Raw genomic sequence first — 140,576 nt, forward strand, 5'->3', positions numbered from 1 at the left:
GGAGGGGCGTTGCGGGTACCAGAGATGCCTCCGGGGCCGTGGGCAGGGCCTGAGCCCCCAGATAAGCCCCTCGGGCGGGCCCTGACATGGAAGGTCGCATTTCCAGCTTCTGGGATCGCTGCCCAGGGGGACGTGTGTACAGGAAGCGGATGTTTGGGGACGCACATCCCGGTGCGGTGGCCGCGGGCAGCAGAGGTAAAGGGCCAGTGTCTCTTCCCCACAGCCCCTCGGGGCAAGCCCCACCTCCCAGAGCCACCCACCATCCAAGCCGCGGGGGTGCGTGGAGGGGGCAGGCAGGGGAGGCGGCTGGCCTCGGGGAGCCCCCCAAGCCTGACCCCAAGACCCCCAGGGACACTCCCCAGAGCAGCCAGTGGCTGTCCACAGGCAGCGTGTATGCCCATGGCAACAGGCGTCACGCATGTGCCCATGTAGTTTCCGGGCTGAGGTCAAGGGTTGTGCATGCATGGACAGTTAAAGAGTCATACATGCTGCGGCTTAGCTCGGGTCACACAGGTATGCATGCATGTATGCTCTTTCTGCCTAGACGTGCTGTGGTACACACGACACACATCCCTACAGTGTAGCTTTGGTGACAAGGTGTGTGGGATATGATGGATGTTATGTGCATATGCACACACATGTGCACCACACAAGGACACACAGATACACACATGGCAAACTCGAGGCCAAGAGCCAGCCTGGTCTACCCACTGCAGCCGTGCCCAAGCCCCACCCACCCCCTTATCCCGTCCAGCCTCACTGTCCATCCCCTATGCACCCTGCCCAGCCCCTGCCCACCCCCACCAGCCCCCACTCCACCTGTGCCCATCCCCCGCCCAGCCCTGCCCATCCCCCCTTCATCCCCATCCATCTCCCGCTGTCCTGCCCAGGCCTGGCCCGGTTGAGACTGGCCGAGATGTTCAGCCTGTGCCGCGTGGTCCTCCCAGGCCTGGGAGGCAGGACAGCGCCGGGACACTTCCTTTTCCAGACTGTTCCGGAGCCCTGCAGCCCGTCCCTTCCCAGGTCTCGCTGGGGGCCGGGCATGGCCTTGGCGGGTAAGAAAGTCCTGGCAGCCCAGGAGCTGGTCAGGCAGGAGAGCCACTGGGCAGAGTCCACGGACAGACCCGCGAGGCTGCTCCAGCCCTGCAGGAACCAACTCCTCCCTCAGCTGCAGTGCCCACTGGACAAAGCCCCTGCCGGGTGGTGGCATCAACCTGCTGCAGGCTGGAGCACTCTCAGCGGGTGGGAGCACGTACCGCAGGCAGGAGCACTCACCATGGGCTGGAGTACTCACCACAGGCAGGAGTACTCACTGCAGGTGGGAGCACTCTCCATGGGTAGGAGCACCCACTGCAGGCAGGAGCACTCCACAGGCTGGAGCATTCACTGTGGGCAGGAGTACTCACTGCGGGCAGGACCAAATGCTCAGAGCCTCTGCAGGGACAGGCAGGCTCAGAGCTGCTCCCCTGGGATCCATCCCTTTGTCTGATTCCCAAGTGCCCGGTTGGGCAGACTGCACACACAGCCACGCTCGGCCAGCGTCTCCGCTGTGCCTACCCACAGCGACCTCTCGGTGTCCGGGATGCTCCCAACAGTCTCAGCGTGGCCCAGCTGTGGCCGGGGGGACCCTGGCTAGTCCCGTGGGGCGGCGTGACGGGGCTGAGACCCGCTCGGGGCCAGTTGCAGATGCTCCATTTCTCTCCCGTCACCGTGTTTATCCTCCCTCTGTGCTGCAAGGGCCTGGGCCACCAGTGTCCTGCCCTGCCCGGTGACCCCAGCTACTGGGCTCCACGGCCTCTCCACCCACTGCGCTGCCCTTCACCCATCCCAGTCCCCAGTCAGACGTGGACGTGCAGCCACTGTTCTCCCGTCCCCTGGGAGCCCCTGTCCCCTCGGAGCCCCCCGTCCCCTCTTCAGCTCTGGTGCCTGTTGAACGCACACATTCTTCGCCTTTGTCTCAGGAGCCTGGGGGTTGGGCCACGTCACCTCAGGGACCCGGAGTCTTGGCTTCAAGACTGTGGCCAAGTCCCCCCGCTCGTGGCCCCTTGACCAGCCCTTGCACTGGCCCCCCCTCCACCAGACTCTCCGCACGCACCTTGCTTCTGGGAGTTGATTTTCCCCTGTAGGGTCAAGGCCTGCTCACCTGTGATGGTTTCCCAACAAGGGTCACAAAAACACAGCGGGAACGCTGTCTACACTCCTGCAGCACTGTACACAAGAGCCAGAATCTGGAAACAGCCCAGGTGCCCAGAAACAGATGAATGGACAATGAAACTATGGTACATCTACACAGCGGAATACTATACAGCAGGAAAAATGAAGTCATGGCATTTGCTTATCTGTGGATGGACATGGAGAGTATCATGCCGAGTGAAATGAGTCAGAAAGAGAGGGACAGACATAGAATGATCGCACTCATTTGTGGGATATTAAAAAAAAAAACTAACAGCCACAGATCGTAAAAACCAGGGCTAGGAGGACTGGTCCGCAGATGGAAGCTTGCCACTAGTGCGAGGGCCAGGGCACAGTGAGGACAGAGAAGGCGCCACTGTGATAATGATAGTTGGAATCATCACTCTGGACTAGAACGGAGTGCTGAAAGGAGGTAAAGAGACACGCATGATGACCTTTCCGTGCCTGTATTACAAGCCATAAGGGGAGGAGAGAGGGAGAGGGAGGGAGGAGGGAGAAAGGGGTAGAACAGTCGTACCATAGAGGCAGGCTGGGGCGGGCAGGTGGCATGAGGGGGCATTGCTGGTGAGACATGTACACTGAAGGAACAGTGTTGGCACATTCTGTGACCGAAACCCAGTGAACAGCCTTGGAACTGTGTATCTCGTGATTGTAACTGTATCTCACAGTGATTCAGTGTTTAAAAATTCAGCTCTGAGATGAGGGGCTGGAGTGATGGGGCAGAAGGGAGGGTGCTGGCCTACGTACAGCCAGGCCGGGTTCAATCCCTGGCGTCCCATCGGGTCCCCCAAGCCCACAGGCGTCGCCCCTGAGCACCGCCCAGTGTGGCCCCCAAACAAACAATGAAGCTACAAAATGAGTTGGAAGGAACTGTGAACATTGAGCTCAGAGCCGGGGGAGAATGTGTCCTGCGCGGCCCCAGCGGTCTCCCAGAAGCTGGTGCAGACCCCTGTCCGTCTCCTGGCTCCTGCGTGGGGCGGGGCCTGGGCCGTCCCCGCCTCAGGGAAGGACCCTGCCCCTCAGGACATGCGCAAATGTGGGCCTCCCTTTAGAGGATTCTTGTCCGGGCGGGTGGGCAGTGCCCGCGCCGGTGGAGTGACTTGGCGCCTTGAGTGAGACCCTCCGCGCTCTTCTGCAGCGAGGCTGGGGGCCCGGCTGGTGGCACCGCAGCCCGGCAGGACCCGAGGCCAGACCCAGGCAGCCCCGTTTCTCACCACGCGTGGGCGTCGCCTCGGCTGCCCGCTCCCAGGCCCGGGTCATGCGTCCCCTGCAGGGGCGGGGTCAGCCCCACCTGCCCCCTGCGGTCTGGCCAGAGCCCCGTCCATCCCTGCTCCCCAGTCTAGACGCGCACCCTGTGGGGATGTCACAGTGACTCCACGTGGCCGTGTGGGCGCAGCAGCCCAGGTTCCTGCCCACCTGCCTCCCCTGGGCACCTGGAGCCCTGCTGGCCCTGTCCAGGGTCCTGCTTCCCCTGCAGTGTCAGGCCTCTCTCCAGCAGGGGGCAGTGCTGCGGAGCACCCCCACTTCTCAGCCTCCCCGCTCCTCTTGCCTCCCCGCTCCTTCAAGGTTGCATGTGCGCACACGCATACACTCACACACATGCACACTCACACGTGGTCACAGATGGTGCACACATACATAGTCACAGTCACACCGTCTCAATCATACACAGTCACGCACACAAAGTCACAGTCACAGTCACAACCACAATCACACACATAGTCACAGTCACAATCACACACATAGTCACAGTCACAACCACACACACATAGTCACAATCAGAATCACACACATAGTCACAGTCACACAGTCACAACCACACACACATAATCACAATCACACAGTCACAATCACATAGACATAGTCACATACGCAGTCACAATCACACACATAGACACAGTCACATACACATGGTCTCAACCACACAGTCACAATCACACACACATAGACACAGCCACACACATTCACACACAGTTACAAACACACATAGACACATTCACACACAGTTACGTGCAGATGACTCACACCTGCACACAACACATTTTACACACAGTCACAATCAGACAGTCACAATCACATGTTTCACTCACACACAGAGGCTTACAACCTCACAGACAGACACAACCACGCACTCATACACAACCATAGACACCTCACACACTCACATTGTCCCAGTGAAGATGGCTCATAGCCACACACCCACATTGACCATCAGACGCTCACAGTCACGCACCTGCACTGTCTATCAGACGGCTCAGTCACACACACACTCACCCGCCACCCATGTCTCGGCCTTTCCTTTCCTGAGTGCAGTCGGGGTAAGGCAGGGCCTGGTGGCCACAGCAGTGACCCCCAAGACGCTCTTGTCCCTCCCCTCCCCGGCCCAGGCGTCTACTCTGCGGGTTGCCTCTCCCGCCCCGACCCTGGCGCCTACACTGCAGGTTGCTGGCTTGGGCCTGTGGGGTTTTCTTGGCTCTCAGCATCCAGAACCTTCCCCTGGCGGCCTCAGCCCCCTGCCCTTAGCAGGGACGTGCTGTTCTCACCCGGCCTCCTGGGCACCCAGTGCCCCTCCCCGTCCCTGCCCCGAGGTGCCCCCCCCACCAGTAGCTCTTCAGCCGTCCATTTGGAGACTGGCCGCTTCCCCCTTCACCCAGAGCCTCTGTCCCTGCAGCTGAAGCTCTTGGAAGCGACTTAGGGGGGCCCCACCTGGCCTGGCCCCCGCGAACCCCAGATCACTCCCTGCTTGGAACAGCCTGACCCGGGGGTCCGTCCAGGTGTTTGCATGTGTGGGTGTATTCCGTGTGGGTGGACGGCCTGAGGGAGGGAGGGGCAGATGAGTGATGGATGGCGCATTGACGAATCATAGGTGGTAGATGAACGAGCGATGGATCGAGGAGGCACAGGGGACCGGGTGTGGGCAGTGAGTCGACGTGTGGGGCCGGCTGGACAGTGGACGGAGAGACGAATGGAAGGGGATGGGAATGGGGGTGGCTGGAGGGTGGACGGTGCTATAGGAGAGGATGGGGGAGTGGAGAGGAAATGGACAGGCGTGAGCTGGTGATAGCCCAGGGCGGGGGCCGCTTACCTGCACGAGGGCGACCCGGACTCAATCCCCAGCACCCCGTGGGGTCCTCTGGGCCACGCCAGGAGGCCCCTGAGTTCAGAGCGCAGAGTGATCCCTATGTGCTGCTGGGTGTGGGAAGAAAGAGAGAAAGAGAAGAAGGAGGGAGGAGGAAGGCGAGGGGGTGGATGGAGAAAGGGAGGAAGGACGGCAGGTGTCGGGGAGGGATGGGTGTGGGTGAAATGGTGGAGCGCGATTGGCTGGCGGGCGACTGGCCGGCTGGCTGAGGGGGGACAGCAGGGAGGGTGTGTACCTGAGTAGTGTTCTTCCGCACCAGTCCCTCTCCGTGCGTTGCAGAACCCCACGCGTGTCGCCTGCCTGTCGGGCTGCAGGGCAGAGCCAGGCCTGTCACTGGTTGAGCTGATGACCTGGGGTGGAGGGGACTCAGAGGCTCCCTCCACGCTGGCCAGTGCCCAGGCGCAGAGAGTGACCAAGTGCAGGCACACGGGCTTCTAGACAGGGGAGAGTGACTGGGGCGCGGCCGCGTGGGTCTGGGGGCGGGGAGAGTCAGGGGTGCGGGCGCTCGAGGCTGGGATGCGGGCGGGCGGCAGGAGGGTCCCCGCGTCTCACGTGGCCCGGCCGCCCAGCCCCAGGTGTTTCCCATTTGCGGCCAGGAATGCCGCCGTGTTCACAGACGTGGCCGGGTCAGGGTGACGTCCAGGGGGCACTGGTCACCAATGATCCTGCCCCTCCCTCCTGCCCGCGCCGGGGGCACGCGCGGCAGCCCCGGAGCCTGCCACGGGCCGGGGGCTGTCCCTGTCGTTGTCGGCTTTCCTTGCATGATCCCGCGTTTCCCCTCCAGCGCTGCCTCGGCTCCTATATCAAAACCTGCCGTAATTACTTCCTCCACGGGGAAGCTTCCATTTAGCTTTCTCTGCTGCCCCCTGATTAATTATCTAATTACAACCACATTCTCCGGGACTCCCTTGACTCTCTGCCCAGCACCACTTAGAAACGCTCAGCGATCTGGAGTGCTCTGAGCTTGGAAAAAAACACTGAGAGTGTGTGTGTGTGTGTGTGTGTGTGTGTGTGTGTGTACGCATATGTGCACGTGTGTATGCACGTGTGCACGCATGAATGTGCATGCGTGTGTTTCTGTACGTGCATGTTTGGGAAAATGCCTCTGGGGAGGGTCGTGTTGACTCCGCGACGTTTCTACAGTTTCCTGAAGACCCAGGGTCAGTGTGGAGCTCACGGCAGGGACAGCACCTCCCACTGTCTGCTGCTGCCTCACAGACACTCAGACTCACACAACTGCACAGCCACAGCCAGACACAGGCGGACCCATGCACACACAGCCACAGCCAGACACAGGCAGACCCATGCACACACACTCACACAGTCACAGGTGAACCCATGCACACATACTCATAGTCACAGCCACACACAGGTGGACTCATGCACACACACAGTCAGACTCATGCACACACCCACACAGTCACAGCCAGACTCACGCATATCCGCACACACGCAGACTCCTGGCCCGAGGACCCAAAGCCACACCCCTGTGCACTGAAGGCCACACTTAGCAGCAAGATGCGGCTTCATCCCCAAGTCCTGGAGGGACGGGGGCAGGGAACAGCCCCAGTGTCTCCTGAGACACCCCAAAGCAGATGGCACACCAGGTGCATCTTAGCGCCTCTACAAGCCAGGTACATGGGCCCAGGCTGTGGGGGCTGAAGCCATTAGTGTCAAGTGGGGGGCCGGGTGATGCCTGCGCCGTGTACACATGCACCCCACATGCACACAGACTACACACACACTTCATGCACACACCCCACACATACACACACCCTATATGCAAACAGCCCACATGTGCACACACACCTCACATGCAGGCACCTACACACACATGTACATACTACATGTAAACACACACACACACCCCACATGCACACCCCCCCACACATACCCACACGCCCTGCACATACACAGAGGGGTTCCACATGCCAGGGAGGGTGTTTGCGGGTGAGGGTGCCAACCTGGGTTGGGGTCAAGCCCTCGACAAGGTGCCGCTGGTCTCAAGCACATGGGTCAGGTCATCAGAGTCGCCGGGCACCTCGGGCCAGCACCGTCCTGTTCTGGGTCCTCACTCGGCCCCGCCGGGACAGCGGGGACCTGGGTGGGTACAGGGACTGGGTGGGTGGGCGGGGACTCCCGCCGCCTCTCACCGCTCTCCTTCTCTTCCAGACTGTTCCCAGGGCCGAGGCCCGAAGCTATCCAAGCAGCCGCGGCTGGACCTCGACGACACCCAGGCCGTCCCCAGCGCTGGCCGGCACAGCCCTCAGACCTGGCTGCGGGGCCCCTTGAGGCCGGCCCCCGGGTCCCTCTCCGTCCTGACCCCCGTGGATTTCTCTTCCGGGTTCGTCGGGGGGAGGGCGGGCGTCGATGCCTCCTGGAAGCTTCCGGATCCAGGAGCGCGTGTGCGATGCCCACGGGGGCGTCCCCTCTCAGTGCCTTCGTTGATGTCTATTTTTTTAATAAAATAGGAGCGCGTCTCTGTAACTTCTACTCAAACTGGGCCCAGGCTCTCCCGCCCCGCATGACCCCCGCCCGCCGCCTCTGCTGCTGCTCAGCCTCCAGGATTTCTCCACCCACCAGCTAAAAAAAGATCTTCTGTTCCGTGTATCTGTCGCTGACTTGTTTTATTTATTGTGACTCTTACCGAGCTGGGCTCGCGGCTGCGCTCGCCCTGCCTGCTGCCGGGGTAATAAAGGCTTCGAGGCTGCTCGTCCGTCTGGTCTCATCTGCACTTGGCCACGCAGGGACGGCCAGCGCATGTCGGGACAGGTCACGGGACGGGAGGGATGGACATGCAGGATGCTGTGAGCATAGAACGTTCCAGAGTCTCAGGTGGAGCGAGCTTGCAGAGCTGGGGGGGTGGGGGGCTCAGCTTCTCTGTGTTGTGGGACCTCAGAGCTGCCCCGGCCTGCCCCTGCCGACGCCCCCTTCACCTCTGAATGACCCAGCCTGCTCGGGATGTCTCCAGGGACCCCTGTAGCCTGCCCCCGGCCGGTACATGCTCTCATGGCATGGCAGGACCCCGTGTGGAAGCGCACGGCCGAGCCCCACAAGGACCCCAGCGGGGAGGGAGAGGGTCAGACTCGGCCCTGAGGGGTCCCCGCACCCCACTCTCAGCTCTGGGCCATCAGGGTCATGGGCGGCCCCAGGCTCAGGTTTCCACCTGGGAGGCTGAGATTGGCCAGGTCACCTGGGGACACCTGGAGCGTGTGCTGGGGAGAGCCGGTTCCACACGCAGGGGGACACGGTGGGCAGGCTGGTCTGTGCAGGATGGGGCTGACCGGAGCCGGAGCCCACCTGCCTCTTCTGCGCCCTCCAGACCCGCCAAGAAACGCCGGGCCCGCCTCTGGCTCCTGGGGCAGGATGGGGCGAGATGGAGGATCGGGAAGGGGTGAGGGTGGGCAAGGACAGGGCAGGATGGGACCGGGAAAGCGTGGGGGGTGGGGGTGGGGCAGAGAGGGACAAGGAAGGGGAAGGCAGGGGAGGGGCGGGGGTGCAGGGAGGCACCGGGACAGGGTCACATGCATGTATGCTGATGTGACCCACACGTGACACACAGGGACATATGGTTACACATGTATGTGCAGCACACAGGTACATGGGCATGCACCAGAACGTGCTCACACATGCATGTGTGCGTACGTGGACAGTCATGTGGGTATAACTGTATGCATGGTGTGAGTGGACGTATATGCACACGGGTGTGTGCATGTGTGTGGGTGTGTATGGACGTACATTCGCATGCGGTCGTCTGACAAGCACTGAGGTATGTGTGGGGAGATGTGCATGCTTATGCGTGTGGGAACACATACACAGACACCCACAGGAGTGTGTGTGGTCACACACCAGCCACTGTGGGGAGGCCTCGGGAGGCAGAGCTGGGCGGTGGTGGCGACCACGGCCCTGAGGGTGGAGACGGATGGATGTGCTTCAGTTCCTCGTTCCCACATGGCCAAGCTGGGGGTGGCCAAGGCCAAGGGGCTCACGAGGACCCCACCAGAGAGGGCACCCCCGGCCACGGGAAGAAGGGACGCAGGACCAGAAAGCCCCTTCCTCAACCAAACGTGCTTGTGTGGACCTGCAAACATGTGGGAAGTGTGCATCGGCCTGTGTGTATGTGTGTGTGCGTGCACGCGAGGGAGGTGTGTGCATGGGCCTGAACGTGTGCATACGTGTGTGCATGGACCTGAACACGTGTGTGTGGACATGAATATACGTGTGCAGACATGAGTACACATGTGCATGGACATGAATGCATGTGTGTGCATGGACATAAACATGTGTGCATGGACACAAATACACGTGTGGGCACAGACACGAGTACACGTGTGTGCATGCATACCTGTGTGACCCTCACGGCATAGGGGAGAAAGGGCGTGGGGGAGTGAGGCGGGCCGGCACCTCTCGCGAGGGGAAATATGCCCCTTCTCGGAGCTCTGGCAAACACGGCCGGGTCAGTGGTGCCAGCACGTACAGAGTCGCGCTCTATGGCCAAGGAGGGTCGTGTGGGGAGCCTGGACCTGCTCGGTATTTGAGGATTGATCATGGGACCTGTCAGACATAAAAAAAAAGCCAACAAATCTACTAATTGTTGCCCCCAAAGCGTTTTGAAAATCCTCAACGTAGGATGATGACGGTCAATTCTCAGGACAAACTGGCCCAGGCGGCCGTCTCCTGCCCGGGGAAGGTCTCCGGAGCCTGGGCCTGGGCAGAGGGAAGGAGCCGAGGCTGGAGAGGAGCCTCCTCCACGGACAGGGACAGAAAGTGACCCAGCTGCTTCCCCGGGCACCGAGCAAGGCGGGCCAATGGGCCCGAGGACTCGGCGTTTAATGGCCCCCAGAGCTCACCTCTCGGCAGAGCTGTCGGGCACAAGACAGACGTGGCGGTGAACACGTAAGGGCTGAGACGAAGATAGAGCGATGCCTGCTGCTGCTTCCACTAACGTGCATGTATCCTCAGGTGTGAACTTCACAAAACCTGTGCGGGAATCGCAAGCTGAACAATGCTGTGAAGCGCAGACGTAAAATTAGCAAAGAGCCGAGAAGATGGCTCAGTGGTTAGAGCGCACACGCAGAAACCGGGGTTGGAACTCGCCCTTATGCGCCGAGCAGTCAGGTGTAGACCGAGCAGCCCCTCACTCAGGGCCTGCGTGTCCTGTCGACTGAGGAGAGCTCTGTGACACCCCTGAAGAGAAACCAGAGGGGCTGGAGTGATAGCACCGTGGGGAGGGCGTTTGCCTTGCATGTGGCTGTTCCAGATTCAATCCCCGGCATCCCATAGGGCCCCCAAGCACCGCCAGGAGTGATTCCTGAGTGCAGAGCCAGGAGTATCCCCTGAGCATCGCCGGGTGTGACCCAAAAAGAAAAAATATATAGTGCCTAGAGTTCATCCCTTCCCACGAAATAAAATTAGATTTTTTTTGGGGGGAGGGGTCTTGGGTCACATCTGATGATGCTCAGGGCTGACTCCTGGCTCTGCACTCAACGGTCACTCCTAGAGGTGTGGGATGCCGGAGATGGAACCCAGGTTGGCCGTGTGCAAGGCAAATGCCCTCCCCACTGCACCATCACGCCAGCCCCACGAGCTTGGCTGTCAATCGAGAGAAGGGCTGGAAGCTCACGGGACTGAAAGTCCTAACTCTCCCACTGACTTGCAGGCTCTGCACAAGCAGGTGCGTAATCCAGGCCAAACTACTTCAGCAGTTACGTGGGAAGTCGAAGTAACCGGCAGCTACAAACGATTTGAAACAAGAATAACGCCAGAGAAGTGAGCCCCCGGAGTCCCGGGATTCTTGTGAGCTCCCAGGGTCCGGGCTGTGAGGCGCGGGTGAGGGGGCAGGCTCACGGCCCGGAAACCACCAGATGGAGAGACGGAGATTTTGGGGTTGACTTTTTTTTTTCTTTTTGGGTCACACCCAGCAATGCTCAGGAGTTACGCCTGTCTCCGCACTCAGGAATTACTCCTGGCAGTGCTCAGGGAACCATATGGGATGCTGGGAATCGAACCCTGGCTGGCCATGTGCAAGGCAAACGCCCTCCCCGCTGTGCTGTCCTCCAAGGGGCTCTGTTAGCAAAGGCGGGAGAGGAACCCAGCCTGAGGGCGCTGCTTTCTAGAGTGAAAGAACCCAGGATGAGTCACGGCCTTAACAGGAAGCTTCACCCTGCATTTAGGGCAGCGAAGAAGAGAAAGTCTCAGGGCTGAGATTCTGCAGATAAGCCAAAGCCCAGCCTGGGGGCTGGAGGAGCTCCAAGGCCGAGCACCACCAGGAACCACCCGCGTGTCAACCCAGGAGTGACCCCGAGCCCGGCTGGGCATGGCCCCAAAGCAGAGTATCCACAGTCGGGAGAAGGAAAAATTAATAAGCTGGGGTTCAGCAATTATTCTGATTGCTGTGAAATACCGTTGAAGAGGAGGGAGAGAGAAACCCACTTGGGTGGGGCGGGTGTTTGCTAACCACACGTTTGACAAAGGACAGGCGAGGACCTGGAGTCTACGAAGAACTTTCCAGACTTCGAAAAAAAACATCCAGCAATTCCATCAGAAAAATGAGCAAAAGCGTGGACAGACGTTCTCTGGGAGGGAAGGCGGAGGGCACAGGCCAGCCCCAGCTCAGCACCACGGCCGCCCAGAGGGCCACGAGACCCAGGAGAGGGGCGTGTGTGCCGGGACGCGGGGACACAGGGACACCAACGCACGCTCCTGTCGCCCCTGGGAAAGTTCAGAGCGTCTTAAAACACGGAACCTGCAACTCTCGCATGGCGTTTCACACGCAGGCGTGGTTCCCGGAGTGCCCACGGACTGGCACAGAGACCCGCACTCAGCTCCCCTTCAGAGGGGCCGCGAGCCGTGCTCGGCCATGTACCAGCTGGGCCGGGGGCAGAAGGAAGCCGCCCGCAGGGGCCCAGGCTGAGCAGGCGTCACACACACACGCGTGACTTCCTGATTCTAGAATGTGCCGCCCTTGCGGAAATCCAATAAAGAAGAGAGTGGCTCTCCCGACGTCTCCCAGCTGCTGAGGGCCAATGAGTATCCCAACATTTGACTTATTTATTTATTTATTTATTTAGGGCTGGAGCGATAGCACAGCGGTAGGGTGTTTGCCTTGCACGCAGCCAACATGGCTGACCCGAGTTCGGTTCCTCCGCCCTTCTCGGAGAGCCCGGGAAGCTACTGAGAGTATCTCGCCCGCATGACAGAGCCTGGCAAGCTCCCCGTGACGTATTCGATATGCCAAACACAGTAACAGTATTTATTTATTTATTTTTTTGGGTCACACCCAGCGATGAGCAGGGGTTCCTCCTGGCTCTGCACTCAGGAATTACTCCTGGCAGTGCTCGGGGGACCATACGGGATGCCAGGAATTGAACCCGGGTCGGCCGCATGCAAGGCAAACGCCCTCCCCACTGTGCTATCGCTCCAGCCCCGTAAATATGATTTTTATTTATTTTGCTTTTTAACGGCCACCCCCCTCAGTGACCAGGGCCTACTCCTGGCTCTGTGCTCAGGACCCCTCCTGGCAGGGCTCAAGGGCCCATTGGTGGTGCCGTGTGCAAGGCGAGTGCCCTCCCCACTGTGCTCTCTCTCCATCCCAGTGAGTTTGGTGTGAAGGAATGCACCAGAGACGTGGGGAGGCCACGGGCAGAGGTGCCAGGCAGGCGGGCAGGTCAGGGTGGGGTGGGTGTAGCTTTAGGGGGACACGACTGGTCACCACCTCCCAGCAGAGAGGACAGCTGGCCAGTCGCCCAGACTCTGCCCAGGTCTGTGCCTTAGAGGTGCACTGGCCAGGCTGGGCTCTGGCCTCAGGCCACTGCCGTCTGCTCCGGTGTATGCCTGGCCTTGTGCGTGGCCACTGTGCCACTGTCACCATCTGTCCACACCACCCCTGTGGCCCCTGAGGTCTGACCGCCCCGTGTCGCGCTGGCTCTCAGGTCGGCCGGGCTCAGTGTGTGGAAGGGGAGAGATATCTGCCCAGCAGCCCCAGGCCCCTGCGATGTCCCCCCAGGCTGGGATCCTGAGCTCCCGGACCCCACTCCCAAACCAGCGGCCACCACTGGCCATTGAGGCCCCGTAGCTCCTGTCCACTCTCTCTTGCACTGAGTGCCCAGTGTCCAGCCCGAGGGGCTCAGGAGAGTCCTGGCCATCCGCCCCGGCTCTGCTGGGGCCCCTGGGGGCTCTGATCTGTCCTGGGCCAGAAACCCTGTGGCTTCACGGCTGCCCCATGAGCTTCTGCTTCAACCGTGTTCTGCTCATGCTCACGCATGTGCACGTGTGAGCACACGCATACACACATGTGAGCATACACATGTGAGCACACACATACACACATGTGAGCATACACATGTAGGCACAAGCACAAGCATACACCACAGGCTCACATGTGTGTACACATGTGTACACACATGTAAGCAAACACGTACATGCTGCTCCCACAGAGACGTGGACCCGTGAGCACATGCCCTGGGCTTCGACAGGCCGCATGTCCCTCACAGGGCGCCTCTGGGCACCGGCCGGTGGCCTCCTGCGGGTGTCCCGCCCCCCACAGCCAGCAGCCAATCGCAGACCGGAGCCTGCCGGAGTGACAGCTCAGGGCGGGGTTGGGGTGAGTGCCAGGCCAGGCCGGGTGGGTTGCGGGCCAGGGGGGCTGCCAGGCGGCCCATTGCCCCCAACATGCGCTCCTGCCTGGGTCCGCCTGGGCCTGGGGCCAGTGGACAGCGTCCTGCGCACCACTGCGCACGGCGTCCACAAACGTGTGTGCCGCAGCCTGCGCCCAGAGCTGTCCAGCGCGCAGAACTCGCACACGCAGCCCCGTGCATGTGGGCACACGTATCCCCGGAGACCACCTCCTCCCCCCGTCCCCCCCTCCCCGAGGCTGGCGCTGGCCAGGTCCAGCCTCACCCACCTCGCCCCTCGCCTGATGGGAGCCGGGGAAGGCCTGGGCCATCCCCTAAGTCTTTGGGGGCTCCAGCCCTGCCCCTGGTCAGCCCTTGCTGGCCACTGTCCACCCTGAGCTCCTGGACCAGCCCTTCTCTCCGGCCGCTCCCCGCTGGCCCGGCGGCTCAGAGCAGCTTCTCCCGACCCTCCACTCGCCAGCGTGATGGTGCCCGTGGACAGCTAGCGAGACCACGGCCCTGCAGACCCCGCATCGGAGTCAGTCCCAGAGGGGGCCCCGGGGCTCTGGCAGCATGGTGACTCCGCAAGGGACAGAGGCCAGCAGCCCTCGCGACCCTGGGAAGGGCTGGGCCTGGCCCCAGCACCCAAGCACAGCCGCAGCCCGGCGGGGACCCCAAGGAGGACAGCAGGGGGGTGGGGGTCCCTGGGCACCCGCCTGATATCCAAGGGTCAGACCCGCGGGTATGGGCAGGACAGAGCTGTCCCTCTCTGCCCGCATGCAAGGGGCCAGGTACAGGTCAGGGGCGCTGCCCAGGCAGGGGGCTGCAGCCCCTCCTCCGGGCCCCATAGGGACACACAGACACACGCTTCACTCCACGCCTGGACTTGGAAGCTGAGGTCACACACGAGACCGCTGGTCTCTTGGGGGTCACAGCTGGACGCCTGCCCAGCAGCCGTGGGAGCAGATGATCTGGGAGCTCTTGGTTTGGGCGGATCCTCACAACCTCGACCCCCGCAAGGACGCCTGATCCCACACTGACCGGCCGGGTGTGCTGACCTCAGGGGTGGCCTGCTGGGAAAGGGGTCCCCACCCTGCGCCTCATGGACAGCCTGTGACCCCCACTGCCACTGCCACCCCAGCTCAGCCCTCAGCAGCCCCCTCCAGCAGGGTCTCTGGCCATGGTCACCAGCCACTGACCAGACCCCAGAGTCAGCCCATTGTGGGGGGAGGGTCACCTCGCACTCCCACTGGTGACCAACAGGGGGCGCAAGCACCATTCTCCCCACTGGGAAAAATAGATTTAGGCCCCAGGTCCAGGGGCTTAGTGCCCCTCAGCTCCTGTTCCTATCCCCAGTCCCCCATCACCTCTCCCCTGTCCCCTGTCCCCCACCTCCTGTCCTCCGTCCCTGCCCCGCCCGCCCCTGCAGGACTCTCCTGCGCCACCTGCTGGCTGCTGGCTACAACCTCAGGACCCAGCACTGCTCCTGGGGGCTGCCCTGGGCTCTTTCAGAGCTCCAGGTGGACAGTAGAGGGCTGGTCAGCGGGTTTAGTGGCCCCGCTGGACTGGGCAGGGCTGGAGCCCTGGGAAGGGGGGGGCTGGTGTCCCCCTCAGGGACCAGGCAGGTCACAGCTGTCCACACTGCCCTCCCTCCTGGCCCTCCCCTGGCCTTGGGGCAGAGAACCAGCAGGATCACACCGGGCAGTGGGCACGGGGCGGGGCGTCACCGCATCAGGGCAGGGGCCCCGGGAGGGCTCTGCAGGCGCCTCTGTCCTGTGCAGGCGCCAGAGGGGTCCCGGATCCCCCAAAGACCCAACAATCCCGGAGGCCTGGCGCTGAGGCTACCCCAGGACGCGTCTGCCGGGAACAGGGCCACGTGATGGGGTCACGTGATGGGGCCAAGTGCTGGGGTCACGTGATGGGGTCCGGGGACCAGGGACCAGGGTTCAAGGAATGGGTCCATGGGGTGGGATTCAGCCCCCTGACTCCTTCCTGCCCCTGTCCCACTTCAGGCCCCCTGGAGAGGGGTGTCCTGTGCTGGGAGCTGGGTGGCCGCTGTCCCCAGGCCACACCTGGAGTGCAGAGCCCGGGGTCCAGCCCAGACCATGCCCAGGCCATGCCCAGTGCTCCCAAGCTCGGCAGGGGCGGGGGTCCTGACTCCTGCAGCATCCCTTGTCCCTATTCTGCCCGTGGGGGGCTCTCTGGCTCCCAGTGGACGCAGCCCAGGCCCATGAGGGTTGAAGAAGTGTATGTGGACACTCTCTGCCCGTCCCAGCCAGCCCACGCACTGTGTCCGCAGGTGGACACCTCTGGTCATTCAACCCAGGGACAGTCAGGAGGGGGAGCCGGAGCAGTGCCCATGGACGCCGTCCATCTGGCCTCTGGGGACAGGCCCCCGGGGGCCCTGGGTGCTGGCGGGGTGGGCATGTCCAGCTGGGACGGCCAGCACAGCCCACCCTGACGCCAAGTGCTTCATGTGCTCTGCTCTGACTGAGACACCAGCCAGGAGCCGAGCTGGTGGTGCCCGCGAGCATCCGTGCCCTGGCAGTGGCCCTGTCCTCTAGCAGGCACGCGGCCAGGGGGCACAGCCTCTGCCCATGCCCAGGAGAAATGCCCGGGTAAAGCCAAGCCCAGGGCTGAGAGGGAACCCAAGGGCGTGAGGGCCTTTCCCCCACGGCCAGCAGCTCAGTGGGCAGTGCCCACGGCCACTCGGGCCTCTGGACTATCCGGCCCTGCTCCTCTGCCATGTCTCCATTCAGGAGTTCTCGGGGGGGGGGTTCCTCACAGCGGGTGATCCCCCAACACCCTGCCCGCTCCCTGGCACTCCTGGGGACGAACCCCCGCTCCTGCCTCCCCGCCCTCAGGCCGCTTCCCCGAGCACTGTCAGCCCCGGGCTCCGGGGCCATGAAAGGAACTGCCGCTCCCACCCTTACAGGGCCAGCACGGAGTAAGGGACGGGGAGGAAGGAAGGAAGGAAGGAAGGAAGGAAGGAAGGAAGGAAGGAAGGAAGGAAGGAAGGGAGGGAAGAAGGGAGGAAGGGGTGGAGAAAAGAAAAGAAGGAAGGAAGAAAGAAAGGAAGGGAGGGAGGAGGGAAGGAAAGAAGGAAGGAAGGAAGGAAGGAAGGAAGAAAGAGAGGGAGGGAGGAGGAAAGGAGGAGCCCCTCACTGGGCCAAGTGTCTTCAGGGCTGTTTCTCTGCGGGTCACTGCAGGGCAGCCCCCCTCACCCGAGAACCCAGCGGTGGGGAGGTGCAGGGAGGCCCCTGGCCCTGGCTGGCTGTGGTGACCCTGAGAGCCACTCAGTTCTCTCCCTCCTGCGGCCCCTGCCCGCTGCCAGGTGCTTCTGTCCCCCAGTTTCTGTCCCTCACTCTGCGGCCACTTCCCGGCCCTGTGCTATGGTAGCTGGGCTTCACGGCCAGCCCGGAGCTTCTCCGAGACCCTCTGTTCCACCTGCAGAGACAAGCCGCAGGGCGCTTCCTCCCTATGCACCCAAGAGCCCTCAGTGTTCCCTCAGCACCATACAGAGCTACACCCCGAGCACTGCACCCTGAGCACCACACCTGAGCACTGTACACCTGAGCACTGCACACCTGAGCACTGCACAACTGAGCACTGCACAACTGAGCACTGAAACCTGAGCACCCACAGCAGAGCACTGCACACGAGCACCCACAGCTGAGCACTCACAGCTGAGCACTGCACACGACCCAGCACGTGTCTGACCTGGGTGTGATTCCTAGCACCAAGCCCCGCCGGGAGGGGTCCCTGAGTGCAGGGCAGGGGGGGCCCTGGGCCGGGGCAGGGGTCACCGCCGCCCTCCGGGCTCTGTGGCTGGTCTCGGGGCTTCTCTCCACATTGTGGGTATTAGGAGCTCTTGTTGGTGATAAATTCTTGGTGAGTCGAAGGCGCCAGCCTAGGTGCTGGGTTGGGGCCCGCCCAGCGGTGCTCGGGTTCCCTCCTCAGTGCTCGGGGCTGGCACCCAGGGCAGCTGCAGACCCCGGCCCTGTCCCGGGCCCTTCCCAGCTGGGGGCTCTGCCCCGCCCTGCCATCCTGTTCACCCCGCCCTTTCCCACCCTGAGACGGTGACGACCAGGAGGGGATTCCGGGCAGTGCTCAGGACTCGCTCCCGGCCTCTCGGGCAGCCTGTGTGGTGTGTGTGTGTGGGGGGTCGGCCCGGGGGCTTCATGCAGGGCAAGCACTGAGGGTCAGGCTGCCCCGTGAGTACGGGGCGGCAGCTCCTGCAGCCCCTCCAAAATGCGCTTCTCTCTCCCCTCCCCCTCCCCCCTTCTCTTTTATTTTGTGTCAGCCTGTCACCTTCGCCAGGACTTAGCTGATGTTTGTCTTCTTTTTTCTTTATTTTTAAAAATTTTATTGAATCACTGTGAAGTTACAAAGCTATTCATGACGGGGTTCAAGCACACAATGTCCAACACCCTCCCCTCACCCCTACCCCGGCCCGTCTCCCTCCCACCCACCACTCAGCCTCTGTGAGAGGGTCTCTCACACTCTCTCTCTCCCTCTCACTCTCCACCTCTCACTCTCAGTCTCCCTCATTCTCTCTCCCTCTCTCTATATATGTTTTTTGCACTGTGGTCTGCTGGACCGTTGCCGACAGGGTGATACTCCCCCCCCGCCCCCCACACACACACCATGTTTCCTGCTGAGTCCCAGTTCTCGTGGCCTTTGTTTCACTGTCTTTGGGCATTGTTGCCCCCATTGGGTTTCCTTACTCCCTCATATGAGAGAGGCCCTCTGTCTCTCTCCCTCGGACTCACTTCACTCAGTGGGAGACGCTCTGGGTCCCTCTGTGTGGCAGCAAACGGCATGGCTTTATCTTTTCTATGACCAAGTAATGTTTCACTGCGTAGACATACCAGTTTCTTTATCCAAGCATCTATTCTTGGACACGTGGGTTGTTTCCAGATTTGGGCTATTGTGGATAATGCTGCAAGGAACATAGGGTGCAAATTGTCTTTTCTCTGTTTTGTTTCTGGGCTTTGGGGAATAGTCCAAGAAATGGAGTTGATGGGTCATATGGAAGCTCAATCTCTAGCTTTTTTTCTTTTTCTTTTTGGGTCACACCCGGCAATGCACAGGGGTTACTCCTGGGATGCTGGGTATTGAACCCAGGTCAGCCGTGTGCAAGGTAAACCAAACACCCTACCCACGGTGCTATTACTCCAGTCCCTCAATCTCTAGCTTTTTTTTTGGGGGGGTCACACTCAGCAATGCTCAGGGGTTACTCCTGGCTTTGCACTTAGGAATTACTCCTGGCGGTGCTTGGGGACCCTATGGGATGCTGGGGATTGAACCCGGGTCGGCCGCGTGCAAGGCAAACGCCCTACCCGCTGTGCTATCGCTCCGGCCCCAATCTCTAACTTTTTGAGGAATGCCCATATTGTTCTCCAGAAAGGCTGGACCAGTCGGCATTCCCACCAACAACGAAGAAGAGTCTCTTTCTCCCCGCATCCGCACCAGCACTGGTTGTTGTTGTTGTTGTTGTTTTTTTTTTTAACGTGTGCCAGTCTCTGTGGTGCAAACCCTCACTGTTGTTTTCATTTGCATCTCCCTGATGATTAGTGATGTCGAGCATTTTCTCATGTGTCTTTTGGAAGTTTGTATTTCGCCTTTGAGGAAGTTTCTCTTCATTTCTTCTCCCCATTTTTCGATGGGGTTGAATACTTTTTTTCTTGCTTCTTCCTGTGCCCTATATATCTTGGCTATTAACCCCTGACCAGCTAAGTGCTCGGTGAGTAATTTCTGCCGCTCTGCGGGCTGTCTTTGGATCCTGGCCACCGTGTCCCTTGAGATGCGGGAGCGTCTTGATTTAATGCAGCCCCGTCTGTTGATCTCTGCTTCCCCTTGCTTGGCCAGTGGCGTTTCCTCCTTTAGCTCGAGTGTTGTGGAGGCCTTTGCCTACGTTTTTCACTGTCTGCCTTATGGATTCAGGTCTGAGACCAAGGTCCTTACTCCACTTTGTTAGGACTTTTGTGCCTGGCACTGGGAAGAGGCCTGAGTTCGCTCGTTAGCACAGAGCTGACCAGTTTCCCCGACATCTGCAGGTTTATTTTCTATGTGGAAGCAATTGCGTCTTCCTGGTAGGAGGCCCCAAGCCCACCTTCCTTGCTTCCAGGGGCTACTCCCTGGGGCCTGTCCAGAGCTGGTCTCTGCCCGAGTGTCCCCACTCCTCATCCAACCCGCCAGGGCTTGCTTCCAGAAAGCTCTCGACGCTGGCCTCAGGGCTCCTGGAAGACCAGCACAGAGCGCGGGTATCTATCAGAGGATGAGATTTACCATATTAAGGGGCTCACATGAGGAAGGGCAGAGGCTTCTGCATCTCAGAGACCCCGGACAGACTCGCCTGGAGGGGCTTGTGTGACGGTGTGAGTGAAAGGCAAGAGGGGATACCTGGTCCTCCCCAAGGGCTGTCACACAGGTGCGGTTGGTCCGTCTATGTACACCTTCAACTGATTGGACCAGACCCACCCTCTGGGGACGGGCCCTTCTCAGTGCATTGATTTCAGTGTTCTTGTCCTCCAGTGGAAGTGAAGAGGCACAGCAGATGATCAGGGTCTTGACGGTACTTGTTTATTAACCTTGTTTGCCTTAGCAGAGCCTACTTGGGTGGGAGCTGAGTCTGTCACGCACTGGAGCAAGTCACTAGGGACAGACGCGGCAGATGTGTGTGTGGGGAGGGGCGGGAGGAGGAGGTGGCCGGGCTGTCCTGGGCGGGGAAGCACACTGTCCGGCAGTGTGGGGCTCGTCACACGGGCACGGGACTGTGGGCCGTGCCGCTTGGTCCCTGCAGGAGCTGCAGGCCATGGGGTCGCCAGGTCAGTGCGTCCCCCCGAAGCCCAGCAGGGTCTGGGGGCCAATGAAAGTCGGCTGCGGAGGGCGGTGGCTCCCGGCACCCGGGGCTGGCGGGCTGCTGGGCTGCTGGCCTCGGCCCTCACTCGGCAGCCCACCTGGCTGCCCGGGGCCCCCTCTGCCGGCTGTGGAGGGAGTCGGGCTCACGGTGGGGAGGGGGAGGGGGGCTGGGGTGTAATTGCGGGAAGCTCCAGCCGGGCTTAAATGTCTTTCACGTGGTCTCTGGGAGGAGTGAGGTGAAGCCTGGGACTGTTTGGGGGAAAATCGCCCAGAATGACGGGATCAAAGGGTGGCGGGCGCCGCTGCAGACCCCGCCGTGATTAAAGCGAGCCGGGGGCGCCCGGGGGGCAGAGCTGCCGTGGGCCCCACAGTGCCCAGAAACGTCCAGGGCCGCCGTCCCTCCCGGGTGCTGGCCTGGGGGCCTGCTGTGGCGGCCGCGTCACCGGCCACGCGTCCAGAATAGCCAGTGGGGAATGTCCACGCTCTGGGCGGCCCAAGCGGGTCCCCAGCCCCCCATGCTCCCCTCTGGCCGCCGGGCTGGGAAGGGGGGCTCTGAGCTCCCCAAAGCCGTGTGCGAGCATGCATGCATTTGCATGCCTGTCCGTATGCACGTGTGTACACACACGCACACGGGTGTGCACAACCAGGTCCCTGTGTGTCCCTGTATGTGCGTGTACATGCCTGTGCATGCCTTCGTGCACGTGTGCACGTCTGCGTGTGCAAGCATGTGCGTGCGTGACGTGCGTGCGGTGTGCACACAGGGGTCGGGGGGGGGGGGGGCTGGTTGGCTCTGGGAGGCACCGCAGCTGATTAGAGGGTCCCAGGCCTCAGAGGCCGTGATTATAATCACAGCCCGCAGCCGCCGCTCGTTAAGGCCGGGCCTCTCATCAGGAGCCGGGACAGCCCGGCCTCACTTGCAGGGACCCCCAGGGACACTGCAGCCCTCCCCTCTGCCCTCCTTCCCTCCCTCCCTTCTTCCTCCCTTTCTTCCTTTCTTCCTTCCTCCCTCCCTCTCTCCCTCCCTCCTTCTTTCCTCTGTCCCGTTTTGTCTTGGGGCCCCACCGGCAGTGCTCCAAAGTTACTCCCAGCTCTGTGCTCAGGGCTCACCCTGGAGGTGCTGGTCCGCCCCACAAGGCCGTCACAACCGGCCTGGCCTGTTTTCCTCCCTGGGGTGTTGTGATGGGGGGACCCCAGCCTGATTCTCCCCCTGGGCTCCCGGAGGCGCCTCCATCCGCCACACAAGACAGTCGGTCTGGAAGCTTCCCTGGTCAGGCTGGGAGAGTCCTGGGGCTGGGGGTCCTGAGCCTCTCGGGGAGTCCTGGGGGTCCTGAGCCTCTCGGACTGGCAAGTCTGGAGAACCCCTGCCCCCCATTCATTCTGTGCTTCACCATGGCAGAGAGCGCGGGGAGGGGGGGCCTGGACAGAGGGCCCCGCTCAGGGCACCTGCGACCCTGCACAGCCCCCACTGACCACAGGGACAGGTGTGGTCCGGGGGAGGAGCCACCTAGACAGGGGTCACAGCCCAGCTCCACTCCGCGCCCGCCCCCTGCTCCTCTCGCCCTTTCTGACCCCCCTCCCCCTCCCCTCCTCCCTCCTCCCTCCCTCTCTCTCCCTGCCTCTCCTCCCTCCCCACCCCCACATCGATCCCGGAAGCAGCACTTTTGAGGGGTGTCGGGGAGACCACCAGCCCGAGCGGCCCCCCAGGCCTTCCCCAGCCTCCAGCGGAGTCCCAGGGACCCAGGTCGAGCCGCGCCTGGAGAGCGTCCGGCAGCGGGAACCCTGGTCCAGCAGTCACGGGCCCTCCCAAGGCGTGAGTCTGGGGTCTGCAGGGGGCGCCGCGCCCCACCCCCCGGCCTGGAGCTCCTCCGCATGCCCCACCGCTGCGCCCCCCGGGCAGAGCCGGACCCCCGGGACCCCCAGCACAGCCCGTGCGGGAATGCCCCTTCGGGTGGGCGCGCTGGGGTGGGCGGGGCTGGACGGGGCAGCGCTGGGGGCCCTGAGGTGGGCGCGCGGGAGTGGGAGGGGCTAAGTCTGCGGGCGATGGGGTGAGCGGGTGGGCCTGGGGGTCACTAAACTGGGCTGGAGCGCCTGGACTTGGGGGGCTCCAGACTGGGTGGATGAGTGGGCGGGGCTTGCAGGATTGACGGGACCTGGGGGAGTGGGCGGGGCTGGGCGAGGGACCGCGAAGGTGAGGGGGCGGGGCGATGAGCGGTGAGGGGCGGGGCTTGGTGATTGATGGGGAGTGGGCGGGGCTGGTGATGGGGTGGGTGGGCGGGGCTTGCAGGATTGACGGGACCTGGGGGAGTGGGCGGGGCTGGGCGAGGGACCGCGAAGGTGAGGGGGCGGGGCGATGAGCGGTGAGGGGCGGGGCTTGGTGATTGATGGGGAGTGGGCGGGGCTGTGATGGGGTGGGTGGGCGGGGCTTGCAGGATTGACGGGACCTGGGGGGAGTGGGCGGGGCTGGGCGAGGGACCGCGAAGGTGAGGGGGCGGGGCGATGAGCGGTGAGGGGCGGGGCTTGGTGATTGATGGGGAGTGGGCGGGGCTGGTGATGGGGTGGGTGGGCGGGGCTTGCAGGATTGACGGGACCTGGGGGAGTGGGCGGGGGCTGGGCGAGGGACCGCGAAGGTGAGGGGGCGGGGCGATGAGCGGTGAGGGGCGGGGCTTGGTGATTGATGGGGGAGTGGGCGGGGCTGGTGATGGGGTGGGTGGGCGGGGCTTGCAGGATTGACGGGACCTGGGGGAGTGGGCGGGGCTGGGCGAGGGACCGCGAAGGTGAGGGGGCGGGGCGATGAGCGGTGAGGGGCGGGGCTTGGTGATTGATGGGGAGTGGGCGGGGCTGGTGATGGGGTGGGTGGGCGGGGCTTGCAGGATTGACGGGACCTGGGGGAGTGGGCGGGGCTGGGCGAGGGACCGCGAAGGTGAGGGGGCGGGGCGATGAGCGGTGAGGGGCGGGGCTTGGTGATTGATGGGGAGTGGGCGGGGCTGGTGATGGGGTGGGTGGGCGGGGCTTGCAGGATTGACGGGACCTGGGGGAGTGGGCGGGGCTGGGCGAGGGACTGCGAAGGTGATGGGGCGGGGCGATGAGCGGTGAGGGGCGGGGCTTGGTGATTGATGGGGAGTGGGCGGGGCTGTGATGGGGTGGGTGGGCGGGGCTTGCAGGATTGACGGGACCTGGGGGGAGTGGGCGGGGCTGGGCGAGGGACCGCGAAGGTGAGGGGGCGGGGCGATGAGCGGTGAGGGGCGGGGCTTGGTGATTGATGGGGAGTGGGCGGGGCTGTGATGGGGTGGGTGGGCGGGGCTTGCAGGATTGACGGGACCTGGGGGGAGTGGGCGGGGCTGGGCGAGGGACCGCGAAGGTGATGGGGCGGGGCCATGAGCGGTGAGGGGCGGGGCTTGGTGATTGATGGGGAGTGGGCGGTGCTGGAGTGACTGGGGTGGGCGGGAGGGGTTGGCGTGATTGACCCCGAGGGTGAGGGGCGGGGTTGGGCGGTGGGCGGGGTGAGGGGCGGGGCTTGGTGATTGATGGGGTGGGCAGGGCTGGGGTGATTGGCGGGATGGGTCGGTGGGCGGGGCTGGAGTGATTGATGGGTCCTGGGGTGAGGGGAAGGAGCTGGGGTGACTGACCCCGGGGGTGAGGGGCGGGGCTTGGAGGCTGACAGGTTCTTTGGGTGATTTCCAGGTGCTCTGTCCAGTCCTGCACCCAGCGGGCAAAGGACAGCACTGTGGGGGGTGTCCAGGGTGGGGCCCCCAAGTCGTGAGCCTTCCTGGCTTCAGCACCCCGGTGGTCAAGTTCGGCATTGAACTAGGCCCCCCCAGCCCCAAGTGACCAGGCCCCAGAGCCCCCGGCAGCACCTGGGGAGGAGGCCGGGACGGGGTGACCCCCGGGCAGGACGGGTGGGCTCCGGGGCCCCCTCCCCAGCAGGGTCCCTGTGTCAGTGCCCAGCCTTGGCGGCGAGAGGCCACAGTGCCCTGGCCAGTTGCCTGAGCCATCCCCTTTGGGCCTCAACCATCCTTTTTTTTTTTCCTCTTTGGGTCACACCCGACGATACTCAGGGGTTACTCCTGGCAGTGTTCGGGGGACCATATGGGATGCCGGGATCGAACCCAGGTCAGGTAAATGCCTTACATGCTGTACCATTGCTCTGGCCCCATTCTGCAGGTTTGACCTCCGGCAGGTTCCTGGGCTTTTCCTGATAAACAGGAGTTAATGGTGCAGCAGGATGCGGTGATGTGTAGAGCGCTGGGTCCCTTTCAATCTGCCCGTAGCACAGGGAGCCAATCGGAACGCAGAACAGGATGGCTGGGATTTGGCAACAGATCAAGGGAAGCCCCCAGCCCAGCTCAGCAGCTCTCTGGCATGCTCTCTCTGAGCACATGCCCCTGGACTCTCTCCCGGGACCAGGCGGGGGGACACACAGACATGGCCAGTACAGCAGGGCCACTCTGGGCCAGAAGGGACAGGTATGGGCAGGGCTATGCCCAGGGCAGCTCAGGGACAGGAGGGCTCAGGGGCCCAGGGTAGCTCATCCAGCAGGGCCGGATGCCCAGGAGGTGAAGGTGACTGAGCCCAGGACTGTCACCCCCGCGCACATGGCCATGGACGAAGGCAGGAAAAGCAGGACCAGACGACTGGCATTGCTGGGGGCAGCTGGGAGTCCAGCGTCAGGCACAGGATGTTGGATGCTGGTGGCCGGAACAGCGGAAAGCACCCGGGAGAGGGCTGCACAGGCCCCGGCATCGTGCACGGGAGGCGAGTGGACAGCGTGGGACAGGACAGGGAAGTCGCTCATGGGACTGGGCAGCGTCAGGGACAGGACCTGGAACCATCTTCCCTTTCCGTATAATAAGCTAACTTTGCATCTTCAAGGTTTTTTTTTTTTTCTTTTTGGGTCACACCCGGCGATGTTCCTGGCTCTGCACTCAGGAATCATTCCTGGCAGTGCTCAGGGCACCCTATGGGATGCTGGGAATGGAACCCAGGTCAGCCATGTGCAAGGCAAACGCCCTACCCGCTAAGCTCTCGCTCCGGCCCCTCAATCTTCGAGTTTTGTATGCAAATCTTTCATACAATCCCCAAGAACCCACCAGCACAGGAAAGTCCGCTTTCATGCTAGCATTGACAACTGTCCATCTGCCCAGAGAGGAGCCTGAGATAGCGGGAAATGCCTCAGGCAGCCGGCCAGACAGGGCCTGCTAGGGCCTCGCATCCTCAGGAACACTTGCCCAGAACCCAATTTTCATTTGAAAGGGTCTACAGGAAAACCCCAGTCTTTAACCTCCCTGCTTTCCCACAAAAGGCCCGAAAGAGCCAGAGTTAACTTGGTCCTGTACTCAGTTCCTCCCACGTGAGGACCCCCTTTTCCTTTCTCTGCTACTTTCTGACAAACGTTCCAACTCTGAATCTGAGCACTGTATGACTCAGTATTCTCATTCTTTTTTTTTTTCTCTTTTTTCTTTTTGGGTCACACCTGGCGATCCTCGGGAGTTACTCTTGGCTCTGCACTCAGGAATCACTCCTGGCGGGGCTTGGGGGAACCATATGGGATGCTGGGTATCGAAACCAGGTCGGCCGCGTGCAGGGCAAACGCCCTACACACTGTACTATCACTCCAGCCCAGTATTCTCATTCTTGAGGCTATTGAAGACTCTGGGAATCGCCAACAGAGACCTGTCATCACCGCTCCAGCATCAACCCTGCCCCCAGCTTCCTCCAGTGGAAGGTTCCAGAACCTGAGGGTGGGGCTTCTGCCCCCCTGACGCGTTGCTGCCCCGTCCCACCCTCTGCTCTGTGTCCTGGGCTGGGCGCCACTGTCTAGTCTGGGGTCCTACCTACCGCCCCACCCCAGCAGGTGGTCCAGCTCCTGTCCCTTTTAGGCATCTGAGGCCCAGGGGAGTGCGACGGGAGTGAGTGGGAGCGCCTTGCGCCTGGCCTGTGGCTTCAGGGGCAGCACCGTGGTCCAGCGCATCTGGGTCTGACCAGAGTGGGGGTGGGGTGCTGCAGTGGCAGTTCCACACGTCACCACCAGGTGGCGCTGGCATCGCACGGGCCTCTCAGGAACTTGGTGCCCGATGTCCCGCCAGGCACAGGCTCCTGGAGGCCGACCCCTGTGACGTGCGTGACCTGGATGTCGCACTCCCAGGGCCACCCCCAGCCACGTGTGAGCCCCCCAGAGCCGTGGGCCCCGTGGGAGCTGCTCCCGCCGGTCTGCACACCTGAAAGGTGGTGTGTGGGTAGCTGCTTCCTGCCCCGTCCTCTCGGCTGTGCCTCACCACCACCCTCGAGGCTGGACAGTCCACTCCAGTGCCCCTCGCCTGCAACCCCCGCTTGCCCCATCCCCGAGGGGCTGCGCCGGGGGCCTCATCTGTGCTGACTCTCGGGCAGGGGGCGGCTGTCAGCAAGGGGGACCCAGCGGGGGGCTGCCCGTCCACCTGAGCCCAGGCTGGCTACGGCCACGCCCGTCCTCCCCAGTCCCCACGCCCCGGGTCACCCCTGCTGGGTGGCCCAGCAGCCCCTGCCATCTGATGTCTTGTGGCATGAGGAGCAATCCCCACCCCTAATCAACACCTAATCAACACCCCTAACCCAATACCCCTAATCCACATCCTTACACAACACACCCTAATTCAACACCCCTAACCAGTACCCTCGAATCCAATATCCCTAATCAACACCCCTAATGCAAACCCCTAATCCAAGACCCCTCATGCAACACCTCTAATCAATACCCCCTAATCCAACACCCCTAATCCAATACCCCAATCAACACCCCTAATGCAATACCCCTAAACAACACCCACCAGCCCAACACCCTCCAATCAACACCCCTAATACAACCCCCCCAAGAAACACCCCTAAGCCAACACCCCTAATTCAACATACCTCCCTAATCAGACAGACAAAAGCACCCCATTCCAATACATCCCTCTAATACATATCTGCTCTTTCTGACAGGTACCCCTGGTCAAACACAAACACCCCTAAACCAACACTCCCTCTTCTCCAACACACCTCTAATCTGACAAGTCCACCCCGAATCTGAAAGGCCTCATCCAACACGGCCACTAACCCACATACACACCCTAACCTGACACATGCGCTGAGACCTGGGCCAGACCCAAGAGGTCTGTGCCCTCCTATTTCTGAGTCCTGGGTCTTCACCAGGACCCCGTTCACACGGGGGGCCTGGAAGAGTCAGAGAAGGGTTGGGGGGGTGCAGCTGGGATGGGGCCGAGTGTCCCCACATGCAGGAGATTCTGCAGCGACGTTGCTCCAGCCCCTTTTCTGGAACCTTCCCAGGAGTGATGGTGTGGACTGACTAGTCTGGCCACACTGAAGGACCAAGTGGGATTGCTGCTGCCCCTGACAGGCCTGGTCAGTCCCTGTGGGGGTGGGTCACCTCACTGCTACCATCTCACAAGATCTGTGTTTGGTGACACCTGTGAATCAGTCAGCATCACCCGCTAAGGCCTGGTTCCAGGGCACCACAGCACGGCAGCTCCTGGCCCTGCCACTGCCCCGTCTCAGGCCGACAAACAGCTCCCATCACTCACGGGGCCGCTGCAAAGGGAACGTCCAGGGTCCTGAAGGTGTGGGCGTCTCCAGCCCCCCAGGGTGCTGCTGCCCTCCCTGTGCTTCTCTGTTTGTCTGTCTCTGTCTCTGGGGGTCCCACCCAGCGATGCTCAGGGGTTCCTCCTGGCTCTGCACTCAGGCATCACCCCTGGTGGTGCTCAGGGGCTGTAAGGGGTGCCTGGGATTGAGCCTGGGCTGGCGGCATGAGGGTGAGTGCCCTCCCCATGGTGCTCTCACTCTGGCCGCTTTTCCTTGCCTGAACCCTGGGTGCTGCCGCCCTTCCCTTTCCAGGCCTCGAGCCTGAGGATCTTGGGTGCGGTCACGGTCAGGCTGAGGCTGGGGAGGATGCTGAGGCCGGCGGGGAGGGGTCACTGCGGGAAGCCCGGGCCCCCCTGCTCCAGCTTAGGGGACCCCCCGCATGTGAGAGCAGAGAGGGACACAGGCAGAGACGGACTGACTCAGGGCACCCGATGGGGTGGAGCCCGGCTGAGGAGGGGCCGGCCTGGTCTTTGGGGCAAGGGACGCAGCAGCGGGCTGGCCACCAGGAACAGGGGCCTGGCTCCCTATGCCTGCACTGGGCGGGGCCGGCCGGGCGACACCTGGCAGCAGGCGTGCACGTCCAGGAGGTTGGGGTGCCTCTGGTGTGGGGGAAGCTCCCTTCTCCTCTCTGGCATTCCCCAGGGGCGTGAGTTGGAGGGATGTTCTGGAAGAGGAAGCTCCGGGGCCTCACCGTGCCCCAGGCACTGCACAAGCAGGGGTGCTTGGAGGCAGCCAGCACCAGGCTCTGCCCTGGGGTCTGGGTGGCACCGGGCAGAGTGAGCCAGCGAGGCCAGAGCAGTTGTGCGGGCGGGGGTGGGGTGAGGTGGTTTCCAGCCACACCAACATCTGCCCCGGCGTCTGTGTCCACGGAAACACCCGCACCCGCGTCCATGGAAACACACCTGGCTGCATCCACGGCAGGACCTGCAGCCGCGTCTACACAGACACCCACACCCGCGCCCACGCAAACGCACCGCATCCACACAAACACTGCATCCACGGCAGCACCGCACCCGTGTCCACGGAAACGCCTGCGGCTGCACCTGGTGAGGACCTGCATGGCAGCAGCCTCTCATCCACAGCACACGTGGACATCACATCCACCATGGACACAACACACATCCATCATCACGTCTACTTGGCGCAGAGTCCAGGGCGCGCTGGGCACACACAAGCGCAGCTGTGGCCGGGCCTGAGCCACCTGGACGGCGGCTCTTCCTGACCCCGAATCCCTGCCCCAGGGCCATCCCCGCCCCAGCCCCCTCAGCCGGAATGGAAGCTGATCTCTGCGCCCCCCTCCCCTCCACTCTGGGCTGTCAGCTGCCCCTGCATGTCTGCCCACCTGACCCTTGGCCTATGGAGCCCCAAGCCGGATCCTCGCCGGAATCCCCAGGAAACCGCAGGAGGTGGCGGCCTGGAGCCCTGGCGAGTGTCTGTACTCGGGGGTGACACAGGGGCAGAAGGTGTGTGTGCAGCCCAGTAGGGAGTCTGGCTGGGTGTTCGGGGCCGGGGGCGGGGGGGGGAGGTGGGCCCCTGCCATGCTGGGTCTGGCTGCACCCCGAGGGACTCCTCCTTCGCGTGGACAGGCCTGGCGCCCATTAGGGAGACATGGGGCCGGAGCAGGTGCTGGGCAGGGCCGCCGGACACCGCTGGCCCCGCAGGTGCTGGGAAGCGCTTTCCCCACATGGAGGCGAGAGTCTGTGTCTGATGCCCAGTGCGTGCAGTCTTGGGCCATGCCCACGCCCCAGGGGAGTCGGTCCAGCAGGTAGTTGGGCAGGCGCGGGTCCTCGGGCCAGGTTGGATGCAGCAGGGCTCTGAGGGGCAGCAGGGACAGGACACGTGGGGTGCAGGGGGAGGCCAAGGGGCACCCCACCCGGGTCCTGAGTGGCCACGCAGTGCGGGGGGGCAGGTGGCTGGCTTCCAACGGCCAGGCTGCATGCAGCTCTCCGGGTGTCCCGGGGGACAGGACAGGGGGTGGGTGTGGGGCGGGCAGCCGGGGGCTGCCCACAGAGTGATGCCCGCGCCCCGGGCAGCGTAAGGAAGCACAGACACTGACGTCGCGACTTTTTCTTTCAATAGGAGACTTTTAATCAGGTCAGAGACGACAGGAGCTGGGCTGGGAACCCCCAGCTCCGTTACAAGTAAGAAACGGTTTCCCCTCAATGCAAAGCATAGTTTGAAACCGCGGCGCCCGCAGCCTGCCCACTGCACGGCGGAAAGTGAGTCCGAGCCGCCCGACGCTGGGAAAGGAAGCGCAGGAGGCGGCCGAGTCCGGCGGGCGGTGGGGCGCGGGGCGCGGGGCGCGGGGCCCGGAAGGAGAGGGCCCCCGGCCGAGCCCCGCGGAGCCCTGCAAACACTGTTTCCACATAGATACAACAGACTCTAGGATCGGTAAGTCACAAAGGCTAGATAAACTTTTTCTTAATATGACAAATGTTTAAGTAGACCTTTTTTTTTTTTAAATTTTCCTTACAATAAAAAGTACAATTTCTCAAGAGTTAAGTCCAGTAAAGACGCAAACGCTCCCCCTCCCGACGCTGCGGCTTCAGCGTTCTCTGCTTTACAGAAAAAATTCCCATCTTTTGCGCCCGCAAAGGTCAGGAGAGGGGACAAAAGGCATTTCTCCCCGAGCTGCCGAGACGCGTGCAAACTGTCCAGGGCAGACATGCGTGCTTGCCCATGCGACTTCAGGAGTAGGAAACTTAAAAAAATAGATTCATGTGTATTTCTATAGAGATTCAGGTGTGTATCAGCGCCCGGACACACGCAGGCCCGGGGGCTACAAAAAAGACAGAGTGAGCGCGGGAGGGGGCGGGCACACACCGCCCCCCACGCACCCCTCCGAGGAAAGAAAATCTGAAACACTTTCGCAGGCGCCCCGCTGGCCTCCTGCTGGGGTCCCGCGCGGGTCTCAAAGGGTATAAAGTGCTGGCCTGCTGCTCCGGAAAGGCTCGGCCCGCACGGCCTGGCCCGGGGGCTGTGTGTGCTCAGTGCAAAGGCCGGCCAGCCCCCTCTGGACTGCGGGAAGCCCCCCGGAGGCTCAAAAGGACCCCTAGAGTGGAGTCTGCCGTCCGGGCTCGGGGCGGTCACTGGGCCTCAGTGGGCTGTGCTCGACCCATCCGGCCCCTGCCCTGCCCCTGACCGGGCACGCACCGGGCCAAAAGTGCCTGTCGCCAGAAGGACGGCCCGTAGGCCCAAGGCCGGCACGCGGGGGCAGGCGGGAGGCGGTCGGTGGCTTCACGTGATAGAAAACAAGGAACCAGAAAAAAAGTGGGAGAACAGCCAAGGCGGGTGGCCGGCGGGTGCTGTCACCGCCAGCCGCACCCAGGGCCGGGACCACGGGGGCACTGCGGAAACGGGCCGGCCCTGCGCCTGCCAGCTGCGAAAAGGTCTTTGGGAAACTCAAGTTAAAACTCTGCCCCGACAGTGCTGCCAGTGGAGTGAGCACCAGCGGTGGGGTGGGGTCCCGCCACCGGGGACAGCCCCGTGCCTGCGGCCACACTCACTGCACCGCCGCGGGGCCCGCCACTGTACAAAACAGAACACAACGAAAAGGTTAAGAAAACACCTCTGAGAGTTAAAAAAGAGAAAGCAAAGCAAACGAGTGAGAATTCAGAAGGAAAGAGGGAGTGACGTCGTCCCCGTCAGAAAACCCACTTGGTGGAGAGAACGGACAGAAAACTCACAGAATAATGCGTATCCAGGGCCCTTTTGTGGAAAAGTCATACAAAAAACCAACAGCAAATGTGTCCTCGTGGCTATAAAGACTCAGTAAGTACATACTGTGCGTGAGGCGCGGGCGGGGGGCCGGGCGCGGGCCCTCCCCCCAGGAGCTCCGCGCGAGGTCCCTCTGGAAGCACCTTGGTATCGAGTCCACAGTCGGTCACCGCCAGGGACCTTTGCCATCTGCATTTATTTTATATATATATTTATATATATATATACTTTTTCTATAAATGCATTATAAATATTTTATCAAGATTTCATAAGAATCAAGTTTCTTAGCTTGGAATACATTGGAATCTATATTGTACATATATATATTTATTTATACCTAAAATTTAAGCAATACTTCATGCTACTTGCTTTTCATAAAAAGCATTCCGGTCTGGGCATGCTTCACAGCGACGGCGTCAGGTGACGGAAGGAAAGAACACTTTGGATTCGTCGAAAACGGGGTGGACCTGAACGCCCCCCACGGTATCTGCCACTTGGCTGGGACCACCTCCATCCCCCAAACAGCAGAAACGCAGAACCGGGGTCCGGACCCCGCCTCCTGCTGCTGATTTTGCTTAAGGCATCGTTCCTCAGACTTCAGAAAACCCAGCCCACGTCCATCCGAGCAATAAAGAAAGGCACAAACTCGCGTCTCCCATGGCTTCCGGGGTGCCTGGGGCCCCCGTTCCTGCCCAGTCTCCGTCCTCGAGGGCGGTCTTGCCGGTGCCCACCCGGTGTCCACGCTCAGGTCCGCGGCGGGAGCCGGAGCCAACGTCGTCTTCGCAAGAAAAGAAGCTACAAGATGAGTCGAGGGGGTCACGGACACGTGGGTGGGAGCAAGCGTCCAGCACCAGTTGGGTCAAGTGGGTTCGTGGCGTCCGAGCTCGGACCACGCTCCGGCGTCGGCCGAAGCAGGCGACTCGCCCCGAGCCGCCCGCCGCGTGTCCGCTCGTCCCAGGGCGGCGTCCGTCCCGGCCCGGGTCCGGGCGGCAGAAGGGGCTCCCCGAGCCACTGGGCCCCTGGCACCTGGTGTCCAGGGCAGCGGGACACAGGGACGCGTCTTCTCGGCTGCGCGTCAAGACAGACAGACAGAGCGACGGCGGCGGCTACAGGGGCGGCTCCTGCTCCATGGGCTCCTCGTCGGCCCTGCGGGGAGACGCCGTCAGACCCGGCCCGGGCGGGGGGCGGGGGGCCGGGCCGGGCCGGGCGCGGGACACTCACCTCTTCTCGGCGGGCGTCACGCCCACGGACAGGGAGGCCATGGCCGTGACCGTCTCGGCCTCCTCGTTCTCACACTTCTGCGCCTCGAGCAGCGCGTAGCCCGCCGTGGAGGACAGGCGCTGCAGGGACCGCCAGTACTGGCCTGGGGGACAGCGGGGTCAGGGGCGCCCTGGGGCTGGGAGGGACCGCGGGGGCCGCCCTGGGGGTGGGGTGCGCCCCCGCCTCTCCGGGCTCTTGGGGGTCCCCTGACCGGGCGCATGGGCACCGGTCACCTGCTCTGGGGCTGTCCCTCCTGTCTCACGGAGCCTGCTTGGTGAGCGAAGTACCAGCCCCGTGCGCAGGCGGGGCAGGGGCGGGGGTCGGGGGTCAGGGGGTCGTGTCCGCCCCACTCACTGTGGATGCTGATGACCTTCTCCATGGACCGCACCGCGTTGGCGTTGGGCCGCTGCTCCAAGACCTTCTCCGGGAGCGGGTCCAGCTGCAAGAGACACGCTGCGGACTGAGCGCGGGCTGGGGCTGGGGGTGAGGGGGTGAGGGGGGAGCGAGCGAGGGGGGAGGGGTGCGTGGTGGGTGCAGAGCTGGGCGGGTTCCACACTGGCGCCAGGGCCCGGCGCAAGTCCAGGACAGAGTCTGCCTGCTCGAGAAGCTTCTCGCAAATACAAGTTTCTTTCAAGGGACTTTCCTGGGGATAATCAGGCAGGTGGTAGGGTTTGGCCACCAGAGGACGGACGGACAGATGGACGGGTAGACGGGGCAGAAGGGGCCCGACATGTAACTGCAGGGGGATGCGGCGCAGACGCTGGGGATGGGGTGACGGGGAGGGGGACCCCCCCGTGGGGCAGGAGCCCTGGCCTGCAGCTGCACGTGCTTGAAGTGCAGACTCTGCGCAGCCCCAGTGCCCCAGACAGCAGGGGTGGGAGGACGCAGGACGGGATACCCGGGAGACTGGGCGGCAGAAGTGGCGGGCCTGGCGGGAGAGCCCCACAGGCCCCGGGTACAGGCTGCAGGAGAGCCCCCAGTAGCCCCCAGGGACCTCTCGAGACATGCCCCAGGACCCTGAGACGCCAAAACGCCCCCAGCGACCCTGAGAAAAATGCCCTCCCCCAAAGACACCGAGAAGACGCCCCAGAAACCCCCCAAGACATGCCCTGCCAGTGATGCCGAGAAGATGCCCCCAGACTCAGGTCTCTGGAGGACCAAGCTCTGCGCAGCTGTGGCGACCTTTACCCCTGCTGCCTGCCGGGGCGCTGACACTGCCCTCCTGGGCAGAGTGGCTGCCGCCCCTCCGGGCCCCGTGTGCTGGTCTGCTGTGAGCTGGGGGTCACACTCAGGGGTGCAGGTGGCAATGGGAGCTGTGGCTGTCTCCATGCGGGAGGTCTTGGGGGCGGGGGGGGGGGTCACGGCCCAGCCCTCAGTGAGGCCGGCACAAGGTGGGGGGGACCTTCTGCCACTGCAGGGCCCCTGTTCTGGGAAGCGTGGGGAGGGGCAGGCCCCGCACCCCCTCCTGCAAGGGTGAAGGGGGTCCTCACTGGGCCCTGTGGCCCCGTGGGACAAGTTGTCCCGTGGGGAGAGCAGAGGGGTCACTGGGAGCCAGAGGCAGCCCCAGGGCCAGGCCGGGCCCCGGGAAAGGGCACAGGCAGGCAGCTGTGGCCCGCGGGTCTGCCGGGAGAGTGCATGCACGGGGCGGCCGCCTACCTCATTGCCCAGCAGCGCCGAGACGCAGGCTTCTGATGCGTCGCAGATGGCCGTGAGGTCGTGGCCGCCCTCCAGGGCCAGCACGATGCGGCCGCCGGCCAAGCCCATCAGCTGCCGCGTCAGGTACCCGAAACCTGCGGAGCCAGAGACGTGAGTGGAGGCGCGGCACGATCAAAGCCTGACAGGGCCCCCGCCCGCCCGGGCCCGGGGCGGCGGGCACGGCGGCCGTAATGGAAGCCAGGTTGGACAGTAATAAATTCACGGAGCGTTTCTGCCCGGTGCTTTTTGATCTGTCGGAGAGCAGGAATTATGGTTCCAGGACTTTCCTTTTATAATGCAGCAAATCATCTCGCTGGAAGGTGGGGAGTCCCTGGGAAGTGGGGTGCTCCCTCCCGAGAGCAGAGGGTGGCACGGCACCCCCTGCGACCGGGGCAAGGCCGCCTCTGCTCAACCAGTGGGCTGGGCACACACATGAGTGTGTACCACGTGCAGGCTTAGGCACACACATGCACTCACTAGCCCACGTGTGGCAACCCACACGTGTGCACACACTACACACATCACACACAGCCCCCTGTGCACACATCAGGGCACACGCACACAGAGCCCCCCACATGTGGTTTCCATCTCGGTCTCGGTCCCTCAGCCCCACAGGAGGTGGGAACTCGAAGCGGCCGCGCGGGCGCCTGCCGGGCGGAGGGGGGCTGCCGGGAGGGTGGGCGGGGCCCAGCCCAAGTGCCGGACTCACATCTGGCGGACAGGTTGTAGCCGCCCAGAGGCGTGGGGTGGCCCTCCACGGCGTCGAAGCCAGACGACACCAGCACCACGTCCGGGGCGAATTCGCTGGCGATGGGCATGACCACGGTCCTGTGGGCAGAGCGGGACAGGTCTGGGTGGACGGGCGAGGCTGGCACAGGCCATGGGGACGGTGGGGCCCAGGCAGTCCATGGCCCCATCCTCGTACAGTGGCACGTCTGGGGGCTCCTCCCTCCCCAGCACGCGAGCCATGAGACACGCACCCAGAGGACCAGCTGGTGGGGAAGCCCCATCCGCCCCAGCCCTCCCATGTCCCGCCTGGACACACGTGTGGGGCGCTGGGGAGCAGCTCCCTGCAAGGGCCCTTCTGAAAAGGGACAGAGGGACGGGCCAGAGCCGCCGGGGGCGGGGGCTTTTCTCTGCAGGCTACATGAGCTTTGCCCAGTGACAGGCACCCCTGGGGCGCCCCGCAGTGAAACCACAGCATCTCAGCCACGTGCCCAGCCCTGTGCCTGCATCGTGTGGCCGAGGTGTGGTGGCAGGTGGCAGCCAAGGGACCGAGCCAGGTGCGTGAGCTGCAGGCTAGTGCCCGTCACCCGAACAGACGTGATCATCAACTCCCCAGAGAACCTCGGACAAGCAGGAGGAACCCACAGGCTCCCCCTTCTGGAGAGTTCCCTGAACTTCCCACGCCGGCCGCTCATGGACACAGGGTTCAGGGCTGCAGGGTCCCTTTGTTCAGAGTGCCTGCTTCCTCCTTGACCTCTGGGTGCAGCCGCTGCACACAGCACGGCAAGGAGCATCGCCAGGAGCTGGGGCCCCTCCGGCCCATCGTGCTAGATGCAGTCACCCAGTACCCGCCTACATCACCCACAGTCCCATGGTACCCTACCATGTCACTCCCAGTCCTCTGGTACCCGCCCACGTCACCCGCAGTCACCCTGTACCATCCACCAAGGCTGGAGACAGGCCGAGCCCCACACCTGCCCAGAAGCCCACGGCTGCACCCGGCTCCCTCTGTCCTGTCACTGTGGGATGCCTGCAGCCCTGCAGAGCCCCGACCCCCCAGATGCAGCACCCTCAGGGAACAAAGCACCAGGTGTGGCTGGGCCTGGTGTGGTGAGGGACTGACCACAGCCCCTTCTGGAACCCCCTGGCTCCCACCCCCAAATGGCCTGTGCCCCAGTGCCCAGACTCCACTGCCTTCCCCCAAAGGCCCCCGGGAGCACCGCTGCAGACCCCCTTTCCCACCCACACCTCTGGCCTCGCCCGCAAAGGCCCCCAGAAACCACTTTCTGGGGGAAATGGAAGAGAATGTGGGCGAGTGCCTGGCGCGCTCAGCAACACGGGGGAAAGGCCCTTGGAGCTGCCCGGCCCAGCCCGGCCCGGGGTGGCCGCTGCAGGGGAAGCGGGCAAGGCCACGTGGGCGGCCCTGGCCCAGAGAGCAGCTCCCGCCGCGCTGCCAACTTCAAAGCGCGTCTGGCCGGGGACTGGTTTGAATTAAGGTCCCTCCCTGTGAGCCTCAGAGGCCGAGAAAGTTGGGGTTCTGGCTTTCATTAGGGCCATTTTCTTATCTCTTCTTCATCTCCGGCTTGATCTCCTGAAATGCAACGTGGCAGGGCTGGGGGGTCACAACGCGCTGTCGAGGCACGCCGTGTCCCTCGGGCCGCGGGAGGAGCACGGAGGAAAGCGGCCCCCACCCTCTCCCGCCTCGGCAATGCCCAGGGAGCCATAAATTGCGAACTTCAAAGCATGGCCCTACATTAAAATAAAATTTTTAGAAAGCCTGAAACAATTTCCCTTTTCAAAGGAGCTATTTCAGTTTGAAAGTTCACTTGATAAGGTATCGTCGCAGGCAGACTTGGCACCGGATGAAACGGGAGCCCCGGTGAGGCAACACGCAGGTTCCTGAGAGGGTCAGGCACGGCCTGTGGAGTGGGGGCTTCCCGCCCCGGGCAGCAGACATAAGCCAGTGCCCTGGGCAGAGGGACAGAGAGGGACCCCACGCCCATCTGCAGCTTCGGTGTGTGACACCTCTGGACAGGGCAGCTCCCAGGTGATGTCACTTTCAGTGAAGAGTGAGATGCGCAAGACAGGAGAGGGAGCCTGGGTGGAAACTGGGGTCCTCAGGGGTGCTGAACCCCAGACACTGCGGGTCACATGCCCAGGGCCCGGCACTGGGGGAGCTCCAACTGCCCATGAAATTCTCCCCAAGACATCCGTGTGCAGAGTCCTGTGTGCTGGGTGAGGGCCCCGAAACTGCTCCCCTGGCTCCTGCACACACGGCTGTGCCCACACCCCCACTCCGTGTCTGCACGCCCGGCACATGCTCTGCCTTCCACCGCATGGGGCAGAGGTGGTCAGGAGTTCTCGGGGACCACGGACCTGTGCCTAGCGCCACCGCAGCTTCTCTGGGCCCTGGGGACAAGTGTCTGCCCTGAAGGCAGGGATTCCCCTCACCACCAGACCCTGTGAAATGACCAACTGACCACAAGCAAATGCACCTGACTACTGAGGGGAAGAAACTAGGTAGGTATCAGGGCCTAGAATGGAGAATCCACGCCCCCAGAAAGGGGAGAACACACCCCCAGAGGGAAGCCACGCCCCTGGAACAGAGAAACCACGCCCCGACGGGGAAAACCACGCCCCCAGAAAGGGGAGAACACACCCCCAGAGGGAAGCCACGCCCCTGGAGCAGAGAAACCACGCCCCGACGGGGAAAACCACGCCCCCAGAAAGGGGAGAACACACTCCCAGAGGGAAGCCACGCCCCTGGAGCAGAGAAACCACGCCCCGACAGGGAAAACCACGCCCCCAGAAAGGGGAGAACACACCCCCAGAGGGAAGCCACGCCCCTGGAACAGAGAAACCACGCCCCGACGGGGAAAACCACGCCCCCAGAAAGGGGAGAACACACCCCCAGAGGGAAGCCACGCCCCTGGAGCAGAGAAACCACGCCCCGACGGGGAAAACCACGCCCCCAGAAAGGGGAGAACACACCCCCAGAGGGAAGCCACGCCCCTGGAGCAGAGAAACCATGCTCCGATGGGGAAGCCACGCCCCTAAGAGGAAAGCCCCGCCCCGACTCAGCCTCCCTGGTGGCTGCGTGCATGGCCATGTCCACTCCGCAGCCTGCTCCTGCTGCCCGCTGCCCCCAGATGCGGCCACGGCGGCCAAGTTGTGGAGACAGGAGGAAAGGCCGCCTGCTGAGGGAAGCACATGGGGAGGGGGGTCTCACCTGAAGGCCGCCAGGTACTCAGCGTCGCCCATGGGGGGGTCGAGGCCCCCGGTGAAGGCCATGTTGACGTTGAAGCCCACGCCTGGTCCCGTGCCCACCTGTGCGCAGAGAGCGGGGGCACGGCCTTAGCAGACAACCCACGGCAAGCTCAGGGCTGTCCCAGCGCGAGGGGGGCACAGGGTCTTCCTGCGGGCGCTGGGCTGGCCACACTTGGGGGGCCAGAGGGGAGTGAGGCTCTGGGGGCTCCCCGCGGGGAGGGAGGGCCGAGGGGTTCCTGTTGGGGACAGTGAGGGCTCCGAGCACCCACTTCTGGAGCTCTCCCAGGATGAGGGGTGTGCCTGGGCCCGCACAGTGCCCCAGGGGAGTCACCGCTCAGGAGCCCCCGAGGAGGTGCCGGAACAGGGCCTGTCTCGGGGGAGAACCCCAGAGGAGGGGGCCCAGGATGGGCCCCAAGGCGCCTGCAGAGCCCTCTCGGACCAGCTGCTCCACCGTGACATGGGCAGTGCTCCTGGCCTTCCCCCGAGCTGCCGAAGCGGACCGGACCCGGTCAAGCTGTCCCGACAGAGCGGGACCAGGTGCGCATGTGAGGACCTGGGCTGGGGGTTGGGGGCGGGGGTGTGGGAAGGAGGGGGAGAGTGGGGGTGTTCGCCCGCCCTCACTCTCAGCCTGGCCTTGCTCAGGCCCCGCCCCGACTCGCCCCGCCCACCAGGCGCCCCGCCCCTCCCTGGCCCCGCCCCCGCCAGGTGCCCCGCCCACCTCGTCAGGTGCCCCGCTGCCTGGGAAGAAGTTGCCATCGTCATAGCGGTGCAGGGACACATACAGGACGCTGGGGTCGCTGTAGAAGGCCTGCTGGGTGCCGTTGCCATGGTGCACGTCCTGGAAGGGCCGTGGAGCTGACTCAGTGGGCAGGGTTGGCACACTCCCCGGGCCGGAGGCTCGGAGGGGGCGCCTGTTCTGTCCCAGCAGGACAGGGGGTGCCCTCACAGGGTACCCACCGCGAGCCGCTCTCAGCGGCTGCACAGCCTCAGCCCCACCCCCCACTCATTGGCTTCTCTCAGCCGCCTCAGGAGCCCGGGCCCTGGCTGGGTAGCTGCTGTGTCTGTCAGCTACACTCACTCTGCATGGTGGAGCTTGGAGAAAGCCACTGCCGGGGCGGCCCGGCCCATGTCAGCCTACGTCCATATTCAGCCCCTTGTCCAGATCCACGTCCCAGCCCATGTCTCAGCCCACATCCCAGCCCACGACCCGGCCCACATACCCAGTCCACAATGAGCGTCTTGCTCACACTCAGCCGCTGCTGGAGTAGCTTGGCTGCGATGGCCACGGAGTTGAAGTAGCAGAAGCCCCTGCGGGGAGTCAGGGGGACGGACCCTTAGGGCGGCCTCAGGCCCGCACAGCTGCCAGAGCATCTGGAGACTCTCGGCAGCCTCGGAAGGCTCTGGTCTGTGTCCTTATGATTGCTTGGCGGCAGGGACTCAAGATGAACCCCTCCACTGTGCACCGACTTCCTGATGGGCGCCCAGAACTGCACAGGACCTCCTGACCTCCTGAGGGCCTCTCGGTCCGCAGGACCCAGAAGTTACTTGTTGCATCGGGTTCCTACAGTCTAAGGCCCACATAGGGGGATCTGGTCACCCAGGATGAACTGGTGTTGATCTCCCCCAGCAGAGCAGAAAACCCGCTGCAAGGAGCCGGGAAATCTGGCTCACGAGGTTGCTGGGCCCAAATCAGAGAGCGAGTGAGAAGGACAGGGGGGTGGCCGGAGGGATACTGGGGACACTGGTGGCGGGAAATGTGCACTGGTGGAGGGATGGGTGTGCGATCATGGCATGACTGAAATGTAATCATGAAAGTTTGTGACTATCTCACTGTGATCCAACAATAATAAAAAAAAATAATAATAAAAGGAACTACCTATTTACTAAAACAAACAAAAAAGGTTGCTAGGCCCCAGTAGGCCCAGAGTGGGGACTGCCACAGCTTACCCCAGTACCTCTGGGGCTCCCGCTACAAACACTGAGACCTTCCAGCACTGTGGAGCTTGGAGAAAGCCAGTGCCAGGGGGAGCCTCTGTCCAGCCCACGTCCATATTCAGCGATTAAATGGATGCTTCTGCTCCCCACGGGGCAGTCCCGGGCAGGGCAGTGGGTCTGCGGGAGGTGAGGTTCCCTCCCACGGTCAGGGAGGCCTGGCTGGTCCTGGCAGCAACACTGCTCCAGGCTGTGGCACCACCAGGCTGCTGCAGCCTTCAGATTCACGGCTAGTCTGACCTTGGTCCAGCTGGGCTGTGGCCAGGCCTGGGCCCGGGTGGCGGCACCTGCCAGAGGCCCCACCAACAGCGCCGGATTGGACACTGCAGCCACATGCATGCGTTTCAGCCTTGCTCCGGGGAGCCATGTGGCAGGCCCTGTGGATTCTGGCTTTGGGGTCTGGCCTGAATGTTCCAGAACTACATAAGGAGAATGAAAAAGTGTGAGGAGGCTTGGTCAATCAGACTCGGTGCTGGCTTGGCCCCGCCCCTCTGGCCCTTGGCCAATCGGACTCGCAAACTGACTTGGCCCCGCCCCTCTGGCTGTCCACCCAGACCCACCCTCTTCACATGTCTCAAAGGCTGAAGGTTTTGTCCACTGGGGGTGCACGGGACGTGTGGGCACTGTAGGCGATTGGGAGCCCCTCACCCCCCACCCCCCGCCACCCGAGGGTGGCCCTGCAGAACAGCCTCAGCTACTTACATGGGGGTACTCTCCTCGGCGTGATGCCCAGGGGGACGGACCACGGCGAAACCATTCTGCAAGGCCGGCAGAGGCAGGGAGAGAGGGGCGAGAGGAGGGAGGGTCAGAAGGACGCTCGTGGCCGGAGCTGGCCATAGCTCAGGGCACACGGCAACACGAGGTCCAGGCAGGATGAGCACCAGGCGCTGAGCCCAGCCCAGGCCCCTCGGGTCGGAGGGAGAAGAGGCTTCAGTGCCCAGCAGCTCCTCCGGGATCGGGGGAGGGAAAGGTTCCGGCCCCCAACACGCCGTGTCTCCCCAGGAGGGAGAGGCCAGGGCAGGTTTGGCTGCCAGGTCACCCCTGACTCGGGTCCCAGCGGGGCGGCTACTGCGGGAAACAAGGGCACCCCAGTGTAGACCGCACAGTGGGAAGGGAAGGGATACTGCAGTGGGCTGGGTAGCCCCCCAGATCCCCGTCCATGGGACCGCTGGACTCCCTGTATCCATGGGGCCCCCCAACTCCCTGTATCCATGGGGCTCCCCGACGCCCTGTACCACAGACTTTCTACATTTACGGGACCCCTGGAACCTGGTATGATGGGAGCCCCAGTGACATGCCCACATTGGGCGGGGGTGCAGCCCTCCGTGGCGGCCATTTGGGAGGGGCGTATCCCCCTGTCTGATGATGTGGAGGTCCTCAGAGCTAAGGCTGTGGAGCCCTGGGCTCCCCCGGCACTGCCTGGAACGCCACGGGGCAGCATGGGGCCCCCAGGCACCTCAGGCTGGGCCCCACGTCACGGGCCTGCTGGCTGAGTGGGGACCCACACTTGCCGCCCCTGCTCTGTTGGTCAAGACATCACATCCCAGCCAGGACCACGGGGGCCAAAGTGGAGGCCAGGAAAGCTGTCCCAGGCTCAGCGTCCCAGTAACCACCCAAACCTGCCCCCGACCCTGGACCCCCATGCAGTGGACACTGACCTTCAGCTCCCCTGTGGCCACCTTGAAGACCAGCTCAACCACACAGCCTACGGCCAGACGGGCAGCCCCGGATGAGTGCACTTCGTTCCAGATGGTGTCACTGTCCACCTGTGGGACAAGGCGCCACAGTGAGACCCTCTCGGTACGGGCTTTATTTACTTATTTATTGGCTTTTGGGGTCACACCCGGAGATGCACAGGGGTTACTCCTGGCTCTGCACTCAGGAACTGCTCCTGGTGGTGCTCGGGGGGATCATATGTGATGCTGGAGATCAAACGCCCTACCCACGGTACTATCACTCCGACCCCTCAGTAAGGGCTTTAGAAAGGCAGGCCAGCCCCAAGCTAAGGGCCCCAGCCAAGGAGGCAAGAAGCCTTGAACCAGTGAACACACTGGCCGAAGGGCCAAGGGGCCCCTGATGTGGGGCTGCCGGGAGCAGCTGACTCGGCCTGGCTGGCCTGTCCCTCTGCCCACAGCTGTCCCCGTGTCAGGCGGGCGTGTGAGCCCGGGTTGGGCAGTCGAGGCTCTCCAGAGACGAGCTGCTCGGGACAAGGTGGGTGCAGAGGCCCAGGCCAGGGGGCCTGGGGCCGACGGTGCAGAGCGAGCTGGACACACGTGGGGACCCTGCCTCTGCGGGTCCCCCTAACCCACGTGTGCCAGGTGCACCCACTGCTGGCCAGCCTCACGGGGAAGTCCCGCCTCGGCACCTTCAAAGCCGGACTGCGGCATCGTTGCCGGGGATCAAGCCATTTCCGGAGGCGAGCCAACGGCGGCCTGCTCTAAATCGCTTCCAAATGTCTGAGGCTGTGTCGCGGGGGCGGGACCCTGGCCCGGGCGGACCCCTGAGAACAAGCCCTTGGAAGCAGCTGTGCGGTGGGCAGGGGCCTGGGTGAAGATGCTCTGGCCGCTTCTCTGTCTCCGGATTCACACCACACCCCGGGACCCCGACTGCGGCTCAGACTCAGGGCAGCGTGCAGGACCCCCCCCCGCACGGCCCAGAAACCCTGGGAGGGAGGCAGCTGGGCCTTGAGCTGTCACCTCTGGGGCTACAGGGACCCCAGAAAGCTTGAATATCCCCCAGGGCTGCATAGACGCCTAGGCAGACCCGGGGGAGGCGTGTCCCCCACTGAGGGTGGCCAGGAGGGACCCCCAGGGGCCTGTGTAGTGTACCAGGGTGGACAAGGATGAATCCTCGAGTCCCCGCCAGGAAGGCCCCGCCCCTTCCTGCTCCACGGAGGGCAGACCCAGCACTGGTGGGCGTCTGCCCTCAGCAGGGTCATGGCTATGGCCAGTGCCGGGCAGGGGTGTGGCGGCATGGACGAGCGTTTGCTCCCAGAAGGGGTCATTTTCAAAGCAGCGATTTCTGCACAGACTCAGGAGGGAAACAATTTTGTTTCACTTCCGTAACTGAACCCAGACCTAGTCTCTGCCGTGACCCGGGAGTGGGCCCAGGCCCCTGGGGAGGACACTGGCCACCCCCAGCGCTGCTGAGCTTGGCTTCGGTGGGCACAGGGCCAGGCGGGCCCCGGTGGAGGGCGCCCCTGATCCTGGTTCCCGGGGACACACGCGGGCAGCCGACTCACCCCAACACCGCCGCAGGGCAGCCTGACAAACACGGAGGCCAGCGAGCCTGCGGGAAGGGGACAAGGTCAGTAGACTGGACACGCGGACGCGGGGAAGGGGCAGTGCCTGGGGCCAGGGGGCCTGAGGGGACCGGCGTGCGCCAACCTGCTGTCCCTGGCAGGGGCCAGCCGGGCCCATCCGAGGCCTGTCCTCGCCCCGTCCACTGTCTGGAGGGTCCCCTGGTGCCGCAGGTGCCGGAGGGGGTGTGGCCAGTGTGCCGGGAGCCACCTGCCCCGTCCCCTCCCCAGGCCCATCCCAGTCCCTTCCCTGGGCTGGTCCCGGCCCTGACGCCAGGTCTGTCTCGGCCCCGTCTCCAGCCCCGTCCCCTCCCCAGGCCCCTGCTGCGCACGTGTGGGTCAGTGTGGAGGCCACAGGCCCCCGGGGAGGGGACAGCACCACAGCAGCCACACCTGTCCGCGGTGGGCGGGGGGCGTGAGGGGAGGAGCGGGGACAGAGGGGGACAGAGGAGGGCGTCCCTGTGCCGGGGGCTGACTCTGGGGAACACGTGCCTGCGGATGTGGGGGTGTGTCCGCCTGGGCAGCGTCACCCCTCGTGGTGCCGAGACAGACACAGCCCGAGAGGGAGAAGTGTGAGGGTGCGAGAGAGTCTGAGTGTGAGGTGTGCGAGAGGGGGTGAGTGTGAGGATGCACACGTGTCGGGGTGAGCGGGTGTGAGTCTGTGAGGATGCGCGTGTCAGGGTGATCGGGTGCGAGGATGAAGATGCGTGCGTGTCGGGGTGAGAAGCGTGTGAGTGAGTGGGTGTGCGTGTTGGGGTGGGCGGGTGTGAGACTGTGAGGATGCGCGTGAGGATGCGTGTGTCAGGGCGATCGGCTGTGAGTGTGAAGATGGGTGCACGTCAGGGCGAGAGGCGCGCGAGTGAGCAGGTGTGAGTCTGTGAGGATGCGCGTGTCGTGTCGGGGTGAGCGGGTGTGAGGAGCGTGAGGGAGGTGGCCCTGCCCAGGTCCCTGTCAGCCGCCCGGGGCCCGACAGAGCGACAGGCGGCTGGCCCCGGGTGCCAGGGCCGCGCCCGCGGGAGCGTCCGGAGGCCGAGGAGTACCTAGAAGTTTCTTACTGTCCAGTTTCTGCCGGTTGAGGGGGTTGGTGCCGTAGAGCAGGGCGTGCGCCTCCGAGTGCACCGTCTGCAGCTCCTCCAGCGTGGCCTTGCGGCCCCGGATGCACTGCGGAGACAAGCGCGCTCACAGCGCGGGCACGCGCACGGCACGGGCACGCGCAAGCTCAGAGCACGTGCACGCGCACGCGCACGGCACGAGACACTCACACCACGGGCACGTGCACAACGAGACGCTCACTGCGCGGGCACGTGCACGCTCACAGCACAGGCACGCGCACGGCACGAGACGCTCACTGTGCGGGCACGCGCACGCGCACACTCACAGCACAGGCACGCGCATGGCAAGAGCCGCTCGCTGCGCGGGCACGCGCACAGCACGGCAGGCTGCGGAGCCCCAGGAGGCCCGGCCCAGCTCGCCCCTAGCCCGGCCAGCAGCAGCGGCTCCGGGAGCCCCTCCCGGGGTCCCTCTTCCTCTTCCTGCGAGGGGCGCCTGCGCTGGAGGCCCCCGTGAGGCACATGCTATGCGGGGGGAGGGGGGGGGGGTCGCTGGCGGGAAGGGGGGGAATGGGCAGGGAGAGGCAGGGAGGGCGGCCGGGGCTTCCTTCCGGTCAAGCCCCCATCCAGCCGGCCCAGCTCTGGGTGCCGTAAGCAGCGACCTCCCTGTCCAGGGGCTGAGAGGGGACCCCAATCCCTAGTTCCCAGCTGGGGGCTCATCTGGAGGGATATGGGGGTCTTGTCCAGCGCCAAAGCCTGTGTCCACCAGAGCTGAGTGACCTGGGGCCTTACGCGGGTGGGACGAGCACTGTGGCCCAGGGGCCGACCTGTGTCCGCGCCCCACCTGTCCTGTCCACTGCTGAGCAGGTTCCAGCCTGACCCAGGACCCTAGTCCTGTCCCGAGGGGCCTCCGGCCATGGGCCTGGATAGGGGGTGGCTGTGGGAGCCGCTGTTTCTCTCTGTTGGGGGGGTCCTCAGAGCCCCCGTCCCCCATCCCGGGACACAGTGTCTGAGAGGTCACGGGGACCCCAGCGGCTGCGGGGGGGAGTCGGCACTCACTGCCCAGTCTTGGGGCGATGCTGCCCCCCAGTGGTGTGTGGCCTTGGCCACCAGCGGGTGCCAGTGGGCTCCTTGGGCACCAGGGGACCAGGGTCAGGGGACGGCACCTGCACTCAGCTTCCAGGCCCACCCTCCAGCCCCCCATACCCGGGGAAGCAACGGGGAGCGATTTAGGGGGCCCACGTCCAGCCTCCATGTGTCCTGGGGGCTGGGGGGGCGGTCAGGGAGCGGGGCCACCTTGGGGATCGCCCTGCACACCGGGGGCCGGCCACAGCTGGGCGTGCAGGGGCGGGGAGGGCAGGGCGGGCAGGGGCGCGGCCGGCTCACCTCGCACTTGCTGCGCAGGCCGGTCTCCTGCAGCCGGGACCAGATGCTCTGGATGCGGCCGGCATGCTCGGGGTGGGTGCTGCTGCTGCCGCAGGCGCATTGGTGCTTCAGCATGAGAGTGTCGTACACCAGGCCTGTGGGCAGGGCCGGCTCAGCGCCCGGGTGGGCCCGTGCCCAGGGGTGCCCCGCAGCCTCCCCGGGAGCGAGGGCCTGGTGGGGTGCCGCCGTCCCCGAGAGGCAGGTTAGAGAGGGGACCTGTCGCTGCCGTGACCATGGCCACGGCGGCCTCGTGTCTGCGGGGGTGGGGGGGACACTGAGTGCCCAGCAGAGCCGGGATGACAGAAGGGACCCAAGTGTGGGCACAGCCGCGGCAGCAGAGGGGCAAGGCCGACTCGCAGGTCATGACCCGACACACGTGCAGGGACCCACGGGGGAGGCAGGAGCAAGTGGAGTGGCCCCTGTGTCCAATGGACACCCCCAGCGGCCACCTCTGTGGTGCCGACAGGGACCCTCTGGTTTCCGTGCCTGCAGCCACACGAGCTTTATACAGTGGTAACAGCAGAAAAGGGGTCTGCGCCCGCCACTTGGTGCGGCTATCCGGGAAGTGACCCCTCCGCTAGTGACCCCTGCCCTGGGAGGAGCCCGGGGTGCCCTTGGTGGCTGTCTGGTTTTCTTCTGGACAAGGGGTGATTCAGTGTGTGGACGGTGTGGGTGGACGGGGTCCCTCTGATGGCAAAGACAGGCTGGATGCGGGAGGCCTGTCCAGGCCTGTCCGGCTCAGGGGCAGCACACTGGGCCCCTCCTGTCCTGGCTGGGCAGAGGGGACAGCAGGGAGCAGATTGCCCCGGCAGCCCGTGTCCTGCTGCGGGTTTCCTGGCCGTGGCAGGGGTGTGGCGGGCAGTGTGGGATGCCCACGGGGCCAGGGGGACACCTGACCGCGCAGCCGCCCGCCCCTGCCGGCCCTGCACTGTACCTGTGGTGAACCTGGGTTTCGGGGGCGGCTCCTGCACAGACATGGGGAAGGTGGCGGACGCCGGGGAAGACTGCGCTCGGGACAGAGGCCGGTGGCCGCCGAAGGACACGGGGATGCCGGCAGCCTCCATGGAGGCCTGGTAGTTCCTCAGCTGGTGGATCCGCTGCTGCTCCAGGAGGAGGGCTTGCTGCGGACAGAGCGGCGGGTCAGAGGGCGCCCCATCTGCTCGCTGTCCCCTGCCACCTGCCTGCCCACACCCACGGCCAGCTGAGGAAACACGGCGGGTGCGGGCCCTGACCGTGAGGGCCGTGAGGACGCGGGCCCTGCCCCTGGGTCTCGGGGGACGTCTCCATCCCGGCTCGGAAATGAAGCAGGGAGTTCGGGACCACGCGGGCAGGAGTGTCTGGAGGACCTCCGGGGGTCCTGCAGCCGGCCCTGCCAGCTCCCCTCTGGGGGCTCCCTGCTCCCGGGCTTTCCTGGGCCACCCCTGCCTGGCCCTCTGCTACTAGCTCTGCTGCCCTCCCTCGCTGGCCCTGACCTCAGCAAAGAACCTGGCCCAGGGGTGCGGGGCTGCCCTTGGCAGGTGCCGAGACCCCCCTAGGATGGATGGACGGGCCAACTGGGCACGACCAACGTGAGACACGGCAGCCGCCTCCGCGGGCATCCCTGGGGCGGGTGTAGGCCGAGCCCCGCGCTCACTTCCTTCCACCACTACCCTGGGCGCAGGGGACCCGTCTCAGAGGTCCTGCCCAGCCGTCACGGCCCCTCGCCTCATGCCCTGACCCAAAGCCCCACCCTGCCAGGTCCCGGCCACGTCTTGAGCTCCGCCCTCGCTGCCCGCCAAAGGACCGGCCTCCACGCACGCACTCGGTCTAGACTCCTCGGCTCCGCCCCTCCCAAGCCCCGCCCCTCCGGTCAGCCCCGCCCCCTGCCAGCCCCGCCCTCTCAGCCTTGTCTTTCCTATTCTGGACCCGCCCCTCCTCTCGACCCCGCCCCGACCCACTTTCCCCAGCCCCGCCCTCTCACCTCGACTCCACCCCGCCCCTTGTAAGCCCCGCCCCTAGCCAGCCCCGCCCCCAGTCCTGAGTTTCCCATTCTTGGCCCCGCCCCTCCTCTCAACCCCGCCTCTTTCGCCAGCCCCGCCCCTCCTCCACCCTATCCTCTTGGCCCCGCCCTCATTCCCTGTCGGCCCCGCCCCGTTGGCCCCGCCCCCCTCCCCGCACCTGTCGGAAGAGCAGCTCCTGCTCGCTGGGCTGGCGCTGGCCCGGCTCTGCGTCCCGCGGGGGCTCGGCCTCCTCCTCGTCGCTCTCGATGGGCTCCTGCTTCACCTGCACCCCGGCCAGGCCGTGCGGCTCCGAGTGGGCCCCCAGCCGGTCCAGGAAGGGCTCCTCGGGCAGGGCCTGGTGCTCGCGCAGCTCCTCCTCCGTCTCCTCGGGGTGGCTCTCGGGCTGCCGGGCCGGCTCGCTGGGCTTCGGGATCATCTGCAGGGCGTGGCGGGTGTGAGGGTTGCACTATGTGGGCACCGGGCCGGGAAGGAGCAGGGGCAGAGTAGGGGGGTGGCGCCTGCCCTCGCTGGCCACCCCGCGAGGCCAGGGATGGGCGGTGGGCCTGCAGGGAGAGGGTGGCCATGCAGGCAGGGGCGGCGACCAGCGAGGCACGCAGTGGGCTGGCGGCTCCCACAGAGCCATGCCAGTGGCCCTGCAGAGCTGAAAGCAGGGACCCAGGGCCACGGCTGGAGATGGACCCCCAGCTCCCAGCGGAGCCTTCCTGCAAGCTCGGGATCCCGGGGCCAGGTCCCAGGTCATCCCAGTGGCTCTGGGGCACTGCTGAGGGCAGGCAGGAGGCAGCAGTCTGGGGTCCTGCCCGCCCATGGGCAGTAGGGGGTGCGAACATGATCCCGCAACACAGCAGTTGGGCACAGGGCAGGGCCAAGCACGGGGCAGGGGGAGGTCCTGGGAGGCTGGACAGTGGGGGCCAGCACAGCTCCATCCCCAGCACTGCTGGGAGGACCAAGCACGAGCACTCCTTACTGTCCAGACCTCACCTGGCCAGACCCCGTGGCGTGGGGCCGGTGCCCGCCAGGGGGGCTGCGGGGAGCCTGGCACCCACCTTGCCGAGGTGCAGCTGCTTCTGCTTCTCCAGGAAGTGCTGGTGCTGCTGCTGGACCACGAGCTGCTGCAGGGCCTGCGTGTTCTGGGGCAGCGGCGCCGACTGCGTGCGCCCCAGCGGCCGGTGCTGCCGCAGCTTGTGCATGGACGGGGACACGCGCTCGGCCCCCACCAGGGACTGTGCGTGCAGGGGCAGCGCGCCCAGGCCTGCGTGGGGGACACGGGGGTGTGGTCACGCGGTGACACCCCTGCCCCCTCCCTTGGACGGCCATGGCCCTGGCCCCACGGAGGGCGCGCCGGCGCCGGGAAGAGCCGGGGGAGGTCATGGAGCAGATCGGCAGGGGGACAGGAGAGCTGGCCGGGGACAGGGACGGGAGTGGACATGGAGGGACTCAGACGGGGAGTGGGGGACGCAGAGATGGGGAGTGGGGGGGACGCAGGGACGGGCAGTGGCGAGAGAGGATGTGGTTGGTGCCCAAGTCTGTCCCAGAGACTTTGTCCCAAACGTTCCAGAGACACAAAGCAACCCTGAGAAGGGGCATCATGTCGGATGACCTACAGCCCCAAGGCCCCAGACGGGTCTGCCCCAACCCCGGGGTCTGTCCAGGACGAGTCTGCCCAGTGTCAGGGTCTGTCCGGGATGGGTCTGCCCCACTGCCAGGGTCTGGGGCGGGATCTGCCTAATGCCGGGTCTGCACCCAATGCCAGGGGGGTCTGCCTGGGATGGGGCCTGGTCTGTGCTGGCAGAGAACTCTCAGGGCAGACCCAGGGTCCTGGCTTCCTCTCATCCTCTCTTCCTTCCCGGAGCCCATGTCCAGCCGCCCGCCCTGGCCCCGCCTCCCTGGCGCCCCCACTCACCGGCGACCAGGGGCGACTGGGCGGTGGGCGGTTCCAGGAGGACCATGTGCGGCAGCAGCGGGTTGTGGGTGCCGTCCCGCTCCAGGGGTGCCGTGCCCAGGTAGGGGGGCAGGTGCGTGCCGGGGAAGAGAGGGAGGCGCTGCGGCAGGCCAGGCAGGGCCAGGCGCTCTACGTCTTGCTGGCCGGCCGCGCCCTGCGGAACACAGGCAGCGCTCAGGGGGGCCGGGGGCCGCCCACCCGCCCGCCCTGCTCAGACCCCCACTCACCGCCGAGGGGCCCGTGGCCGGCAGCCCCAGCGTGATGTTGGGCAGAGACGGCGACGTGTAGAGGGGCAACGGCGCGGCCTCGCGCCCCACCAGTCTGTGTGCCAGGCCGGCCTGCGGGGAGAGACGCCGTCACGCCGGGAGGGCCGCGGGGACCCACCAGCAGCCCTTGGCCAGCGGATGCCCACCAGGGGCTCTGTCCGGCGCAGCCCCACTAACAGCCACCGAGAGGCAAAGGGCCAAGGCCGAGACAGCCATGAGTCAGGGGCACGGAGTGACCAGGAACACGTCAGAGGCCGTGACGCCAGGACAGGGACGTGCCCGGGCCTGAGCTCTGCCCTGGGACGTCCCCGGCCAGGGGACGGTGAGCGGGGGCTGCTGCAGGAGTGTGTTGATGAGGAGACATCACCAGGGAGGCTGGGGGACGCCGTGACACGAGGAGCCTCGCCACGAGACCCAGTGCAAGCAGGAAGCGTTTCTGACTGCAGCCACACTGGGATGGGGACATCTCTGCCCAGGGTGTGTGGCCACTGTCCACCTCGCTGGCTGGGGCTGCCAGAGGGCGCCCGGTCTCGATGTCAGAGGACAGGAAGCCCCAAATGCCCCCCCTCCGACATGAGACCAGGAGAGGCCACTGGCTGAGGGAGCGTGCGTCAGGACGGGTCGTGGTGCCCAGCGGGACACGGAGCTCCAGGCTCGGGTCCAGGAATAAGGACCCGATGCGTGCCCGTGGCCGCCAGCGTGACTCATGGCCAAGGCCACTGCGTGTGTGAGGCCCGGGCAGCAGGGCAGGGGTGTGGCCCGTGGGGGTCTGTGGGGCCGGCTGAGGCAGGCAGTGACGTGGGGCGCACCCGGGCTGCCTGAGAACGGCACTTCCCGTTGGCCAGGGCAGGAGGGGCGGGCTGCCCCCGGGACCCCCGGAACCCCACCAGGCAGCAGCTCTGCACCTCAGCCCATCCTGGGGAAATGGGGATCACGTGGCAGCGCCGCCCAGCCCCAGCCCGGGGGAGACCAGGTGGGCCCCGAGACACTGGACTCAGGGAGCGGAGAGAATGAGGGAGGCAGGTCCACTCTGGCCAGGCAGCCGGACAGCTGTCCTGTCGCCCGGCAGCGCGCGAACCAGCTTCTGGGGGTCCCTGGGTCTGCCCACTGCCCCCCATCCGCGCGGGAAGCCTGCAGGCACATGCTGGGTGCTGGGTGTGGAGGGGCGGGTGGGCGCGGGACCCGAGTCGAGTGGCGAGTGGGCACTGACCTCGGCGGGGACGCTGGGCACCGTGGGGGCGAGGCCGTTCTCCGTGCTGACGTTGCCCGAGCTGTTGTTGGGGGAGCTGGGCCCCGAGCCGGGCGCGCTGCTGCAGGCCGAGTCTGCGGGACGAGGGGGTGAGCCGGCCCGCCCCGCCCCAGGACCCCCACCCGGGACCCAGCCCGTGAAGCCCCGCGTGGGCCTTGCCGGGGAGGGGCGCCCACAGGCCCGTGGTGCACTTCTGCCGCTCGGCAGCCAGAGGGCGCCCAAGAGCAGCCGAGAGCAGGTCAGGAGGGGGGTGCAGACAGGCCAAGCGTCCCCTGGAGGACGGGGCCGGGGCCAGCCCCCCAGGCCACTCACCAGGCACGTCCAGGGGCCGCTTCTTGAGTGCGGTGACCACGGGCCCGCCCTTCCTCCGCAGCAGCGGGCTGCTCCGCCGCTCAGCCACCTTCTGCTTCAGCCGCGAGCGCAGCTTCAGGTTGGGCTCGGAGGCTGCGGGCGGCGGACGGTCAGCGGGGGCCTGGGCCGACCACCGGGCCCACCCGCCACACGGCCCGGGGCAGCAGTGGGACTGAGTGCAGCTCCCGAGGGCCGGGCTTTCTGGCCTCCCGCCCCGCACCTTGGCCGCTCCTACTGACCCGCGGGGCTGAGATCCCCCACTAGAAGCCCCCAGGGGCGCCTCGGGGGGATGCCCCAAGGGGCAGGACTCAGGAAGGCATGAGGCCCAGTCCCTGGGGGCAGCGCCACACCCAACACATCTGAAGCGAGTGCATGCGCGCGCGCGTGTGTGTGTGTGTGTGTGTGTGTGTGTTTCTGTCTGTGTGTATGTCTGTATCTGTATGTGTGTGCGTCTCTGTTTCTATGTCTGTATGTGCATCTGTGTCTCTGTGTGTATCTCTGTGGTTATCTATGTATCTGTGTGTCTATGTGTGTACATGTGTCTGTGTCTCTATGTGTATCTATGTGCAACTCTATGTGCCTGAGTGTGTGTGTGTGTGTATGTCTTGAAGTGACCGGGCAGGGGGCCCTGCCCTTGCCCCTACCCTCCCTCCCACTCCCCTGTCTGGGACTCGGGCCAGGGCCCTGCTGGACGTGGCCAGTGCCCCCTGGGCCAGCCCCTGTGAGAGCAGACTGAGATCAGACGCTGCTGGGCACGTGGCAAGAGGCTCGCTCGGCCCAGACTGGGGAGACCCCGACCTGCTGTGACCTGAGCCCCCTGGAGCTTGGCTTACAGGGCCTGCCAGGCTGGGCCAGGTGGGGGACTCCCCCCTCCCTCCGTCCGTTTGTCCAGGGTCTCCTGGTCAATGGGGCGTATGGGAGGGCGGTGCCGCTTCCTCTGCCCGGTTGGGCCACGCGGGAGAGACCGCCCGTCCTCTGAGGAGTCGCCAGGAGGTGGGGGCGGGCGGGGCCATGACCCAGGCCTGCAGCTCCCTGGTGTGAGGCGGCAGCATCTGGCCGACACGGCCACGGAGTCCCAAGTGCCCCCAGATCGTGAGGCAACAAGCGCGGGGTGGTGGGCCCGAGCCACAAGCCCAGCAGGTCCTCGGGCTTCCCGGGATGTCTCTGAGCAGCCACCAGGCAGTGGCACCGAGCCCATGTGGCTGCGGGGTGGGCGCAGAGGGGTGGGGCCAGGAGCGACTGGCTGGTCCGTGTGCTCAGGACCGACCCTGTGCGGGGTCTCTGCCACCCTCCCAGCCTGGGACGCACTCAGCTGCAGTGGACTGCTGGCGTCCTGCCAGGCGTGGGCAACGGGGCCCACCGCGCCAACCAGCCTGATTGTGGGAGGACGCCTTCCTGCTATGAGAAGCGCTTGGGAAGTGCCACGTCCAGCCAGCCACCCAGGGCCCTGTACCACCCACCAGGCCCACCCCGGGGCCCAGGGTCCGGGCCGGGACAGTGAGCCGACAGCGGGCGGGAGCGGCTGTCTGCTGCAGGAGGGGTGCAGGGAGGACCCTCCCAGGGGCAGCACACACAGCAGCAGCCTCTGGCCTGCCCGCAGAGCCTCCCCGCTGCCCTCCCGAGACACTGTCCCCTCTCCGTGTGACGTGCTGTGTCCCCCCTCCTCCCCGACGCTGCCCGGCGCCCGCCCACCTGTCTTGCGCAGCGGGAAGTCATCCTTGGCGTCGTACATGCCCAGGAGTGGGTGCTGGTAGGAGGCCGATGCCCCGCTCTGCGGCGGGGAGCTCTGGTCCAGCGAGCTGTGCTGGGTCTTCCTGGAGGGGGCGGCGGGCGCTGAGCGCGGGCGGGGCCAGGGCAGGGCCGGGGCGGCCCGGGGGACGCAGGGGCCAGGCGGTCACTCACCCGTACCAGTAGCGCGGGTCGCTGGTGATGCAGTGGTTCAGGCTCCTCTGGGCCAGCGCCTTCTTCTTGTTCAGGACGAACTCCTGCAGCTTCAGCTTCACCTCCGTGCTGGCCACGGCGCCTGCGGCAGCAAACGTGTTGGGCAGGGGTACGGGGGGCGGGTGGATGGGGGGTGGGATGGGGCGGGACACGGGACGGGACAGGTCTGGGCAGGACAGAACATGGGGCAGGACAAGGCGGATGGGCACCCAGGGCCCTCCACAAGGCCCCGCAGGGGATCCTCCCTGGAGCTCGGGACACAGTGCTCGGCTGCGGCGGCCACCAGCAGGACAGACGCAGTGTCTGCGTGAGGAGGCGGCAATGGAACCTCCCAGGACGGTGTGGAGGGTGGCCAGGGCCACGCCAGCCGTGAGGGCCATGGGGAGCGATGCCCCCTCCCTTGGCCCTGCTGAGACCCCCTTCTTGCCCACCAATGGCGCTCTGGGGCCCAGAGCAGGGCAGTGCGGGGAGAACCACCCAGGGTGATGCCAGGGCAGGAAAGAGAGTGACCACTGGGCAGCCGCCATAGGCAGCGGTGAACCCTGCACCCTTCACTGGCTGGCACAGCACAGACCATGGCGGGGCTGGCGGCTGGACCCACTGCTCATGGGCAGGGTGGCAGGAGCCAGAGGGGTGCTGCCAGTCCCTGTGCCTCACCGCATGCAGACAAACCCACTGTGCCACGCCACCACACAGCTCCGTGCCCGCCCACGTCCAGTTCCGGCGCCTCCCGCAGGGGCAGCAGGACCCAGACGGGCAGAGCGGGGCCCTCGGGAAAGGCTCCCGGTGCGCAGGCTAGGCCAGGGAGGGAAGCGGGGCCCAGCCTGGCACTAGCCGGGCCCAGCGTGAGGGTTGGGCCCAGGTCCAGGGCATGGGGTCCTGACACCCCCTGTCCATGAGTGACCCCAGTCCTTGTGACCCTCGGTGACAGGCCCACGTGGCCTGTGACGGGTATGCGGGCACCGAGAGGGAGGAAGCACCTCCTGCAGGGAATGGTGGACCGTGTCCTCCATCTGGGTCAGGGAGAGCACAGCGGGCACTTGGCAGTCTACACCCGCGGTCTACACCCATGGTCTATGCCCGTGGTCTATGCCCGTGGTCTATATCCACGGTCTGCACCCACGGTCTAACCATGGTCTATACTCACAGCCTACACCCACGATCTACATACGTCTGTATCTACAGTCTACACCCATGTTCTAACCAGTGTCTATCCCCAGTCTGCATCCAAAAATCTAGATTTTTTTTTTCCGCTTTTCGGGTCACACCCAACAATGCACAGGGGTTACTCCTGGCTCTGCGCTCAGGAATCACCCCTGGCGGTGCTCAGGGGACCATATGGGATGCTGGGAATCGAACCCGGGTCGGCTGCGTGCAAGGCAAACGCCCTCCCCGCTGTGCTATTGCTCCAGCCCCACGCATCCCAAATCCAAACCCACCATCTATACCCACGGCCGGTCGACACCAGGGCTAGCTGAGCTGCCCTGCGCCACTGAGTGCCGGAGACCAGCGCGGTCAGCGGACCAGAGAGGAGGGGGCCTGTGACGATGCACTGTCCCCCAGCCTGGCTGCTGGGAGGGAGAGTCGGGGCCACGGGGCTCAGGCTTAGACGGATCCCAGGGCCGCGCTGGGGCACACACCAGGGGTGGGACCGAGACAGGGTCAGGCAGACAAGGGTGAGTGACGAGGTCAGGCGGCCACACAGTGGGGGGACAGGAGGGGCGGAAACACAGCGAACAGAGCCACAGGGCAGAGGCAGCAGACCACTGTGGGGCTGGGGAGGGGGTTCAGTGGGCCTCGGGCGGACGGTCAGTGGGGGCTGGCCCGGGCGCGGGGGCGGCTGCGCTCACTCTCTTTGCCTTTCTCCTTGTTCTTCAGCTGCTGCAGCTTCTGCTCACGGTGCTGCTTCTCCAGCTCCTGCTCCTGCCGGTGCCTCTCCAGCTTCCGCTGGTGCTCGAGCAGCTCCTGCTGGTGCTTCAGGGCCAGCAGCTCCTGCTGTTGCTGTGGCGGGGACACGCGGTCAGCGGCCGCCTGCCCGGCGGAGGGGTCTGGCTCGGGCAGGGCTGACCCCCGACGGCACGGGCGGGCGGCCCTGGAAACCCGGGGTGCCGCTGACCGTCTGCCCGGGGCACCACGCTGGGAGTCCCTGAGCCGGGTGGACGCGTCCCTGAGCGACCCGAGGCTCATGCACGAGACCCCGCGGCGGCCACCTTCAGTGAGAGCGGGAAAGGGGGTTGAGCCCACAGCCCAGAGTCGAGCAGTGCCCTGCTCCTTCCACCAGGGGGCACTGCCCGGAGCCCTGCAGGAGCCGGAGCCCAAGCAGCCCCGCACAGACACACGACACACATCCACACTCACACACACTCACAGCCACACTCACACACACCCACACCTACCCACAGACACACAACACATACCTGTACTCACATAGTCCCACAGACACACACCCACACTCACACACACCTACAGACTGCACACAACACACACCCACACACAGACCACACACACACACACACACACCCACAGACACACAACACACACCTGTACTCACATACTCCCACAGACACACACCCAGACACACACGACACACCCACACTCACACACACCTACAGACCACACACGACACCCGCACCCACAATTACCCACACACTCCCACACTCACACACCCACCCACAGACACACACCACACCCACACACAGACCACACTCACATCCACCCACAATCAGGTTCCGGAGCTGGACTGGAGCCCTCGCCCAGAGCCAACAATGCAGCCCAGCTCTGGCGAGGGCGGAGGCTGGGGAAGGTGTGTCCGGCCTCCAGGGAGTGGCACTGGCCTGGGCACCGGCCTCTCGTGGCCACGCCAGCAGGGCCCTGGGCCTGTGTGCATGAGGCAGGCGCCCAAGGCTGTGCCACCCCGCAGAACGCCTGCTCTGCCACACACACGTGGGCACAGGGGCCCGTGCTGGGGCCTGGCTGAGGGTGGCAGCTCTGACCCGCTTCTAGACACCCGTCTGCTTGTGCTCCTCCCGCCCGGGGTCCAGATCCCCAGCTCAGCCCCTGCCCCAGCCCCATGCTGGCCGCGCAGTCTGCACCCCTGAGCTGCCCTCCCATCCCTCGCCCCAGTGCCCTGCTAATCAGCTGGCCGTGGGCACGCGGCGGTCCTGAGGCACGAGCACCCGCAAGGCCAGCCCGCAGCCCCCGCGGTCGGGAAGGGGGCGCCCTCCATGCTACAGCACAGGCAAGGCGGGAAGTGAGCAGCCAGAGACTCCCGGTCTCCAAAGTCCCATCCCCACCCACGCAGGAACACGCGGGCGGGCGCACAAGGGACACAGGGACACGGCCGTGAGATGCGGGGACGGAGGCAGAGGCTGGGACACCCGTTCTTCTGGGCCCCGTGACACTGGGGCACAATGATTGACAGCTTGAGGCTGTGGGCGGAGGGGAGGGGTGGCGAGGCACCCACGGAGCTCAGTGGGGAGACGCGGCCGACGGCCGGCTGAATGAGCGGTGCCCTGGTCAGCCTGGGCCTGAGCCACGCGTAGGCCCAGGGACACCCCTGGCTCCACCAGCCCCTCTGGGACCGAAAAATCTGTGGCCACTTGGCTCTTGGGTGCCAGGCAGGGACATCCCGGGGGCCCTGGAACCGGGAAGCCTGGCCCTGCACGTTTACTAGGGTGTGGTCCTGCTTGTGTCAGTGGTACTGTGTGTCCGTGGTCATGCCTGTGAAATGGGCCCTGCACGTGTTTGTGGCCCTGCGCGTCCTAGATGTGTCAGTAGCCCTGCACATGTCCTACGTGTGTTTGTGGCCCTGCGTGTCCGAGGCCCTTTGTGTCTAAGGTGTGTCCATGCCCTGCATGTCCGAGGTGTATCCATGCCCAGCATATCCTAGAAGTGTCCGTGGCCCTGCACGTCCTAGGCATGTCATGGTTCTGCATGTCCTAGGCGTGTCTGTGGCCCTGCGCATGTCCTAGGCGTGTTCATGCCGTGTGCCCTAGGCATGTCCTAGGCGTGTTCATGCCCTGCATGTCCTAGTCCTAACGTGTCCTAGTCATGTCCGAGGCGTGTCCTGGGCGTGTCCGAGCCCGCTCACCTTGATGTGCTCGTGCAGCTGGGCCTCATGCTGCCGCGACAGCTGCTCGTGCTGCCGCTGGAACTCGGCGATGAGGATCTGCCGCTGCAGCTGCTGCTTCTGCTTCAGCGCCAGGAGCTCCTGCTGCAGCTGCTGCTCCCGCAGGCCGGGCTCGGCCACAGGCAGCGAGAAGGGGTGGTCCAGGCGCAGGTCCATGGGCACGGCCGGGGGGGCCACCTGCAGGGGCAGCGCCGAGGCCACATCCACTGCGGGGAGAGCACACACGGCGGTCACCGGCTCAGACACGGCACCCTTGTGGTCTGCCCCGGCACGGCGGCGACTTCTGGGACGCCCTGTCCCCTGGCGGGCTGCACGTGCGTGACACCCTCGGCCCCTGCATGCAGGTGCCAGCCGGCCCTGTTCCCCAACTGCCAGACGGGCACCCCGACTCGGGGGGTGGCACGTGTGGGCGCGAGCCCGCTTGGGCAGCGGGCTCTGGACCCCTGGTGCTGTCAGTGGACGCAGGTCCTTGCCCTTCCTCAGACACACCAAAGCAGAAATGAGATGACCAGGAGACCTGCCCTGCGCAATGTGGGGGAGAGGAGGAGGGTCCCGAGTACTCACTCTAGACCCCCAGGACGCCCCAGCTGTCCTGAGCAGAGGGAACCTGGTGCCCCCAACTGTCCTGGTGCGTGTGCAGGCCCGGACCTGGCTGACCTCAGCCGCGGACACAACGGGGTGGGGGGGATGTGAGGACCCTCATGGCGACCTTCCCCTGGTCGTCCCTGCCCAGGAAACCTTGGGGTCCCCGAGATCCAGGGGCTGGAGCAGCGAAGCCGGGTCTTGTCAGCACCCGACGCGGGCCTTGGATGGGGCTGGCACCCGGACGCCTGGAAGCTGATCCGCCAAGTGGAAGCCAGCAAGGCCCACAGCGGCGGCGGCAACCAGCAGGCTGGAGGCAGGGCGGGGGTGGCTGTGGGGGGCCTGGGGGTCACGGGAGAGCGGCCGGCAAGGGGGGCAGGCCAGGGGCGCCGCGGTGCGTCACGGTGACGCCGTGACTATTTCCGTCCCCAGCCCGGCCCGAGAGGTCGCAGGGAGAACAAGGGCCCTTCTCTGCCCAAGAATGCGGGGGCCCAGCTGGAGCGCCGGTCTCCGTGGGCGTCCACGGGCATGGCCGGGCCTGACGTCAGTGCACACAAAGGAGGCTTCAGGGCCCGAGGCAAGGACGCCGTCCCACTCCGTCCGCCACGGGACGGTGCTGCTGGGCACAATCACGGCCTGGCCGCACCCGAGCACCCGCTGCCCGGCCGGTGCCTCACACGCGCGTCACAGCCCCTGCCCTCACGGTGCGGCTGGCAGGGCACGCCGCGAACACGGGGACAGGGCAGGTGGCTCCCGTGGGCACGGGCTATGTCTGCCGAAAGGCCCTGCACGTGCCGGCTGGATCTGACCCGACGCTCCATGTGGTCCCCGAGCCCCGCCAGGAGTGATCGCGCGATGTGGCGAAAAGCAGGGACGGACCTGCCCTTGTGTGTGTGTGTCTGCCACAGTGCACCTTCCCATGGGTGTGTATGTGTGCGTGTGGGTGTGTGCGTGTGCCTGCCACGGGTGTGTGTGCATTTGTGTGTTTGTGCGGGTGTGTGTGCGGGTGTGTGTGTGTGTGCCTGCCATGATGCACATGCCCGTGTGTGTTTGTGTGTGTGTGTGCAGGTGTGTCTGTCCAAGTGCACCTGCCCACATGTGCCCGCCACAGTGCAGCTAGTCGTGTGTGTTTTGCTACAATGAACCTACGTGTATGTGTGTGCAGACACATGTGCGTGGCAGGGTCTGCATGCCTATATGCATAAGCAAGCAGCGTGTGGATAATGTGCATGGGGCGTGTGCATGCGTGTTGCGGGGTGTATGGAAGGGTGCAGCCCCCAGACACTGTCCTTGTACCTTCAGCCCACATGGATACACACACCCGGACCACACACGTACCCATGTCCTCCTCACACATCTCCCCTCCGCGCCCCCCTCCAACCCCCACACACAGCCCTGGGTCCCTCAGAGCAGCCCCCACAGAGGTCAGAACCCCCGACCCTCTCCCCAGGCGGGGCTTCGCCTAGATGCTGGCTGACACCCGAGGGCTGGGTGGGGGGGTTCCTGCTGCACCCGGGTCTCCGGTGACAAGCTGGGGAGAGAAATCGGGCAGCTGAGAGCGGCAGGAAGTGCCACGACAGGCCAGCATGGGGGAACATTGCACGTGGCCAGACACGGGAGCGGGGCCCGAGGGCAGTGGCCAACGAGTGCCCCCGGAGCAGGGGAAAGGGCAGACACATCTCAGCCACTTTCTAAGAACTGGGGGGTCCAAGAAGCAACCCACACCTTAACAACGGTTCAAACGCAGAGACCGTGGGAAACGTGTGTGTCAGACACGCAAACCTCCGCCCGCATTCCGCAGAAAACGGGCAGATTTCAGTGTTTGTATCCGAGGATGAGGCTATACAAATAAACAAGCTCGATCTAGCTTCAAGAAATGAGAACACAACAGCAAGCCCAAGGAAAACAGATGGAAGAAATAACAAATACATAAATGAAATTCAAAAGATCCACTACATATGTTCATTTCAACCAGCACAATGAGAAACTGGTTCTTCGTAAAGACCAACAAAACAGGAAAACTTCTGACAGAGGTGTTTACAGAGTGGGAGAAAGGGCGCAAATTCAGAATCCCGGGGACTCAGAAGAGCCCGCAACCCCACCTTCCTCTTTCAAACTGCAAGAAACCAGCCAACGGCCTGTTGTCTTTAAAAACAACACAAAGCAGACAAGTTCTCACAAAATGTTTCCCGAGCTGTTGAAAACAGAAAACAGCACGATCCCGTGATCACAAACGAAACTGCGTCAGTACTTCTAAAACCTTTCCACCAAGGTAAGCACGAGAGGCGGTCCCGTCGAACTCTCGACTCGACGTTCAACTCCTGTGCCCCCTCACGAAAACTCAGCAAGAAACGCACGGCTCAGCCCCTGGTACCAGGGAGACAGCCGAAAGCCTCGTTATGAAAACCAAAGGACACAAAGGAGAAGCAAGTGCCCGGGCCACAAACACAGCCACGAGAATGCCAATGAACCTGTGGGCAGAACAGGGAGGGTCAGGCCAGAGGGACCCCATGTGGCCGCCGGGGAGCACGTCGGGGGCCACAGGGACGGTGAGGGCAGTTCCCGGGCCCGGAGCGGGCTGTGGGTGCGGAGAGTGTGAGGACCTTGGCCACGAGGCGGTCAGGTGAGCAGGGGCCGAGCGCTGCCCAGGGAGGTCACCCAGCGGGGCTGGGGGACACAACAGAGAAGCCACCCAGGGCGTCCCTGGCCTCTGGACCAGGATGGACGCCGCAGTGGCCATGGTCTGCGGGGAAGGTGCGGCCGCTCCCCGCAGCAGGGAGCAGAGGGAGCCTGCAGGGAGGAAGCCCATCGCCGCCCCCAGGGACCCAGATGGGAGGACCCGAAAGGAGGCCCCGTGGCCGAGCGTGAAGAGCTGGGGGCCTGGGAACCTGCCAGGGCCCCTCCCCCCGTGTGTCCCCCTGCACCTGCCCCTGCCACACCCACCCCTGCACATGCCCCCGCCACACCTCCCCCCTGCGCATGCCTCCCCCCACGCCTCTCCTTGCATCTGTCTCCCCCACCAGGCCTCTCCCCTGCACACGCCTGCCCGCCATGACTCTCCCCTGCACGTGCCGCCCCTGTTAGGCTTCTCCTCTGTACACGCCTCCCCCTCTACGGCCCAGGTCAGAAGGTGGGGCTGGGTGCTGGGAGACAGGCCGGGACACCGGGGTCCTCGGGGGATTGGGAGGGGGGCACGGAGTCCGGGGCCTGAGGGGAATGCCAGGTGGTGCCCCTGTGTGCCAGGCCAGTGCCTCCCCGCCGGACTGCAGGACCCCAGCTCCTCCCTGTGGCTCTCACAGACCTGGGGCCCCAGAGCTCCGGTCAATCCACTGAGCTGGACGGGGCAGCTGCCCTGGGTCCCCTGCAGCTCCACATCCTGGGTGCCCAGTGAGGGTGCAAGCGGGTGTGCCCCGGCTCCTCTGAGGAGGGGCTGTCACGGCCCCGTCCGCGTGGCCAGATGGCCGGGTGCACTGGCCCCTCACTGACAGGTCTGGACATGCCCCCAATGTCCTCCTGGAGGGAGAAGTCCTGAGAGCGGAGGCTGTGGCCGGCACGGGGCTGAACACAGGCTTTGCCCGCGGGAACCTCCTGCCCCCTCCCACCCCTCTGGTCTCTCCTGTCCCTTCTTGTACCTTTTCTGGTCCCTCCTGTCCCCTCCTGCCAGCCCCTCCCCCCCTCCCAATGACAGGGCTCTGCAGGGCGTCAGGGGCGGGCAGCACCTGCCCTTCAGGGGGTGTCTCTCTGAGGTCAGCACTGGTGGGCAGATGCGGCCCCTTCTCAGTGACCATGCTCCCATAGCCCACTCTGGGCCGGCCCCTGTCCCCAAAGACAGCTATGCCCGGCCCTGACACAACCCTCGGGGACCTCCTGCTGTGGCCAGCACTGGCCAGAGGGGCGGGCGGCTGACCCAGGCAGTGGCCACTGTCCCTGAAGGCAGGAGGGAAGTGTGACAGCAGCTAGGAGGCAGCCCTTGGGCGAGGCAAGTGGACTCGGGGGAAGGGGGAAGGCAGTGTGGGCAGCGGGGGGCAGCGTGGAGTGTGGGGGCAGGGTGGGCGGCGGGGAACAGAGGGACGTGGGGGACAGTGTGGACAGTGGGCGGCAGTGTGGGCAGTGGGAGACAGCGTGGACAGCGAGGGGCAGCGCCTCCACTCACAACCGCCTCGTCCTGCACGTGGGCTCATCGGGCCCTGCCTCTGTGCCCCGCTGCATGCTGGGCTGTGGACCAGGCCCCGAGGTGCAGACCCGGCCCCTTGGGTGCCCTCCTGCCCCCGGCCAGGCTCCTCTCAAAGACCCAGGGGTCTCGGCGGGAGAGGGGCACGGCTGTCCTCCACCCGCACCCCGACTCAGGCCAGACACCAACAGGGCTGAGCAACAGGCCCCTGGGGAGGTCTGAGCCGGCACCCCACAGGGCCCGAGCACCACCGCTGGGACCCCAAACGAGCTGGGAGGCTGGGGGGGTCAGCCAGGAACGATCAGGGCCAGGGTGGGGAGAGGCAGGGGGCAGTCGGGGGGGGGGGGGGGGCAAGGCAGGGCCTGGGGTGGGGCAGGGGCTGGAAGGGGGCTGGGGGCAGGTTTGCCTGGGGGCGGGGTTGGGTTTCTTGGGGGCAGGGCAGGCCCGCCCAGCCTGCTCCGGGAGCATCCATCCTGTCCATGGCTCTGTGAGGCCCTGCAGACCACCCCAGCTCCTGCCCAGCCGGGGGTGGCCGCTCGTTGCCCAGTGACCTGTGTCCTGCTCAGGTCCCGGGGAAGGCAGGGTCGGGCGTGAGGGTCCCTCCAGCCGGCCGCGCCCTGGTCATGCACCCGGGGGGCCCACCCAGAAGGCCCCGACTCACCAGGGCCGGGCATGTGGCCGACGCGGGCGGGGCTCAGCAGCTCCACAGGCTGGTCTCGGCCGGAGATTCCGTCTGTGGAGACACAGTGTCGCTCAGAAAGGTCTCCTGGGCCCCCCTGGGAACCCTGGGGGCCACCGGGACCGGGAGGGATGAACGGAGAGGGAGAGCTGGCCAGTGAGAGGCTGGGGCCCCCTGACTCCAGGGACAGGTGACCCCCGACCCCTAAGATGGAGCAGCTGACCCCCGACCCCTAAGATGGGACAGCTGACCCCCGACCCCTAAGATGAGACCACTGACTTCCGACCCCTAAGATGGGATAGCTGGACCCTGACCCAGAGGGGGCTGAGGTCTGTGGGGGCAGCTGTTAGTGGGGTGAGGTGGGGGGGGGAGGAGAGTGGAGTGAGGTCAGAGGAGAGAGGTCAGAGTGAGGTGAAGTCAGTATGAACAGGTCAGTGGGAGAGGTCCGAGGGGAGAGGCCAGTGGGGTTCTGGAGCGCAGGGACCCTTGGATCCCGGCCACCTCCCAAGGCTGGGCTCCGTGTGGAGCTGGGGCTCAGGGGCGTGGAGGCCGGGGGTCTTGGGTACAATCCCCACGAGGCCCCAGGGGCCAGGGACTCGCCGCCCCTCCTGTCTCTGCACACTCCGGGCCTGGACACGTGCTCCCCTCCCACGAGCCCTGGAGAGCCGCCCATACCCGTGTCCTCCCAGTGCCTCCCAGGATCAGCCTGGGCCACTGTCCCCAGGGTCACTTCAGGGAGGAGGTGACAGCAGGTCTGCAAGTGCCACTCTGTCCCCATGAGGCCTGGCTCTGGGCACCACACTGCCCACAGGACCTGCTGTCCTCACCACACACACACACACACACACACACACACACACACACACACACACCGGGCCTGCTGTCCCTGTCCCATTCCCACAGACACACGCTGGCCCCCGCTCTGTTCCCCCCCACACACACTTGGCCCTGCTGTCCCTGCCCTGCCCCCCACCAACGTCGAGCCCCGCTCTGCCCCCCCCACCAGGCCTTGCTGTCCCCCACCATGCACACATGGGGCCCCGCTGTCCCCACCCCGTCCTGTGGGGTGCAAGTGTGGGGGGAGTGTTCGGTCCGCCCAGAACCGCCCAGAAGCCAGGGCGGGGAATCACAGGCCTGCGCCCCCTCCAGGTGCATGAGGAGGGAAGAGCAGGAAGCAGAGGGCCCATCGGACATGCGACGGCAAGCTGTCCATGGCCCCCACTCCCCGACGCGAAGCCCTGGGCACTGCAGCCCCCCTGATCACTGCACCGCCCAGAGATGGGTCCGCCATATCCACGGGCAGAGGACAGCGTGAGGGGACGAGGCCCGTACGGCATTCCAGAGTGGACGTCAGCAAAGGGAAGGCCTCCGGGAAGAGAACTGGACGGCTGGCAGAACGCGAGGCCCTCAGATGAGATCACAGACGCACGACCCCGACGGCCCTAGACAGGAGTCCCGAGAATCAAGCACCTGAGAGCTCGGCCGGCCGTCAGCCTCCGCACACGCTCCCGCTGCCCTGCTCCGGGCGCCCTCGCGGAAGGGTCCGAGTGTGTGAGGAGTGACTGTGGGGAGGGCTGAGGAGGAGGCTGAGAATGAGTGACTGTGTGTAGTTGTGGGTGAATGTGTGAGTTTTTCTGTGTGGGCATGTGTGTATGGTTGTTAAGTGTGTAATGAATGTGTATGTGGGTATGTGAGCACAAGAGTGTGTGACAGTGAGTGCATCTATGTGAGATGGTGCATGATTATGTATGTGTGTAACTGCAAATGTGTGTAAGGGTGTGTGTGTTTGTGTATGGTGGGTGAGCATGTGTGAGGTCGTAGGAGTGTGGGGGGGTGTGAGCACATGTGTGTATGAGGGAGCGCTGTGTGGGTGAAGGAGTGTGAGAGAGCGTGTGTGAGGGTGTGCATGAGCGAGCATGAGTGAGGGGGTGTGTGACTATGAGAGTATGTGGAGGGTGAGTGATGGTGTGTGTGTGCGCACTGTGAGGGAGTGTGAGCATGTGAGTACGACTGAAGGTGTGTCTGGGTGTGTGTGTGAGCATATGTGAAGGAGCATGCAAATGTGTGACCACGTGTGTGTGAGGGTGTGTGAGTGTGGGGGGCTGGAGCGACAGCACAGCGGTAGGGCGTTTGCCTTGCACGCAACCGATGGCTGCCCGCACGGCAGAGCCTGGCAAGCTCCCGGTGGCGTATTCGAGATGCCAAACACAGTCACAACAAGTCTCACAATGGAGGCGTTAGTGGTGCCTGCTGGAGCAAATGGATGAACAATGGGAGGACAGTGCTACAGTGCTATGAGTGTGGGAGGATGTATGTGTGTGTGGGCGAGCATGTGTGAGGGTGTGTAGGTGAGTGAGGATGTGTGGGTGTGTGTGGGTGTGAGTGTGGGTGAGACTGTGTGAGGGTGAGTGTGGGTGAGTATGTGTGAGGGTGTGTGGGTGTGTGCGTGTGTGGGTGTGCAGGTGAGCCTGTGTTGAGGGTGTGTGGGTGTGCGGGTGTGTGAGTGTGGGTGAGCCTGTGTGAGGGTGTGCGGGTGTGTGAGGAAGCGTGTGTGACCCTGAGTGAATGTGGGGCGCACAGGGACAAGCGCCACACACCTCACTCAGTCAGCCAACACTCAACGGCTTCTCAGCTGCAGACCCTGGTGCCACTGAGGCAGGCAGAGGCCGTGCCACGTGACTGTGACTGGCAGCTGTCCCTGCACCTCCCTCCCGTGACACCACATTTGCATGTCAGAGAGGCCGGCTTTGAAAGCAACTCTTTGTGAGAAATAATCAGCGCAAGATTGCGTCTCCGCTGTGCACGGAAATTACTTCAGAGTCGCCCGCTCTGTGGCGACTGAAGCGCTTTATGCAAATGTGCCTGCAGAGGCCGCATTAATGCAAATGTTCTGTCTGCCCGGACCGAGTCACACAGCATCTGCCTGCGCAGCCCGGCCTCACTCTCCTGCGAGCGGCTCGAGTGTGTTCCAGCTGCTGCTCAGGGGACTCGTGTCCAGAGCGGGGCCACGGCATGGGGGGCTGCCGGACGCCCCTGCTCCACAGAGGGGCCAACACGTTCAAGGCAGGCTCAGGATTCCTTCTCCTACAGGCCTCTGCTGGGAAAACACTCGGCGGAGGACAGACGTGGGAAGGGACCCGGGCGGCGCCAGGGCGCCCTCCGAGGGGGAAGACCAGAGCCCACCACCACATCCTGACATCAGCTGGCCCTGCGCAGGGTCATGGACTCCACACAGCCACAACAGCCTCGTCTTTAAACCCAGAACCTCCAAACAATGACAAGATCAGCACCAGTAGAGAAAGAACAGGACAGGTGGGAGGGGAATGGATGGGTGGGTGGGTGGATGGGTGGATGGATGGATAGATGGAGGGATGGATGGGTGGATGGGTGGGTGGGATGGGTAGATGGGTGGGTGGATGGATGAATGGGTGGATGGATGAATGTGTGGATGAATGAATGGGTCAATGGATGGGTGGATGGATGGGTGGATGGATCAATGGATGGTTTGGTGGGTGGATAGATGGGTGGGTGGGTGGACGGATGGGTGGGTAGGTGGATGAATGGGTGGACCGATGGATGGATGGATGGGTGGGTGGGATGGGTAGATGGGTGGGTGAATGGATGAATGAGTGGATGAATGAATGGGTCAATGGATGGGTGGATGGATGGGTGGATGGATCAATGGATGGTTTGGTGGGTGGATAGATGCGTGGGTAGATGGATGGGTGGATGGATGGGTGGATGGATGGGTGGGTGGGTGGATGGGTGGATGGATGGGTGGGTGGGTGGATGAGTGGGTGGACCGATGGATGGATGGATGGATGGATGGATGGATGGATGGATGGATGGGTAGATGGGTGGTTGGGTGGGGGAATGGATAAATGGGTCAGTGGATGAATGGATGAGTGGATGGGGTGGATGGATAGGGAGATGAATGGATGCGTGGATGGTGGATGGGTGGGAGATGAGTGGGAAGATGGAGGGATGGATAGGCCATTGGATGAATGGACGGATACGTGAGTGGATGGATGGGTGGTAGACAGATGGGTAGTGGTAGCTGGGCGAATCGTGGATGGGAGGATGGAGTTGATGGGTGAATGGGTGGGTGGGTGAGTGGGAGGATGGGTGGATGAGTGGGCGGACAGAGGAATGATGGGAGGGTAGACGGTGGGTGCATGATGGAGGATGGATGGTGGGTAGATGAACAGATGGATGAGTGCGTGTGTAGATGGATGGACAGTAAACAGAAGGATGGGCGGATGCGTGGGTGGATAGATGGGTGCAAGGGAGGGTGGATGGGTGGGTGAGTGAACGGGTAGGCAGATGAACAGCAGATGGGTGGGTGGGTAGACGAGTGGATGGTAAACAGGTGAATGGGTGCACAGGTGGGTGATGAAGAGATCCTCTAAACAAAGAAGCAGACATGGGTTCGGGGGAGGGTGGGACACCCGGATTCTAAATATATTCAACCTCCGAATCTCTATCCAACTCGTGGGAACCAGCTTCACCTATGACATGAGCAGTGTGGATACGAACTATTACATCAACTTTGCTAAAATGCCTAAATACGTTTTTGGATAAATAATCCTTAGAATAACTAACCCCGACTGCTTCTAACGGCCCTTTCGTATTAGCTGAGGTTGTCATTCATTTCAAACTGACTCATTTTCCCAGAGATGCCGCCGTCCTCTCTCCCCACAACCCCGGACTGGGTCCAGGCTTCGCTCACTTCCGGGGTCCAAGTGATGGGTAGACGTGGCTTCCCCAGGAGAAGGGCTGGAGTGCGGAGAGGCCAGCAGGCAGTCTTGCCACAGAGAACACCAGGGAAGCCAAGTCACACAACAGGGAAAATGGCCTTAAACGTGCGCGGATTTGGGTTTTGATGAACTTAATAAAACTGAAGAAATGAAAAGGGCCAAAGAACATGAGCTCAGGAGATGCAAACATGATTTTTAAAAATTGACAAGCCCCAAATGGGTTCTTTGAAAAGACAGAAAACCAACAGCGTTGAGGACGAGACAGTGACGTCACCTCTGGGAACGGGGACTGCCACGGCGTGATGCGATGTGTGCGCGCCAGGATGGGTCAGTGGCAGCACTGAACCCCTGGCGGCGGTCAGTGGGGTCACCAAAACCGGGTCAGCCACGGAACACGGAGAACCAGGTGTGAGCAGTGGCGACCTCCAGTGCTGGCCTGGACACGGGGCCGGCCCACGGGGGACAGGCAGCCCGGGGCTTCCCGCATCTTCTAGTAGTTTCCCAGTGAAAAAGGGACCCAAGCCAGAGTCATCCTAGAATACCAAGAAACGCCCTTCCGGCTAGGGAGCCTCCCAGAAGGGCGCTGTCCAGCCCAGGCAGGCCAGGAGCCCTTGGCGTGCCTGCGGGCCGCAGGGTCACAGCTGCACTCACGGCTGTGCCACTTACCCCCAGGTCAGTCCCCCAAGCAAGCCGCCAGGTCGGCGCCTTCACACCTCAGAGGGTACCCCGACATACAACGACACGCGAAACCCGTCTCGGGGGTGTGTGGAGCAGGGAGACGGTCATTGGACCCGACCTTCCATGGCTTTAAGTGAAACCTCGTAACTGGGCAGAGAGCAAAATGGGGTGCCTGCATCTGTGTCCAGCCTTGGGCCGCACTTGGCCTCCTTGTCGCGCCACCTTCCTTCAATCTGCAACATTAGCCTCGAAGGGGATTGCACCGGGGCTAATCAGCGGGGAAAGGTGGTCGGCCAAGGAGTTAAGCTCTCTGTGATGGGGCCTCTCTAAGAATGTGTGCATTTGGCAATCAAGCTGAGCTGTGATCACCGGATCGGCTCCCGGAGGGTTTCTCCGTGTGCACACCCTCCTTCGCCCCAACAGGCTCCTGCCCGTGCCCGGGCATTTAAGGGGGAACGGTTCCCCAGCACAGTGGAAAGCAAGGCAGAACTGCCCACCTTAGTCACTGCAGACGTCAGCCCTGATGGTTCAGCCAGTGAGACCCGGTTCCACGGCCTCTCCACGCGTACGAGACGGGAAACACTGAAGGTGTTTAAGGAGCGCCAAGACAAGAAGGAACGGACGGCCAGTAAGACACAAGCGGAGGGGAGAGCAGAAATGAGAGAACTACAAGCAGAAACGCCCTCACTAAAGCATTTGGCAGGTGAAACAAACTCCCTGGGAGGCCTCGGCTGCAGCTGGGGCGGGTGAGTGAGTCCAGGAAGAGGTGCAAGAACCCCAGGAACAGCAGAGGATGGAAAACAGACTCCCAACACACGAACAGCAGACGACAGAACGCCTGCTGAGTGAACTCAAGAGGAACAGTGCAAGAACCATCGGGGTCCCTCGCTGGTGCTGGGACACGTACACCGGTGGAGGGATGGGTGTTGGAATCCTGTACGACTGAAATCCAATCATGAACAGCTCTGTAAGGGTCGTTCCACGGTGATTCAATAAGAAAGTTTAAAAAAAAGAAAAAGAAAGAAAAATGGGGTCCCGGAGGGACGGGAAAGTCACAAAGAAGCAAGAGCCAGAAGCACCATGGCCGAGAGGTCCCCAGAGCTGGAGCGCACAGCACGCAGACCAGATCCCGGGGATGCAAATAAAGACGCCTCCTAGTCAGAAAGCCAGGCTCGAGACAACACTGAAGGCAGCAAGACCCAAGAAAGAAATTATACACAAGGGAGCCTGGTGAGATTCACAGCAGACTCGTCCCACGAGAACTTCTGGCCCCATGACAATGGCGGGACACCGGTAAAATACTCAATGAAATGAACGCCTCACGGGGCTGGAGTGATAGCACAGCGGATAGGGCGTTTGCCTTGCACGCGGTCGACCCGGGTTCGATTCCAGACATCCCATATGGTCCTCTGAGCACTGCCGGGGGTGATTCCTGAGTGCTGAGCCAGGAGGAACCCCTGTGCATCACCAGGTGTGACCCAAAAAGCAGAAGAAAAAAAAAGGAAATGAATGCCTCATGAAGGTCCTGCCAGACTCTTGTTCAGATTCGAAGGAATGAGATAAAACTTCACGAACAAACAACAGCTCAAGAACGTCACAGACTCGAAATCTTCTCTACAAGAACTAAAAGGGCTACTGTAAGGTAAGGCGGACTGCACAAACACACCAAACTTCTACGGAAAGACGGCAACACTCTCCGTGTCCAGGGCATCAACGCACCAACTCAGGGATGCAGAGTGGCGGGTATTAGGAATCAGATCCGACCTGCTGCTGCTTACAAGAAACACATTCTACAGGAGGGGCAAAACACTCAAAATCAAAGGCCGCAAGACAACAGTTCAAGCAAACAACCCCCACGAAAGGGCGGGCGTGGCCACACTGGGAACAGGTAACACGGACTCCAGAACTAGAAGGGTAGGGAGAGACAGAGAGAGCCTTTTCTTAACGATGAAGAGAGACGAACTCACACCCCGAAACAAATACGCACCTAATGAGGTGCCAGCAAAAGCCCTGACACAGCTGCTTTCGGAGTTCGCGGAAGACACCAATAAGACAGTGATCGCTGGAGGGTCCAACACCCGCTCTGTCAACGCGACAGATAAACAGAGCAAGGAAATACTGGACCTGGGATGGCTGGGAGGGGCTCAGGAGACATACCCAGGGCTTTCCAACCCCCAAAGCAAAATGCACATTCTTCTCCAATGTACATGGGACATTCTCCAGGACAGATCACATGCTAGGCCACAAAACACACCTCCGAAAAGTCAAGAGCATGGAAACCATGTCAACTCTCTTCTCGGATCATCGTGCTTTGAAAACAGAAATCAACCACAAATAGAAATGAAGAAACACCTCAAACACCTGGAAATTAGACAGCTCACTTCCGAGCAATCGGTGGGTCAGAGAGGAAATTCAAGATTCCTGGAAACAAGTAAGAATGAAGGCAGGAGCTACCAGAATTTAGGGAACGCAGCAAAGGCCGCGTTAGGAGGAGAGTTCAGAGCTCTGCGAGCAGACATCAGGGAGGGGAAAGGGCCCACGTAAATGACCGACCAGCACAGCTTGAGGAACTGGAAAATGACCAACAAAAGGAGCCCAACGAAGGCAAGGAAGGGGGAGGAAATAGTAAAATGTAGAACAGAAACCAATAATTGGAATTAAAAAAAAAACTCAAAAGATTAATGAAACGAAAAGCTGGTTCTTAGAGAAAAGCAGGATTGATAAACTACTAGGAAAACTCACAAAGAACAAGAGAGAAAAGCCTGACCGACCAAATCAGAAATGAAAGGGGGGATGCCCCAATATATACCACAGTAACTCAAAGGGGCATCAGATTGTTTGAAAATCTTTCTGCCACGGAACAGGAGAACATAGAAGAAATGGATCAAGTCTCAGAGTCCTATAACCTCCAAGGATGTACCAAGATGATCTGGAATACCTGAACAGACCGATCACTATTGTCACTGTCACTGTCCTCCCGTTGTTCATCGATTTGCTCGAGCGGGCCCAGTAACATCTCTATCGTGAGACTTGTTACTGTATTTGGCATATGGAATGCGTCATGGGTAGCTTGCCAGGCTCTGCCGTGCAGGCGAGATACTCTCGGTAGCTTACCAGGATCTCCGAGAGGGGCGGAGGAATCGAACCTGTGTTGGCCATGTTGGCTGCATACAAGGCAAACGCCCTACCCACTGTGCTATCACTCCAGCCCGATCACTATTGAGGAAATGAAAATGGTAATCAAAAGTATTCCCGAAAGCCCAAGAGGATTTACTAGTGAGTTCTTCCAAACCTTTAAAGACCTACTGCCACTTGTCCTGCCCCCCCTCCCCCCGCAAGAGACTAAACCTGTTGAAAAAGCCAGGTATGCGGGGCAGTGACTAAAAACGTCAGGCCTCAAGGGAGACGGGGGCCGCCGCTTCCAGTCTCCCTGCCCTTCTGGGGTCCTGACCGTCACACCCACGAACTGCCTCCGGGTTCCATTTAAGCGCATTAACATCCTTGATCCAGAGACTCACAAATGAATCCCAGAACTGAGCAGCCTGCTATAGGGATCCTCTGGACCCCAATCATTTAAATTTTTATGATCCCAGGAGCACTGGACAGTGATATCCCATACTATATATTTTTTCTTTTTTTTTGTTGAATCACTGTGAGATAGAACCTTACAGACACCTTATACTTTTCATAGCCAGCATCTCAGAATAAACTATCCAGCATCTGCCAGTGGGGCCCACTTGAGGGGTGGTGGGAAACTTGGAAATAATGGTGGAAAGGTGTAATGGTGGTGGGACGGATGTTGAAATACTGAATGTAATCAATGACTGTGAACAACCTTATGAAAATAAAATTTAATACACATATATGTATACAAAGACCTACTGTCAATCCCCTTCAGGCTCTTCTGGGAAATCAGAGAAGCAAACAGTCCCCAATAGCCTCCCCTGAGCAAACACTGCCCTGACCCCAAAGCACACGGAGAAGCACACAGGCCAGTAGCCTTGACGAGCGCAGATGCAAAGATCCTCAACAAAATTTTAGCAAACGAAATCCAACAACTCATCAAGGAAATTATATGCCACGACCAAGTGGGATCCACTCCAGGTACGCAGGATGGTTTCACATGCAGAGACGATGTACTCCACCACACCAAGGACAAACGCAAGCATATGCTCATACCAAAAATTCAGAGAAAGCATCTGACAGGATTCAACACCCACTCATGATAAAAAAAAACTCTCAAAAAAATGGGAACTGAAGGAACTTTCCTCAGCATTGCCAAGGCCACTGACCAGAAAAGCCCACAGGAAACGTAACAGGGAAAAACTAAAATCCTTTCCTTTAAGATCAGGCACAAGACAATATTGGCCACTCTCGCCATTTCTATTCAATATAGTATTTTAAGTACTTAGGCAAGAACAGGATATCAGGGGCATCCAGATAGGAAAGGAAGTAGTCGGGCTTTGCAAATGATATGATAGTATATTTAGAAAACCTTAAAGACGCTACATAAAAGCTCCTACAAATAATTGAATTGTCCAGCAAAGTGGCAGACTATAAGAGTCCATGGCTCTCCTATATACAAGCAATGGAAGAGAAGAAAAAGATACTCTAAAAACAATTCCGTTCACCATTGTGTCTCAGAAAATCAAGTAACTGTGAATTGGCTTAACTAAAGAGGGAAACACTACAGAATGCAGGGCACCCACTGCACCTGTCAGCCCTCCATACCCCCAGGGCACCCCTGCACCTGTCACCCCCACACCCCCCTGCATGGCTCTGAGCTCGGTCTCCCACTGGACACACGCAGGCTCACAGAACATTGCAGAGACACTGGCGACGTCCCATTGAGGTCCCACCCTGCGCTCACCCCTCCCGTGGACCGGTGGCCGTCAGCACCGGGGCCCTGAGCACCACCAGGGGAGCCTCCAGCCCCAAAGTGAACAAACGGGCCGGAGCAATCATCCAGCAGGTGAGGTGTCTGCCTTGCACATGGGCGACCCGGGTTCAATCCCCGGCATTCCATGTGATCCCCCAAGCAATGCCAGGAGTAACCCTTGAGCGTCACCAGGTGTGACCCCAGAAACAAAGAACCAAAAGCCACCAAGTGAACAAACAGATCAGGCCCGTGCACTGTGGGGAGCAGGGGCGGAGCAAGGCCCCCCCGGCATGCAGGGGAGCCCTCGGGAGTCTGCAGGAGGTCAGCGCCCGCACAGACGGGCGGGGCAGGGTCGGGGGAAGTCACTGACCCCACTCTGGGTGGGACACTGTGGAAGGCAAGACCGTTCCTCCCAGGGAATGCTGGGGTCAGGGCGGGGGACCCCATGGTGCACAGACGCCAAGACCCACATCAGGGTCCACACGTATGGCCCCTCAGGGGCAGGGGTCACCCCGGATTAGAGTCCAGCAGGAGGGTCAGGCTGCAAGTGCAGCTCAGAAAGTGCCCCCCACTCACCACCACGTGCCTGCCACCCGCGGGGTCCCACCATGAGCCCCCCAGTACTCGGAAGGTTCTCGAGCTCTCGACTGGGGGTGAGAGCAGAGGCCCCCGAGTGCCCCGGATCCCCGCTCTTCCCAGGCTCTGACACCCCCGCCCGACCCCCATCTGATGCGGCCCAGAGACAGAGTGACGAGGACAGGGTTGGAGCCGGGAGGCGGGACGGGAAGGGAGCTGGAGGGGCAGGGGGAGCCCGTCCCCCACCCCCAGAGGCCCTCAGGGACACCGAGGCACGCGGTCCCCAAGCCCACCCACCCACCCACCCGGGGAACGCGGGGACAGACGGGACGGGAGGGGAGCTGGGGGCGCGGTCCCAGGGTGGGGGAGGGCCAGCCTGGCAGGACCAGGGAGGGGACGGGAGGCGCTGTCCCGCCGGGACGGTCCTGCCTGCTGGGCTGTGGCCTTTCAGCTCCTCTGCAGGATGGACAACACCCCCGCCTCCAGGCAGCGCAGGCGCTGGGGGCCTGTGTGCTCCGGCCCCGCCCCCACCGAGGCCCCGCCCCACCCTGGGCGGGCCCCGCCCCCACCGAGGCCCCGCCCCTTCCCCCACTCTGGGCAGACCCCGCCCCCTACCCGGCCCCGCCCCCACCGAGGCCCCGCCCCTCCCACGCTCTGGGCAGACCCACCTCATCCCCGCCCCATAGAGGCCCCGCCCACCCCAGGCCGGTCCCGCCCCCACCGAGGCCCCGCCCCCACCGAGGCCCCGCCCCGCCCCCTGCTCTGTCCCTCCCAGGCCCCCCTGTCCCTGCCCACCCTGGTCCTGCTCTGCTACCCGCCCCATCCCCCCCACCCTCCAGCCTCTCCAGCTGTGAGTCCCTGGACTTTGTCAGACTTTGTCGGGGCTGGCCCTAGTCCGGGGGGGGGGGGGGGGGCTCGGGAGCAGACAGGATGGCCGCGGTCACCCTGAGCAGTCCGGCAAGGACACTGCGGTTTGGGGTGGCGGGGAGCCTGGGGCCTGCTGGCACCGCCCCCGCACTGAAGGCCAGGCTGCTGCCTCACATGTGGTCTGACTGACGCAAATGCAGGGCCGGGTGATTCCTCACTGTCCGAGCACGGCCCGCGGGGCAGGGACTGGCCACCCGCCACCAGGCGCTGCTGGGTGGAAGCAGGCACAGGCAGGCACAGGGACGGGCCAGTGCACGTGCTCCAGGCCAGCGTGGGAGGGGGCACGGACGCACACACGTGCACACGTGGCTCTGGGGCAGCGAGTTCATACGTGCGCACACACGCACACGTCACACCGGGCTGCAGGCCAGCGTCCGGGCCCACCCTCTCTGGGAAGCACGGAGAGTCGAAAGAGAAACTCGGAGACGCTGCAGGCTTTAGCCAGGATGGACTCAGGACTAGAGTGGACCCCGTTCCCACACACCAGGGCGGGAAGGCCCTTCCAGAGACACTGGCCACGAGTGTCTGAGCTGAGTCGGAGCTGGGAACAGCGGGCGCCCACCCGGGCACCACTCGCCTGGCCCTGCGGGGCTGCAGCCTCAGACCCACTGACATCAGCACAGGGGCGACGGGCGCGGCCTCCGGGGGGTGGAGGGGAGGCGCAGGGGGAGAAGGCAGGCACCGGGGGTGTCCACGGCTGGGGTGCAGGAAGGGGGGAGCGAGGCCGGCGGGGCCCTGGGCGGAATCCAGGAGCAGGGGCCGCACCGGCCTCCAGCGCGCAGGGCGTGCGGCAAGTCCACAGAGAGCGGGCCTGGCAGAACACTGCACCCGCCCTCAACCCAGTCACGCGACTCAGAGGGCAGGACACACATGAAATGCGGTCCCCACAGTGTGCACACACCCATGCCCCGTATACACACTACAGCACATGCCTGACACACAGACATTCACAGCACACACCCCAGACACAGACATAGCACAAGCCCCGGACACAGGCACGCACAGCACATACCTCCCCCCCACAGAACACTCACGCCTCACACTGCACACCACATACACAAACACACACACCATTACACAGCACTATACACATACCTCAACATCACATACATCACATACATCACATACTGCATAAACACACAGCACACAGACCACACACGCCCCCTACACACACCACACTGTATATACACCACATACACAAACCACACGTTGCACATACAGAGCACACACTACACATGCTGCAAATAGAGTACACACGTCATGCATGTCACACACCATGTACAGCATACAGAGCACATCATACACGTCCCACAGAGTACACACACCATACGTGCCCCTACAGAGAACAAACACCATGCACACTGAGTACACACACCATCTGCCCCATAAATGTGCATGAGTCATATGTATTCACACCACACACCCCAATGCATACACTATATCCCATATATCAGAGCACACATCACTGGATCACTCTCACTGTCATCCCGTTGTTCATCAATTTACTCAAGCGCGTGCCAGTAACGTCTCCATTCGTCCCAGCCCTGAGATTTTAGCAGACTCTCCTTACCCATCTTTCCTAACGGAGCACAACATATACCACACGTTGTTATATACCACAAGGACACAAAGTACACACACACCCCAAACTCACACCCCCTATACACCAGAGAGGACACACCATACACACAACACATGGTATGTAAAATGATACACAGCCCATACAGATCCTAACACGTATACACTGAACACACCCCACATACACAGTAGGTGCAGACCACACATACCATGGGTGTGCCACGACCACACACACCATATGCATCCCCCGTACATCACACACCGCCCTCACACACCACAGTCACACCTGTATGTGCCCGCCATGGCGCAGGCCCTGCCCTAGCTGCGGGCGACGGCGGTCACTGCCCAGAGAGGGACACAGCCAGGGTGCATGCTCGAACACAGCCGCAGGAAGGCGGGTGAGGGAGGGAAAGGCAGGTGGGGGGGATGGTGTGCCCCCAGGGGCATGCACGGGACAGGCGCAGCCCCAGCTCATGTGCACCTGCCACCAACAAGCCCCCCCAGGGCCCGCTGGGGTCAGCAGCCTTCCCTCAGGCCAGCCCCAGCAGGGTGGGGACAGGCAGGCTGCAGGGCACTGGGGGGTTCCTGGGTTCTCAGTGGGCCCTCACGCGTGGTAACGGCTGTCAGGGACCAGCTGCGTCACGCGGACGGTCAGCTTCGAGTGGGCGGATTCCGACTTCAGGTGTGAGCTGACGGCACATGTGCACACTTTTCTTTGTCACACTGCAAACGCCCTCAAGTGACCCCCAGCACCCTCTGGAATGGCCACAGTGGCTGAAAAGACAGGCAGAGCAGAAATCCCCCCCTACCAGAAGCATGTAAACTGACGGCGTACAAGCCTGCCGGGTGAGGGCGTACAAGGGTGTAGATGAACCACGCACAACCACATAAAAGTGTGCAGCCCGACCACATACAAGCATGCAGACAACTGTGTACAAGCGTGCAGAGCAACAGCATACAAGCATGAGACCGACAGCGCACAAGCATCCAAAGCAATGGTGTACAAGTGTGCAGACCAACCGTGTACAAGTGAGCAGAGCAATGATATACAAGCATGATATACTGTGTACAGGCGTGCAGAGCAATGGCGTACAAGCATGCAGACCGACTGTGCACCTGGGTGCAGAGCAACTATGTACAAGTGTGCGGACTGACCGCGTACAGTGTGCGGAATGGCCGCGTACAAGCATGCAGACTGACTGCATACAATCAGACATGCAGTCTGATTGCGCACAGTATTCAGAGCAATGATGTACAAGCATGCAGAGCAATAGTGTACAAGCGTGCAGACTGACCGCGTGCAAGCATGCAGACTGATTGCGTACAGTGTTCAGAACAATGATGTACAAGCATGCAGACTGACCATGTACAAGCATGCAGAGCAACAGTGTACAAACGTACAAACGTACGTCTACACGCGTACAAGCGTGTAGACGGGCTGCCTACAAACATGCAGACTGACCACGTACAAGCGTGCAGAGCAATGGCGTACAGGCGTGCAGAGCGACAGGCCCACGGCCATCTGCTGGCATTCCGCTCTCGGCTGCTCCACAGGCTGTCACTGGCCCCTCACTGTCCACCTCCCACACCTGCTTTCGTCCCTGTCCCCGAGCGCATGGCCATCACCGGCAGCCGGCCTCGTGGTCCTTCCCCATCTGCTGGGGACAGCGCAGCAGAGCGCAGCCCCCCAGGCCAGAGAGGGCCCACGCCCGGGAGGCGCTCGGACGGAGCCGACAGATCAGCACGCTGGGCTGTGGCTCGGCTCACAGGCGGCCCAGTCAGGCTGCCCTGGAACTGTTTGCTGTGGGCTCCCGACACGCAGTATTTGATCCTTCTCCCAAAGAAACGAAAGTGTGGTCCAGACGCTTTCAGGGACACGCCTGGGCGCGGGAGCGGACGCACTCTCGCTTCGCTGGTTGGAGACGTAAACCCAGTAGCTGCTGCGCCCTGACCACAGTGTGGACACTGGCAGGCTGACACGCTCTGGGTGACCTGCCCAGTGCATGGCCCTCCAGCTCAGAGTGGCCCTGCCCTGTAGACTCGGAGGCCAGCGTGCGGCCCAGTGGGAGCCCAGGCTAGTGCACGTCCACAGCACAGAGCCACCCCAGTGGGCAACTCCAGGTGCTGCGTGAGCCCTGAGCACTGGGCCACTGACTGCCAGGGGTACCGGGACCACTGCGGGTGGTCCAGCTGGGGTCTTGCTGGGCAGACACGTCAGGAGGCCACATGGACTGCCCTTTCTGCAGCCCCTGGAGAGATGCTGGGAGCTACATGGAGGGCCAGCACCCCCTGTGTAGTGTCTAGTCTGCTGTGGCGGTCCTTGGGGCAGGAGGGCAGGCCCAACCGGATCAGAGAGCCAGAGCTTCCAGCCCCTCTCTGCGGCTGGCTGTGGCCCTGGGCCCCCTTCCTGGAAGGACCCCCTTCCAGCTCCCGTTGGGGGGTCCTTGGGGTTGGGCAGGCCAAGAGGACCATGCTGGCCACGCTGACTGACCACACAAACCACAGTGGCCACGCTGACCACACAAACCACGGTGGCCACGCTGACTACACAAACCACGCTGGCCACGCTGACCACACAAACCACGCTGGCCACTCTGACCACACAAATCACGCTGGCCGCATTGATCACACAGACCACACTGGCTACACTGACCACACCAATCATACTGGCCATGATGATCACACAAACCACATTGGCCACCTTGATCACACACATGGACATGCTGGGGGCACTGACCACACTGGCCACACTGATCACACTGACTACAAACCACGCGGGCCAACTGCCAAGCTGACCGCTCTGGCCACGCTGATCTTCCCCAGGGAATGTTGCTTCCCAAACAAACAGAACCTTCCCCACACAAGTCCCCCAGCCCCCAGAAGGCCAAGGGCCCCGCAGAGGCTCAGAGGCTGGACGGGGGGTGGGGAGCTGAGCCAGGAGGGAGGAGGGCGCCCATCAGGGTGGGACCCCCAGGGCCCCCGGGCGGGGAGCTGAGCCCTGGGGGTGGCACGGCTGCTGGGTTTGCGGGGGGTGGGGGGGGCGGCCACCCCTGCCCCCAGACCCGGCCCAACACAGGCATCAGAAACACCGAATTGGATCATCCTGACCCGGCACACGGGGTGGGGGAGGGGCAGTCCCTGGGACACAGGCCGCAGAGCAGCTGGGCAGTGTGGGAGTCCAGGGGACAGGGTCCAGGGCCTGACAGGTGCAAGGACGCTGGCGCCCGGGCTCGCTCACTCGGGAGCTGAGGGGGTTTCCAGCGCGCGGGGACTTCTGGGCCCAGCCAGGGCGCCAGCCAGCAGGCCTGGCGCAGGGCAGCGGACACCCTGGGCTACGGGCAGAGCGGGGGCGGGCACAGGGATGTGTGTGTGGCGGGGGAGAATGGACACAAGCCTGGGCCAGGGACAGGCTCCCCTTCCCCCTATGGGTCGCCTCTGCGACCTAAGCCCCTACCCCTGCAACACCAGCGGGGTACACCTTCCCCTGCCCCTGGCCCAGACTGAGCAGAACTGCCCCTCGGGGACCCTGCGTCCATACGTGTGTCCCGCCACCCACCACTGCCCGGGCCCTGCAGTGCCTGTGGGCCAGTTCGGAACCAGCCGGGGAACCCTAGGGGTCTATGTCCTGGACTCCCCCAGGACCCACCACAAGGTCTGGGCAGGTCAAGTGCAGGCTCGGGCGCTGGGAGCACAGAAACCAGAAGTGGGCAGTAGCAAGAGAACCCCGCGTCCGAGCAAGGCCGCACTCCAGCTGACCGGCTGACGGCCGCCACGACTACGCTGGAACCCAGCAACGCAGGGTCCGCCTCCCACCCCGGCCAGCACAAACCTGGGGCTGGGGCTCAGCGCCCAAGCAGAGCACTGGACAGGGTCCCCCAGCAGGCAGTGCAGGCCGGGGGGGCGGGGAGCAGAGGGGGTCAGCGGCCGCCCTGCAGGCCTGTATCCGGGCAGCTGGGCCACTTAGAACCCCAGAACCACAGCCAAGTCCAGGAACCCCAACGGCATAGGAACGGGGCGCAGACGCAGTTGGACAGTGGAAGGCCACGGCCGCCTGGGCGCAGGAGTGGCCAGTCTGGGCAGCGCAGGTGGGACCGAGCTGGAGCGCCGGGGGCGGGCACCCTGCAGGCCTCCCATCCGCCACCTGCCGTGGCCTGGTAACTTGAGAGGGACAGGCCAGTGGCCAGCAGGTCCCGGGCGCGAGCAGCTGCACGGGTGGGCAGGACGGCAGGCGGGGTTGTTTGCCCTCCCCGGCAGGGGCTGCCTCCTGCGGGGTCTGCCGAGAACCCTCAGCGCTGACCTGCCTCCGCCGGTGCCCGGGTGCGGGGCAGCGCGGATGGACAGAAGGCCGCGCTCTGTGTCCACGTGGAGGGTGCCCAGCGGGGGCAGGGGAGGCCGGGTTCTGTGTAGCCCAGCCCTCCTCCTCTGGGAAGCCCAGGAAACGCGGCAGGTTCCCAGCGGGTGCAGGAGGCCGGGTCTGCTTCCAGCGGGGTCACAGCAGTGGTCAGCGAGTGCGCACCTCAGCATCGGGGTGAGGGTGGGCGCGGGGTGCACTCGGGCATGTGCATGCATACGCGCGCACACACACACACACACACACACACACAGGCACACGGGCCGGCAAGGGCGCGAGCACGCTCATTCGCACATGGATGCACATGCGGGCACACTCACACACGGACGGCCGCATCCACTGGGACACACCTACGGATGGGCGCATGCTCACATACACACGGGCACACGCACGCACGGACGAGCACACAGGTGTCCCTCAGCCGTGCCCTGGCAGCGGTCCAGGCGCAGGTGTGCCGGTGGCGCCGGGCGGGCCGGGAGGTGAGGTCCGAGGTCCAGGGCGTGTCTCCCCCACCCGCAGGTGCCACACTGCAGCATCCCTGGCCCGGCGCTGAACAGAGGCCGGAGACGCTCCCTGAGAAAGTGCCCACACCCCAGGACCAGGCCAGCCAAGGTGACGCGGCCCTCGCGCCAGCACACGGGTCGAGGCACTCGGAACGGCAGCGCTGGGTCACTGGGAACCTTCTGGAAGAGCTTCAGGTGGCACAGGGGTCTGCCTGGCAAGGGATGGGATGGGGGGCAGGGGGCTGCACCACCTTGGGCCAGGAGAGGCCTGAGTTCACCTTCCAGCCCTGAGCCCAGTGACCCCAGGAGAGCCCAGGGGCTCCCTGAGCCCACTGACCCCAGGCTGAGTCGTGCAGGAGGGGACGGGGACCTGCTGTGCCTTGTGCTGGCCCTGAGGGACTCTGTCTGCTGCCCTCCCGGAATCCACCTGCTCCCCCTCCGTCCGGGGTCTGCCGAGGCCGCGTGTGCCCCCGACACGGCTGAAGCCCGACTCCCTGCTGGGCCTGGGGTCTGTCAGCGAGGTGTCCCTGGGGCGGGGGCGGGGCAGTACAGGAGAGGGACAAGTCCAGCCGCACCCTGCACCCCACTGGGCCATGCTCTGAGGCCGGCGTGTCCAGGCTGGCAGCCCCCTCGGAGGGCCCCGCACCCGCCCTCCAGGCCCCCTGCCCTGCCAGGACGCGGCCACTCACCTCCAAGCCCCACTCAGTCGCCAGGGCACGGGCCGCGGGCCTGAGCAGCGCCGTCCATCCCGCGGTCCCCCGCGGGGACATCTGGTTCCTATTTCAGCCACACTGTCACATTCCACAGCGGGAGATGACGCGGCGCGGGCGCAGGTCCACTCAGCCCAGAGACCGCCGCGCCCCGGCCTCGCGCTGCCACGGCCAGTCCCAGGGCTGAGTCTGCTCGCGAGAGACGTGCCCATGGGGTGCCCGGCCCGGACAGCCCGGCTGCGCTCCAGAGCCCTCCAGAGCCCGGCAGCTGGGGGACGGGGCACAGCCGTGTCCTGGATTCGCCCAGAGAGCACAAGGCAGCAGGCAGTTGGGTCCACTCACATCCCTGCCAGGAAGTGGGTCCTGGGACCTGCCCACGTCCACCTCCTCTGGCCTCCCCCCTGGAACTCGGGGACGGGCAGAGCCCTGCCAGGGCTGAGCCGGCTCTGCCGAATGCTGCTGTCCAGGCGTGGCACCGCCAGGCCTGGGCCCGCACCAGGGGGAAGAGCAGAGCGGAGCACAGCTGGCGGGAGGCAGCAATTAGGGGAGAGGAGCCAGAGGGGAGCACGGCACTCACCCCCGTCTAGGCATAGGGGAGCACGGCAGTCACCCTCATCTCGGTAGCTGGCACGGTGGTGCTGGCACCGCGAGGTCGCCACATGGACCGAGCACTGTTGTCTGAGCTCCCAGCCAGCAGGGGATCCCCGGAGCCGGAGCTGCCACCTCTTGGAGCCGCCCGGAGCAGTGGCGTGTGGAGGGCGCTGGGCCACCAAGTCACATGGTGCCTGCACGGCCCCTCCTGAGCCCGGCTCTCGGCCACCTTCAGAGTCACCCTGGGGAAGAAGTCACAGACCCCAGGGGTGCGGGGACCCCAAGGCAGCATGGCCAGCACCTCTGCAGTCGCCAGGTGAACAGCAGACAAGGGGGAGGATGGGTGGGTGGGTGTGAGCACGGTGAGTGTGTGCGGGTGCGTGAGTGGACACGGTAATTCTGTGCAGGTGAGTGTGAGGGCAGGGTGTGCAGGTGAGTGTGTGCAGGTAAGCGCGAAGACAGCGAGTGTGTGGGGGTGTGAACAGTGAGTGTGTGGGGGCGAGTGTGAGTACAGTGGGTGTGTGAGGGAGTGTGAGCACGGTGAGTATGTGAGGGGTGGTGAGGGGTCTAGGCCTGGTGAGTGTGTACGAGATGGGTGTGAGCGTGGTAAGTGTGCAGGGGTGAGTGTGAGCCTGGTGTGTTGTGGTGGGTGTGAACGCGGTAAGTGTGCAGGGGTGAGTGTGAGTCCGGTGAGTGTGTGCGGGGTGGGTGTGAGCACGGTGAGTGTGTGCAGGGGTGGCCACACCACGCCAGTCCTGCCCACGTGCCTCGGGCACAGCCCCCGCAGGCGGGTCTCAGGGGGGCAGGCAACAGCGCCTCACCTCCTCAGAGGGGCGCCAGGCCAGGGCTCCTGTCAGGGGCCACAGGGGGCCCGGCTGACCACAGGGCCAGGCGCTGCTGCAGGAAGCCAAGTCGGGATTCCGCCTCCGTCAAGGAGCTTCTCGCTCCGGAGAGGCTGCAGGGGCGCTCTCGGGGTTCAGCCCAGGCCGGGCCGGCGGGCCGGTGTGTGTCAGCTCCCAGGGGGCCTGCGCAGGCCCAAAAACGGACACGGAACGTCCACACAGAACCAGGCACTGAGCCGCAAGGACACCGGAGTCCAGGATGCTGCTGCCCCGTCCTGGTTCCACACACCCAGCAAGTCGCAGCACGGGGACATCCCGCGTGGGGCCGCAGCGCCCAGGAAGCCCCAGGCCATGCCTCTGACCCGGCCCAGCCACCACACTCAGCAAATGTCTATGTGCAAACAAGTTCCCTGTGCGGTCTCGCACACTTCCGGGCCCCAAACTGCGGCATCTAAAGGTTAGGTGGGAAAGTTAAGGCCCGAGACACCCGGGGCTTCAGGAACCTTCGGCGCCATCCAGACTCAGGGAGTCCCGGGAGCCAGCAGGGGGCAGCCAGTGAGCACAGGCTGTGCCCGTGATGGGGCCGTGGGCAGAGCTGGGCACATGCCCTGGGAAACCCAGCACGTATTCCACAGAGCACCTCCAGGGCCATGCAAAGGGACTGAGGCAGGAGCAGGAACAAAGGGGTCATCAAGGAGAGGCGGCATGCGGGTAAACAGGCAGGAAAGGGCGCAGGGCATGAGAAAGGCTGGGGTGCACGAGTCCCCCAGACCATCCCGGGGCACCCCCGCTGTGAGCAGGAGCTGTGTGGGTGCCAGGAAACGCCCAGCTGGAGAGGCTGGTGCCCTGTCAGGAGCCGAGCAGCCCGCCCCAGCACGGGGGCGGTCCTGAGTGTCCGCGTCAACAGCATCATCAATAGTTCCCGTCAGTAGCATAAGGACAAGCACCGACGGTCACAGGCAGAGCACACATTCATCTGCGCATTAAACAGCATCCCTGAATGTCATTTAAATCTCGACCTTCACGCAAAAGACCTTTTCACTAACAGCCACGGGCCAGGGCCTGTGGGGTCTCTGGGGGGCAGGGCTGTGACACAGCTGCCCGCCTGGCCCCTGGAGCAGAGCGTGCAGGACACTGGACAGGTGACTTGGACCGACCGGTTTGGGGGCAGGGCTGCGAGAGCAGTGCTCTGGGTATGTGTGGCGCGTGCATGCACACACACACACACACACACACACACACACACACACACACACAGAAGCCGTGTGCATGTGCTGTGTCCCATGTGCACATCATGTACCCCGTGTGTGCATGTCACATGCCCTGTGCTCACACGCTCTGCAGCACAGTCTCATCACCGTGCACACACACAGGGCCACAGTCTCCTCGTGGCCGCTGGCTCTGCCCAGCCCAGCCCAGCGCTGGCGCTGTCTCCTTCCAACCCCCCAGGACTGTAGGGGTAGGAGCAGGCAGTGGGTCCAGCCAGGCCCAGCGTGGGGGCAGTGGGGACAGCTGGGGCCTGCACACTTGGTTTGAACAGAGGCGGGTGCTGCGGTGGCAGGGCACAGGGCCGGGTGCGAGGGAGCCTGTTCTCTGGCCGCCCAGGCAGCTCCAGGCAGGCCACGGCACAGCTCGAGGTGACCAGGAGACACATGGGCGGAACGTGGCTCTGCAGAGTCTCACGCATGACGCCCCAAGTCCTCTCCCGGTCTCCAGCCCACGATGCTCCGGCAAAAGCGCGACTCCAATAAGCAGTGGGCAGCAGGGTCACGCCAACACCCGGAAATGCACTGAGCATGGGCTTTGCATGCAGGAGCTCCGTGTTCCCCTGAGCACCACCGCCCGGCGTGGCCCCAAACCAAAGCTAAATCAACAGGCAGATCAACTAGGTCCCAGGACACCCCAGTCCCTGGAAAAGCTGGGCTGTGGTGCGCGCATGGGTCACTGCCAGCCACCTAGCTGGACACAGAGGCTAGGCTCCGTGTGGGCAGCTGGGACGGTGGCCCTGGGCCCCAGCTCCCATGAGAGCAGGACAAAGCTCATCCGCACTGGGCCTGCCCCCACGGAAGCCACCGGTGGACACTGCAGCACCCACTGCCCACGTGTCCAGGCTCAGGGCAGACATGACAAGGTGGCACGGCTCGTGCTCAGCAGCTGAGGGCACCGCATGGCCCTAGAGCACGTGGGCTGTGGCCTGGTAGGCCCCGAGACCCACCAGGAGTGGCCCCACGTCTCCCCCACAAACCTGGTAGGCCCCGAGACCCACCAGGAGTGGCCCCACGTCTCCCCCACAAACCTGGTAGGCCCCGAGACCCACCAGGAGTGGCCCCACGTCTCCCCCACAAACCTGGGGCCAAAGAAACGCCAGTTCTGACCCAGAACCCCGGCTTAGGGACTGTCCGGCTGACGGCCACACTCAGGGCCCTGACCCCCCACCTACTGCCCGTCTGACGGCCACTCGGACAGCACAGGGGCCTGACCTCACGCCGGGGATGAGGCACCACGATCACAGAATTGCCAGGGGAACGCTGGGGGCACACGAGGCCACACGGGTGAGCACGCAACACGAATGCCACCGGTGAGACATGTCCGGGCAGAGCGCAAGGCTGGACAGAGCCTGGACCCGGTCCCGGGACAGCCAACGTGACCCCCCGGCACCCCCAGCCGAAACCAGCCGCGAACCTGAGCAGACGCTCCCGGCGGAAGCAGAAACCCGGCCCACGGCCCAGAGCTGCTCAGCGTGTTAGTCACGGGGAAACAAACACGCCCCGCCAGACGCCACCTGCGCGGGCCCCGCCTGCCGCCCCCTTGGGAGCCGAGAGTGGGCGGGGTGTGGAGCGGGCACCGCTCGCCACCCGCTGCCAGAACAGTCTAGCAGGTTCCCAGCCCGACGGGAGCCGCAGGGGGCCCGTCACACACGCCCCCACCCCGCCGCGAGGCGCAGCCCAGGGGCACCTGCTATGCCAACCGGGGATGGGCTGACTCCTCGAGGTGACGACTGTCCCAACATGACCGTGGGGCAGGCGCTGCCCGATGCATGTGCTTCCCCGCACTCCCCCGCGGAAGGACAGCCAAGGCCGGCCTGGGCCACGGCACACGCGCAGGCAGGGGGCATGGCGTGGACACTCAGAAAGCGAGACGGCCAAGGCGAAGGCAGCCTGTGGCGGGGGGGGGGGGGGAGGTGTCCACGCTGCAGCTGGGGGGTCCACGCTGCAGTCAGAGCAGGTCCTCTTCCACACCGGCAGGGGTGAAGACAGGCGCTCCCTGCATCCTGCCCCCAACTGACCTGCGTCCCTGCACTGACCTCCCGTGGGGGTCCCGTTGTTTCCCAAGCACACACGGGCAGGCACCCCAAGACGACCGCCCGAGGGCTCAGGGCTCCGAAAACCCCCCAGCAGTCGGGCCGGGCCCTGCTCCTGCAGTGACCAGCTGAGGGCAGCAAGAGAGGAATGAACAACCCTCCGGTCCGATGTTTCAGGGGCCCTCAGAGCGGCCCATTCCACTCTGCCTCTACCTCCCCGCCGGCCAGAGGAGCCTCCAGCCAGAACTCAGACTGGACACCCGGGGACGGCCCCGTCCCTCGGTTAGGACGCCAGGCCTGCTCTGCCCACTGCTGCTGGGGACCTAGGGCGCTCCCGCCCGCACCAGCGTGAGTTCTGGAACATTCTGGGTGAGTCAGTGTCTCCTTGCAGACTATGCCCATCTCGGTCACAGTCTCGCTCCTGCCACCCCCCGGGCCATGGGCAGAAAGCCCCCAGAAGGGCACTCCTGCGGGGAGCGGGGGCCAGGGGCCACAGGGAGGGTCAGACGGTGGCCTCGCCCATCCAAGGGCTGCCCCGCTCCTCCACATCTGGCTCTCCGCTGTCGGGAGGGCAGGATTCCGGGGAGCACTGGGGAGCACGGGGACCCAGAGTGTTGGCAGGGCCTAGCGCTGGGCTGCCGTGTTCCTGCCCCTGGGACAGAGGAGCTGGCAGGGGAGCAGGGCAGAGCCGGCCCGCCGAGGAGGCAGAGGGGCGCTGTGACGGGCTCCCTGGGACCTGGCAGGCCCCCGGAGCAGAATGTGCCGAGCCCAAGCCCGGCTGCGTCACAGGCACCACATGCCTGGCGGCGTCACCTGGAGCCCGGCCGCAGCTCTGGGCGGCCAGCGCCGGTCCTGCTGTTTATGTCTCGCCCGGACGGCCGGGCCGTGACGGGTTACTGACGCAAGAGCGCCGGAGCCCGGGCCAAGGCTAATCAGGCAGCCCGCGGCGGGGTGAAAGCCGAGCCCCACAGCCGGCACGGGGGCACCGGGCCAGGGACCCGCCCAAGGGACCCACGCGTGCCCGTTTCTCAGGAGCCCGGTCAGAACGGGGAGGGCGGGAGCCTGATCCTCACCCCAGGACGGGGTCCCGAGAGCGAACCCCTCCCTGCCCCTGGCCAGCTGGGCTGACAAGGGCAGCCCCTCCCCGGCAGCTGGTCAGGGTACAGACGGTGCCCACCCGCCTCTGAGCGGGGAGCAGCGTGCAGACCACAGAGGGGCCTCCTGCGCCTGAGACCGGGGGTCCGGGCACACGGCCGCCTGTCCTCTTTGGGGGCACTGGGGGCCGCCCCAAGAGCCCCACCCTGAGCCCTGGGTGCAGAGGGGGCTCCGGGACAGGGGGCGGCATCTTGCCTACCCCCACCCCCGCCCCCGAGACGCCCTGGGGTGCTGACACAGGCCTGCACGGGCCATCGCCCCCCAAAACCAAGGTGGGCACCGCACTGGGGGGGCGCTGCAGGGGACCGGGAAGGGCGCCCGGCCACCCCCACGGCTCCCAGAGTGCACCCCACGCACGCGGACACAGGACGTGCTCGCGCCTGAGAAGGTTCTGGAAAACAAAGGTGGTACTCCTGCGGCGGTGGGCGCGCAGGCGGAAGGGGCACCGGGGCTCAGGTCCTGGTCGGCACCGGCACTGTCCGGGGCTCCCTCGGGGAGGGGGCGCTCCCGAGCACGGGGTCGCGCAGAGAAGGGGCCCAGCCTCGACCCCACGGGGAGCCTGAGCGCGCACGCGGGCGGGGCGGAGGGCAGGGGGGCGGGGGGAGGGGCGGGGGCAGCAAGGGACGAGGGTGGGTCGGAACTGGGGGACGAAGTGCGCGGCCGGAGGCGCTCTGCCCGGGCGCCTGAGGCACCTCCAGGCGTGGCCGGAGCCAGGGACCAAGGTCGAGGGCGCCACTTCCGGCCCCACCCGCAGCCACGCCCCTCGCGGCCCCGCCCCCACAGCCGTGCCCCCTGCCGGCCACGCCCCTCCCGGCTTGGCCCCCATAGCCCCGCCCCCTCCAGACCTTGAAGCCACGCCCCTCGCGGCCCAGCCCCTTGCGGTAAGGCCCCCTCGCGGCCCCGCCTCCCACAGCCACGCCCCTTCATGGCCACGCCCCGCACGACCACGCCCCTCAAGGCCACGCCCCTCGCAGCCCATCCCCTCACGGCCAAACCCCCTCACGGCCATACCCCCTCACAGCCCTGCCCCTCACAGCCATGCCCCCTCACGGCCACGCCCCTGGCAGCTCAGCCCCTCACGGCCAAACCCCCTCACGGCCATACCCCCTCACAGCCCTGCCCCTCACAGCCATACCCCCTCACAGCCCTGCCCCTCACAGCCATGCCCCCTCACGGCCACGCCCCTCGCAGCTCAGCCCCTCACGGCCAAACCCCCTCACGGCCCTGCCCCTCACAGCGATACCCCTCACAGCCATGCCCCCTCACGGCCATGCCCCCTCACGGCCATGCCCCTCGCAGCTCAGCCCCTCACGGCCAAACCCCCTCACGGCCCTGCCCCTCACAGCGATACCCCTCACAGCCATGCCCCCTCACGGCCATGCCCCCTCACGGCCATGCCCCTCGCAGCTCAGCCCCTCACGGCCAAACCCCCTCACGGCCCTGCCCCTCACAGCGATACCCCTCACAGCCCTGCCCCCTCACGGCCACGCCCCTCGCAGCTCAGCCCCTCACGGCCAAACCCCCTCACGGCCATACCCCCTCACAGCCCTGCCCCTCACAGCCATGCCCCCTCACGGCCACGCCCCTCACGGCCAAACCCCCTCACGGCCCTGCCCCTCACAGCGATACCCCTCACAGCCATGCCCCCTCACGGCCACGCCCCTCACGGCCATACCCCCTCACAGCCTAGCCCCTCACCAGGGTTCCAACAAGCTCCAGGCCCGAAGAGGCCAGGGTGACGCCAAGAGCAGCCCTGCAGGGAACTCTCTGCCGACAAATAGGGGAGTGGGGGCAGGGGCCAGGAACACTTCCCAGCCCCGTCCCGTCTTGGCCAGCTCAGGCCGGGGCAGCCAAGACAATGGAACAACAAGGTGAGTCCAGACAGATTCATGACCGCCTAAGTCGAGTGCAGCTTCCAGCCTCCCCCAATCAGAGGCGGGCTCTGGGCAAAGGCCTGGTGGGCAAGGCCTCGCCCAGTGCTCAGCAGGAGAGCATCACTGACAGGACCCCAGCCCCTCTGGGCACCCCCATCCAGCAAAAAAGAAAGAAAGAAAAAAGTGAAAACGTGCAGAACCAAATGGTGAAAGAACACCCGGCCGTGATCAGAGCGGGGCGAGCTGGGATGCTCCCTTGGTGGCTGAGGAAAAGCAGGAAGGAACCATTGGTAGCTCCAACCGACAGACAACACTGGGCAATGCATCTGTATGGACAGTCTCTGCCAGCCCTTTAATGCACAACCGACAGCGATAAAGCAACACTCACAGAAATTTCCAAACTGAATGAAATTGCGCCATTGCCACCAAGTGAAATTACACCGGAAATCGATAATAAAAGCAAATTACTAAGAAATTCACAAATAGCTGAAATCTACTTTTAGACCCACAGGTCGGAGAAGAAATAAAAAGGAAACTAGACATTCTTCTAAGTGAGTCTTACTGACAAGTGACTCTGAATGACCTGAAGCCAGTGTGGGTCACATGTGTGACAATCACACCTAGGGTGCCCAAGGGACAAGAAACCCTGGAAAGTCAATACTTACCTCATCTCAACCAGTGAAAAACCCGAAGTAAACCCAGACTGAAAGGTGGGAACGGGAAGAATAGAAACTGATTTTTTTTTAACCCAGTGCAAAAGAAAGAAGAAAACCAGGAGATGCTTTTAAAATGCCAATAAAAAGGGAAAGTGAATAGCCGAGACGGGCCAAGGAGACGCGGGGCAAACCCCAGCCCCGCGCCAAGGTGAGTGGAGTGGCGACACCTGACCCTAGAGACCACAAGGACAGGAGAGGAGCTCAGTGGCCCTGGGGACCAGCCCCTCACAGACTCAGCAGGCTCAACCCCAACACCTTGGGGCCTCAGGAGCCATTTCTGGCAATACCCGGGCAACGGGGCAACACTAAGGCCCTGGGATGTAGCGCTGTTCAGGCCCTGTGGCACAGAGCATCCACCGGGGACCCACTGTTGGGCCACCCTGGGCAGTATTCAGGGTTCCCGACTGCACCTGGGACAGTGCTCAGGCTCCAGACTGCACCCAGGCATGCGGGGTAGGGCCTCGCAGCCCCAGCCTGTCTCCACCTGATGAAGCTGGACTTTATACTTTTATTTTGGTCTCGGTTTGGGGCTATATCGGCAGGGTGCAGGGTGGCTCTGTGCCCAGGACATACTCTTGGCTGGGCTCGGAGGCCCGTACGGGATGCTGGAAATCAGATCAGCCGCATGCAAGGCACGGGCCCTCCACACTGTTCTCTCTCTCAGTCCCCCGATAGTAGCTTCTTTTTGGCGTTTTGGGTTTGCATGAGTTTCTTTTTCTGTTTGTTTTTGTTAGGCGGTGCTCGGGGGACTGTGTGGGATGCCAGGGATTGAACCTGGGTCGGCAGTATGCAAGGTAAGCATCCTATCAAGGTAAGTACCACTGTACTATCTCTCTGGCCCCCGGTTTGACACTTTTAAATGGGAATTTGAGCCCGCGTGGTCAGTGCCAACTGCTAACCACGGGATTCGCAGGGGCAGCCTTGCTGCCTCTCAAAAGACCAGCAGAACCCAAACGTGAACCCAAACAGAGACATTTCAAAAAAAGAAAATCAAAGGGAAATCTCACACACACTCAGATGGAAAAATGAAGCTGAGGCAGGTCAGTGCTCGCCCCTCAGGCCGCTGACCTGGGAACAGCTCCAGCACTGCCGGTCCCCTGAGCCCCGCCAGGAGGCAGCCCAGAGCGCCAGCAGGTATGCCCCAAATGCCTGCCCCACCACAAAATAACAGCCGAATATAAGTTGTCTAAGAATAAGATGCATTCTAACCAAGTTGTTTATTAAGAAAAGTTTGTCACATTAATCAAAAGGAAATGATTGCAAGATACACAATAACACCTAACAAATTTGAGAGGCATGACTGAAAAGGATCCAGTATCACATGGATCAACCAAGGACTTTAACACCTGCTCGAGAGGAAAACACCACAAACCAAAGAGACAGAACCACACTCACCATAAGCCCTGCAAACCGACACGGCGACGAAAACGGGCACATGGGGACATCGCCCATGTCTGGCCAGCTTTGCCCCTTTGTCTGCCCTGCAAATGCAGAACTGCAGCTGGCGCGGAGTGACCGCTTGCGGGAGAGGCGGGGCCAGAGCTGTACCCGGACGCCTCTCAGGCAGGACTCCTGGCCGGCCGGCCGGCCAGCAGCAACACTGCGGACCGCGCAGTGGACCCTTTCTGGCCTCCTGCTCTTCACCGCACTGGGTGACATTTCCCTCGTGCTTTCTGCACACGCCACATGTGCTCATTGCTACCCCCCCTCAGGAACATGTCTGAGTCTCCTGGAACCCGAACTGCGAAGCGTCCACCGCTCAGGCTCCTTGGCCCCCGGCCCTCTTGGACGCTCCCCTGCTGAAACTGGGGTGAACACCCCCCACAGGCAACACGACAGGCAACACTCTGCTGCAGAGACCCACAGCGCAACCGGCACGCAAAGACAGGGGCCACTGTCGTCTTCTGCGTGCAAGAGACAAAGAGAAAGCAGAGTAGTCCCGCACGGAAGCTGCAATGTGGCGGGCAGATGGACAGCGAGACCCCACACACGGGACACGAGCCCGCCCGGGCCCAGGACATGCCAAGGCGGCGCCAAGGCAGGACGCGAGGGGAGTGGGGACATTCGTGGGGCCACGCAGGCCTTCACCCCGGTGGGCGGGAGAGCTACAGCCGGACACCGGCACAGATGGGTTCAAAGGAAGCTGGCAGACACTGTCCCAGCAGACAGCAGGCCAGGACAGGCCCAAAAGCCAAACTGGACTGGACCGGGCCACACACTGAGTGATGCCCCAGAACCTGCCCACGCAGTCGAGTGGACAGGACACCCCAGAACCCGCCCACACAGTCAAGTGGACAGGACACCCCAGAACCCGCCTGCCCCCGAATGGACAGCAGCTCTGCGCACCATGCAGAAAGGATGAGTTTTCATGACTCAGCCGGGCAGCTGATTCGCAGCGTGAAGTTAACCCCAGCCTCACGCGTGTCCTTTAAGTCAGCTCCACGTGGGCCACGGGGTGAGTCCCAGGAGCAGAGCAGACCTGCTGCCAGCACGCGGACGGGAGCACGGGGCCGGGGCAGGTCGAGGTGCGGGCAGGGACTGGACACGACCACCCTGGCTGGAAAGGAAGGGCCGAGTACCCAGAGATGGTGCGGCTCAGGCGCAGCTCCCGGCATGGGGGAGGGGACTGGGGCACGTGCTGGGAGCACAAAGGCCCCAGGACGATAGACGTCCCCGTGGGAAACCGGCAAGCACAGGAGGGCAGGCAGATGGACAGATGGGCGGCCAGAGCCACGGTACAGGCTCTGGTAACGTGATCCTCCTGCTCCAGCCCAGGGCCCACCTCTGCTGCCAACCCGCCCACCCCGGGAGAGGCCGCCTCCTCCAGGCAGGCTCCCAACCAGCTGCCCGGTTCAGCTCAAAGACCAGACCTAGATCCCCTCTGGCCCGTCCTACCCTGCTGCAGGAAGCCAAGGCCACGTGGGTGCGGAGCATGGCCTGACACGGGCCCTAGGGGCGAGGACCCCCCACGCAGGCTTTCAGCGTCATGTGCTGAGCGGGAAGCGGGTCCCAGCCCTGGGCTGAGGCCGGGCAGGACAGAGCCGCGAGCTGGGCTCACACAGATGCTGCCTCCTCGCAGGCAGCCACTGCCCCGACACTGGGCCGCTCAGCACCCACCCACCCCCGCCCACCCTGCGGCTCTGCCCCGTCAATGAGGCCTGATGACTCTCCTGCTAGGGTGCTCTGTGTCAGATACACACCGGGAGTTCGTTCCTCGTTTCAATATCATTAATCATCCAGCATTCATCCTCGCCAGCTCAGACGTTTGCATTTCTACAATGGGGCTTTGAAAACAAGGACAGAAAATGCAAATACTCCACCAACTGTAAGAGAATGCTCAGAATTGCCCAAACAGACCATCAATGCACCGTCTGACGCGGATCCTCTCTGCTCTTCAGGAGCTGTGAGCATTTGTGATTTTGCAAAGACAAAACACAATTTGAGGATTTGGGGGAAAAAAAGGCTGAAAGAGAAGCTGCTCTGTCTGTGCGAGGCCCAGACAAACGGCGTCTGATTGCGCTGGGCACTGCCGGCGGAGGCCGGGGGAGGGTGGGCCCAGCTCAGGGTCTCAGCTCCCTCTCCTGCAGACCCCCGGTGCATCAGCGGCCGCGATGCTTCTCCCCTGCTCCCCGCGAGCCAGCAACTCCCACTGGGTGCTCCAGCCCACCCAGCCCGGGGCGGGGGGGGGGGCGGCTCAGGATGGGACGTGCTCGGAGACAGCCTACAGTCGGGACACTGGGTGCCCTTGGGCACAGCACCACAGCGTGGACACCCTGCGGAAGCCCCCCAGGACCTTGGTCTGAGCCACTCAGAAGGTCCCACAGCTCCCCAGGAAGGCCCATGTAAGTGGGACAGACGGACATGGGGGTGCGGCCTACGGCGGCAGGCAGGGCTGGAACCGAGTGACTCTGCCCATTCCCACGGGTCCACGCGCCCCCACACACCCCAGCCAGGCAGGCCTGAGCCCCGACACTGCACCGAGGCCCTCCTGGGCAGGCCTAAATCCCCCACACCCCCAAGGGTCCATCCACAAGGCCGGTGCCCCCACAGCCCCCCGGCGCCTCCAGGCAGGCCCAAGCCCCCACCCCGGACAGTGGGGTCCAAGCGGGCGGGAGCCCCACAACCTCTTCGTATTTCTTACTCTCAAAGGCGGATTCTTCCAGGCTCCCGGGCCAGGCCTCCCCCGGCCGTTTCCATCATCAACAGTTTCTCCAGAGCAATAAACGCCCAACAGTTAAGGCTCTGACGTCAGAGGCAGGGCCTGGCAGGGCAGCTCAGCCATAAATGCAGAGCGCAGGCCACGCCCTGCACCGAGGCCAGCACAGGGCGCTTCAGGGAGTGGCCGTGTGGCTGCCAAGGCACAGCCGGCCTCGCTGTGGGCGACAGGGGTCCCGGGAGCAGGGCCCAGGGTGGGGGGGGGACGCTGCTTGGAGGATCTCCCGTCACACAGTTGAGTGAAGTGACTCCCTCTCCGCAGAGGGCAGGGATGGGGCCCTCGAGTCCTCTCCGGAGGACAGCACCTGGCCCGGACCCTGGGCAGGAAGGGTGGAGCCGCCGGGTGGGGCAGCAGTGCGGAACGCAGCCCCCAGACAGCAGGCGGGGGTCCTGGGAACGGACCGTGCAGGGGCGGGGCGGCGGGGCCCCAGGGAGTGACACTCTCGGTCACGCTCAGCCACGGGAGCAAACCACCGACCACCACACAGGACCAGCCCCCAGACGCCCGGGGCTCCTGGCTCCCCCACAAGGCCTGGCTGGGCATAGTCAGCTGTACCCGGGTGAGCACATGCTGTCAGCGTCCGGCAACTGCACCTGAGATGGTCGCCCCACCTACACCACACCTCCAGCCCGTCCCCACATGGTACTCGCACACGGTCCCCGCACACACGGTACCCACACACACACTGTATCTGCGCACTGCAACCATAAGCACACTGTACCCGCACATACACTCTACCCACACACACTGTACCCATACGCACACTATACCCGCACACATACTGTCCCCAACCCGCACACATACTGTCCCTACACACAATCTTTGCACACACACTGTATCTGCAGGCACTTTATCTGCACTCTCTCTGCACACATACTGTACCTGCACAGTCACTATCTCTGTACACACACTGTATTGATACACACTATTTGCACACACTCTCTTTGTACACACATTACCTCTGTACACTTTCTGCACACACACTATATCTGTACACACTCTGCACACTTTCTGCACACAGTATACCTGCACATACACTTTATCTTTACACACTGTCTGCACACACGATCTCTGCACACACACACTGTACCCACACACACTATATCTGCACACACTCTCTGCACACACTTTTTGTACACACACATTGTACCTGCACATATACTATATCTGTACACACACTGTATCTGCACTAACACTATTCTCTGTACACACACTGTATCGACACATGCACTGTATCTGTACACACTATCTGTGCACACACTCTCTTTGCACACACACTGTATCTGCACACACACTATCTCTGTACACACTGTATCTGCACACAATCTCTGCACACACACTGTATCTGCACACGCACTGTATCTACACACACTATCTCTGCACACCCACTGTATCTGCGCACACTCTGCACATATGCTGTATTTGCACACACTACATCTGCACACACTCTCTCTGCACACAAACACTACGTATCTGCACACACACTGTACCCATCCGTGTACACATAGGTTTTCCATCTGTACTCTCACTGTATCCTGTCAGTACCTCTGCTCTATTGCTGGCAGCACACGTATGCCATTGTTTGGCCATGGACCCTGCTCTCTGTACCTGTGCTCTAGTCCACCCTGCTTGGACACGCAAAGAAGCTTCAGCATACACTAACTACAGTGCGTTACACTGTACCCGTACAGTGCATGTACACGTGTACCTACATGGTGGAGGTACCTATGGTGTGTGTATAACCCGTACCTAACTCACTCTAACTACATGGTGTGTATACACTGTACTACAGTCTGTGTATATGCTGTACCTACACAATGTATGGGTATACTGTATCACATCAAAAACAGTCAAAAGGCCACAACGCCCCTGCAGAAGACACCAGGTTCCCCTGACAGCCCGAGCCCAGGGGGGTGGCCCGCCAGTCCTCTGTGGGGCCCTGTGGAGGCACCTTCCCATCCCCCTATGCAGAAGCCAGACCTAAATCTAACCCAGGCCCCCAAGGGTTCAGGCAGCTCCAATGCCGGCATGGCAACACATGGAGAACATCGTGACACCATCCGACAGAGATACTCCAGGCCCCCAGGATGCGGGACACGGGGTCATTAGCACCCAGTCTGCTGGCCACTGCCCAGGCTCTGAGGCTCTGCCAGGATCGAGGGGACCAAAATGCAGCCAGATCCTCTCTCAGCTCAGAGCCAGGCACACAGCGCTGACCTGCCTGCCCTCTCCAGCCCTGCTAGCTGGCCCTCCCCCAGCTCCCACAGTGGCTCTCCCAGCCCTTGGCCCGGACGGAATCCACAGACCCCCGCCAGTGGCCCACCACAGAGCAGTCCCACCTCACTCCCAAGCGGGCTGCTGCGTACCTGGGTGGCCCTGCGAGCTCATGGCAGCATGCGCCCCTCTCCTCGGCAGGAAAGAGCTGGCGATGTGCGGGAGGATGGGGGCTCCTGGGTCCCCCCGGCACATGCGCAGGCGGCAGTGGGGAGGGGCCCTGGCTGACCACTGGACTCCTGCCAGGCAGGCAGCGCCCTGGAGCAGCTCCAGGAGGGCAGAACAGCAGGCTCAGGAGCAGACCTGTGGGGGGAACAGAGACAGAGCAAGTTAGGGGAGCCCCTGAGGACACAACCCCATGGGCCTGGTGCCACTGCCCTGCACCAGCGGCCCCAGGAGACAGACGCACTTGCACTGCACAGCCACCAGGGGGCGCACTTCCACTACATGGGACCCCCTCGGATGCACGTCCACTGCATGGCCACCAGGGGATGCACTTCCACTACACGGCCACCAGGGGACGCACTTCCACTGCACGGGACCCCCGGCCACCAGGGGACGCACTTCCCTTGCACAGGACCCCCTGGGACGCACTTCCACAGCATGGCCACCAGGGGACGCACTGCCACTACATGGGACCCCCTGGGATGCACTTCCACTGCATGGCCACCAGGGGACGCACTGCTACTGCTCGGACAGCAGAATATGCACTTCAACTTCATGGCCACCAGGGGACGCACTTCCATCCTACAGGAGCAAGGGGTGCACGTCCACCGCAAGGACACCGGGGGACGCACACGGGCACCAGGGGCCGCGTGTCCACTGGCCAGAGGCTTGTGGGGTGCCAGGCGAGAATCCCTGTGACACTGTGGGAAATGGTGGTGGCAAGGCGGGGCCTGCAGGGACCTCCCAGCGCCCCTCCCTGCTCTTCCCTGGCCACCCACTGCCACAGTGCCTGCCCCAACCCCGGGGGGCCTGGCCCTGCCTCCCCATCCTCCTCCAGGCTGACCCCATGCCTGCCTGAAGACCGCCAATGTGTGTGCCAGAAGACTCCACCCCCAAAGCCCAGAGGAGCCCCACCCCGGCCCCCCAGGAGGGGCGAGTCAAGCTGTAAGTAGTGCGCTGAGGCCCCCCACAGGAGCAGGGCCACAGGCTGAGGCCCAGGGACGTGCAGGCGGAATGAGCCTCCTGGGATGGAGGCGAGAAACGGAGATGAGGAATGGGGTCGGGGAGCGACAGAGCCGGGCAGGAGCAGAGCAGCAGGAGGAGGGGCCCAGAGGCCAGCACGGGTGGGGGGGGGGCACCCTGGACGGGGCTTTTCCCCCTCAGCCCCAAGGCTGCCAGGAGGGGCTGCCATGTCCCAAGCGCAAGCACCACCCTGGATCGGGCTGCCCCTTCCACGACCCAGGGCCAGAGGGCGGCGCCTTGATGCACCCGCCTGGGGGTCCACGGTCACCCCAAGTCCTCCCGCCTCCCCGGGAGCCCTTCCTGGGCGGGCGTGCATGGCCCCGGCCTCCAGAGGGGCCACCCTGAACGGCAACTCTCAGAGCACCCCAGCAGGCCAGGGAGGTGTCCGGTACCTGGACTTGGCCCAGATCAAGAGCTGCCACCCCCAGCCAAGTGCTCTGCAGACCGACCCCGGCCGGCCACCAGGGGAGCCGGCGTCAGACCAGCTGTTCCAAGGACGCGGCTGCGTGTGTCACATGGCCCCACCGGCCTGCAGGACGGCAATGGCCTTCGGGCACCAGGGCAGTGAGCCCCAAGGAGACCCAGATGCCGCAGCTGTGGCTGTACTGGGAGACATGGACTCCCCCCAGAGGGCAGCCAAACCCTGCTCAGGAGGGAGCACGGGGCGCCACGAACCCGGGCACCTCCCACCCGAGCCGCGCCCGGTACTCCCAGGAGCGGGGCCACTGCACCCAGGGCCCCTGAGGCAAGCGGGCGCCAGGCAGCTGGGAAGGGGCCTCCGGTGGTCTCAGAGACCAGCGAGGCCAGTTTTCACGTGCTGGGAAGTGCGTGCCAGGGGCTCCCGGTGGCAGAGACACACTTCTGGGACCACCACGCCCTGACCACAACCCAAGGGCCAAGGGCCAGTCCATCCCACAGCGTGCCGGGCGGCGCCTCCACGCAGCCGGGAGCAGCCCCGGTCCCCACGCAGCCCGGAGCACCCTGTGCATGGAGGGACACGCCCGGCGAGCGCAGAGGCTCGTGGTACTTTCCCCACAGGAAGCCGGCGCGGTAAGGACGGGCACCCGCAGACCAGCTCCCAAGGGTGCAAAGCCCTGACGTCTCCCAGGCCAGGCAGCAGGTAGGAACCAGCGGGAGGCTGGAGAGAGCGCAGGGGTGAGGCACTGCCTGCACGCAGCCCCCCGGGGGTCAGTCCCCGACACGCCACAGGGACCCCCCCACCCCTACAGCCAGGAGTGGTCCTGAGCGCAGAGCCAGGATGAAGCCCTGAGCACGGCCAGGTGTGGCCCCAAAATCAGAAAGTGAAACAAATCAGCTACGAAGGCTCCTAGGAGACCCAAAATGCCTGGAAACGGAGGAGTTCCAGGAAGAGGGAGCGAGGCCAGGGATGGAGCAGGTGGGGGGACGGGACGGACAGCAGCCAGAGCTGGCCGGGCCACTGTCTCACCCTGAGAAGCTCAAGCAGGACGACGCTGACAGTGATGGACACGGACAGAGTCAGCAGGCAGCAGCTTCCCAGCGTGACACGTGGGGCCGTGGCATCAACCCGAGGGCCGCCAGGAGGGGGGACGCGGGGTGACGGGTGCCAGCACAGCAGGGCCGACAGCTGCAGGGCCACGTGGGAGAAACGGGCACCTTCGAGCACCGGATTGCAGGGACAGCCCCAGGGGCGCCAGGTCACCTCTGCACCGGGCCTGCCCACTGGGACACCGGCTCACCAGGACATGCCCTCCCCAGGGCCCCCGGCCCTCGTGGGTCTGGATCCCATCCTGGCGGGAGGCAGTGGCACCCACGGGAGGGAGTGCCGGAGTGAGGCGCAGAGAGAGGCAGCCGGGCTCAGCTCATCCAGGCAGGACACAGGTGCTGGCCCCGTCTCGGGCAGCGGTGTGGGGACAGGCCCTGTGCTGTCCCTCCCGCCCCCGATCTCCCCATTTCTCGGCTCCACGACGGCTGACGCCCGGGCACCGAGTGCCTGCAGGTGCCAAGGCCACACCCCACGCTCCACCCAGGCCCCTACTGACCTGGCTGTCCAGGCGGAGGCTTGTGAGGACAGGGCCAGCCTGCAGAGTCCCTCCAGGCCTGTGCCCGTGCGGGCAGCGTCTCCTCCACTGCTCACCGTGGGTCTCTGGGGAGACGCGTCCCCCGCACTTCATGCTGTGCCCACGACAAATGGCTGTGAGCGCGACCAGCCCACCGGGACCCCACTCGCGGCGGCTGCTCTGCCGTGGGAAGCGGCACCAGGATCCCCGGGCCCTGCCCCAGGCCCCTGCCCCGCCTGCACCCTGGCCCGCTGCCCTGCTGGGACAGCCACATGCAGTCTGAAGGGCCCAGACCGACACCCCCCACCCCACCCAGCAGCCAGGCGAGCTCAGAGCAGGCCACGGTGGTGCTGCATTCACTCTGCGATGTGGAAGACTCTAGAAATGCAGCAGCGCTGGGGACCCAAGACATCCGTTGCCCGAGAGGCCGTGGGTCGGCCCGGCCGACACAGGGAGCAGAGGTGCCCTTGCACGCCCAGTGCCTGCGCCCTTCCCTGGGGTAGCCCCGAGGCCGCGGGCACAGCCACTCCCTGACCTGGCCAGATCCATGGGGACCGGCTCCAAGGCGGCTCCCTGACCCCAGGCTGCCGTGGCGGGACCCTCCCATACCCCGGGTCTACGTCTGAGCGCCAGAGACGGGGACTTTCAGGAAAGCCTGGTCACAGCCTGACACCGTCACGGGCAGAAGGGCCCAGGCGGGAGCCAGCACTGGCCTGGGGCGGCTCAGGGGGCACTAGCAGGCCCTAGCACTGGCCAGGTAAGGGCAGGGGGTGGACGAAGGACGCTGACCACCCTGCTGAGGTGCCTGGACGAGAACTTCAGGCCGTGCCTCTGAGCAGCCGAGGGCTCAACCCTGAGAAGGGAAGAAGCTTGAAGACCCTCGGGTCAGGCGACGGATGAGCTGCACCTTCACGCCAGCCAGAACGACCACTGGGGAAACCAAGGCAGGAAGCATGGAGGAGGCGGCATGGGCCACTCGGCAGTCACAGGAGCTCTGAGCCAACGATCCCGCAGAGGGGCGGCAGGGAGCTGGACCCACTGCCTGAGAGCCCGCGGGGGGACGGGCAGGAAGCCAGAGAGCCGCACTCGACTCATGCGTGCACAGGCACAGACACACACAGACATACGTGCGTGCACACCGCAGGAGCACGCAGCAGTCACGCTTAGGCACACACAAGCACGCAGCACACACGCACAAGCACACACAAGCACACAGCACACATTTGAAGTGCACACATCACACGAGGACACACATGTGCGCGCACACACGCCAACCCCAGTCCCGCAGATGCGCCTGCGCACACATACACACAGGCACACATCACAGGCGCGCACACGGACACCAACGCCTCGGGCAGCCCAGCACCAGCTCCCTCAGCAGTTTGTGGCAGGATCTGGGACAGTCTGGACCAGCTGAGACAATGCGTGCTGAGTGGACGCGTGTGAGGCTGCGTGCGTGGGGGTGTACACGGAGTGTACGTGTGTGAGGGGACGTGAGCATAGGGGCGTTTCCCAGGGCCCGGCTCAGGGAAGTGGCGTTGCTCCCCGGGACACGGGGCTCCAGACCACTGACCAGCACGGCACCAGGGACACACACTACGAACGAGGGGCGTCCACAGCAGCAACATCTCCCCCGGGACAGCACCCAGAGCCGCCCGCTGAGGGTACCCGGGTCCCGGGGATGTGGCCAGCACTGAGTCCGGGGGTCCTCGCGGCCCCACAGGCAGTGTACACTGGAGGCCAGCACGTGGCAGGCAGGCGCTGGACAGGTCCCCTGGGGCCCAGGCCTGAGCCGGTGTCGGGAAGAGCCCAGGGCCAGTGGGAGGGAGGCCACTGCAGGCCGGGGTCTGAGCTGGGGCAGCTCTGGGGTGTCTGACACCCTGTCCACTCTCACTTCTGCTGTGATAGGGGAAGCAGAGCGTCTGCCTGGGCAGGACACCTGGGCGGCGCGGGGCAGTCGGTGGCTGTTCTGGGGAGCGGCAGCCGAGGGGAAGCACCTATGGCGACACGGCGGCTTCTCACAGCAGGGCCCATCCAGTCAGAGAGCGGAACCCGGGGTGCCCAGCCACGGGCCCAGGGGAGGACCCATACACGCTCCCATGGCAGAGACCAGAGCCCAGCAACGGCAGGGCATGGGCAGCAGGTGGGCAGGTGACGGAGGGCACCGCCCCCCACAGCAGCTGAAAGTCGGCCCCAGCCGTGCCCACTACAGCAGAAAGCGGTGGTGCAGGAACGGTCAGCGTAGGAGGCCACGGCCAGAACCAGCCATGTTGGGGCCCCTGCGGGCTTCCCGCAACACTAACGGGGCGGGCGCGGGGCCTCAGCATGTGAGTGCACACGTGTGAGGGTGTGTGCATGGACATGTGTGTGCGTGTGCATACAAGAAGCCATGTGCATACCGAGTGTACGTGTGAGGGCATGTGTGTGGGGGTGTACAGGTGAGTGTACACATGTGACGCCGTGCATATGTGAGCGTGCATGTGTGAGGACACGTGCATGCAAGTATGTGTGTGAGGGTGTACACATAAGCATACATGAGGGTGTGCGCATGCCATTGTACACATTGTGTAAGGTTGCATGTGAGTATCCATGTGTAAGGGTGAGGCGTGTGCGTCCAAGTGGACATGTGAGGGGCTGAGGATTCAGCCAACACCAAGGCCAGGCCTGTCACTGCTCTCATGGCCACCCCCACTCACACAGGCACATGCACAGGCCCTCACACATGTCTCACACAGCTCCATCCTCACACAGGTTCACTCACATAAACCCTTGCGCACCCCCTCACATGTACATACGCCCACACCGTCACATATACACTCACATGCACACTCTCACACACTTTCACTCACACGCACCCTCACATGTACATCAGCTCCCACACTCCCTCATGTGTACATTCGCTAGCACACCCTCACATGTACACCCTCATGCACACGCCCTTGCACGTACACCCGTGTGTACACGGCCTCACGTGTACACTCACATGCACACCCTGACACATGTACACTCGTGTACACACATCTTCACACATACACTCACACACACACCCTCACACACATACTTACCCTCACGTTCACGTGTACACGTGCACTCACACGCACACTCATGTGCACACACGCCCTCACACTCACACCAGGAGGCCCAGTTTGGCCAAGGCTCCCTGCAGGACTCAGCCAGGCGGTCAGTCCCCTTCAGCCGGGCGGTCAGTCTCCCTCAGCCGGGCGGTCAGTCCCCCTCAGCGAGGTGGTCAGTCTCCCACAGCCAGGCGGCGCGCACACAGGGTCCGAGGCCCCGGGAGCAGGCAGGCCATGGCCCCCGGTGGTCTCCGAGGCCCAGCTCCCTCCTCAGGCTCATGGACTTCACTCTGGGCAGATGGCTGCTGCCTGAGGTGAGCCCCAGCCCCCAGAACTGACCTCCCAGCCCCGCACCCACTCTGCCTTCTCCCACACCAGCGCTCCACGGGGCTCCCGGAGACGGGGCAGGGGCAGTGCGGGATGCCGCGCCCTGGACACAGGCGGAGAGCGTTTATGTGGCCCCCAGGAGGGAGGAGCCCATGAGACAGGGGCCTGGCGGGACAGCCACAGATGCAGCATGACCCCCGACCCCACGGACGGAGCGAGACCCCCGACCTTACAGAGCGAGACCCCCGACCCCACGGACGGAGCGAGACCCCCAAATCCACAGATGGAGCGAGACCCCCGACCCCACAGACGGAGTCAGCCCACCACATGGCCTGCAGGAGTGCCTGTAAAACTGGCAGAGCTGATGCAGGGTCAGTCCTGGTCTCTCCAAGAGAGCTGTGCCCAGGACAATGGGGCCACCCGCCCCAGGATGGGCTGCTAACCCCTGCAAAGGGTCTGGGCTGAAATGTACCAGTGAGCACATTCGCACACACACACACACACACACACACACACACACCACACACGGTCACCTGTGCAGACGCAGGTTCACACGCAGACACGGCTGCCCATTTCACTCACACAGGCATACACACGTGTCACGTACATACTCACAGACTCACGCACTCACACAGACTTGCACACAGGTGCAGACACGCAGGGGCACACACACCCTCACATACATGCACAGACACACACGTACTCACACAGGCATACACACGTGTGCACACAAAAAGGCGCGCACACACCCTCACATACACGCACACAGACATACACACATGTGCAGACACGCAGGCGCACACACACACTACCCACAGTCTGACCATGCGGCTGCGCCCTCGGCCACCCCCGGCCTCTCGGAAGAGGCTGAGCCGCACTCGTGGGGCTGGAGTCTCGTCGCACAAACGCAAGGGCACGGCCAACACCCGCCGGGCCGTGCCCACTCAGCACTCGGCCACATCCGAGCCGGCGACCCGACGCACCAGCTCCCGCCCACGTCAGGACACAGCGCGCGGATTCTGAGGTCTGAGCACAGGGGGGACGCGGGGACACCGGGACGGAGATGCAGAGCTGGCACAGCCGCGCTGCTGGGGGGGCCTCCGAGCGGCGAGCGGCGAGCGGCTCCTGTGCGTCGGCGGCTCACAGACGTGCCCCTGATTTGGGGCGTGTGTGCAGAGGCTCCGTCTGAGAAAGGGTCAGCCCAGCCCCCCCCCCCGCCCCGGCTCTCACTCACACGCAAAGCCTCTGCGGGAGCCCAGCCTGGCGCTGACACAGGTGAGCGCCAAGGGCAAGGCTGACGCAGAAACCCCTGTGGCCTGGGGCCTGTGCACGCCTAGGATGGACCACAGGGACACACCCAGACCCAACACCGTCACCCCACCCAACACCGTCACCCAAACCCAACACCTTCCACAACCCAACACTGTCTCCCACACCCCAACACCATCACCTACAACCAAGACCATCACCCACACCCCAACACCATCATCCCCACCCAACACCGTCTCCCACACCCCCACACCGTCACCCACATCCAAAACCATCACCCTCGCCCAACACCATCACCCACACCCCAACATAGTCACCCACATTCCAACACTGTCACACCCCAACACCATCTCCCACACCCAATGGCACCCACACCCCAACTTTGTCACCCACACCCCAACAACACCACCTACAACCAACACCATCACCCACACCCAACACCATCACTGTACCCCAAGAGCATCACCCACACCCCAACTCTGTCACCCACAACCAACACCATCATCCATGCTCAACACCATCACCCACATCCCAACACCGTCACTCTCAGGCACGTGGCTCACGTCCCCAGAGGCGCCAGCCAGGCAGATGGCAGCACAGGGCACTGCATCCCTGCGGGCAGACAGATCACAGCCTGGGCTGGGCCTGTGAGCCGAGCCAGGGGATGCCACGCTCCACCACAGGCAACGAGGGGGCTACCGCCCACCGAGCCCCGCTCTGCACAGAGGAAATGCTTAGGACAAGGGGAGAACCACGCCCAGGGCCGGCCCTGATAAGGGCAGCAAAGCTGGGGGGCAGGGGGACGCCACGCCAGTGTGAGGCTGAGGTGCGTGTTGTGCACCACGTCCCCCATCCCACCTGGACCCCTTCTCCTCCGCCAAAGCAAAGGGGGTGTGAAGGCCACCGCCTGCGTGAGAAAGGCCGAGGACTGGGGCTGAGCGATGTCCAGAGGGAGGGCAAGAGGGTTGCCTTGCACCCAACCGACCAGTTCGATCCCTGGCACCCCAGAGTCCCCTGAGTACCACCAGAGTGAGCCCTGAGCACAGAGCCAGGAGTCAGCCCTGAGCACCAGCAGGTGCGGCCCCCAAAAGAGATCAAAGAGCGCTGGGCACAGGGGCCTTCGGGTGGGAACACGGGCGGGTCGCAGGCAGGGGTGGGAGAGCGGGCGGGGAGGGTCCCACCGACGGGCCCTTTCTTTCTGACAGCAGTTCCGAGGACACTGTTCTCAGGGCCCTGAGTGGGGTCCAGGCGCTGGAGCTGTTCAGGCCCGTCCAGAGACCCCACCCCTCTGCACCAAGAGTCCGGGCCCCGGTGACTGTGCTGAGGTGCGGGCGCTGCTGTGACCTCTGACCTCGCACACAGACGCAAGAAGAACCGCACATGCCAAGGGTCAACAGGCATCAGAGTCAGCCTCGCCGCTCACCGGCTCAGGGCTTGGCCCGGCACAGCAAGGCAGAGCTGGGTGCAGGGGTCAGCCGAGGTGGGTGCGCTTCCCACATGCCCTGGGGGCCCCTACCCTCGGGGAACCGTGGGGACGCCGGGGGTGTGGCTCTTGCCTGGGAGCCCAGGCCGAGCCCGGCCCTGTGGCCCCTCGTGGGCAGTGACCTGGCCTCGTGGGTGGGCACCGGAGACGCCTCTAGGAAGGAAGGTGGTTTCTGGGGCGGCCGCTGGGGCAGGGCAGTCAGAGGCCGGTGGGCCCTGTGGGGGGCGCTCAGCCTACGTCCTGCCTGCCGGGAGGGTCAGGTGTGGCTCCCAGTGCAGAAGGAAGCAGCCCAGTCCCTTCTGGAAGGTTCCCTGCTCCGTGGTGCCTGGGGCCAGCACTCCGCGGTGGGGGACAAGACACCACGGGGAAGACCCCGACTCACACACACCCGTCCTGCGCCCTCTCCCCTCCCGGCTGGGAAGAGCCCCCCACCTGCTCACCTGTGGGGGCTTTACCTCCCCCTGCCCTGACACATACCCCACAGGTGGTCTCCGCCCCGCCAGGCAGAGCCGGGGCCCCCCGACATGCCCCACACGCCTTGGGCACAGGTGCCCGCAGACCAGCAGCTCAGCCCCGAGAACGTTCAGGAATATCCCCCCCCCACCCTGAGGGTGGGCCCGGGGGAGGTGGGCCCAGCCCTCAGAGCCCCTCCCGTGCCCACCAGGCCCACATCTCGGCCCACCCACATGTGGCCAGACCCCCAGGGCGAAGCTGCAGCCTCGTGAGGGTTGGGCCAAAGGCTCCGAGGGAGGGTGGGCGGGTCGTGCTCCAGCCGCCACACGTGGGGCGGGACGGCTCTGGCATGGCCCAGCACTGGGACCCCCGCCACCCCCCCACACCCCCTGCCTCCATGGCCCCCCCCCCCGCCGTGGCCACACCCCCCACCCTGCTTGTCCACTTGTCAGCTCGGCCCTTCTCCACAGGTGCCAAACCTCCTACCCGGGAGGGGATGGAGCGAGCGATTCAGGAGCTGGTCACTCGGCTCTGTCTATTCCTTCATTCATTCCCCCCGGGCACGAAACAGGTGTGAGGCCCACTGGTTCCCATGGAGCCCCCGCCCCCCACAAGAGGGACACAGTTGAAATGGCACGAATGGTCCCGTGAAATGGGAGCCCAGGGCAGGAAGGAACCAAGGGCTGGGACAAGGGGGCAAAGGCAGAGGATGCCTCAACTCTGGCATGTGCAAAGGCCCTGGGGCTTCCAGCAGCAGGAGCTGGTGCCATGGCCAGGATGAGAGCACAGGAGGGACACGGAATGGGCAGCAAATGCCTTTCTCGGCCCCCCCCCCACTGGGTACTTCTTGCGCCCCTCAGCAGGTGGCCCCGACCCACTGGGCCCGTGCAGGTGCTCAGACACGCTGCTCTGGAGAACCAGAGGCCAAGCTCTGACGCACATCACGCGGCCTTGCACTCGCTCCCAAGAGCACAGCAAGGGAACCGGTCCCCAGCGGAACCAGCACGCTGGACTTGTTCGGCTGGCGAGGTTGGGACCACACCCGGCAGGGCTCAGGGCTTGCTCCTGGCTCTGTGCTCAGGGGACCCCGACAGGACACCAGGACCAAAACAGGTCGGCTGCATGCGAGGCCAGGGCCTTCCGGTGCTAACAGTCCTCCCAGGACGAGGCACCCAGGGGAAACCCACGGTCACGCACCCGTCCTCTGCTCTCCAGCAGGGCGGCCTCCCAGGGAAGGGCCACGCAGGCCAACGCAGGCCCCGAGTCTGGTCCCTGAAGCCACATCCCCCGAGGACCACCAGGTGCTGTGGCGGCCCGAGCACCGCTCGGTCCAACCACTGGTCAGGCCCAGTTGGGAAAGAATCCCCGAGAGTGCCCTGAACGTCCTGAGCACCCCTGGGAGCCCCGGAATAAAGACCAGAACTTTCCGGAGTGAAGCAACGAGAGCGAGGCCTGGACACCAGCGCGGTACACACACACCAACATGCATGCACACACACAGGACACATGTGCACGTGCAGAAGGACACAGGTGCACCAGTCTGGCACACACATATCGACACGCGTGCGCACACACACACACACGACACACATGCAGAAGGACACAGGTACACCATTCTGGCACACACACCGATACGCATGCATGCACACACAGGAAACACGTGTACATGCAGAAGGGCACAGGTGTACCAGTCTGGCACATGCACTGACACGCGTGTACGCACACAAGGACACGTGAGCACATGCAGAAGGACACAAGTGCACCAGCCTGGCACACACACACCAGCACACGTGCACACGTCCAAGGACACACGTGCACACACAGGACACTGGTGTATGCACACAAGCACGCACGCTTGTGCACAAGCAGGACACAGGTACACCGGCATGGCACACACACACTGACATGTGTGCACACACAGAAGGACACAGGTGCGCCAGCAGGGCACACAGACACGCGTGCACGCACACGTGTGCACACACAAGACACACTGATGCATGCATGCACATATATGCACACATGGACAGGGATGCACATGAGCACATGCGGACGAGGACCCAGACCACACACGCACACATCATCAACACACAAGCACACGGGGCTGGTGGCCCGGCCCCTGCCCTGAGCAGTGTGGATGGTGCCCAGAATGGCAGGAAAGGAGCCCCCGGCCCGGCTCGGCCTGAGGAAGCCCCCTCCCTCCTTGTGGGGCCCGAACCCGCCTTCGCCCGAGAATGGCCACATGCTAAGGGTCCTGACTGGGCATCGGGAGACGAAATCAGTGGTTCTGAGTCTGGGTCGTCGAAACTTTCTTCGGCGAGCACCGCCCCGGCGGTGGGGTCCCAGCGACCTCCAGGAAGACCCAAGCCACAGGCCCAGAGCCAGGAGCCCAGCTACCGGTCCCGCAAGGAACCAGCTTCCCCGGGGCCCCGCACAGGGCACCCAGCCATGCTCAAGCCCAGGGCCCAGCACACGGCCGGTCAGCAAGTGCCCTTCCCTCGCTGCCCCAAAGTGGGTGCTGCAGACCCCCCACGTTCCCCCGGGGCGGGGGGCGACCAGAACCCCTGAGGGGGGAGGAGACAGGGGCACTTCCTGTCTGTTCCCTAAAGGAGGCAGATTCTCAGGGGTCTCTGGTACAAGAGGTGCCACTGAGGCCTGGGAGGGGACACACCAGCACCTCACACAGCACGTGGCCAGGCAGGTGCCCGTGACCCCTGGCTCCTGCTGCATGGCCGCTCCTGACGCCAGGAATGAGCCACTCAGGCCCCAAACACCTGGCTCACAGGGAACCAGAGGGCCACGGAACAGAGGGTCCCTGGGAGAGAGAGCCACGGAACAGGGGGTCCCCAGGAGAGGGAGCCACAGGACAGGCGGCCACAGGAGGGGGCCACGGGGACGGGGGGCACAGGGGACATGGCCACAAGGGATGTGACCACAGGGGGTGCATGGGGGAGGAAGCCAAGGGGGAGGGCCACAGCCCAGGCCTGTCAGGCAGAGCTCGGGAGCTGCAGCCCACCGGCCTCACCCTCAGCGCCCAGGAGGAGGCTGACCAGAACCTCTGGCCCGAGAGACACGCGCCTGCTAGGTGGGCCCCAGCCAGGACCCTGGAGCCCTGGCCAGAGGCCAGCGCTCCGCACACCCCACACCAAGCCACCGCCGGGCAGAGAAGCGCCTCCAACACCGACGGCCTGGCCACGGCGCACGCGGGGGGCCGCCAGGTAGGACTCCCTCGCGCCGCCGGGCCGCGAGCACCAGCCGTTTCCAATCGAGAGCGGCACGGACGGCTTCCACGGGCGTGATGAAATGTTTCTTCTGCTCTGGCAATTACGACGCACAAAGTCGGCTTCCCTCCGGGCCACCCCCGACATCAAAGGCTGGGGATTCAAAGCCATTCACGCTGCACTGAAACCTCACGATGGGGCTGGAAAATGCGAGTGGGTTCTGGGCATAAATATGCAGCAGTTAAAAGGCGAGTTCTAACGAAATTACACTGCAGCAGCCCCACAATGTGGAAACTTCCAGAACCAGAGTCCTCCTGCTAGACATCAAGAGGGGCCGCGCCGGAGAGCCCGGCTCTGACCGCTGGTGGGCCAGATGTGCCGCTCCCGCTGCGGGGCCGGGGGTGGGGTGCCACCCCGGCCCCCCGGGCCTGAGGGAAATGGGGCACCCGCAGCTTTCCAGGCTGCTCGGAAGCCGCTGACCGCAGAACGTTCTCTCGGGCTCCGCGTCCCGCCGAGGCCACATCTGCCCTGGGTCCCAGGCCTGATCACCCACACACCCCTCCTCCCCCCGCCCGGGGTGGGGTGGGGGGGTCCCCTGAGTGGCCGGTTCCATCTGCAGGCTGCTGCTGCTGCTCAGAGCACCAGGGCCTGGAAGAGTGTCGGGTCTCTGACATAGAAAGTGCAGGAGCCAGGACCCCCGTGCAGTGCGTGCGCGCGTGCGTGGGGGGTGGGCTCGAGGCAGGAGCAAAGCCCCCCAGGCAGGAGCGCCCAGAGCCCAGGGGCCGGGCCCGAGCCAGGGCGCAGTCGGATCCTGGGCACACTCGGGGGTTCTCCGGGGTCGCCGGAAAGCAGAGCGGGCGGGCGGGCGGGCGCGCGAGGGGGCCGGGGGACCCGCGGCCGTGACATCCCGACGCGGTCCCGGGGAAACTTGGAGGGCGGCGGCGGCGGCGCGTTCTGCGTTTCCAATTATAATAGAGTAATTGTGTTGCCATAGTTACCGCAGAATTCTGCAATAACTTTTGTTGCCTGTAATTGCCCGAGTGTTTATTTGTGTACAAGCAGCTGAGTTTCCTTAATTCAATCTCTTCCCTCTCCCCAACCGGCACCTCCCGGGCCGATGCCGCCGCGGCCACCCGGGCCGCCGCGGGACGCCGCCGCCGCCGCCAACGGGGCCGGGGCCGGGGCCGGGGCCGGGGCCCGCTCGGAACCGCGGGCGGGACCGGCCGGAACTCGGGCGGGCGGGCGGCGGCCCGGGGGGCGCGGGCGCGGGCGGGGGGCGGCGGGGGCCGCGGGGGCCGGGCGGGCGGGCCCCGCGCGCGCGCCCCGGGGCCCGCCCGGCCCGGCCCGGCCCGGCCGAACCGCAGCCCGGCCCGCTCCCGGCCCGCTCCCGGCCCGGCCGCCCGGCGCCCATCGGGCGGGCCCCGCGGCCGCGCCGGTGCCGCGCGCCCCCCGCGACGCCCCCGAGCCGGGCGGGGCGGCGCGGGCCGGGCCGGGCCGGGGTGGGCGCGCGGGCCGGGCCTCGCGGGCCTGCGGGAGCGGCGGGCCCGGGCCCGGGCGGCGTTTTTCTGCAAACTCACAGCCGCGGACAAAGTTACATAAACGCGCGTGGCGCGGCCCCGGCCCACCTGCGGCGCGGCCTGCGGCCTGCACGGGCGGCGGCGGCGGCCGCGGGCGGGTCCACCTGACAATGGTCGCGGCCGGCCTTACCGGGCGGCGGGCGGGCGCTCCGGGCCGCATCGCGGCGGCGGCGGCGAAGGCGGGCGGCGGGCGCGGCGGCGGCGCGGCGGGCGCGGCGGCGGCGGCGGCGGGCGCGGCGGCGGCGGCGGCGGCGGGGACGGGGCTCCGCGGCGGCGGCCCCACAACCTCCCCTCCTCATTCACAAAAAATTGACCCACGTTGAACCATGATGCTGCTCCCCCCGCCGGCGCCGAGCCGGCCGCCCATTGGCCGCGCGCGCCGCCCGTCAGCCGCCGCGGCCCCGCCCGCCCGCCGGCGGCGCGCCGCCCATTGGCCGCGGCGGGCGCGCGGCCCCGCCCCCGGCGGGCCCCGCCCTCCCGGCCGGTTTCTAATGAAGAGCTCGTCAATTACGGCTCGGCCCCGCCCTCCCCGGGCGCCCGGCCGCGCGCCCATTGGCCCGCGCGGGCCCGGCCCGGCCCCGTCCGCGCCCGCCCCTCGGCCCGCGGCGGCCAATCGCCGCGCCCGGCGGCCCGGGCCGGGCGGCGGGGCCCCGCCCCCGCCCGCCCCCCCGCGCACGTCCCGGGCCCCATTGGCCGCCGCGGCTGCCAATCCCGCGAGGCGGGGCTGGCGGAGGACGCTCCGGCGCCAGTCGCGGGCGCTTCGCGGTGGGGCCGGCGCGGCGGGCAGTGCCCGGCGGCGCGGGCCCGGGCCCGGCCCGCCCGGCCCCGCCGCCGCCGCGCAGAGCCGCTGGGCGCCAGCCCGGGCCCCGCGGCGCTCGCGGCCCGCGGGGGAGCCGGCCAGGCCCGGCCGCGCCTCCATGTTGGGTCCTGGCAGCGGGTCACGTGCCGCCCGCAGACGCGGCGGCGGCGCGCGAGGCCAGTGCGCAGGCGCGGGGCCCCGCCCTGCCCCGCGGCGGGAAGGCGGCGGCGGCGGGGGTCGCGCCCGCCCGCGGCCGCAGCCACGTGAGCCGAGCACCTTGGCCAGGTGCGGCCGCGTGGGCGCCGCCGTCCCGCGTGCGCCGGAGCCCGGCGGGCCACGGCGGGCGGGGGTCGCGCGGGACGCCGCCCCCGAAGCCCGAGGTCCGCGGCCAGGCCCGCGCGGGCGGGCGGCGTCGGGGCATCTCGGGGACAGCAGCCAGGACAGGGCAGAGGGCGGGAGCCCCGCGCGCCCACCCGAATCCGGCGCGCTCGGGGACCTGCTGCACGGTCCCGCCCCTCCACCCGGGTCCCCGAGGGTCCACGCCCCTGGACACCCCTGCACGGTCCCTCCAGTCCACCCGGGGTCCCCGAGGGTCCACGCCCCTGGACACCCCTGCACGGTCCCGCCGGTCCACCGGGGGTCCCCGAGGCTCGACCCCCCTGAACACCCCTGCACGGTCCCGCCAGCCCACCCGTGGTCACTGAGGATCCACGCCCCTGGACACCCCTGCACGGACCCTCCCGTCCACCGGGGTCCTCGAGGGGCCGCACCCTGCACGGTCCCTCCCATCCACCCGCGTGCCCGAGGGCCCACACCCCTGGGTACCCCTCCACGGACCCTCCCGTACACCTGGGGCCGCGCCCCTGGACTCCCTGCATGGTCCCGCCCGTCCACCCGGGTCCCCGAGGGTCCACGCCCCTGGACACCCCTGCACGGTCCCGCCGGTCCACCGGGGGTCCCCGAGGGTCCACGCCCCTGGACACCACTGCACGGTCCCGCCAGCCCACCCGTGGTCACTGAGGATCCACGCCCCTGGACACCACTGCACGGTCCCGCCCGTCCACCCGGGTCCCTGAGGGTCCACGCCCCTGGACACCCCTGCACGGTCCCGCCGGTCCACCGGGGGTCCCCGAGGGTCGACCCCCCAGAACACCCCTGCACGGTCCCTCCAGTCCACCCCGGGTCCCCGAGGGTCCATGCCCCTGGACACCCCTGCACGGTCCCTCCAGTCCACCCGGGGTCCCCGAGGGTCCACGCCCCTGGACACCACTGCACGGTCCCGCCAGCCCACCCGTGGTCACTGAGGATCCACGCCCCTGGACACCACTGCACGGTCCCGCCCGTCCACCCGGGTCCCCGAGGGTCCACGCTCCTGGACACCACTGCACGGTCCCGCCAGCCCACCCGTTGTCACTGAGGATCCACGCCCCTGGACACCCCTGCACGGACCCTCCTGTCCACCGGGGTCCTCGAGGGGCCGCACCCTGCACGGTCCCTCCCATCCACCCGCATGCCCGAGGGCCCACACCCCTGGGTACCCCTCCACGGACCCTCCCGTACACCTGGGGCCGCGCCCCTGGACTCCCTGCTTGGTCCCGCCCGTCCACCCAGAGTCCCCGAGGGGCCGTGCCCCTGGACACCCCTGCATGCGTCCACCACGTCCAGCCTGGGTTCCTGGAGGGGCTGCACTAGCCCTCCCCAGCAGAGCCGGACGCCGAGTCCCCCCACCTCGCTGTCCGCACATGGGGATAGACGGACGCTCCTCTGGCCACTGCTGCCGCTTCCCAAGAGAACACTTAGGTTTCCTCAAAAATCGATGCTTTCTGCTTTTACTATAGAATCTTACTATGTGCTATTTAAATTTACTATTTGCTAACTTACTGCTTACAATGTATGCTTTAAGTTTCTTTTGCGATTTTTTTCCCCCAACGCTCAGGAATTTTAAAGAAATTTATTGGGGCTGGAGAAATAGTACAGCGGGGAGGGCGCTTGCCGGGCATGCGGCAGTCATGGGTTCAAGCTGGGCATCCCACAGGCCCCCGAGCACCGCCAGAAGTGATTCCTGACTGCAGAGCCAGGAGTCCACCCTGAGCATCGCCAGGTGTGGCCCAGAAACAAAATTAAAAATAAAAGAGTTAGGGAACAGGCCCATTTAACTATCAATGTAGGTTGTCCTTCCTGTAGGATGGGGGAGAGGGGAAGGGAGAGGTGTAGACAGCACCTGGCCGGGCGCAGGGCTGACTCCTGGCTCTGTGCTCAGGGCTCCCTCCCGGCTTCGTGCTCGGGCTGACTCCTGGCTCCGTGCTCAGGGTTCACTCCAGTGCTCAGGGGATTTGAACAGAGACTGGCCACACACAGTGACCTTAACTCCGTGTTATCTCTCCAGCCCATTAGACCATCCCTGATGCCGGCAGGGCCAGAATCAGATGCCATTTGCATAGTCAAACCACAAGTGGGGTGCGGTGAGGATGCAGGTCATATGTAAGTTCCCTCAGATAGGAGCGAAGATGGCTTCTGATGATTCTCTTCATCAGTGAGCCTTGTGGAATGTGTGTGTGTGTGTGCGTGTGCGCACGTGCGTGCGTGTGTGTACGCGTACATATATGCTGTAGGATAACACTCTTTTGTCCTTCCTCAGGTAGCTTAGGTTTGTCAGGTCACACCCATCTAAGAACACTGAACTTGTATTGTAAGCAGTGTCCTTTCTGTGTGCACACAGGAAGACAGTTAATATTATGCTTTGTAACTTGGGAGTTGATTGACTCCGAATAATATTTACTCCTGGGAATCTGATTTCTTGACTCAGTTGCCCTTAGTTCCTAGCACCCCAAAAGCAGGGTCCCGACGAGGGACTGAATGGACCCAGGGCAAGCTGTGAGCTACCCTGGCATCGAAATGGGCCAGGCCAAAGAGCCATGATACTCAACTATAAGTTGAGGGCATGATCATGGACAAATGCTGGCATGATCCAAAAGTAAGTAACGACGAGACTAGGACCCTGCTGGAGCTAGGAAGATCAACCTGGCCTGAGGACTGCGGAATGTATAGTGAGATGTTCTCAGGAAGAACCAAACTAAATTTATATCTCTTACTGTGCTCAAACGGAATGACATTGCTAGAAATATTAGAAGTAGATTTATTACAACTATTTAAGTAGATTACTAACTGAGGGAAGAACACACCCTTGTTGGGATCCCACCCTTGGGTGGATCTCCTAGTAATCTGAAGTAATCTCTGTAGATGAGATTTTATCCTTGAGTTAATCTCCTGGAGGAGTGGTCTTACCTCTCTTTGTTGATTCGTCAGTATTCAACGCACCTTTATGTCACCGCCTTATGTGACTGCTATATAAACTAAGACGTAAGCTCGGAGAGGGAGTGAGAAGCGAGAGAGCTCACTCGGAAAGGGAGTGAGAAGCGAGAGAGCTCGGGCTCCAGAGATCCAGAGTCAGAGCCAGAAGGAGAGAGCTTCCAAGACTGGGGCCCAGGAGAGAAGGAGGCAGAGAGAGACAGGAGTGAAGAGGATTGGAATAAACTACTATTGATATAGACCGGCCTGGCCCCCGTTTCTTCTTCCGTCTGCCTTGGCCAACAGCCGTTCCGATCCAGGCCACACACAGCGGCCCAAGAGCACCGAACGCAGGCGGTGAGACAGTGCCGTCCAGTGAGCCCACACAACCTTCGGCGTGATAAGATTTTACAATATGCCATTTCCAATTTTCCAGTATTTTTTAATTCATGAAGTAAAAGGTAATGATTAGGAAGTCTAAGAAGAAATGCCTCCGCCAAAGCCTAACTCGAGGCAAAGAGCAGGAACCGCAGCGCTGCCCAGGACGGGGCCCGCACACGCGCAGACACGAGGCCCCAAATGCAGTGCTGGCATGAATGGCACCAGGAATTGGCAGGGCACAACCAAGCTTTGCTTTACAGACGTCCACCGGGCCCGGCCGGAGAGGGAGACGCCCTGTGGATCCCGGGTGCTGTGGTCGAGGCAGGTGGGGGGTCTGGCGGGTGGAGCTGGCCCAGGAAGGTGGGCTGGGGGCTGGGGGGCGGGGGGCCGCTGGTCTGGGCTCCCGTGTTCCCTCCACCCGGGCTTTGCTCAGAGGCCCGTCAGCGTCCGGAACGCAGATGCGGCGGCAGACAGTCCAGGCGTCGGGGCAGCGGGCACACAGGCAGCGGCATCTTTAGCTCCGGGAGCAGACCAGCAAGATGGCCGCCTGCAAAGCAAATATGTCTATTTTCAAATCCTTATCGTTTTCACTCTCCGACACCAATAGCGGACACGCAGTGGCCTCGGCACCGGCGGGAATATTCGCTGAGCATTCGCCGTGGAAGGCCCGTGCTCAGCATTTTTGATGATGGAAAGTTTCCAATCACATTAGCAAAGGGACATTTTAAACACCTAAATGTAGCATTAAATCCTCATAGAACTTCAGGGGAATTGGCGAGAACGGTTGAATTGTCCGCTCGGAAGAATAAACATTTCAGAGCTGTCACGGAGAAGAGCGATGAGGGAGAAAGCGTGAGCCCAGAGAAAGCGTGAGCCCAGAAATCAAAACAGATTCTCCGGCTCCAGCTGAGAGCAGACTGGCCCGGCCCAATCGATGGCGAAGAACGGAAAGCGAGGGAACAGCCCCAAGGAGACGTCCAGCCGCCACTGCTGCCCGCCAGCAGGCCTGTCCGGCTGTCCGTCCATCCCGCCAGCCCCGGCACGCAGCCCTGAAGGGACACCTGGGGCCCGCAGGTATTCTCGGTGACTCCCGGGAATAATCCAACAGACTGTAAAGGCGGTTTCTCAGATCCGCGCGGATCCGACGTGGGGACTGACATCTCTCGGGATGGGAGAGAACCGGTCCCGGCATTCCCATCTAGCAGGCGAGAAACGGTCCTCATGCAAAGACAAGAAATCACAAAAATACTCGGTAAAACGTGGTAGTCAGCATTCCCGTGGGGGGACGGTGTAGGAAGGGTTCCAGGAGCAACTGTAAAGGGAAAGGCCGAGGAGTCTGGTTACAGTGTACGTTTGGGGTCCCGTCACCAGGGAAATAGAAAAGCCCCAGCTGGGGCTGCTGTGGAAGCCCAGTGGGGGAGCGCCTGCCTTGCCCGCAGCCGGCCCGGTTTGATCCCTGGCGCCCCATACGGTCCCCCAAGCCCCACCGGGAGTGATCCCTGAGCACGGCTGGTGTGGCCCAAATAAACAGAAACAAAAAACCCAACTGTCACAGACTCACTCGAGGGAATATGACTCAGCGATAAAAAAGGTCGGAGCAGCGAATGGCACAGAGCACCTGGCGCTTGTGGAAAGCCCCAGGCAGGTGAGCAGGACCCGCAGCGGGCAGGTGGCGTGGGGGCCCTGGGAACCCACGGCTGCTCCAGAGATGGGGGTGCACGGGACAGCCGGAACTTCCTGGGGCTGCGGCACAGGGGGACAGACCTCTCCTCGGAGCCGGGCCTGTGCGGGGTCCACCTTGGAGGCTGGTGCGGGGACAGCCGCTGCCCGGCATGGCTGGGGTGGGGGAGGAGGCGTTCCAAAGCACGAGGGAGCTTGAACAGGGGCCGAGCATGGCCTCCTGGTCCACGGAGGGTCGGTCTCCTCCCCCAGCGAGGGGCTGCCCCAGACAGGCCAGGAGGGACACTCTGAAGTGGGCACGGCGCAGACCCACGCTGGCACCCAGGGGAGACCGCGGCCTCCTCGCCTCTCGGCTCTCCTGTATCTTCACCCCCGCTGCCTACGGCGTCGGCCTGCCAAGGTACCAGCTGCCATCTCCCCCACGCAGGTGCCATCTCCTCCAGCATAGCCACCCCGCGTGCCTGAGGCCCGGGTTTGAGCCCTCACACCACATGACCCCCAACTACTGCCGGGTGTGTGCCCCCCACGAGAAGACAGTAAAACCAAATCGACCTCTCCTCTCGCGTTTACAAGTGATCGTCCTAAAAATGAATGATCACGATCATGATCATCCTGTTGTTTGTCGATTGCCTCGAGCAGGCACCAGTACCGTCTCCTTCTTCCTAGCCCTGAGATTTTAAAAGAGTCATATTCAATGCTCTTTCAGGGCTAGGAGAATGAGACCCATCATTGTTACTGGTATTTGGCATATTGAGTACAACACGGGAAGTCTGCCAGGCTCTGCCATGTGGGCAGGATACTTTCGGTTGCCTGCCGGGTTCTCCAAAGGAAAAACGAGATAATAAGATGTCGCGCGGCCACAAATGCGGCCGTGCACTTCCAGAAGCTGGGTTTTATAGTCTCTGGGTCTTGGCCGCTGATGGGACCACCTGGCGCTGGCAACAGCTGGTGGGTGTAACACCTACCTACTGGAAGATGGGGGATCTGGGTGGAGAAGGCCCAGTCCCGATCTGAGCAGGCTTGGAGATCTCAGCCCCGGGACCCGCATGCCTGGGTTCTTCTGCCGGTTCCTTCATGCATGAGGCTTGCCTGGACATGTGGAGAGTGGTCTCAGCATGGCTGTGGCTGGTTCTGGAGGTCTTCGGCTGCCGGGGCTCTGCTCAGGACAGGGAGGGAAACTCAACCCGTCCCCCTCCAAGGAGCCCCAGTGAGGACAGCCAGGCGTGGGGGCAGAGTCTCCTAAAAATGAAAATCCTGAAAAATGGATTGATCATGAGGCAAATAAGCTGTTTCGGGCCACCAATAAGCAAAAGAAGTTCCCGCTTGTCTAATAATATCAACCAAATATTATCAACCAAAACAGACCCCGAAGAAGGAACACAGCAGAGACAGGTGCCCCCGTGATGGTCCGAGGGCCAGTTGCCAGGGAGATAAACCAGGTGAAACTTCGTTCCCAGCTACTAATTTGCCAACAAATTAATGTGAAAAATGTCAAAAGCTTCCATTTATAAACCCGTAAATGTGGAACGCTTTAGTCTTTCAATAATCGGTAGCTAAGAGCTGAGGCCCAGGATGACAGCAGCGGGGACACACTTGCCTCACGTGTGGCCGCCCACATCCAGTCCCCGGGAGCCCCAAATGGTCCCCAGCAGAGCAAGCTCTGAGCACCAAGAACAAACACAAACAAATGGAACCGATTTGGAGAATGAAGGTGCCCGGCCGGCAGCCCCATGCTGGGCACCTGCCCGCTCTGCCCACGGCTGTGGGGCCGACACTGGAAGCACCAGGGCAGGTGGCCAGCCGGGCAGCTGGTCACCGTTCTCCTAGACCCAACTGGGCCAAGAGAGAAAGCTGTCACCAAAGGTGACTCCAAGGGCAGGACTGGCAGCCGCTGAGACGTGGCCTGGACACTCAATGTCCCTCCACACGCAGAGTCGTAAGAAGGCGGCGTTTAGGATGCAGAAGGCTCGGAATAGCTAGGTGCAGCCCAAAGTATCTGTGGGTTATTCTGGGGCTTTCTCGAAGGGTGTCCCCCCGCCAAAGAGCTGAGCGGGTGACAGTGGATGCCACCAGCTCCAAAGCTTTGAGTTTCACTCACGTCCTCCACATGTGGGAAATTAGATCGCATCAGAGTGACTGGGCTCAGCCCTGTCGCAGGGACGTCCGTTTCAGCACGGCTTCTGCACACCGAATCACAAGTCCTTCCACTCGCTCCCATCCTGGGCCCAGAGGCATGAAAGCCAAAGCCACGGATGGACAGGCAGATGGACTGGAAATGGGAAAGAGGGCTGTTCTCAGCCGCGTACCATATGACTTTAAAGCGGCCTTCAATAAGTTGCTTCCGAAAAGCGTTTACTAGCAAGGAGCCCAGTTGTAGTCATAACCTGGTGTTTTCCTAAATAATATTTTGTTTTGGGGCCTCACCTGGCAGTGCTCAGGGGTTACTGCTGGCTCTGCACTCAGGAATCTCTCCGGCGGGACTCAGAGGACCATCTGGGATGCCGGGGATCAAATCTGTGACGGCCGGGTGCAGGGCAAGCGCCCTCCCCGCTGTGCTCGCTGTCCAGCCCTAAGTCATATTTCTGATAAACCCTCGGTGTGGGTGGGGGTGGGGAGACACCCCTCAGGTACCAAGATCCGTCCAAGCTGGAGGGGTCTGACCGTGTGGGTGGGTCTGGGGGGAGCAGAGGGCGGAGTCAAGGCCGGGCAGACACGCAGGGAAGGAGGACTCATCTGCGAGAGCGATTGAGTTACAGAGCAGCGAAGCAGGAATACTGAATAATTGATGTCTGGACAACTGGCTGGCCATATTGTAAAATATAAAGTTCTCTCTCCCACCGAGCACTCAAACGTACCAGAAGGATACCCACGGAGGAAAGCAGACCTTGAAGTTCCAGAAAAAAATGTGGACTGGGGCACTCACAAGGGTTTCTTCCATGAGACACACAAGGCAGAGAGGAGGAAGGAAAATATTAGCAAAACTGACAGCGTTGACACCATCAGCCACCGGGGACATGCAGCTCAGACCCCAGGAGCAGCCACCTCGGCTGCCACGGAGGGGGTTGGGGGGTGGAAGGCAGGAGAGCGGGTGGGTGCAGGGGTGCTGGCCAGGGAGTGGCCATGCGTCCGGCCAGCGATTGTGCCCCCGGCAGACGCTCAGCTGCCCCAGGCACGCAGTCTGCGTGGAGAGCGCCTTAGGTGGGCAGGTGGGCGCTGTGGAGGAGCAGGACTGAAACATGGGAGGACCCCGCTGCCAGCCCCCAGAGGCACTCGGCCTCTGACGACCCATCGCTAGCCCAGAAGCAGCAATGCATGCAGTGGGCTCAGCCACTAGGGACGGTCTCCGGGGCGCAGGGATGGGCACTGGCTAACCACACTGCAAATATAAAGTTCTCATCGAGCCCCTCCTTAGCCTGAAACAGCCCACGAAGGAAGATGCGCAAAGTACGACACTGTGAGAGCTCACACACAGCCAGGGCCCCTGAAGTGGATTCTCCTACTAACAGGACTGGCAGCTGCAGGGTCCGACCTCGACACCTTCCCCTGCCAGGTGAGGAAAGGAGGCGGGGCCTGCTCACCCGGCAACAGCTCTGCCAGTGAGAGAGAGAGAGACAGAGAGACAGAGAGAGAGAGACGGACCAACGGAAAGCCCCCGGCCCATAAGCACACGCGCGTGCACACACACACGAGCACACATGCACACACATGCACATGCACTCACAGACATACATGCAGACACATATACACACACGCACACACACTAGCACACATGCACACACATGCACATGCACTCACAGACATACATGCAGACACATATACACACATGCACACATACATATACACATGTGCACACACACAAATACACACACACATGCACACACACACACACACACACACACACACACACTCCTGGTCTCCACCAATGGGCTCTTCTGGAACCTGTCTAAGTTGGTTCTGGTTTCCGCCCTGGGGACGCAGGAAGAGTCTCAGGGGCTCCTGCAGGGGCCAAGCTGCCTTTCGTTGCGCTTTTCCGAATAAACCCTTTTGTTGTGAAGTTAGTGGGTCCAGCTTTGTTTGCCGCCAAGCAGCATCTACTCACCGTGAAGCAGTGGAGGGCGGGGGGAGGGGGTGAAGGCCCCACGACCGACCCGCCTGTGGCCTTCCCTTCGCTCCGTCCCTGCCTTCCTTCGTCCTGGGGAGGCGGTTCTCGGCCAGCCGAGGCACAGGCCGCACGCCCACGCTTTCTGCTCTCACCCCGAGGTTCAAACCGCAAAGCACGTGGCACATACCCCTTGAGCCATCTCCTCTTCCAGCCAGATTTCTGTCTCTTGAGTGAAAAACTCTTCGACCTTTATTCTTGTCGATTTCTTCCTCTTCTTCAGATAGTTTCTCATACGCAAGGTCTATCATCCCACCTTTTCTGTCAATAAAAACTATTCTGAAGTTTTGAAAATTTGTTACAGATACTAATGGTATCTGTAAGGATAAGAAAATGTAGAGAGAGAACCAAGGCTGTGGGAAGGGAGAAAACTGAGCGTTCCCTTTGGGAAAACCCTGGAGGAGTTGGAGACATGGTACAGCGGGGAGGGCGTTGGCCTTGCATGCGGCCGACCCGGGTTCAATTCCCAGGATCCCCTATGGTTCCCTGAGCACCGCCAAGAGTAATTCCTGAGTGCAGAGCCAGAAGTAACACCCATCGCCAGGTGTGACCCCCCCCCCAAAAAAAAACCTTGGGGAAATAGCATTATGCTCAGAGCACTGCAGGATATGGGGCTAGCTGGAGGCAACCGTGGCCATTTCCAACCAAGTCCCTGCAGCAAAACACCAAGGAACAGCCACCCGAGAAACACGGCTCAGAAGTGTGTTCTAGGGAGGGAGAGTGGAGCAGAGATAATGTGAAGGCCAGAGCTTGTTTTGTAACCAAACTGGCACAAACTAACCAGTGCCACATCTCGTAGTGCAGGAATTGCTGGGACCTCCGTAGGCCAGCGAAAAGATCTGACTCTTATCTGAATTAGGAACTGTCCGCCTCTGAGCAAGAGCTGCTCTCCTAAGTCCACGGTGGAAAGGGAGTAGAAGGAGCGACATATCCAGCCGTGAGTTAAACAAAGCCACACTGTCTCATTCGCAGAAGAAAAAGAAATAAGTGAAAATAAAGTGTTGGAAGACGGTTTCCGAGAGTGAGCCTCCCTCCTTCACGCCGGATGGGGTGATGGCGGCTGCTCACGCCCGGGTCACCCATCAGAGCCCACCTCGCAGTTCCCGGCCCCCACTGTGCCCTGCACCCTGAGGCGGCATAGCTGAGGCTTTGGGGCGCACGGGGACCCCTCACGGCCCACAGGTGGCTCACGGCCCAATGGTGCAGGTGTCAGGGTCCGGGGCAGTGGTGGGTGCCAGTGTTAAACCAGGCCGAGATCTCCCCAGAGGAATCCCATGAAGACAAGTTGCAATGCCACAAGCAAAGGGTCTTTACCGGCTAGCTCGAGCTAGGGCCCTCATCCAGCTCACTGGCACAGTGGCAGCCTTCTTGGAACGAGTGGCCCCGAGTCTCAAAAGTGAGGGGCTTTTATACCATATAACAGGAACCTTCTGCGGACCACCCTTTTGACCACAGTCTGAGGGGCCTTCCACTACTTGTACTTAGCTGGTTGGTTATAAGTTGGAGTTCCATTAGGGTTGCATAAGCGTTACAAAAGGGTTCTATAGGGAGGGCTTCCCTACCTGCACCTGATTGGTAACCCTTGGTTGACCTCACCATGACTCCCTCACTTCTGGGAAATCATGACTCAATCCCAGGTACCTGTGCTCAATTCCAGGAATTCTGGAACCGAAACCCAGGCCTCGCTGCTTCTGGCTGCCTTATGAGCCTGTCATGGCACTGTCTTGGCTTCTCTATCGCTCACCAGCGGTTACTTCCATGGCCAAAGTGCTGTCCACTCCTGATTGGATGCAGAGAAATTCCAAGGGACCAACTCGGATGGACATGGGAGGGAACACACACTTGGTGTCCGTGTGAATGGGAGGAGGCCCTGGGGAGACGTTTTCTCACTCAAACTGGAACCATCCTTCACTGCGGAGCTTCTTGGCATGGCCCCTGCCATCCCCGGTTCTGGCTCAGACGGTCACGGCTGCCCTGGCCCTTCTGCACGCCCAGCGCTCCTCCAGAGCATGGCACGACTCCAGGTCGCCCCGCTGCCTTGGGACGGAAGAAGCCACCCAAGCGCAAAGCCGAGACCACCCGCCTGGGCACAGCGGCACGCAGAGAGCCTCTGGGGCTAAGCCCAGGCTCCCTCTCCACTCAGCACTCAGGGATCACTTCTGATGGTGCTCATGGAGTCAGATGCAGAGCCCGCAACGGAACCCCGGGCTGGTTCCACGCACGGGAGTGCCCTCCCTGCTGTAGTATCTCCAGGCTCGTCTGCTGAGACAACGCCCCCAGAACCACCTAGTGGGTGGAGGGAGCTTGTGGACGCAGCGCTCCCCATGGACGCCGGCTGTTCTTCCCTTCTCCCGTCCCGCCAGGCGGGTTCTTCCAGAAACGCTGGAGTGGCGCAAGGGCATGGAACAGGCTTTGATGATGACAGATGATTTTCTTTCCGAAAAGTTCGACTGAACTCGCTCCTACTTAAAGCCGGGGCCCAACGGTCCGGAAACGGTCCCCCGTGCCAGCCGTGCGTGCGGGGCGTCCTGCCGTCTGCGGGAGCCCGTCCGCCCTCCGCCCAGCCCCCGGAGCCTCATCCTGGAGACGCTGCAGCCCGGGGCAGCCGTGCCACCGCGAGATAAACACAATAATAGGGCATCTGCTTTTCAATTTTAATTTTCTTTCCCCCACTAAAATATTCAAGTGAGAAACATTTGGAGATTTATATTCAGGGCACAAGACCAAATGGCATCTGAAGCATTTCTTTGTGAAATATAATTAATTTTTCTTGGCTTTTTTTCTCCATCATGACAAAGCCAGATCTGTAGCACTCATCCTATTTATAGGCGGAGAGTGTCCTTCCGCAGCGGCCACGGCCCGCGCGCTCTCTCTCGTCCTGCCCGCGTGTGTCCGGCACACGCGCGACCTCAACCCGGTGCCTGAGCCATTGACCGACTTTAATTTTCAAAAACAAAAACGCGAAGAACAATGATAGCTTCTCACCCGGTTTTCCCATCTTATCTGAGGCAGGGCCTGGCTGGTTCCCAGCACTTTGCATGGGCACGAAAGCGGCTTCCAGCCGTGCAGGGAAAGTGTGGGTGGGAGATTTATGTGTGTAGGGGGGACAAAGAAAATATTGCTGCTTTCTGTTCCTTGTTTTTTCCTAGAAGAAAAGAGAGAGAGAGACCTCTTTGTCTCTCTCTCTCCCGCTCGCTCACACACAAACACACGCACCCCACAATTAGAATCTGAAGAACTGCAGAAAGGAAAACGGCCTCGAGAATGTTATTTTTCCAATAAAAGAAAGATGTGATCTGGCCCCTGGGTGTTGGTTCTAAGTGGAGATATTGACTCACATCTGACTGATGAGTGGAACATCTTTCTCCTGAAATATTGATAGTGGATTACACGAAACCACAAACTCTCTCCATAAAGCACATCATTCCTGACCCTAATGGTGTTTTCTTTCCTGGGGACGCGGCTGCGCGCGTCATGTGATGGCTTTATTCTGTCTTGGGGAAAAACTTTTTACCATACTGCTAAATTAACTTGTCAAAAGGCTTCAAACTTCGGAAGCTTTTACAGCTCAATTCAGTGCTATTATTCAAGATTGAATGGGAAGGCCATGGGCTGTAAGCGCTTGCAAAAATAAATTCCGCAGCCTTTCACGGGCGAGCGCAATACTTACCTTTTGTTCAGGTTGTATATCTTTATCGAGGAGTCTCGGAATAGCTGCGCCCTGCCTACAAATTCTCGCTCGTCCCTGAAAGGCTGGTGCTTTGTCTGCGCCCTCGGCCGCCCCGGCCAGCTCCCGGCCGCCCGGAACGATTCATCCCTCCGAGCAGAGGGCAGCCGCTCCACTCGGGCAGACAAAGCCCCCGCCGGCCGGACCCTGAGTTCCGAGGATCCTTTTCTTCTCCACACCGAGACACAAAGGCCTTGGTGGCCGACCGCTGCCCACAAAGGCCACCATTGTCCTGTGCTCCGGGCAGAGGAGGGACCCCGAGACGGGTGGGCCGCGTGGGGTCTGCTTCCTCAAGGCGCAGCGCCAGCCCCACGAGACTCGGGGGAGCCGAGTGGGCCCCTGGCCGCCCGCGGAGTGACTGGGCTGGGCAGCACACGCGGCCTCTAGGCTCCAGACCACCGTGGGCACCCGGCCCCCACCAGCCCCACGGACGAGGGCGCGGCTCCACTGCTTGACTCGGGGAAGAATTTATGTCAGTGCCAACTTAAATGCGCGGACACAAAAGGAAATAGGCTTCAGGGGCCCCCAGGCCCAGCCCGGCTCAGTCAGGCCCAGTCGAGACCTCCCGAGGCCCAGCCCAGGCCCCCAGACCCCCAGACCCAACCAGGCCCAGCCCAGACCCCCCAGGCCCCTCCAGCCTCCCCCAGGCCAGCACAGCAGCCCCCGTGTGTCTGTGGGAGCCCGGCCCCACGTCCTGCCCCTGCCTGCGACCCGGCCCTCCCTGGACACCCAGTCCAGGAGCTCACACAGCTGCCCGCGCCCCCTCATCTCAGTGGCTGGAAGCCAGCAGGGCCTGAGAGCCGAGCGAGGGCCGCCCTGGGCACTCCTGAGGGTGCAGGGAAGGTGGGGGACTGAGGATGGGGGCGTCAGAGCAGGTGCAGGAGCCCTCTCCCACCCTGCCTGGGATTCGCTTCCCTGAGTCCTTTCTGGGTCCTGGACACCTGCTCTGCCCCGGGGGGTCTCTCCTCTCATTCTCAGTCCTGGAGGCCCGTGGTGGGGGGCAGAGGGGGCTGTTTGGGCCGGATCTGGGGGCTCCACTCAGGTGCCGCCACTGGGAGAGGGCTGGGGAGCCCGCAGGGGCGAGGTGGGGCAGGGCGAGGGGAGGCGTGACCGGGGCGTGGCAGGGAAGGGGGCGTGATTGGGGCGTGGCAGGGGAGGGGGCGTGGCCGGGGCGTGACAGGTAAGGAGGAGCGTGACTGAGCGTAACGTGGTAAGGGGGCGTGGCCGGAGTGAGTGGGCGTGGCTGGGGCGTGGCATGGCTTGGGTGTGGGCGGGAGAGGGCGTGGTAGGGGTGTGGCCGGGCAGGGGTGGGCGGGGCGGGGCGGGGCTCGTTAGGGGTGTATTTAGGGAGTGGGTGTGGCAGAGACAGGGTGGGCGGGTGGGCGGGGCCGGGTAGGCAGCGGCTCCTTCCAGCACCCTCTCTCTCCCTGGGCTCTCCCTGGAGGTGCGGGCCTGGGGCGTGCGGGGTCAGGGGTGAGGCCAGCGGGGCCTGGCCCGAGCAGGCTGTACTCGGGCGGCCGCACAGGCATGTGCTGACCCGCCAGCACCGTCTCTGCAGCCCCCGTTTGGACCGATTCGAGGGTCCTGCTGTGCCCCTTCTGTGGGGGGCAGAGGAGACCAGGCTTCCAGAGCCTTCCAGAGCCTTCTGGAGCCTTCGGGAGCCCCTTCGGGCAACCCCCTTAGCCCCTGCCTTGCTCTAGCGGGCTGCTGGCCGGGACCCTGCACAGCAGGTGGACGGCCCCACCCTGAACTGACCTGCCTGGCTTGGCCCAGAGCTCACCCTCTCCGGGCAGGTCTAGATCCTTCCACAGAATTCTGTGAACCGTCTGCCCGGAGGCAGCTGACACTGGGCGCCTGCGTCCCTGAGGTCCCCTCGGTGGCCACCTGACTGATTTTTCGCCACCCGCTACCCTGCCCGGCTCCTGCAGGCCCCCTCCCCCGGGGAGGGTGTGTGGCTCCCAGCCCCCGCCAGGCCTTTGCACTCCCCGTTCCTTCACAGGGTCCCTAACGCAGGGCTTGGCCAGGTGGGGCTCGGCCCCTCGTCCTGTCGGAGCAGCAGGCAGGGACACAGGACACGGCCACGCTGACACCTCTCCCTGCTGGCTCGCTGGGGGTCTGTGGGGTGGGCAGCACAGGATGTGTCTGTCTCTGGTCCAGGGCGACAGACGCACCCGAGAAGCAGCATCTCCGGGGGCCAGACTCTGCCCGGGACTGTCAGGGGGGCCGGGACCAGGAAGGATCCCCCGGCAGCAGTGCCCGGAGCTCAGTGTCCTCAGGGGGCGAGAAGGACAAGCCTGTCCCGTCCAACCGTCCAGTGCCTCTGTCTTCTGCCCTCCCTCGCCCAGCCGGACCCTGGTCAGGCCGGGTGCTTGGGCGCCCGGGCTCTCCTGTCCCTCCCACGGCCGTGCCTCCCTCCCCTCGAGCGGGAACAGAAAGCAAACACCAGCGGCTTTCTCTGGGTCATTACCTCGGAGAACAATGGGACCGCTGAGGCCTCATCTCTTAGAAACCGAGATTTTAATGCAACGCCGTGGTGAGTAGCTCCCCGCGCAGAGCGGTTTCAATCACGGCAAAGGCGGGAGCGAGCGCTAATCTCATTAGCTCAGGCAGGAGCTCCAGTCGTTCAAATGAGGTTTTTTTTTTTTTGTTTTGGTTTGGTTTGTGTTTTTTCACCATATTCCCCTGAAATGGGGGGTTTTCTTCGGTGGCACGTGGGACGCTCGGCAGGGCCCGGCCGGGAGTGCGTGCGGCTCTAAGTGCCTCCTTCCGGCGAGGCCCCGGCCCTGTCCCCCGAGGCGGCCTTCGCTTTCACTTTGCCGATTTTGGGTCCGAGCTGATGTGGGCTCATGTAAATAAAAAGTTCTCTTCTGTGTTAATTCAATTAAACTGTATTTCTACATCTGCGATCACCAGGGTTTAATCGCTGAGGGCCATTGTCCCTGACCGTCACCGCGTCCCGGCCGGAGATGGTGGTTTCCTGTTTGCTCACTGCTGTGGCCGGTTCTCCTCCTCCCAGCACACACGGCGAGGCACCCCGGGGTGGTCGGCTGCTGACCCTGCTTGGCGGCTACCCCTTGCGTTCGCCCCCCCTCGACGCTGCATGCAGCCAGGCTGGTGGCCTTGGGGACGGACGCGGGGGAGGCCCCACTCCCGCCCGCCCCCTCCCCGCCACTGTTTATTTTGGTCCTGGGTTTCAAAGGCCCGTTCCTCCCCGAGAGTAAACAGACATAATGGAACAGCTGCGTCTGATCAGACTCTGGGCCGGGCAGCACCCTCCGCAGAGCCTGCGGTCACGCCCCGCGGCCAACAGCCCCCTGGCGTGCCGTGGGCTCCCGGGCCTGGTGCTCGCCTGACGCCACAGGGGACGTCACTCACCTGGGCACGGTGGGCTCTGGGGAATGGACACGACGTGGGACCGCCCCTTCTCCCTGCTGGTCCCCTCCTGCCAGCACCCGAGGGCCAGCCTCCCTCCGGCCCATGGCTGAGTGAGGCAGGGGCCAGGCAGCGCAGTGGGCAGTGCCCGAGGGCACCTGGCCCACAGGACACTGAGCTCTGGCTCTTTCTCCCCTGGCAGACGGGCACAGCGGCCTGAGCACTGCACGAGCTTTACTTCCCAGGAGTTACGTGGGCGTTGCGTGTACAGGGACACGCTGGCCGTCCCCAGACTACGCTTTGGAATTCCTGATAACCACAAACCACAGGGACTGGCCGGACATTTCACATTGAGACAGCCTGGGCGGGAACCGAGTCACTGGGGGCCCCCCAGGCATGGACGTGCTCACCCCCGGCCAGGGCACCAGCCAGAAGGTGCAGCCAGGTGTGGGACCTGGGGTCTGTTCCTGTGGCCTGCGCACTCCGGCCCGGTGGGTCGGGTGGGGAGTCAGAGGGGGCTGCCCTCGGGGACTATGAGGGGGACGAGATCAGCGGTGAGGTGAGGGTGGGCATGGGGGTCGGGGTCGGGTCTCACTGCAGCAGAAACGCAGCACAAGCAGACGCTGAAGATACAAGCACAGCAGCTACGCACGATTCCAGAAGATTCCAGAACATTCTTCCCACGACACGAGTCCTGGAGTTATTCATCCCTTTAACAGTGGACACAGGTGCCCGCCCGAGTGTGATGGGGGCAGCGCTGCCCTTTCCTGCCCCCACAGTCCATGTCCTGAGGAGCTGAGTCCCCCCAGCCCCTGCCCACGCCCGGCACAAGGGTCCCGCCCACGCCCTGTCCACTTCAGGCAGCGGGTCCACATGTGGTGTCCACGAGCCCAGCCCGCCGCTCTGATGTCCTGCACAGTCCCCAGATCGCCCGAGCTTTCGTGCTCATCCTGGTTTGGGCCACTGTGAGTTCAGTGCCGAGACCACCTCCACAGGTGCCCGCCCACCCGCGCCCCCGGGCCCCCAGCCCGCCGCACTCTCCACCAAGTCCCACCCGGCCCCCTGCTTGTTTCTGTAGAGCACTGTCGGCAGAATCTGCCAGGGCCTGGGAAACCTCGGTGGGACTTGGGCGCGAATTCCCTGAGGTGCTGGAGGCTTCTGGAGAGTTCCGGGCCCGCGTGGAGCTTTCTCCTCTGTGATGGGACACTGCTCTCTCCTCTTTGGGTCCCAAGACCTCTGCAGCCCCACAGCGCCCTCTGCAGCCTGGGACCTCTCTGGGTCGTCCTGCCCTGTCACCCTCCTGGGTGTGGGGCGTCCTGGGGCTGCCCACACACCTGCCTCCTGGACTTCTGTCCTTCTAGTCACAGGTGCGTGAATTATGTCGTCCGCGTTGCTCACCCCTGCAGGGCCCTCACCTTCTGCTCACCCGGGCAAGGGCCTCATCCTTGCACACTCCTATAGGGGCCTCACCCCTGCTCACCCTGGCAGGGGCCTCACCCCTGCAGGGCTCTCACCCCTGCTCACCCCTGCAGAGGCCTCACCCCTGCTCACCTCGGCAGGGGCCTCACCTCTGCACGCCCCAGCAAGGGCTTCACCCCTGCTCACCCCTGCAGAGCCCTCATCCCTGCTCACCTGGGTAGGGGCCTCATCCTTGCACACTTTTACAGGCACCTCACCCCTGCACACCCCTGTAGGGTCCTCACCCCTGCTCACCCAGGCAGGGGCCTCACCTCTGCACACCCCGGCAAGGGCCTCACCCCTGCCCACCCCTGCAGGGCCCTCACCCCTGCTCACCCAGGCAGGGACCTTGCCTGTGCACACTCCTGCAGGAGCATCACTCCTGCACACCCCTGTAGGGCCCTCACTCCTGCTCACCCGGGCAGGGGCCTCATCCTTGCACACTCCTACAGGGGCCTCCCCCCTGCTCACCCGGGCAGGGGCCTCACCCCTGCAGGGCCCTCACCCCTGCTCACCCCTGCAGAGGCCTCACCCCTGAACATCCCGGCAGAGGCACACCCCTGCACACCCCTGCAAGGGCCTCACCCCTGCTCACCCGGGCAGGGCCCTCACTCCTGCTCACCCCTGCTCACACCTGCAGGGGCCTCACACCCGTGTTCTCTTCTGGTGGAGGCTGGGCTTCCTCGGCTTTCTGTGCCAGTCCCTGCCCACGGGGCAGGTGTCCCGCCCTCTGCAGTGTCCCGCTGCGTGCCCCCTCATGAGGAGGTACTGGCCCCCTGCGCCCAGGGTGGTGCCTCCCTCCCCGACCCCGCCGTCTGGCTGGTTCACGGACTCGGGCCCTGCTTTGGCCTGGCCTCAAAGCTTTCTGTCGCGTCCAGGCGTTTCCCTTTCCTCTGGGTTTCTCGCGGGCTTCGCTTCAGTCCTCGCATGTGTTCTCAATTCACCAGCCCCTTCAGTCTGGCAACGACCGACCGGGATGATTTTCTCCATTAACTATTACTCCAGAGTGACGCTGATGGATTTCTCAAATGCTGAATCACCTCTGGGTGACTTGGAGAAAGACCCTTCGGACAGGATGTATTATTTAGTTTTAATTCCCCCCCCCCCCTGTGAAATACAACACAAAGAGAAGAAAATGCCTCACACACGTATTACCAGCTTAACGGGTCCCCATGCCCTGGGCAGTGGCTGCAGGACACAGTCTGGCCCTCCCCGCCACCAGCCACAGTCCACTCGAACCCTGTCCCCTCCCCCCTGGGTGCCCACCCACACTCAGCCCTGCAACACTCTGCTGGGTTCGGCCTCTGTCCCCACTGCCGGCCGGGTCCTGGAGGTCCGTCCCTGGGCCTGTTGGATCCGCCCGGTCAGCTCTACTTCTGGATGTGGGTTTTGTCTTTGAGAAGACGACGGGGTCCATGGGTCGTTTCCTGCTGGGGCCTCTCCATCCCCTCAGCCGGGTGCAGTTCTGTGAGTCACGGCCTGTCTGGGGGCCCCATGGTGGCCCCTCTCCAGCCGGGGCCTGGACAGTCCCGCCTTGCTTGAGGACACGAGAGGGCCTGTGGCTGCATCCCTGCCCTCCCCATCTCCTGCCAAACTTCCTGAGACAGTGACACCCGGCTTTGTCCCCAAAGTGGTGCTGGGGGTCCCCTGGAGATTCTTGGGCAGTGGGAGGGACTCACAGGTTGGAGGGTAGCAGCATGAGCCCACGGTGCTGCTCGGGAGGCCGGATGGAAGCGGGTCCCTGTGTGCCTGGCCGGGGCACTGGCCATCGGGGCACTGTGTGGCCGGCTGGGGCACTGGGCCATGCAGTCACTGACTGAGCAGGGGGTAGGGGGGCACTGGGCCATTGCAGGGGCTCAGTGGAATCTCCCTGGGACTTGCAAATATTTCCTCTCTCGTGTTTGTGTTTTTTGCTTTTTTTGCGATAAAACCCCCTGGCGATGCAAGGGGTTACTCCTGGCTCTGCACTCAGGAGTTACTCCTGGTGGTGCTCAGGGGACCCTATGGGATGCTGGGAATCGAACCTGGGTCAGCCGCGTGCAAGGCAAACGCCCTCCCCGCTGTGCCATCGCTCCAGCCCTGTGTTTGTGTTTTCTGAAAGCGTCCCTTTATTTCTTCCTCTGACTTAGGTGAGTAGTTGGTGGAGCAAGAAGAGAGCAGAGCCTGGAGAAGTAAAACTCACACAAGCAAACATTTCCATGCAAAGGCCTCAGAGGGCTTCGGAGTCGCCCAGTGGAGGGCTGGTCCTGGCAGGGGGGGAGGGGGAAGGAGGTGCAGGTCATGGGCTGGGGGTCAGCGCTTCCTGCCCTGCTGGACCCTGGTCTCCCGGCCAGCTGTGTGACTCTGCAGCTAGTGACGCGGCAGATGCAGGCCCTGACTCGCCGCCTGCTGACGGCCATGGCCCAGGGCACTGTGCCGGGGTCCCTCCCCGTTGCCCACTCCTGACAGGCACAGAGGGCAGCCCCATTGGCCTTCTGAGGGTGAGGACTGATGCCCATGCTGACCGACGTGGCCCGGAGGGGTCCCCACATGGAGAGCGACTCCCCAGGGACCTGGCATGTCCCCCAGTCCAGCGGGAAGGAGGGAGGGCACGTGGGGGATGGGCCTGTGCACCCCCACCTGGGTGTCCTCCCATTGGCCCTCCCGCCCCTCCCACCCACTCGTCCTGGAGCCCCTGGAGACCAGGTGTCCTGCAGGGCCAAGACCTCCCACCCCAGAGGCACAGAGGCACCCAGACACACCCTGGGCTGGGCCCTAGGCCTGGGGTTCCCTCCGGAGCCTCCGAAGCGTCCAGAAGGGGCGCTGTGAGCTCTGGGCTGTAGGCACTGGCAAGACTTCGGAACGCGGGTCAGGCCCACGGTTCTGCCCAGGGCTCTTGCTTGCTCACGGACGTTTGTCCCAGTAGGTCTGGGGCCGGCTGCCCGGGCACCAAGGCTCAATCACACATTTGCTGGACACATGCGGACTCGTTCTGAGGGCTGGAAGGACGGAAGCGACTGCCCCTTGCCAGGGGCCCTGCAGGGTGGTTCCAGCCCTCAAGAACTTCTGGGGCAGCGATCTGGACTCTGGGCTCTGACCCGGGAGAGGACTCGGTCTGTGTGGAGCTGACCGGCTCGGCTGGACGCAGCTACTGGGCTGCACGGCCTCGTTGTCTCCTTCATTCTGCAGGAAGAGCCGCCGCCGCCGTCCCCCACTGCCAGGGAAAACGGGCGAGCGCCAGGCGGGGCATGAGCTCATTAGAAGCAGGAACTTTCCCCGCGAGGCGCAATAATGCACCTCGTCGGATGCTGCCTAATAATACTCTGTCATGTCACTGTTGGCTGCTGCAAAGTACGTCCTTATCTTCCCCGCGGCGTGAAGCGGCTCCCTGCGGGCCCCAGACCACGTGTGGGTGCAGGAGCTTTGACAGCCGGGAAGCCACTGCCACCGGGCGTTTGTCAAATGCTGGCGGGACCAGAGAATCCTTAGACACGGTCTCCCTGCTGCTGGAGAGAGTCTGAGATTCACGGGGAGCCGGAGTGGTCGCCGACCACGCGTCACTCCGGACGCGCAACTTTAAGTCTTTAGTATGATGGTCAGGTAAACAGAGAGGCCACGAGGCCACCCCAGGGCCAGCTCTGTCAGTCACCGCCTGGCCCTCCCGTGGTCACGTCTGTCCACTCCTCCCTGTATCTCCCTCCCTGTGGCCACGTTTGCTGAGTCACCCCCATGGCCATCCCCTGCTCCGACTGTCGGAGTGGGGGTCTCCGTCCAGCCCCGTGACCTCTGGGAGGGGCTTCCTTTGAGAGAGGCCAGCCAGGAACCAAGGCTGCCCACTCGGAATGAGGAGCCGTCCACGTTGGTGAGCGGCTGAGGGCTGTCCACGCTGGAGGGCAGTGTGAGCCGTCCACGCTAGAGGTCAGGTGTGAGCTGCCCACGCTGGAGGGCATGTGGGGCTCGAGACCATGGCCATGGCATCCACCTTCCTTCCTAGGCTCAGTGAGGGGCCACGGGACGTGTGTGCCTGGCCAGGAGTGAGCGTCCGAGCCTGCCCTGGAGGCCACCTGCACTGCCGACTGGCAGAGACAGTGGCACAGCCCAGGCAGGGCCGGCCCGGGGCATGTCCCAGCTCTATCATCCCGAGGAGCTCCCACCCTTCTTAAGGGTCCCCAGGAGCCTGACCCCCGGGTGCAAGCGTGGGCAGGTGAGCAGGCTGGATCAGTCAGGCCCCGGCCTTCTCCCCAGGGGCGTCTGCCCGCGCTGTGGGGAGGAAAGGAAACGTCTCTCCTTACGAGGGCGTGGCCCGGGAGCTGCCGGGTCTGAGTCCCGGCTGACTCGGCCACTCAGGTCGGGGTGCCTGGACACCCCAGGACACAGAAAGGGCCTGGGGATCCGGGACCCTCAGGGGCGAGGGAGAGGCCAGTCCTGCAGGCCGGCGGGGGCTGGGCTGGGGGCCGCAGGGTCTGGCTGTGTCTCAAGACCCGCCCCCCCACCTGACCTCAAGTCCTCATCCGCACCCCAGCCTTGCGCAGCAAACTTGACCCCCGACCCGAGATCTGAACCAAGCGCGCCCACCCCCAAGGGCAGGGAGAGAGACGCCTGGGGCGGGAGTGTGCGGAGCAGGGACCAAGGGGCCTCGGTGGGTGCAGCACAGAGCCAGGCCCGTTCTGCCGTGTCCTGCCCAGAGGGCTGGCAACTGGCCCTCCTTTGCTGCACCCCTGGTAGGGCCAGGGGCCGGGGCAGGGGCTGCCAGTCCCTCGAGCAGGCGGGACAAGCGTTTCCCGGCCACCCTGGCCGCCGATATGGCACGGGCTGTTCTGGCCCCTGCAGATGGCGCCCCCTGCCTTGGGCTGCCCCTGGGACACTCTGTGTCATCCCAGCCCAGCCTCACTGTCCCTGGGGCCTCCGCAGGGCCGTGGAGCATGCACGAAGCTGGCCGGGGCCTCTGCCCAGAACTCCTGGAAGGTTCTGTTGCTGAGTGTCCCTATGGCCTCTTGGGGTCAGCATGGCTTCCACCGGAGCCCGGAGCTCGTCTTGAGGCCACACTTGGCAGTACTCAGGGCTCACTGCCGGCTCTGTGCTCAGGCTCACTCCCAGCTGTGTGCTCAGGGCTGACTCCCGGCTCTGTGCTCAGGGCTCATTGCCGGCTCTGTGATCAGACTGACGCCCAGCTCTGTGCTCAGGGCTCACTCCTGGCTCTGTGCTCAGGACTGACTCCCGGCTCTGTGCTCAGGGCTCACTCCCGGGTCTGTGCTCGGGGCTCACTCCCGGCTCTGTGCTCAGGGCTGACTCCCGTCTCTGTGCTCAGGGCTCACTCCTGGCTCTGTGCTCAGGCTGACTCCGGCTCTGTGCTCAGGGATCACTCCTGGCTCTGTGCTCAGGGCTCACTCCCGGCTCTGTGCTCAGGCTCACTCCCAGCTGTGTGCTCAGGGCCGACTCCCGACTCTGTGCTCAGGGCTCACTCCCGGCTCTGTGGTCAGGCTGACGCCCAGCTCTGTGCTCAGGGCTCACTCCCGGCTCTGTGCTCAGGCTCACTCCCAGCTGTGTGCTCAGGGCTGACTCCCGGGTCTGTGCTCAGGACTGACTCCCGGCTCTGTGCTCAGGGCTCACTCCCGGCTCTGTGCTCAGGGCTCACTCCCGGCTCTGTGCTCAGGGCTGACTCCCGGCTCTGTGCTCAGGGCTCACTCCCGGCTCTGTGCTCAGGGCTCACTCCCGGCTCTGTGCTCAGGCTAACTCCTGGCTCTGTGCTCAGGCTCACTCCTGCTGGGGCTTGGGGGTCTGTATTCAGTGGCGGGGATGGAACGTGGGTCAGCCACACGCAGGGCCAGCGTCCCCCTCCCTGGCGCAGAGAGCAGGCCTTGGGGTTTGTGAGCTTGCTGGGACCCCGGGGACCCCCCTCCCGCGGACTCCCCAGCTGCAGCCCATCCTGGCAGGGGGGACGGGGATGGGCAGAATCCTCCTCCCTGGGCCCCCTTGATGTCCGCTGGGGGGGTTGGTGCCCTCAGCGTGGGGGGCTCCCGGAGAGCAAACTGTTGGGGACGGCCCCAGCTGTCCCCGGGAGGACCCAGCGCGCATCCAGCCTCCTGCTCCCGCGTCCTGGGCGAGGCTTGGGCTCAGCACTGCGGGGTCACGGCACTGCGGGGTCAGCATGCGGGCTCAGCACTGCGAGTGGGCGCTGCTGAGGGCCTGGCCTGTGCCCCTCTCTGGCCCGTGGCCAGGGGCTGCCAGAAGGAGCAGGGACGCCTCTGACTGACCCTTGCGAAAGGCCCGTCCGAGAGGAGCAGCCCCCGCCCCCGCAGCCCACTCCCACGATGCCGGACTTCGGACTTCGGTGGTTCCCTCCACCCAGGGGATACTCACGGCCTTCTTCCCCACCTGTCCCTCCGTCCTCTCTCCTCTGCCCGTCTGTCCGTCCTCTCTCTCCTCCGCCTCTGTCCACACGGCCGCGGGTCCTGCTCTGTGGCGTCCGTGCGGTGGCTGCGGCTCTGTGTATCCGCGCTGAAGCCCCCCGTGTCCTCCCCCAACCACGCTGCCTCACGGAGGCCCCACGTCTCGGCCGTTCCGGGTTCTGGCCATGAGCCTCTGTGCTTCCAGCACATTCTGCTGAGCACCTTGCCGTGAGTCCTGCAGATGGAAGAGCCCCGAGCAGAGCCGGTTCAGGAGGCCCCAGCCCGCCCAGCTGGTCAGCAGGAGAAAGGCCTCCTGGGGCTCGGTCACAGTCGCCTCGTGTGGACCAGCCCCCGGAACACGCCCGAGTCGGAGAGAAACAGCCCCCGGGAGCAGGGAGGGGTCCCTGGGCTGCCACAAGGGGCCAGGCTCTGGCCTGGGCGGGGAACACCCTGAGGCTGCTACACACACACACACACACACCCACACCCACACACACACACACACACACACACACAGGCCCGCACCCTGGGAGCACCCTCCCTCCCTACCCCGCGGGCTGGCGGGGGCCTGGGGGCTAGGACCTGCCCTCGCTATGGTGCCTAGGAAGCTCGCTTACGGTCCAGTGAGCTCAGCCTCAGTTTCCCACCCGGTCCTGGTGACTCTCACTCTCTCGGGGGGGCGGGGTTGGGGGCTTCCAGGAGCCAGGGTGCGGCCCCAGGCCTGTTGGGGCCCCGTCACCAGGGACTGTCTCCACGGGGGCGTCTGCACATCCTGTTCTGGAAGCTTCTCTGAGTCCGGCCGCACCCCCGGGGGTCGGGAGAGGGTTTCCGGGAGGCCACGGTGTCCCCAAGGCCGCAGCTCCGCCCCGGCCGCTCCCCGCAGTTAATCGTGTTCAGGTTTGGGCAAGAAGCTTCTGGGGTGCTGCGGGGATGGGCCTTTGTCACACTCTAGGGCGGCCTCGGGTTCGAGTGGGGAGCCTCACTGTCGCCCCACTCGCAGGCTTCCAGCTCTGCCCCTCCCCGGCCACCCGGGAGGTGGGCACTGGGGGGAAGTTAGCTCGTGCCCCTGCAGATGCCTCCCAGCCTCGAGCCCGTCCTGGGAAGTGCGAAGCCGGGGTGGGCCGGAGCCCCGTGACGCGCTCGGAGCCGCTCGCCCCGCCCTGAGCCATCATTATTCGCAATATTCCCTGAAAAGCCAGCAAATAATTGTTTTCCCCCGACTGATTTTGTTCCTCTCCTCTGAGCAAATATTGATTCCCGGCCGCCTCCCGCGCGCTGAATGGAGCTGAGATTGCCCGGCCCCTTTGTTCCACGACGCGGGGGGCGGGGGGCCGCCTTCCTGCCCCCACATCTGCGTGTGCCCAGATGGCGGGAGCGGCCGAGCTGCACCGTCAGCGAGCCTGGGAGACGCTCCTTCCCGGAGCCCGGCCAGAATAGCAGCTTCTGGAAACTTCTTGGCAACAGCCAGGGGGTTATTTATTTATTTTGTTGTTGTTGTTGTAATTTACGAAGAATGTGGGACTTCCTCGTTAGCTAACAAAGAGGAGAAAAGCCCGAGAAAGCACCCAAAGGTGCCACTGGGCTCCTCCTCCACTGGGAGTCTTGGACAAGCGTGTGTGTGTGTGTGTGTGTGTGTGTGTGTGTGTGTGTGTGGAAGCGTGTCTGAGCGTGTGAGAGCCTGTGTGTGGGGAGTGGGAGTGTGTGAGCATGTGGGAGCGTGTGTGGGCGTGAGGGAGCATGTTCTGTGGGAACACGTGTGGGTGTGTGGGAGCGTGTGTGAGTGTGTGGGAGCATGTGTGGTGTGTGAGTGTGGGTGTGAGTGTGTGTGGGAGTGCTGTGTGTGGAAGCTTGTGAGAGAATGTGAGTGTGGGGGCGTGCTGAGTGGGTGTGGGTGTGTGGGAACCTGTGTGGCGTGGAGTGTGTGTGTGGTGTGGGGGAGTACGTGTGGGTGTGTGGGAGCGTGTGTGAGTGTGTGGAAGAGCGTGTGTGGGTGCAGGGAAGCATGTGCGGGAGTGTGTGTGCAAGTACGGGAGCATGTTGTGAGGGAGAGTGTGCGAGTGTGTGTGATTGTGCAAGTGTGTGGGAATGTGGGAGCATCTGTTGGAGTGTGTGAGTATGTGTGAGAGCGTGTGTGTGAGCGTGTGTATGAGTGTGTGGGACTGTGTGTGGGAGCGTGTGTGGGAGTGAGTGCGAGTGAGCTTGCGTGCATGTGTGCATGCCGTGAGCGTGCAGCAGCCCCTTTCAGACCCCAGACTGTTCCGGTGGCCTCCAGGAGCCCTTACCGCGTGGTCCTGGCCTCCTGAGCTGGGGAGAGGCCGTGGGCTGGCAGGGCCACACCCAGCTATGTGAGAGCCGCACGGCTGGCAGGCGCAAGTCGGCACGGAGAGCTGGGCACAGGAGGGGGTTGCCCGGAGAGCTGAGCTGTGCCTGGGGTGGTGGTGGCCGGCATGCCGCCCTGCTGGCCACGGCAGTGTGGACTGTGTCCAGGACCCTCCCCTGTGGCCGCGCGCCCTCGCCCATTGGCTTCTCTCCAGGTCTGGGCCTGCTTCTGCATGCCCTGAGCGCAACTCCCCCATGTCCCGTGTGGTCTGTGTCCCACGTGGTCTCTGTCCCATGTGGTCTGTGTCCCACGT

The 140,576-nt window shown here is 63.7% G+C and overlaps 1 protein-coding gene across 3 annotated transcripts; it reads right to left on the reverse strand.

The window, feature by feature from the left end:
• Positions 1-33,133: 33,133 nt before the first annotated feature.
• Positions 33,134-112,912, reverse strand: HDAC4 (histone deacetylase 4). Of its 3 annotated transcripts, XM_056108292.1 has the most exons (27): positions 112,842-112,912; positions 98,176-98,386; positions 64,138-64,209; positions 58,685-58,929; positions 56,445-56,595; positions 54,556-54,676; positions 54,346-54,467; positions 52,615-52,746; positions 52,264-52,376; positions 51,015-51,125; positions 50,749-50,941; positions 49,892-50,097; positions 49,006-49,263; positions 47,783-47,969; positions 46,810-46,943; positions 45,415-45,535; positions 44,318-44,364; positions 42,735-42,842; positions 41,779-41,834; positions 40,305-40,392; positions 39,803-39,922; positions 39,047-39,144; positions 35,801-35,919; positions 35,053-35,186; positions 33,751-33,835; positions 33,358-33,499; positions 33,134-33,282 (listed from the first exon to the last, which is right to left on the reverse strand). In XM_056108292.1, the coding sequence occupies exons 2-27, from the start codon at positions 98,276-98,278 to the stop codon at positions 33,243-33,245; spliced, it is 3,306 nt and encodes a 1,101-aa protein (XP_055964267.1). In that variant the 5' UTR covers positions 98,279-98,386; positions 112,842-112,912; the 3' UTR covers positions 33,134-33,242. The 3 variants fall into 3 exon arrangements, with proteins under 3 accessions (XP_055964267.1, XP_055964268.1, XP_055964269.1); XM_056108293.1 differs by lacking the exon at positions 112,842-112,912 and having other exon boundaries at positions 45,430-45,535; XM_056108294.1 differs by lacking the exons at positions 64,138-64,209; positions 112,842-112,912.
• Positions 112,913-140,576: the final 27,664 nt, after the last annotated feature.

Source organism: Sorex fumeus, unplaced genomic scaffold (assembly GCF_029834395.1).
Source record: "Sorex fumeus unplaced genomic scaffold, SorFum_2.1 ptg000207l, whole genome shotgun sequence".
NCBI lineage: Eukaryota > Metazoa > Chordata > Mammalia > Eulipotyphla > Soricidae > Sorex > Sorex fumeus.

What these genes read in the sequence shown, in the direction of transcription:
- HDAC4 (XM_056108292.1), bottom strand. Translation starts at nt 98,278, where the DNA reads ATGTGCCGGGGGGACCCAGGAGCCCCCATCCTCCCGCACATCGCCAGC. An exon ending in TGCCCAGCGTCCCCGCCGAG is followed by an intron (nt 51,126 to 52,263) that starts GTCAGTGCCCAC and finishes CTCTCCCCGCAG; the next exon opens with GCCGGCCTGGCACACAGACT. An exon ending in TGGCCACAGGGGAGCTGAAG is followed by an intron (nt 41,835 to 42,734) that starts GTCAGTGTCCAC and finishes CCGGCCTTGCAG; the next exon opens with AATGGTTTCGCCGTGGTCCG.